This window comes from Chenopodium album, chromosome 1 (assembly GCF_948465745.1).
Source record: "Chenopodium album chromosome 1, dcCheAlbu1.1, whole genome shotgun sequence".
Classification (NCBI taxonomy): Eukaryota; Viridiplantae; Streptophyta; class Magnoliopsida; order Caryophyllales; family Amaranthaceae; genus Chenopodium; species Chenopodium album.
Window position 1 is genome coordinate 81463097 of NC_137834.1, and position 144179 is coordinate 81607275.

Here is a 144179-nt window from a genome sequence, read left to right on the forward strand (position 1 = left end):
AGTCCACTTTCTGATAGTAAGATACCTATCATCAATGAGCCAGGGCCCCTGGGTGAAGACATGGTTATAATCATCAACATTTGAAAACCGAGCAATGAAAAATTTGCATCCAATATCAGTCAGATTTAAATCCCCTTTCAATTGCCATTTTTTCTTCAGTCTTTTCATTAATCCCATGTAGCCCAAACTACCATCAAACATTTGAATGATCAGGGTGTTCCTCCATGGTCTACATATTGCACGTTTCTCCTCTTTAGTAAGCAGGATAACAGGGAATCTCTCACTGTCAACCAACCCATCTGGAGGTTCGTCATCCTCAGAAACATCTTCATCCTCCTCCACTTCAAATTGCATCCCATTCTGATTGGCTAGTTGAGTATCGCGCAGCAAGTCCCTAAAAGATATCTGATTCGTGGCAAAACGATTTGGAGCAGCAAATTGGTTTTGTGCGTTTAGGTTATTCGCAGGAATGGTCATTTTCTGGCGGCTATGTAGCTCAGAATATTCACTCATGAGTTGGGGGTGAGCTGCCAACTCCCAGATACCCCTTCAGGATTTTTCTAATCCCGGTATGGAGGGGGAACCAGAGGCCGGCTTCTATAACCGCCTCATAGCAGACGAAATACTTGTCTGCATTCTCTATCTTATCATCCTATGCCATCACTGCATTAGCAGGCGGGACGATAATATCCCACCCCTTTCCAAAAGGGTGCTTTTCCTTGAAAGCCCTGAAGCAACTATTTAGCAGGGGTATGTCACCCGGAAGCATCCTAATCTTCTTCAAGTTGGGGTTGTCAGCAACTTTCGCCGGCTGCTGATAGTCAGCCGCGAAATTATCCTGATCGAAGCCAGAAGTCTCGGCCCCCGATCTTTTAGCGACCTTAATACCGCCGGATCCTTCCCTAGATCCATTACAGGAGGCGGCCTCTTTACCGTCTACCTCGCGTACGCTCGAGCTCCCGGATGAAGGGGAGCCCCTTCATCAGAATTTCCGCTCTCCTCCAAATCCTCATGTTCCCCATCCGGAACAACCTCGTCGGCAGGCACTTCCATAGTGCGATAGTTCTTAGATTTTCTAGCCGTCCAACACGGCAGTATATACCATGTCACGACAAAACATGACGTGTCGCGGCACTAATTCCCGTGACACAGTGGGATTTTTCGTGTTACGGTGCGCGTATTCTGCAGCGGTGTAGTTTATGGGCATAGAAAGATAGATTTTGAGTGTTTCCAAGCGTTTTGGCTATAAAATAGGACCATTTAATATAACATTTTCAACCTCCATGGGTTGATCGGAATTCTCAACAACATTCCCAAAAATTTCCTGAGTAATCTTTCGTTTGGGTTTTTATTTGATATGATCAGTTGATCAGCTAATTCAGGGGGAGTAGGTACAGGCTGGGAGGCGGCCATTGAGAGAAAAATTTAGAGAGAGGCAATAGACCAAAAGCCAATTATAACACCACTAGTTTTATATATATATAGCAAACAATTTACTTGTCATATCTGTAATACTTTGTCTGTCTCAAAATAAATAACACAATCAAACTTGATACACATATCAAGGTAATAGCTTGACCATATTTTGTACGTACAATTGATTTTTTTTTTTTTTTTTTTTGGTGTTTAGAGAGCCACAAGGGCAGGGGTGAGAATCGATCCCATGATCTCCTGGAACCGGGAAGGGAGCTCTAACCACTTGAGCTATCCTTCACTCTCACGTACAATTGAATATTAATGATTAGTATAAATTAAAAGTTATATTATAAAATTTTATATTTAATACTTGTCCAACAACATATTATATGATAAATATGTTTTTTTTTAATTTTTAATTAAAAACTGTAGTCAAAGTTCATATATAAATAGTGAAAAAATTTAAAGTGTCTGTTATTTTAGGATAAATAGAGTTCAAATCAAAGAAACCTTCTAAATGAGATATTTTGTAAATTAAATACACCCTCTTAGATCCGTATTTTGTTAATCAAATACCCCTCCGTATATTAGTTGCGACATTTTTCTAGACATGGAGTTTAGGAGGAATAGTAGATATAAAATATTCCATTGTGACATATAATAAAAAACAAAGGTAATACTACCTTCGTCCCTTATTTACATGCCTACTTTCTATTTTACACCGGAATTAAGGAATTTAGAGATTTCTTAAAAGCCTTGAATCCTTGATTGGGAAGTACAAATATGAATAATTAGATATTATAAATAATTAGATATTTGAATGCATACTCCAAATTTAGTTTTAATTGGAGAAAAAAAAAAGGGACAATATTACCGGACATAATATTACATACAATCCGAAGGAAATACAATAATCCGAAGAAAGTACTTATCAAGAGATCACACTTACATTAGAAGTGAACAACTGATAATTTGATTTATGCTATTTACTACGACTATTGGATGGGGGAGAATATGAAATTAATAAAATATGATTTATGTTGGTTATATAGATGAGAGAAATGAATTAAATATTGTAAAAGATTTTCAAATAAGGAAATGAAGCAAGTATTTAAAAACGCCCGAAAAAAAAAAGTGGAGCAAATATTTAAAAACGGAAGAAGTATTTATCATAAAATATGTTGTTGGACATGTATTAAATATAAAATTTATTAATATAACTTTTAATTTATACTAATCATTAATATTCAATTTTACAAAAATATGGTCAAGCTGTTACCTTGATATGTGTAACAAGTTTAATTGTGTTATTTATTTTGAGATACTGGGTGTATTACAGATATAATAAGTAATTATTTGCTCTATGTATAAAATTATAAGTAAAGGAAGCTTATGTTATCATCAAGACAAATAAAAGTTGTTTTATGTAAATAAATTAATAAACTATCTCATTTAATATGACATTTATATATAGGATTTTTTGTGAAAAAATACCTTTTATATACAACTTTTTGTGAAAAACTACCTTTTAAAAAAATTGTTGTAAATGACTACCTAGTTTTTAAAAAATGTTGTAAAAGACTACCTATTACCGGAATCTGGTCGTTGACTTTTGTCGCCGGCGTTGACCACCCATGTGTCAGTCACATGACCTTTAAAAACTTTTTTTTTCTATGCACCACCATCTACACCACCACCACAACACCTCAACCCAGGCCACCTCAAAATAAACACCCCGGCCTACACCCTCACGCATCCCAAAACCAACACAACCCCACTTGAAACCACCTCCAGCTTGTCGAATCTAACACATCCAAGCCCACACTACTTCGCAAGACCGCGATCCTCACAGCATCATCTTCCCTTTCTCGTAGCAACACACATTCCCACGCCATCACCGCACCACCACCCTCTATCTCTACCTCTTGACGCCACCAACAATAACACCAATTCACACCATTAAGCTGCAAGTAGCAGCCATACTAACCACCATCCCAACCACGGTACACTAACAACAATCAAATTCAAAAATTAATTATTGTAAATTCGTCTCACAAACTTCAAACTTCCCTAAATTCAAACTACAATTGCACTAGTCTCTAGAAGGAAATTAAAGCCATCACACCTGCATCATATTCACAATCGCAATCAGATCAATTCATAAAAACACAATTGCTTTAAACATTCAATTTTCGCATATACCCAACAATTGAAAAGGGGGTTTGCACAAATTAAGCAAGATAAACATGGATTTAAGGAAAACTTACAATAATTGGAAGGAAATTCAACAGATTGGGGCTGAATTGGAGAAGAAATCGAGAGATTAGGGTTCTAGGGTTACAAAAAGGGGCTGAATGGGAGGAATTCGTGAAATTTGGGGGGAAATGGGTGGGAAAAGGGTCATTAAAGGGCACGTGCTACTCACATGACTTAGTCAACGCCGACGAAAAAAGTCAACGACCAGATTCCGGTAATAGGTAATCTTTTACAACATTTTTTAAAAAAGAGGTAGTCATTTACAACAATTTTTTTAAAAGGTAGTTTTTCACAAAAAGTTGTATATAAAAGGTAGTTTTTCACAAAAAATCCTTATATATATAAAACAATATTTATAAAGCATAAAATTTTGTTGATTTATTTACAAAAACATCACTAGATAAACTTTTCTTGCGTATTAACCATAATAAAATAAATAAAAATTTGAGAATCATATCAAAAGTAGATGTTATATACTTAGATCTTGAGGAAAGTGGCAGAAAAAACTTGTGTGAACTTGGTTCACAATAATATTATTGTGAATTCGAATTTCTTCACGTTTGCAACTGGCTTTGGTATTAAACATAGTGACCCTTATATTTAATATAGTAACTTTAATTTTAACATAGTAACCTTCAATAAAATTTGTGTGATTTTAATATTGTTGCAAACCTGAAGTATGACGTTATGATCCTAATTTTAACCTAGTGACCTATATTATTCATATTGACCGCTATTTTAAAATTTTCATTAAAAAAATTAATCTATAAAAACACAATCACTTTTTTTTTTTAACGTAACACAATCACTTTTATTTTAACATAATAACCCTTATTTTAACATAGTGACTTGTTTTTTTTTTAATTAATAAAACGACAATAGTAACTCTACTATAAGTGGTCCACAATAGATTAATGTTAACCAGATCTATTTAAGAGTTCACAAATCTATCTATCTATTAACTTATACTAAAAGCGAATAACTAATGACACTTGTCATGACCTTGTGAAAAAAATTTCCCGCCTTTTTCATTTTTTTTGGCAAAATGTGTAAGTAAAGTTTGTAAACTATTTACATCTTAAGATATTTTCTTTCCAATTTGACAATCATATGTATTGCATTTATACCCAAAAGAAATATTTCTACATATCTTTCATATACTATATAATTTGTAATATTATTATTGTCAAAAATATTTAACCGTGCATTGCACGGGATATTAACCTAGTATTTAAAAAAAAGCGGGTTTACATTATTTTATTGTATGGCAAGAAAGAAAAGGAAGATTGTCCTTCCCTAAATTATTTCACGTGAAAATTTATTACCCAAGATTACTTTTCTCACTCCTCATTCTCTTTCCTCTATCTTCCTGGTAATTTTCTATCTCCTTGACATTGCTCAAAGCTTTCACTCTCTTCAATTTGATTTTATTTCTTCAGCGATTCAAGCTTTCGCTCTTCCATTTGCGATCTACCTTTGTTATCCAAGTTTGTTATTTTAATTCTTTTGTGTTTTTCTTTGTATTCTGTAGTTTTACTTGAAGAAATTTTAAATCAATTGATTTTATCGTTTTTTCACTAATTTTTGATTCGTGAACACTGCAATGAAGAAGACTAATCTAATTTCTGATGAAGTTGATCGAAATGCATGTACATTTTCTCTTTTAGTATTTTTTTTTTTTTAATTATGTGATGTCAATCTTTATTATTTTAATTTGTTTGAGTGATTGTACAGTTTTTTTCATAACTATAGTTAATTTTGTGTTTATTTTGTTGATTTTGATACTCTGTTTTGCATATGTACCTTAATTATTTATGTGAAAAAGGGGTCACTTTTGTGAATAAAAAGGGTGACTTTTTTGGAAAAAAAGGGGTCACTTTTTGTAAAAAAAAAAAAAAAAAAAAAAAAGGGCCACTTTTGTAAGAAAAAAAAAAAAGGGTCACTTTTTCACAAATTATGCGATGTACAATAAAATTATTGTAAACCGGGAGCATGCAAAATTTATTATAAGAGAGATACCAAACACAAATTGATTATCAATTATATGCCAATCATTGATGAATACGCACTTGCTGATGCAATATTGTAATGGGTGACCAACAAACTAAATATTTCTATTGTCATCTAGTATCACAATTTCTATGGTATTCTACTATTTAATTAGCGACCAATTATTTGGTCGGTCACCCATTACAATAGTGCATCAGTAAGTGCAGTATTCATCAATGATTGGGATATACGGAGTAATTGGTAAAAAAATTTGTGTTTGGGATATTTTCTCTCCATCTAGAAGATTTGGACCCCTCACCCCCCCCCCCCCCCCCTTCTCACATTTTCCTCGTGATCCAAGTATCTAACATCTACTTTTGATATGATCCTTAAAACTACCGTGTTTACTCCACCATGTGGATGTCACATCTAATGAATCAATTTCTTCCACTTCAACAATCGGAGTATATAACCAAGCAACTTACTAACTTAGCTTATTCATGTATCCCACAAACACAAAGTAACACCCAAAATATAATAAATTTCCTTCCAAATTGATAAATATATAATGGGTGACAAACCACAAAGGCTTCACGTAGTCCTCTTTCCGGCTATGGCTCCCGGCCATATGATCCCAGCCTTAGACATCGCCAAGTTGTTTGCAACCAACAATGTCAAAACTACCATAATCACAACCCCTCTCAACGCACCATTTTTTACTAAAGCACTTCAACCAATGATCGATGTTGAAATCGTACCATTTCCATCTAAGGAAAGTGGTATTCCGGAGGGAATTGAAAGTGGCGACCAAATATCGTCTAATGAATTATTTAACAAATTCTTCAAGGCGACCGAGTTGCTACAAGAGTCACTTGAACAAGTCATGGAGAAATACAAGCCCAATTGCTTAGTTGCGGATATGATATATCCTTTTGCTACTGATGTTGCAGCCAAATTTAATGTGCCAAGGTTAGTATTTCATGGAGGTAACTACTTTGCATTTTGTGTGGGGCACGCGTTGATGAAGTACGAGCCTCAAAAAGATGTAACATGTGATGATGAGGAATTTGTTGTACCTAATCTTCCTCATGAAATAAGACTTACAAGAACTCAGCTTGTAGCTGATGTTAAAGAGCTAGGTATGGAAGAGTGGATAAAAATATTCGGTCGTGCTATGGAGGCCGAGGAGAGAAGCTATGGCATCATTGTGAATAGCTTTCTTGAGCTTGAGCCCGAGTATGTTGATTACTATACAAAGGTTATGGGAAAGAGGGCTTGGCATATTGGTCCTGTTTCACTATGCAACCGCGAAAAAGAAGCCAAGTTTCAAAGGGGGAAGGACTCCTCTATTGGTGAGCATGATTGCTTGGAATGGCTCAATTCCAAGAAGCCTCAGTCGGTTGTTTATGTTTGCTTTGGTAGTATAGCTGAAGTCTCAACCTTGCAACTGCAAGAGATCGCGAGGGGCCTAGAAGCTTCCGAGCAAGATTTTATATGGGTGGTGAGGAGGAGCAATGATGGTGAGGGTGAGAAAAATGAAGAGTGGCTAACATATGAGTTTGAGAAGAGGATGGAAGGCAAAGGACTAATTATAAGGGGATGGGCGCCTCAAGTGTTAATTTTGGACCACGAGGCTGTAGGAGCATTCGTGACACATTGTGGGTGGAACTCGACATTAGAAGGAATATCATATGGTGTTCCTATGGTAACTTGGCCAGTGTGCTCCGAGCAGTTTTATAATGAAAAGTTGGTGACTCAAGTTTTGAAGACCGGGGTTGGTGTCGGAGCTAAGAAATGGGGTAGAATAACGGAGAACGTAAAATCGGAAGATATAAAGAAAGCTATAACAAAAATTATGGTGGGTGAAGAGGCTTTGGAGATAAGAAGCAGGGCAAAGAAGATGAAAGAGTTAGCAAGGAAGGCTGTTGAAGTTGGTGGATCATCTTATCGTGATCTGAATTCCTTAATACAAGAATTGAACTCGTATAATGTAAGAGCCTAGAAGTTATAGAATGGAGTTATATATTGTTTGTTAAAGTTGGTCTTTCAAAGTTAGTTATTTAGTTTTAATATTGTTACTTAAGCCTTGTTTAGTTCAACTTATTTTTACTTAATTTAGAAAATATAAGTTAAGATCAGATCAGAAAGAATAAATTAAGATCTGATCATCGTTTTATGTGCGATATTTTATCGCTAAATATTTTTAATTACGTGATGAAAACAATTATAAAAGTTACATACTAGTATATTAATACGAATCTAGCAAGACCTCACTTGATATATATTATATCTTCTTTATGAATTATCGTACATATATGGTCAAAATTTGGTCAAATAATTCCATCAAATCTGATCAAATAGAATAAATCAGACTAGCAAAAATAAGGTGAACTAAACAAACCCTTAATCAAATTAGAAGTTAAGTAAAGTAATAGTGAGCTATAATCATAGTAGGCACATTCATCCCGCGTAGCATTGCATGATCAACAACTACTCCATGTAGATAGTTAGTGGCTTAGTGCATGATCTTATATAGTAGGCACATTATTCATCCCCCGTTGCATTGCATGTTTTAGTTTCCTTTAATTTTTAGTGAAAGTGACAAATTAGCAAGAAAATAGAATATAATTGCTTGTAGGGATGGCAGTGGGTCGGGTTAAACGGGAAACTCGCCCCATCCCCGCCCAAGTGGAGCGGGGATGGAGGGAGGTTTGGCGGGGATGGGTATAAAATGTGTACCCGTCACGGATGATGGGGCGGGTATGGATTTACTTCTTGATGCACATCTCACCAACATACTTTTTGGATTTTGAAGTACATAAAATTCTTTATGGTGCACTTCTCATCCACAATTCTATATAGATTCTTTTTTATGACCACTTGTGCCATGGTCGTTTGCTCTTCACCTTTGGACTTACAATTCTTTGCCATGTACCAAAACTTTTTACAGTTAAACACTTATGTTTCCCCTTATATTTGCCAACAATCTTTTTCCTCATGACCAATTTTGTGACAATTATTGTTGTATTGAAGGGACTTGTCTTTCCCCTCTTGATAAGGAGACTTTGCTAGAAGGACTTTTTTACTCTTGTTTTCAACATTTTAATATTTCTCATGGACCTCATTTGATGAAACACATGTAGTGAATTGATCAACTCCGAAACTGTCAATTTTGAGAAATTTTTTTATATCTTTAATTGAAGAAAGTTTAGTTTTATACCTTTCCGGATCGAAGACTAACAAGAAATTTATTTGTCTACCACTCTTTGATTGTCATTTCTCCACCGAGTAATTTCATTTGATTTTCAATGGACATTAGTCGACCCGTATTGCTTGACACCTTCACTTCCTTTCATCCCCATCATTACAAGCTCTCCTTTAAGGTTCAAAATTTTCATGAGTTTAGTTTGACTACGGTTTCCTTCATATTCCTCTTTAAAAAAATTCCCATGTTTTTTTAGGAGTATCACAACTCATAATAATTGTGAAGATTTCTTCCGATACCGTCGAATGTAGATGACACAAAAGTTCCTTTGCTATTTTTGTCATATCCTCATCATATTTTTTGGTTTGACACAAAAGTTCCTTCGCTATTTTTGTCATATCCTCATCATATATTTTGGTTTGGCCTGAGGTTGGATTTTGTGATCAAAGAGGAATTTAATAAACATCACTCTCAATTGCTTCCAATAAACTCGTGACTTTCAAATATGAATATATGATTACACTCTATCTTCCCAGGTATAATAGTTACTTTTAATGTGAGAAGTAATGGAAAGTGAAAAATTGTTTCCGAAGACATTAGAAAATTTTTATGCACTCTCCTGAGTTTTTTAACCTCACAAGCCCTATGGATGATCGTTTATTTACTCTACTGATTTTTTTAACCTCACAAGTTCCTTTGCTATAGCTCACTATTTACTTTACTTAACTTCTAATTTGATTTAGGGTTTGTTTTATTCACTTTATTTTTGCTTATCTGATCTATTTTATTTAATCAGATTTGATGGTTTTATTTCACCAAACTTTGATCATATGTGTATGATAATCTGTAACGAAGATATAATATATGTCCAGTGAGGTCTTGTTAGATTCATATTAATGTATTAGTATGTAATTTTTTATAATTTTTTCATTACGTAATTAAAGATATTTAGCGATAAAAAATCACACATAAAACGATGATTAAATCTGAATTTATTTTTTCTGATCTGAACTAAACTTATTTTTTCTTAAATAAGTCAAAATAAGTTGAACTAAACAAGGCCTAAGTTACAATATTAAAACTAAATAACTAACTTTGAAAGACTAACTTTAACATACAATAGTAGAATAGCTCCATCCTATACCTTCTAGGCTCTTACATTATACGAGCTCAATTCTTGTATTAAGGAATTCATATTACAATAAGATGATCCACCAACTTCAACAGCCTTCCTTGCTAACTCTTTCAACTTCTTTGCCCTGCTTCTTATCTCCAAAGCCTCTTCACCCACCATAATTTTTGTTATAGCTTTCTTTATATCTTCCGATTTTACATTCTCCGCTACTCTACTCCATTTCTTAGCTCCGACACCAACTCCGGTCTTCAAAACCTGAGTCACCAACTTTTCATTATAAAACTGCTCGGCGAACACTGGCCAAGTAACCATAGGAACCCCACATGATATACCTTCCAATGTCGAGTTCCACCCACAATGTGTCACGAATGCTCCTATAGCTTCGTGGTCCAAAATTAGCATTTGAGGCGCCCATCCCCTTATAATTAGTCCTTTTCCTTCCATCCTTTTTTCGAATTCACGTGGTAGCCACTCTTCATTTTCCTCCACCTCACCATTATTACTCCTCCTCACTGCCCATATAAAATCTTGTTCGGAAGCTTCTAGGCCCTTCGCGATCTCTTGGAGTTGCAAGGTTGAGACTTCAGCTATGCTACCAAAACAAATGTAAACAACCGACTGAGCCTTCTTCGAATTCAGCCACTTTAAGCACTCATGCTGATCAATAGAAGAATCCTTCCCCCTTTGAAACTTAGCTTCTTTTTCGCGGTTGCATAGTGAAACAGGACCTATATGCCATGCCCTCCTACCCATAACCTTGGTATAATAATCAGCATACTCGGGCTCGAGCTCATAAAAGCTATTCATAATGGTTCCATAGCTCCTCCCCTCAGCTTCGATAGCACGAGCAAATATTTTCATCCATTCATCCACACCTAGCTCTTTAACAGCAGAAACTACCTGAGATCTTGTAAGTCTTATTTCATGAGGAAGTTTAGGTACAACAAATTCATCATTGTCACATGTTACATCTTTTTGAGGCTCGTACTTCATCAGCGCGTGCCCCACACATTGTGAGAAGTAGCTACTTCCATGGAATACCAACCTTGGTACACCAAATTTGGCTGCTACATCAGTTGCAAAAGGATACATCATATCCGCGACTAGGCAACTAGGCTTGTACTTCTCCATCACTTGTTCAAGTGATTCTTGTAGTAACTCGGTCGCCTTTAAAAACTTGATAAGTAATTCATTAGATGTCATCTGGTCGCAATTCTCTATTCCCTCCGGAATACCACCTTCCTTAGATGGAAACGATACGATTTCAACTTCAATTGTTGGTAGACTGGCATTCTTGTAGGACGTCGATTGAAGTGCTTTAGTAAAAACCGGTGCGTTATGTGGGGTTGTGATTATGGTGGTTTTGACATGGTTCGCTGCGAACAGCTTTGCGATGTCTAAGGTTGGGATCATGTGACCAGCAGCCATAAGTGGGAAGAGGACTACATGAAGTCTCTGTGGTTCGGCACCCATTATATGTCAATGGGAGTTTGTTTTAAGCTAAAGTTTTGATGTTTGGGTATATTTGTATTTGTATGTGTTTATGGGATATATGAACATAAACAAAGTTGCTTGCTTATATATATGTTCAAGTGAAAATAGTCCTGCTGTCTTGTGCATTCTTTTACGTCATTCCCTACGTCATTATATTTGGCAATTTCATTAGATGTCATGTGACAAGCATGTGCTGTAGTATTGGATCCAATAAAATGTAAGATGATTCATAAAATATATATATATTTACCCAACTACATATTATTGTTGTAGGTTTGGTAAGAGATTTGTTTTTTTTTTTTTTAAGGTAAAACCACTATTATTTACCAGATTCGGTATCTAATACTTCCTCCGTTTTTATTTAGTTGACGCGTTTCATTTAGACACATATATTAAGTAGAGGAGAGAGAGTGAGAGAGAATGAAAAAACAAGTGGAGTAGCTTGTAAATGCAAGGTAAATTTACCCTAAAAGGAAACGTGTTAACTAAATAAAAACTTCCTAAAAAGAAAAACCTGTCAACTAAAAAGAAACGAAGATAGTATTTTTAACAAAACACTACTTACTGTGATTTAGGAATCAAATTTAAGTAATGTAAATTATTTAAGATGAGATGAATTTATCCAATTTAAAGCTATAGAAGATATAACACCTCAACCTCATCAGAAACGTCATCAGTTACATTGTTTTGTCAAAGGTTCCTTTTTCTACTATTATAAAAATGAAAAGTGAATGATTTGCTCAGAACATAAAACTATAAATATAACTAAGATAATTTTTTTACGGATGATATCAAAAGTTTGGATAAAATACTTAGATGAGAGATCTCGAGGAACATGATGGGGGGTCCAAAATAAAGCTTCTAGATGGAGAGACAAGACAAACTAATTATTTCCTAACATAAATTATAATATTATATAAACCACCCATATGCTGAAGATGAATACGTACTGCATCCAATGTTGCAAATGGGTGGCCGATCCGATACTCATTATTTTGTGGCGGATTCTTGTTTGTCTTCTGCCCATCTTATACGGAGTATCAAGTAGTTTTGGCTTTATTTGTTGTAATAAGATGGTCCAAATTAAGGGGTTGCAATTGTTAATTTGTTACTACTTACTACTAATTATGATTTATCAAGTAGTTTTGATGCAATAATGTTTGAAAATTTACCCTACTTACGCAATGTTAATGATTTTCTTTAGTGATATAAAAACATTGGAAAAATATACTTGTATGTGGTCGAAGGATCTTATTAAAGATATTAATGACATAATTTTTTTTTGACGGAATTAAAGACATAATTGTGTATTAATATGAGTGAAATTTTTTATCATGTAATAATTAAAAATAATGAATACAGAAAGCAATAACGGATCTATGTAAAGTAAGCCTAGGTGGCACAAGTCCACCACCTTACAGTAAGCTAAAGTCCATCAACACCTCAATTATATATTATCCTATTACTATAGTAGATAGAGAGGAAACACTCTTCATATCATACCTTAAACCTACCTCAAATTTTTCAACATCGAATACTACTTCTCGAAAGACATTTCAATGGATACATAAAAACTATTGTAACATTATAAATGTATTCAATCTCATATAAAAGATTAACTTCATCCATTCATACACTGATACACTAAAAAACAACGGTAATTTCTAGAAATTGATGCATTTAACTGATTTAAGAATAAATAGAAGAGTATAAAAACCAATATCTTAAGCAAGTGCACTAAAAACCTGTTATTAATACTAATTATTTCAATGTAAAATATATTAGTTGGCTGATTGGCTCTATAAAGATAAATTGATACACTCATACAATTTAATTTGTCAACCGATTTATTGCGTGCGACTACTAGGCCCATCACGTACACCAAATAAGCTTAATTCTTGTATTAAGGAATTCATACTACAATATGATGATCCACCAACTTCAACAGCCTTCCTTGCTAATTCTTTCAACTTCTTTGCCCTGCTTCTTATCTCCAAGGCTTCTTCACCCACCATAACTCTTCTTATAGCTTCCTTTATATCTTCCGATTTTACGTTCTCAACTATTCTACAATATTTCTTAGCTCCAACGACAACCCCGGTCCTCAAAACCTTAGTCACCATCTTTTCATTGAAAAATTGCTCGGCAAACACTGGCCAAGTTACCATAGGAACCCCACATGATATGCCTTCTAATGTCGAGTTCCACCCACAATGTGTCACGAATGCTCCTATAGCTTCGTGGTCCAAAATTAGCATTTGAGGTGCCCATCCCCTTATAATTAGTCCTTTTCCTTCCATCCTTTTTTCAAATTCATATGGTAACCGATCTTCAATTTTCACCTCCTCATTGTCAATGCTTCTCCTCACCACCCATATAAAATCTTGCTCCGAAGCTTCTAGGCCTATTGCAATCTCTTGCAGTTGCAAGGTTGACACTTTGGCTATGCTACCAAAGCAAATGTAAACAACCGACTTAGGCTTCTTTGAATCGAGCCACTTCAAGCACTCATGCTCATCAATCGAGCAATCATCCCCCCTTTGGAACTTAGCTTCTTTTTCGCGGTTGCATAGTGAAACAGGACCTATATGCCATGCCTTCCTACCCATAACCTTTGTATAATAATCTACATAATCGGGCTCAAGCTCATAAAAGCTATTCATTATGATTCCATAGCTCCTCTCAACAGCCTCCATAGCACGACCAAGTATTTTCTTCCATTCTTCCGAGACCTTATTATCTTTTACTTGCTCATTCATAGTAGGATCTAGTTGAGATCTTGTGAGTATGATTTCATGAGGAATTCCAGGGACAACAAACTCCTCATCGTTGGATGAGACTAATTTCTGAGGCTCATATTTCACCATCGCGTGCCCCACACATTGTGCAAAGTAGCTAGTTCCATGAAACACCAACCTTGGCACGTTAAATTTAGCTGCAACATCAGTAGCAAAAGGGTACATCATATCTGCGACTAAGCAATTAGGCTTGTGTTTCTCCATAACTTGCTCAAGAGATTCTTGTAGCAAGTCAGTGGCCTTGAAAAATTTGAGAAATAATTCATCAGAAGTTATTTGGCCGCAATTCTCTATTCCCTCCGGAATGCCACCTTCCTTAGATGGAAATGGTACAATTTCAACATCGATTAATGGAAGAACAACATCTTTGTAGGCCGTCGATTGAAGTGCTTTAGTAATAGTTGGTGCATTGAGAGGGGTTGTGATGATGGTAGTTTTAACATGGTTGGATGCAAACAGCTTAGCGATATCTATGAGTGGGAGCATATGGCCGGCAGCCATAAGCGGAAAGAGGACTACATGAAGCCTTTGTGGTTCGGCACCCATTATTTATCAAGAGATTTTATTTTTAAGCTAAGCTTTGGTTATTTGGTGTTACTAAGTTTGTGGGATAATGGGATAAATATGAACAAGCTAAGTTGCTAGCTTATATAACAGTGTTTTCAAGTGTCAGGAATTCGATCTAGTGTATAATTCATAAAATCATAATTGTATGTCATTGTCATTTCCCACGTCACTTTATTTGTCCACCCATTGTTATTAGATATTTGCAATTTTACATGCATGTTCATTTAATGGTTGATTAGTTTAGTGAAAATTCATTTAATGGTCGTTATGTAATCAAGTTAATTAATTTTGAATGCAAGTGTTCTGCAGAGTTTTAGCCTTCTAGGTTGATTCTCTCTCTGACCAAAATAATTACTCCTGTTTAAGTACATCACCTTTTTTTTTAACTTAAGTACATCATTTCCTTCAGAAACTTTTGTTTGATTCTATGTTTATATATTTGTTAATTTAAATTTTATTTATAAAAAACGTTAATTTTTATCAAAATAATTTTGTCAAAAAAAACTACATCATTTACTTTTTAAGACAATTTCTCCACGTTTTTTTTAAATTAATTATACAAAGTATTTCTATTCTCACATGTCCCCACTCCAACTTATATATATAATTTTCAAGCCATGCTCGATTTTTAAATATGGTAATTGAAATTAAAATATACATATATAGATTACCCAACAAACCCCACCTAGACGATATTTTACTGTAATCAATTCACCTTCATAAAACTGTGTCAATCAAACTCGTGCAAATAAAGATTTCATTTAGTTTCTTACTACCTCAATCTTGTTCATGTTCAAACTTTGCCCGATCTTCAAGATATAAGTACATTTAAATATTTACCCACTAATTCTAATGCTGCACTAATCATGGTGGTAATCTATTTATTTATAGAAGGATTCTTTGTAATATATATATAATGTATAACAAAAAAATTTAGGAAAATTTATTGAAAACCATCTTATAAAAATCAAATTTTGTTGAAAAACATCTTTTATATATATATATATATATATATATATATATATATATATATATATATATATATATATATATATATAATTTTTTTTTTTGTCAAAGCACACCTGTTTTAAATTTTTTTTGGTTAAGTCCCACCATTCCCCCAAATTCCGACTAATTACTTACAATTCCGACATTGACTGACATGTGCACCTCACGTGACCCACTTAACCCACTTTTCTTTTATTTTTCCCCCATTCATTCCCCTCTTCATCATAATTTGGTTTTATAACCTTTTATACAATTGCACGGAAATGTAAGTGAATGAAGAAGGGAAAGGGGGGATAAATAATAGAAATGGGATTAAGTAGGCCACGTGAGGTGCACATGCTAATCAATACCGAAAATGTCAATCAATCGTCAAAATCCAAAAAGTGGTGAAATTCAACAAAAAGATAATACGAAGTATATATTATAAGAGGTTTTCAACGAGTTTTCCGAAAATTTAAGGATTGTATCAAAAGTGAGAACTTGTGGAATGTGAGAGAGTTTCTAGATGGAGAAATGAGACAAACTGGATGTGATGGTTTGTTTTAACCCGTGATACTGCACCGCATGCAATATTGTTTGTGTCGCATACTAGTTTGTCTCCTACTATCAACTGTACTCGCTTTGTTGTGATAAGATGGTCCATAAGAGGTCCCAATAATTAATACAAAGTTACATGATACGAGTAATATAATACGAGTAATAATTTTAGATGAATGATTGAATGGTGTCTACTAGTTTATGTGTTGGACGAGTCCGGCTCTAGACTGTACTTTAAAGATTTTAACACAAATAAAATCTTGTACATTAATGGCTTTTCAACGGTTTAAAACATAATCAAGGGTTTAAAACATGATATAACAAATATTGAACACCTCAAACAGATAAGGTTGTAGTTCAAATAACATCAGAATTACAGGTTAAGAGATGATCCTTACAAAGACTAATTTGTTCAGGTGTATAAGGTTGAAGCAAACAATGTAGCACGACACCTACATGGCTAGTCACGAGAACTAAAATACAGACAACACCGATGCAGATATGGAAAGCCTAAACATCATGTGAACCCTCAGCCACACCAGTATACCACATTGCATATCTAATTAAAAATCGTCAGATTTTACACACTGCACTTACAAATTTCATTTTCTCAAGCAGCAGGAAAGTCAGAATAAACTAGATGAATCTGCCAGAAACGCAATTAAATTTCACACTTATATTCAGCCATATAAGAGAGATGATGGAAGGCAGAAAATGGAGCGAGAAGGTTCAAACTGAATAAGCTCAATGCAGCAAAGGAGCTCTAAGCCAGTACGCCTCTCTAATTGAAGTTTGACTTTTGGGTAAGCAAACCACAAACATGAAGGCCATTTTATTAGAGTATGTATCCAAGGATCATTATCATGTGGCCGTCTAAAAGATATTACAAAATTCTGTACAACATGGCAGTGTTTACAGATTTCGATGACAAGCATCTCAAAGTTCAATTTGCAGACAAATAGTTTCTCCCACACCATCAAACAGTGACAAATTCCAGATTCCAAGCATCCCACCTCTAATCCTCTATGGCCTTATCAGCAACTAGCATCACATTTCATTTTTTGTAAAATGTAGTTTGTAACATATCCCCTTAACAGATTAGAAGCATCTCATGGAACAAATCAAGCATTAATCATAGCATATGGTAGTAAGGCCTGAATCAGATGATCACGAATTCTCAAAATTCCAACTGGGGTCAACAAAGAAACAAAAACGCACTTATAAACAAGCAAACAAACAGGATCACAAAGACGAATGACCTCCAATTCTCAAAATACTTATATGTAATTAAAATTTTCAGAAGGATCAATGAATGGTCTCATTTCTCTCATCTATCCATCTCTTTCAGTATTAGATCTAGCAAATCTCTCCTTTTTCTCTGCTTCTATCCCTAGTTTTTTTTACTTAATATTGCTAATTGAAGCAATATAGACAGTTTTCACAAGCTCTTCATTAATAATTCCAGCTCCTGATTAACCTTTCTTTTTCTCTTCTTCTCCATTACAGACTGTATGTTTTCAATAACTTCATCGCACATTTGGTATTCAACCAAACCAGAATGACCAATACATTCATATTCCGGGTTTTTATAACAGCAGCAGTACTTTCTCCTTTCATGTTAATTAGATCTAACAGATTTTCTTCCATTTACAGCATTTAATCTTGCTGCCTTCTGCATCAGTGATTGGCTGATTGCATTGACATGACTGTCATTAAAAACTCCAGAAGTTCCTTAAATTAAAAGGCAGTCCCCAAAACCTCCCCAACCTTTTACATTTTTGGCTTCTCAATCACCAAAAGTTCAACTTTCTTGGTAAACTCATGATTAGTTTAAATTGAATAAAACTAGCATCACCAATAGTATCATTTACACCAGGATAACTAGCATCACCAACAATATCTACACCAGGAAAACCAGCATCTTTAATTTTTCAGTTTTATTTCTCGTTACTTTAACTGCACCTGTTCATTGCTAATATTGCCTCCAAACCTATTATATTCTCTACCAATAACTGCACGCAAATGGCTACTATGCAGTCTACGCCTCAAATCTTATTTACTCGACAAACCATCTCCAATATCCTCTATTTCATTCTTTACCCTCTTGTTATTGATAGACACACCCTTTTTCGTAATATTATGATGATTTCAAAATTCAGAAAACTAACATGACCATTTAGGTTCTTCATTCCTTTAGATTTTACTTATTTCTTTGGCATGCACTTCTTCTTTAACATTCCTCTCCTCACTTCTCAAGCATAATATCACTGTCAACCCCAGCATCAGATTTAAAACACCATTCTTCTAGGGATATGTCGGGCAAACTCTTCATTAATCAAAGTACCAAAATTTATATTTATCATGCAAAATAAACCTCAAAAAGACTAGTGCATACTCAGATTCACAAACAAGAAACTACAAAAAGATTAGCTACAGGCAGCAGGTTATTTGGTATTTTAAGAGAAGACATACATTTTCTCAAGTATTCATTGGATGTGTTTAGGGATTTCGCCTTTGTTCAAGAGAGATAACGAGTACTCTGCAGCATCTATGAGGTCCGCAACATTGTGTAGGGACTTCTCTTCAGATCCCAGCATGAAGATAGCGCGAACCTCAGCTTTCTTGGCCATTCTTGCTGCAAAGGGCAGCGGTAAGTCTGGAGAATTGAGACTTCGCAATATTTGTCTGTACAAAGATAGAACTCGACCCTTATTCCTCATTAAATCCTCTGTTGTTGCCCATATCAGACCTTTTGCCATTCGAACTGCTGCATCAATCATATCACAACTTCTGAATCAGAAACCCAATTAACTTATGCAGCAGGCTCATTATACATTACACAGCCTTACAAACCAAATGTCAGTTTATATGTAACATATACATACAAGGTTATCATAATCGGGATTCAACTTTGGATGGGAAGAGTCACAAATTGGATCATAGAATCGATCAATCCAACAAATATTGCACAATATGAAACTACACTCAACTATGTCAAATGTTAACTCATTATGTAAAGCGTGAATAAAATGCAATTTTTTTTAACATCTAAAATCTAACCCATAAAATGGAATTACTAATCAAGAAATATAGCAGAAAAGCTTAATCAAGAAATATAGCAGACTAAGCATTATCAAGAAATTTAAATGAAGAATATAAAAGAGCATAATCAAATAATCAGCTTGGAATGAGCATATTGAATTAAATGGAGTAAAATCAAGAAAAATTAACCATATAAAACTGGAAATCTAGATTCAATTTGATGACAATGTTCAGCTATTTAGGATTTTATTGAATACTCAGCTTCAATGAAATCCTTTTGAACTTGATTGAAAAATCGTGGCAGCAACAAGGGTTTCGTTGTGTAGTTTGAACAGTGAAAGATTAACAGTTGATTGTCAAAGAAGAAAAAAATGTAACATGAGAAGCTGGTTCAATGGAGAAGAGATAGCTCACAAATCGCTTCAGCCGTATATTTAGAGTACGCTTCAATGGAGGAGAAGTAGGAGGAGTGCTGTGAATTGTGAAGAGAAAAAAGACTTCTAAGTGTAGAACCGTAGAAAAAGTGTTACACTTACTAAATACTCGTTAATGTAGCCGTTGTTTATATGTTACTCTGTACTTCTTTATTTTTAGCAAATTATTACAAGTTTATGTTTTTTGAATAATAATTATTACATGTTAATACTCCATACTTTGTAAGTATTATTATGAAATACTTACTCTGGAGTAGTATTCAACAACAATTCACATAAAACATATGGAGTACTTCGTATCTTTTACATAAATTATTTTTTACAAAAATCTATAGTCAAATTTAACACTTCGTATGTAAAAAGTATACAATGTCAAACTGTCTCGTTTATTGTACGGAGTAAAAGGGAGGGAGTCATATATTTAAACATCAAAGTAATAATTACTTGTTTTAATTCCATTGTAAAAGACAATTACTTCCTCTGTTTTTCTAATTTCTACCTTATTGTCCTCGTTAAAGTAAGAGTACGCACAAGCAGTAACTTGGAAAACAAAGTGAGTATTTTATTTTCCCATCTCAATTTAGGCAATGTTCGCTTTTAATAAAAGTAAGTTTTAATCTATAAAAATTAGTAATTTCTAAATAAAAATGTATATATAATAAAGAAAATTTACACAATTTAAAGTCAGTATAAGTAATTTAATTTTAGCAAATTTAATTTAATTTCAATAAAAAATAATTTCAATTTTAAAAAATAAAGTGAAAAAAAAATTACTTTTCCTTTGTTTTTTTTACTTGACCTATTTCTTCTTCTTTTTTATCAATTTTCTTTTACTTCACTATTCAAATGGTGAAATGGCTACGGGATATTGAGTAAAAATAAAAACTAATTTATCCTTACCTTAAATTAGATAATAATATTTGCTGGTAAACAAGCCACAATCAAAATATAAAGAAAATAACTCATCTAAATTATCTATGGATATTCAAACCCCACAACCTAAAGAACAGGAGAAGGAAGAAATACACAAACGGATACATAAGCTATAGGCAAACTAGAACATATTCTTTATGAATAAAACTCAATCTGACAAAATTATAGACCTTAACACTTTTTTTGAATTGAAGGAAATCGAGAGAAATGAAGGGAAGAGAAATGGAGGGATGGATTATGTTTCATTTAAATAACAAATGAGGAAGGAAAGGAATTGGAGAGGAAGAAACAGAGGAATTAAATTGTAAGAAATTGATCTTGATCTCTCCAACAATGGAGAGATTTGAAAGGAAATCGCTTTATTCTCCCTCCCTTCCCCTTCCCCTTCCCTTCCCTTCCCACCTCCTCCCCTCCCCTTCCCTTCTTTACTTCTCGATTCTCTTATTTCTCTATTCAAACACGCTGTAAGTGTTTGAAAAAGCACCCAACTCCCACTTGTCACTCATATGGGTAGTTAAGCAGCCTTTCCAATTAGCATGTAGACTGTTGCCAAGGATCATTAATCATGGGTTATCCTCTCAATCAAATGCAACCCCAAACAAAGCCCAAATACATTGAGCTAAATCAATCATTGACTCGAGATTCGAGAGACTATTAAAGTAAACACTTTCCATTCAATCTATTTCAACCCCAAACAAAGCCCTAAATTGGTGAATGCAAAAAACTTTTTTGGACCCCAGAAACTCCTTTAAATCCTAAATATGTGGTGCCAATATCTAACCCTAATTTCCAACAGCAGATAAAATTAAATTGGGTTTCCAAAACAAACAAGCAAACTCATTCAGAACAACCAGTAGTCTAAATCACACAATGTGCCTTAGTAAATGATCGATTTCAACTATTTTAAATAACCCCAACTCTGAAATATCAATGTACACCTCTCAAAATTAATAGCAATAATCCAACAATTTCAAATTCAATTGAATTGAAATCAAAGCAAGCATAATAATAGTGAATTGAAACTAAATTTGAAAAAAAAATAATTAAATGTAATAATCTAGAGAAATACCTGAATTAGAGAGGATGACGGGGAATTTTGTGAAGAAGGTAATTGAGCACAATTGGAATTTACGGTTCAATAATCTGGAAAAATTAGAATTTGAGAGCGTCAGACTTTTGAGTATGGATGAAAGTTCGGTATTCGGTTTGGATTTTATACCAAACCGAATCCAAACCGAATTAATTCGGTTTTTTTGAAACCGAATCCAAACCGAATTTGGATTCAATCCAATCCAATCCAAACCGAAATAATTCGGTTTTTGAAATTGAATCCAAACCGAATCGAAATTATATTGGGCCTGTCATTTTGGGCCTAAAAAGTTGGGCCTGATAATTTGACTTATTGTGTTAGCCTTGTGGCCTAAATTACCTAGAATTAAAAAGAAAAGGCTTTAAAATTGTCATGAATTACAACCCTACAGCAGCTAAATTACCTAGAAATTTTTTTAAAAAGCTTATGAATTATAGCATAACAACGGTTCATAATAAGATAATACATAAAAATTGTCGAGCCATTAAAATATTAAAATCAACTTCAAGTCTTCAAGCCTTCAAGCAACATGGCAGCAATTACGCCAACCAAAACAGCAAGTACTAAGCTCCTCAACAATCTGTACAACACCAAAAAAATCCAAAAAAAAAAAACCCAGAAATATGAAATCAAATACAAGATGCAAAAATTAACATCGAGGGAGCTTAAAAAAAAACACAGAAAATCAATTACAAATTCCAATGACTAGACCCAATTCGAACATAACAGAACAAAACATCATTGTAGTACATGAAATTCCCAAGTCGAACATAACAGAACATTAGAAACAATGAATATCACCAAATCGAACATAATAGAACATCAAATTCCAAATTCAAACAGAATAAAACATCAAATTCACCAATATAATTCGAAGAGAAGCAGGAAAAGAGGAGTGACATAAGAATTCTTACCGTTGAGTGACCAGGAGAGGTGGTGGCGCGTCGCGGATTTCAGGGAGTACGAACACCGGATCTGAGGGAGTACCGGAACTGAAGGAAGGAGGTGGTGAGATACGAGGTACGGTGGCCGGAGTGAGGTGAGGAGTGAGAATAAGGGTTTTGGTGAGGAACTAAGGAATGAAGGTAGAGAGGTTGGGTGGAAAGAGGAATATGTAGGGGAATTGGGCTGGAAATCTATGGCCTTAAACATTTCGGTTTTCGGTTTTTTGGGACTCCAAACCGAAATATATTTCGGTTTGGATTTTTTGGAACTGAATCCAAACCGAAAACCGAAAAAATCGAACGAACCGAATTGGTTCGGTTTGGATCAGTTTTCGGTATTTATCCAAACTACTTTCACCCCTACTTTTGAGTTTGAACTCAAGCGTCGAAAGAGTAGAGGATTGGAAAGTGTGGTAAATAGATTATGGATGAACTGAAGACTATACGAGTAACGAGTCCACAAGGGATCGGGGTTTGGGGAATGGGGTGAAGGGGATATTAGAGCCGGCAAAAGCTAACCCGCTTAACTTGAACTTATTACGAAATACAATAATAGCTAGTTGGGTTGAAGTTTTTAACTCGTTTAATCAAATGATTTGGATTTAATTACTCATAGCTAGATCCGGCTAGTAACTATACTATTGTTAATTTGTATCTTTCTACTGTTTTAAAGGTTCAAGTGTTGTTCATTAAGAATATGACAGCTAAACTGTTTTTATTTAAGCATCAGAATATGTCTTGCTTGAATCAGTTACCCCATTCAAATTCAATTAAGTCTACCTCTAGGTTTTTGCGAGTATAATTTAAACTGACTTGAGATCTGTTCTTTAGAGCTGCTCTTCTCTGCTCTGCTCCGTAGTGTGTGAAAGCCTAGCACTAATCCGCTATGCTCTGCTGTGCCAAAAACTCAAAAGAATAGGGCATTAGGGTTAAACTAGTCATTATTTAGTAATATGTACTTTCCCCAATATCAATAAAATATGTAGGGAATGTATTTTATGAGATGGCACTCACCTCTATTTTTAAAGTGCCCCCACTTCCTTTATTTTGAATTTTTTTTGTTCACCTTATAGGCATATAATTTTTTATTTTTTTTTTTCGATGGTTAGAGAGCTACAAGGGTGGGGTGAGAATCGATCTCATTATCATAGTCATAGAATTTTGAATTATGTTTGATTATGCTTAACCAAAAATTCATCCATATCTTTCTTAATTTCTTCATTTTTCCCACAACCAAATGTTTAAATTAAAAACTTAACTTACTATAAATAAACTGTGTGTTACACGAGCAAAGAGACTTTTTTGACATTTATCTTCAATTAGATAAAAGTTATCTAATTTGTCCATGAAGAAAGTGAGTAATTTTAAATTTGACTAATTTTATATGATTGTAATACAAAGTATTTTGTGTACATATATAATTTATGTGATAATTACTCAGTGCAAAATCTATAGATATTCAAAAATTTGATGGTAACTTTTTCTACACAATCACAATACATTATGCAAAAACTTAACCTTGATATGTTACTACCAACTTAAAATCAAATTAGTCTGAGTTTCAAATTAGTAGGTGTATAAATTTTTCTAAACTATACCCTTAAGGTATTCAAGTTTCTAAGGTGTACCCATGTTTTTTCAAGTTTCTAAACTGTGCCCTTCATCTCCTTATCAATACTAAAATGTACCCTTATTAGTTGTTTAAAAGTTATTTGAGAGTGTGATTTCGTGGCTTCAGTTTTCATTATTAGGGTTACGGTGGCTAAGATTTCTTTCTCCTACCATTTCCTTACCTTTTATCATCTTTCTATTAAATTTATAGGTGACGTGGAAGTCCCAAGGAGGGTACCATTCATTAATGGTAGTGAGTTGAGGGGCACAACTTAGAAACTTGAAAAAGCATGAGTACGCCTTAGAAACTCGAATACCTTAGAGGTATAGCTTAGAAAAACCCAATTATTTTTTTTCCTATCGTTTAGCGCTACCCCTAGTTTGAAATCCTGGATCCGCCACTGCAGACTAATACGAAGCATTAACGAGTCAATAGCTAGTATTATTCCTCTTATCCAAAAAAAAAACTAGTATTATTCCCAGCAATGACATAACACTGGAAATATATACAGTATACATGCACCAACCATTAATACGCTGTATAAATCTAGAACTTAGGTATTGTTCAATGCACTGCTGTAAATTCCTGTGAGCGACCAATTTGGTTAACAACAAATAGATATGGTTGTAGAAAATTTTCTAGGACCTACGTCACTGTCAATTAGCTTACAAAATTTTTCTTTAAGCCCTTCTTTTTACTTCAACTACTCTCAGAGAACCTTAAAGGACCTATTCAATGCCTTCAAGATCTCAAAAACACCTATCCATTACATGACCTTCAAGTAATATATTTCCCGAGCAGAAGGGCAAAAATGTCAAAATTAATATTGAATAAGAAAATTATGAGGGAACCCAAAAAATGTTTAGTAATGAAAAATAATGCAATTAGTGTCCGATCAGTTTCGAGCCCAATGCTTGTATAGGGCAATTCCTAGTCCACCAAAAGCTAATGAACAGGCCACAGCCATAGAAAGATTAATGGGTTCAACATCAGCTGCCATGCTCCTTTTCCCCTCATTTCTTCCTCGACGAGACTTCTCCCTCTCTCCCAAATTCTCTCGAAAAAGAGTACAAAGATTTTCCAATTGATGCATAATTTGACGCTGTCCTCGTGCAATTCCATGTAGCTTAAGATAAAAAGGACCACAAACCAGATTACAAAAATATCATGTGAGCAAGAAAAGTGTTGACAGAAGCATTTTCATTTCAAGTCTAACTTTACTTACCTAAGCAATGTTAGCATGTAATGCATATTATGCCAACACAGGTTTAACAAAAATGTTCTCCATAGGTACTTTCATTTGGTTGATGAAGAATTACTCCACAATTTGACAGGACAAAAATTCATTTATATAAGGAATGGATGGTAGGTGACATTAAAATGAAATATTTGTTCGAAAAAACTTGAACCAATGGTCACTTGAGGGGGGAAGATGCACAACTCTACCGACTGTAGCACTAAACAGAATAAAAAAAGCCATCAACATCATTTAGAGATACCAACCCATAATTAGAAATGATACTAACCAACTCACTACCTCAAACCTTACCCAGCAGAACAGAAAACTACATGCAGATTAAAAAGCTGAAAATCACAAGGGATACCATACCAACTTACCTCGTCTATTAAAGGTGACTCTTTATTCAACTGGGAAGATGATGAGATACTTGGCAAAATAGAGCCAGTCAACGACCCATTGCTCAAGCCAGATACAAAATAAGATGTTGGGGCAGAGCCATTGCAGGTTTCAGACTGCAGAATCATATTTTGCTGGCTGGGAGACAATTTCTTGACCATTAATTTAGAGCTCAGCTCTTCAATCCTTGATGTAAATTCGTCCATCCGATCATTTAATGTTGATATCTGATCTGACAGTTGTGTAACAACTCCCTAAAAGACATGTCAAAAAACAAATGTTATAATGTACGAAAATACAATTAAGTTGCAGAATAATATCAGGCTAATTGACCATTACCTTATTTTCCAAAGTTGCCGCTGATTCACGATTTCTCTCATCATATCTTCTGGTACTCACATCATACTTAGAAGCATTCTTGTCTCTTTGATTAGAGTACGAGCGTGACATACCACTGCACCAATGTTGAATTTTGCGTAGTTAAAAACGACCATGCTTTCTTAGCTAACAGAAAGAGCAAAGTCCATAATACAAATCAACAACCATCAATTGTCCCCCCCCCCCTCTGGTTCCATATTATGAAGCACATCGCTCTTACAGAAAGAAAAATGCTAGAAAACTCTTCATTTATTATTATTTTCTAATCAACACTTCAAAGGTCACAGAATAAAAGACACTGCAATAGGCCAATAAAACTAGAAAATGATTAAATTAGCTATCACTGCTTTCAATATAATCAAATATACGTAGTATTAATACAAAATTTGGCAACAAATGTCCATGGCCATATAATAAAATGGTGATTTGGGTATGATTCCATTTACGGTAGTAACTTCGGTTTTGGTACAGCCTAAAAAAATTGGTAGTAATAAGAATTATGTTTTTACCCACAGAAAAAGACGAGAAAGTCCATAAGAAGCACAATGGTCAAAACTCCAAAGTCTGTTACCCCTTGCTATATATTTCAATGTGTCTATCCAAGGGACCATAAAGTACACTGGTTCTAAGTAATTGCTTTGTAATTTGTAGCTTATAGCTATAATGCATTCGTAAACATCCAGAAGTACCTTTGGTGGTTTTCAAAAGTTTCTGATTTTTCCTAAAGCATTATTATCTGCCCTGTTATAAAATCCTTTGGCTACTGTCAGACTTAGAATTTTAGCTTTAGTCCTGGATCTGCAATTTGCTGCCCCAAAAACCTCGTGAAAATTCATACAACAACAACAAAGCTAAATATGTTTCTAATTATATGTTACGATAGACAGAAATGGAGGGAAAGGAAGAGAAGAGAAAAGAAAGGATGCATCATCCTTTGTTAGGATAACTTATGCAAGGAGGGAAGGGGAGGGAATTGTGAGGATCCATTTTCCTTCCCCTTTAAATAAACCAAATCCTTCCATTGTGGGAGAGATTTGGAAGGAAAATGGAAGGTCACCTTCTCCCTCCCCTCCCCTCACATCCCTTTCCCTTCCCTCTTTTTCCTTCCCCTCTCCTTCCCTTCACTATTGTTATCCAAACATAATGTAAAGCACAGTCATCTGAACTGGTAATACCAAAACAATTTGACCCAAAGAAAGTAATCTTGACAAGGTGAGAATGGCTCATAGTTGATAGCAAAAACTCAGCTCAATCTACATGCCTTAAGACTGTTAATAGTAACTGAGTCAGCATTTTTATTAGTAGCAGCAACATCTAACCCTCCCTCCTCATCCCCCTCTCTCCTACACACACAAAATGCAAAGAGAAAAAAAATGGAAGGCTAAGTAGACATAAATGCATGAGAAAGGAAACTCCAAAGGAATCACAATAAGCAAGTAATAAAACTGTTTGGGTGAAGCTTTTATCAACACATACACCAGGATGAGCAACATTTTTTAAGAAAATATACCACACCTTTTAAGGTTCTTGTGCCTCCATGCAATCCTATCAGCAGATGCTCGAGATAGGGCTTCTTGGGGACTAGAAACCCAATCATCATCTAGGCTGAGCTTTGTCTTTAAATCTTCTGGTAGTGCCTTAAAGATGCACAGGCAAAACTTAAAACCTAGCAACACACTAAAAGAAATACATAACATGACTATCATTTCCATACCATGACTTCTTTCACAAGCTTCTCAAGTTGAATTTGCTCAATGTAAGTGCGAGGAATGTAGGATCCTTCCAATCCCAGCTGCTCAGCAATAGATCTTACAAGCAAGCGATCTCTTCCTTGCACCTTAACAGATAATAAAACAAAACGCCAAACAAAAATCCTCACATAAAACATCCAATTGAGCTGAGAACCAATATATATGTGTACCCAATTTGGGCTCAGTTCAAGCTTATATAAGCAAATATTTCCTTATTTTAGAAATGATCAAACCATATCATATCAGATTTTTTTATTTTTATTTTTATTTTATTTTTATTTTATTTTATTTTATTTTATTTTTTTTGCAATTACTTATCACTAAATATCTTTAATTCTGCAGTTTAAAATTTATAAAAGTTTCATATTTGGAAAGTAAGCATAAATATGAATCTAATGACAAATAAGGTCCAACTTTAGTCTAATCTGGAAATAAGAATCAAATGAGAATTTCAGACTTATATATATATATATATATATATATATATATATATATATATATATATATATATATATATATATATATATATATATATATATATATATATATATAGATGAGTGTCTAAAGTCTAGACAACTAGTATAATTCAATTGGTGGAGAAGTGCTTTAAGTCAGTGTTACCCTAACTTTTATATGGAATAGGACCCCCCTCTCCCCCCCCCCCCCCCACACCCACCCAAAAAAAAAAAAAAAAAAAAAAAAAAAAAAAAAAAAAAAAACACTTTGTTACTGTTGACAGTAACAATTTAGTTTCAAAACAAGATATGTTGATTCCATTGAGTTGGGACGTTACTTATTAATCTTGGTTAATACAATGAAGAGTTGAGATAGCTTTGCATATTAATTAAAAATTATCAAATAAAACAGAAATTCATTCAAATTAAAAATAGTAGTGAAAAAGAATTACGAATATTTTATTAGACAGTACCTGGATATACTGACGATTGAGTTGTTCCAACCAATCAATCTTCACAGTCACCCTACCATCCGTGAACACATGGCTGTTTCTTTTGAGAATAGTGGCTATTGTATATCCCAGGGCCATGAGCCCACCAAGAAGACGCACGCTGACTTCAAATGTTATCCTAGGTGATATGATGAATGGATTTTCTTTTAATACTTCCTGAAGTATCCAACTATCTCATCAGAAAATACATTTTTTTTAAAAAAAAATTGCAATCCCCCAACATTTTCTTTACAATTAGAAGAGAAAACACAAAGAATTTTCAATAATGACATGCAAAAATCAATTTTTTCTTTTATTTTACAAATCAATTGAATTTCAAACGGTCAGAAAGTCCAGGACAAAAATAAAATTTAAGATGGATCAAAAACTAAACTTAAGATGAATTCTACATCAGAGAATCATAAGTCCTATGAGGAATTGAGGATAACAAAAGTGAACCCAGCTTGCTAGCCAGACAACAATATGCAAACTTATTTCTATGTAAAAGTGTGTTGCATCAGGTACTCAATGGTTCTTGACGGTCCTTAACCCTTAACACATTTTAAAATTCTACACATCCTTTCAGCAGGCCGTTAACCAAAGATACAATCCCATAACCAAAGATACAATCCCATAACCAATGCTTTTGTTTTTAGGATCACATAGTTTTACTAATTTGCTTCACATTATATGCGTAAATAATCATGTATTCCCTGACTCTTGACAAACATGTGATAGTCTGGTATACCCCGTAAAATGCTCATTTTCACTTCCCTAAAATTTAAGCGAGACAATAGAAGAGCTAGAAAAAAAAAAAAAAAAAAAAAAAAAAAAAAAAAAAAAAAAAAAAAAAAAAAAAAAAAAAAAAAGGAAGAATTCAGGTTCACTTTGATACTTCATCTCATCTTTTTGGTTTTGTTTTTTCCACTTCTTCGACTGCAAGGGTACATAGCCATCAATCTTAAGCCACATCCCTTAATGACCAGCGAGAAATTGAATCTACAACTATCTACCTGTCTACAGCACATGATATATATTCATCTGGTCAGGTTATATCACTTTTCCCAGTTCCTCTCATCAGTTTGTACCTCCAAATTGATTAATGCCAAGCAAGGTACTTTTGAATTTTATAAAGAGACATTTGTAAAGTAAGAAATTCAATAGCTAAAATAAACTTTATTTAATCCACACAGCCATTGCAGTTCATCTAGGGTGAGAAAATAGGGGAATAAACAAAATAATAGAAAAGATCCCATAACGCTTCAAGTGACACCTAGTGCACATGACTTGAAAAAAGTATTCAGTTTTCCAAAATAACATGCCACCTTAAATACTTTTAACATCTTCACAAGTGCCTCACAATTTCACATAAGACACAGGTCACCGATATTAAGATAAATAGGTTAGAATAACAGACCTCAAACATAAGATTGTATTTTCCATCTTTATTTCTCATTCTAAGATATGATTGGCATGATTCCGGATCTTCACCAGGTGGTAAAAGATATATATCATAGGTCTGCTCAACAGATTCCTTCAGATTCTCGGCCAAAACAGTTTTAATAAGATCTTCTGAAATAGACTTCAACGACTGTAGAAAGGGAAACGCTTAAGTGATTGACCGACAGCAGTATAAATATATCCAGGCATTGCCTAAGTCCAGCATCGCAGTATGTTAATAGGCAACTGCTAAGTAGGAATTACCTTTAAGATAAAGGTAGCATTCTCAAATCCAGTAAATGGATTGAACTTGTTTTCAATCTTTATATGTGCTGTTTCTAAATCTGGCTCGATAAAAGCCTTATACATTGGATAGACCTGTACAGGAAGGCATTAATACTTCAGAAATGCAGGGTCTTTACAGATATTTAAATAAGTACATTATAAAGGCAGAGTAAACAAACTGTTTCAGATATTTGCTGGATGATCTCCTCTGGTTCTTGGTCAGCACGTTGTATATCTCTTAAAACTCGTTTAACAAGGTCATTGTGAACTCCACCAGTCACAGAGACCCGTAGGTCTACTAAAGGACGCAGTTTTTCACTTAAAGCATATATGCCCTCGATTATCACAATGCGTGAGCTAGGAGCTTCAACTGTCCTGCATTAATTTGCATCTTTATGAGTTTTGATACATGAACAGCCAAGAACTTTGGGAAGTGGAGAGGAAAGTGCCACATTATGATATAAGTGTATCTACTTACAGGTCCAAGCCATTGAATAGCAATTAGAAGCATCAATATTGAAGCAGAAGGCATATGTAACTAGTACACTTAAAGAAAAGATTACTCTCTTATGAGATATTTCATGTTGAAGCAATAGTATATTAAACAAATAAAGTAATCTCCAAACAAAGGAGATGTAGATGCAATTATACAGCTTGATATATTCCCACTGAAAGTGGTTTGGCGAATAAGATTGTCATGTATTTCTACAATTTGTTCACTTGAATCATACAACAACCTCAGCCAGGATAAATTAAGCCCCCATTTTTATTAAATGCTAATTTATGTTTCCTTACCAATTGAGAAGCTTAATATATAAGAGAAATTATTGCACTTTTCATCTGATATGAAACTCAAGTTATTCATAAAAGTAGAAGAAGAAAAATCATTAAAAAAAAAAAATTGTTGGCATGATATCACAACATAACATGACACTAAAAATCGTAAGATTGATCATATAAGGGTTTATTATAGAATCACTGGTTGGAAGCCTGAATGCATATTTAAAAAACCACATCTATCAAAAATCCTGCCATAAGAGTAACAGGTCATCTAGACCCAAAAAAAAGTCTTAGAAAAGAACCTGTATCCTACACGGGAGCTTGTTTTGAAATCATAGATAGGCACCTTGACTGCCTTTCCAGCCTTAAGGTCATTTATATTCTGAAGCAATGTATCAAAATCTGTCAAACGTGGATCTGTTCAAGAAAAATATCCACATAAGAACAAAAACAAGTGTCAACCAGCAAGTCCCGACTACAAATAATGTGACAAATTGGGAGTCTTTGAAGAGTGACAGCCATAAAAAGTTAACATCACCACTGATTGTCCTCCAAATATTTGTCGATATGCACAGAGCAGATCATACAAGAGGTCTAGAACTAAAATTTACTATAATACATTGTTATTACCAATAGGTTCTCTATGTTTGTCTGCAGAATGGATTTTTCAACACGCACAGAAAAGAAAGATCTTACCAGAGGTCTAGAATTAATATTTACACTAATACTTAGCTATCTAAAGCAAATTGCAAGCAATCTTCCCCCCTCCCTCTAATGTAAACCAAGAGTTGCAATGTTGAGCCATGTCAAATTCAAAGGTCAAATTCTGTTTCTACCTATTCTACATCAACTTACATCTTCTCAAGATCCTAATTATACATATCCCAGAGGGATCAGGTTGTAATCATTTTCAGGATTTTTAACAAATTTAAACCAGCACCCCATATAGTCCCCAATAAAGGGGTGTTCAAGATCATGTCGGACAGACAGAAAGTATTGGTTCACTACACATGACACCATATGAACAATATGCTCCTAATATCTTACATTGCGTACAGTGATAGAAGAAAGAAATGGTATGTAGAAACATAATGCAGCAAAGAACCGACAAACTAATCAAGATCAATGCATTGCAACAAAACAAGGTGAAATGAGACAAAATTGTATTCAACACCCAGTCAAATAGTGTCTAGTATTGTGGATGGAGATCGTAACTCATCTGGAAACCGTATTTGCTGAGGAGGCATATATTATCAGCATAAAATGATTACTAAGAACAAGATGCATTCTAAGCACATGGAAAACTAAGATATCCAAAATACTTAATCAAGCATTTGCTAATAAGTTATTCTTCTTTCATAACTTATGTAGGTATTTCATGGAAATAGTAGTGGAAAAAAATATTACCATCGAAATTGCCATCAACTATTCGACTAGCATCATTGTAATTGTCCATTGATATGACGACAATGCTTGGCATAAAGTTCAGAATTTTCTCAGTAAAAACAGTTTTGCCAGCTCCAGATGGACCAGCTAATCCTACTAGGGTTATTCCTTCATTTTTTTGAGCCAGCAATTGGCATGCACGAATAACCACAAAAAATCCTTTCTCAAATGACAGTGATGCCTTAATTGGAACAATCTCATAACGGCCAGTATCTTTTCTCTTGCTTAATCGAACTTGATCCTTTAACAAGCCTGCCTTTCTATGATGTGACCCAGAATTAGAACCATCCTCAGCCATTGACAAAATCTAATTTTCCTGCAATCCTGAGATAATTACAAAATGACAAACACATCCAAAATTGAATATATTATATGAATAACAATCTTGGTTGCCCACATATGAAAAATGTGAATTAAAATAATATCACCATTTATAACATGCTTAATGAGAATATAACTAATTGTAAAACCAGCTTCATCACTCATCAGCTAATATTTTACTAGCAATAAATCTAAGCAACCACCAAATCAACAATATTCTTCCTAGATTGGTTTTGGCATTACAAAATATTATAATTTCGCGTTATTTCTGCACCGATACCTCAGATCATCCACAAAGCTCAGAGATAAACAATACAGAACCAGTGCATACATGTTATGACCTCGGAACAATGCAGAACAAGCTGCACATCATGATACCCAAACAATTAAATAAACACAAATTTACATAAAACAAACAACAACATACCAACTTGACTACTTGCAACAACAACATTAACAACAGCAAATGATCACACAAAACCAACATTCTACTTATCAGACTGTTGTGATAACCACATTTAAATGTCTAAAATAAATCATGAACATAAAAATTAAATGATCTTATATTACCAAAACACAAAACTAATGATCACCCAGATGAAATTTGACCAATATAAACACACCCAGATGCATAAAATTCACAATTATTGGAATTATCAGCCAAAAACATAAATATAAGCCAGCTTCAAATACAAATATGGATCTAAAAAACTCCAAAAATCCATAAAAAAATATATATATATTAAATAACAAAAACAAAAATTAAAAGCATACCCAAATTACATAAATGAAGTAATGAACAAAAACCAGATTATAAAAATTACAAATTCAAGCAAGAATTTACTTACCAAAGTAGGGATATTCACTAGCAAGTCAAGTTGTGTTAACAAAATTAATCTCGGGATTTGGGCTTTTATTAATATATTTTTTTCTCTAGTAGAAAAAAAAAATGATATTGTGAGATATTTTTTCAAAAAAAATCGATTAATTAAAGCCGAAAAAATTCTGTTAAATAGATGACTGAGGAAAGAGAGGCAAAAAGGGTGGAGAATTTGGGCTTTGAATGCCGAAGAGGCGAGAGAAAAAATTAAGCCTATTTAAAGCGTTGGTGTAAATAATCAAAAAAATATAATTAAAAATTAAAATAAAATCTGTATTTTTTTTCTTTAAAAAAACCAATAAAATCTGTACTTTTTATATTTGAAAATAATAAATTAAATTAATTTGGTGAGTTAAATATTGGTTTTTTGGGGAGTTTATTAAATTTTTAATAAAAAATATGAGTGTTGATGTTTCAGCATTTCATAGGAGGAAGGACATGTGAAGCTATCAATTACGAGTTGAGAATCAAGGGCGGTTGGGTTACGTGGAATAATAATTAATGTGCATTTCTTGTATTTTTAGGTTTATTTTTGTTTTCTTTCTATACATGGAAATATATGATTTTGTGCCTTAAGGTTTAGTTATCCATACATCTTGGGGAGAGAGAGTAGATGAGTGATCTCCGTAACTAGAGAGCATATTATGTACACTCGGGTGTACAGTATATCCGAGGTCATTTTCTCATTCAATTAACAAACGAGTATAAATATTATTTGCTCATTTTTTTATTAAATTAGCAAATGACTGCGGGTGTATGATATACCCGAGTGTATACAACAAATTCTACGGTAATTAGGACTTTTCAAAAAGTATAGTAATTTAATGTATACAATATCTTGAGTTTAACTATTTAGAAAATGGAAGTATCAAATTGGTAGATTTAAAGATATCTATTTGTGGATATAATTCATAAATTTATATGATAAAAGTTTTTAGGAAAATGATAAACATTACGTAAGAAGTTCATAAAGGAAATCAAGTTTTTAATTACAGGATGAGCGTACTTTGTAATTATCTTACTTTCACAAATAAATCTTAGTTGGAATAAGATTTTCTAGAATATTTTGGATTTATATTGATTTTAAGGTTTCTGAAAATTATTTTTATTGATTTGATGAGGAAAAAAAAAAAGTCTCAAACTATATATACGAGTTCTTTGCCCGAGCAACGCTCGGATATTCCCAGGAAAAAAATTATATTTATATATTACTTTGTATTATTTATAGATTATGAATACATTTTAATATTTTATTTTCCCCTCGAAAAAAAAATATTTTACTTAATTAAAGTAGTTGTTATTGTTCTATATTTAGGTTGTGTATTCTCCTTTTATTTTCTTTTTAAATCAATTATCTTATTATTGTTGAAGAAAAAAAAAATTTAAAAACAAATATTTTAGCGGGAAGATTTTTAATATGAGCGTGACACGTGTACTTTGGGGGATAATGCTGGTGATTACTTTAGTATATAGTACTAGATAATACCCGAGCTATGCTTGGTTTTTAATATTGGTAATTGAAATTAAATATAGAAGTCTCATGAAAAATGTGGTCTAAAAGTCCATCATAATAGATAGGAAAATTTGAATTTTAGTACCTCAAAAATGGGGGTAATTGAATTTTAGTACCCATCTAAAATTTTATTTTAAATAAGTACCTCCAAAATGACAAAACTATAGGTTTCAGTACCTCCGTTAGCATTCTGTCAACTTTGTCGTTAGTGGGTCCCATTATCTAATTCTTTAATAATTTAATTTATTAAAAAAAAAAAAACATTTAATTAAAAAAAAACTTAAAAAATAATTAAAAAAAACTTAAAAATAAAAAAATAAAAAAACTTAAATAAAAAAAAAAAAAGCTCAACCCTGCCTCCCCGCCACCCACCCTGCCTCCCGCGCCGACGCCACCCCCCCCCCACCCAGCCCTGCCTCCCTGTGCCGACGCCACCCCCCCACCCAGCCTGCCTCCCCGCGACGACGCCACCCCCAAACCAGCCTTGCCTCCCCGCGGCGACACCACCCCCCACCCACCTGAAAACCACCACATCGAAAACCCCCTCCCTTTCCCGTCGTCGATTTCCCTCCTCTTTCTCACTCTTGGCTGCCTCGAGGTTCCCGAAAACCACCACATCACCCCTTCCCCCTTTCCCCCAAATCAATTTTTAGGGTTTTAGGGTTAAATTTTTCGGTTTGTGGGTGGCGGGTTACGGGGTTTGTGGGTGGTAGGGTGGTGGGTTTCTGGGTTCGTGGGTGGTGGGTTTAGGGGTTCGTGGGTGGTCGGGTTGTGGGTTTTGGGGGTTCGTCGGTGGTGGGGTGTGGTGGGTTTCAGGGTTCGTGGGTGGTGGGTTCTTGGGGTTCTTGGGTTTCTGGGTTCGGGGTTCATGCCTGGCCGCGGCGCAGCTGCTGTGGCTGGGCTTCGTGCCTGGCCGCGGCGGCAGCTGCTGTGGCTGGGCTTCCTGCCTGGCCGCGGCGGCAGCTGCTGTGGCTGGGCTTTGCTCTAGGGAAGGGGAAAACAGGGAGGGAAAGGGAAGAGGTGGCCGGCGCCGGTGCCAGGGGAATTCGGCCACCAACAGCCGGAAGCCGGCGCCGGCGCTGGTGTCAGTGGCTGTTTTTATTTTTTTTTTATTTTTTAAAGTTTTTTTTTTTATAAAATGTTTTTTCTTTTTTTATTTAATAAATTAAATTATTAAATAATTAGATAATGGGCCCCACTAACGGAAAACTTAACGGAACTAGACGGAGGTACTGAAACCTATAGTTTTGTCATTTTGGAGGTACTAATTTAAAATAAAATTTTAGATGGGTACTAAAATTCAATTACCCCCATATTCGAGGTACTAAAATTCAAATTTCCCTAATAGATAATTATATGGTAAAGTTTTTAGACACATTAATACTTCTAAAAATCTAAACGAAAAAATAGAGTTTAGGAGGGAAAATTCCCTCCAAAAGAAACTTTTATGCAGTTTAGGTATATAGATATTTGATAGATGAACTTAACATTTCAGTTTGAAAATTTTTCATAAGGTAGCGCCACGTGTACAACTTTTAGAAAAATATGACATCAGCGGTTGCTACTTTAGTACTTCCTCCGTACTATTAATATTGCAACAAGGAGGAAATTACGCATCCCAATGCACATTTTATATGCTAGATATCTATAATTGTGTATGAGTAAAAATTATAAAAAGTTGATATTGTGAAAGTATTTTATGAGACGAATCCATCAAGATCTCACATGACTATAATTTGCATAATGTATAAATCATATTATATGGTCAAACAAGACTGATGAATAGTGCAAAAAGTCCATTGTTGCAATATTAACAAAACGGAGGAAGTATTAGTTATAGATTTAGATTCTTAGCCCTTCCCCGATTGATTCTTGTTTGATTTTGTTAAATTCGTTTCCATTATCGTTTATTGTCAATTGTAGATGTCGTATGACCTTATATTAATGAAATTTACTGTCCTTTAGAAAAAATAAATAAATAAATAAACGTCTATTTTCTTTCAAATCACATAACTTTTCTTATATTCATATGCATAAAATCAAAATCATTAGCACATTTCCTTTATTAACTCATTTCTCTCAACATTCTCACTAACACATACCCTGTTTCTTTAGTCCCCATCAGAGGCGGACCTTCATTGAGGCTCACATGGGCTTGGCCTCTGAAAGCTTTTTTTTTTTTAAAAAAAATGGTCTGTTTGACAAAGAAGCCCAAAACAAGAAAAGCACCCCCAATTACCACATAAGATTACATATTAGTAAAAGAAAGAGTTTCTTTTAACAATTTGATAACTAATAATGATAAAGTGGGCCACTTTTACTGTTTTATTATTACTAACTCTCCTTTCTCTCTATCTCTATGAGCATGCAACACTATTGCAATAATAGAGTTTTTTTTTTTAACAATTTGACAACAAATTTGTGAATGATTGTCCATTCATGTTATCAAAATTTACTCAATATATAGTATTGAAATTCTTTAGTTATGTAAAAAAATTGATTTTTTCCCATCAATTTTAACGTAAATCAAACATTATACGGAGTACTATGTATATCATATATAAGGTCAGACACTACAAATCATAAATGATTATAAACACAAAATTTGATATTACAAATTTTCTTGTTTATCACATACGAGTAATTGCTTGGTAAGCCAGTAACAACCAGTGTTATACTTTGTCACGTCTCATAACATGAGCCAAACTTATCAGATATTTGCTTGGTACGAAGTATTAAATTTAATTTATTTAATGTGTGTGAAATGCTATGATGTATATTGTACAATAGAAGATGTTAAGAATTTTTGGCCCCTAATAAAAAATGTTTCAAGATTCGCCACTGGTCCCCATTACATATTATTTGAATGACCCGAATGAAATAACATTACTCTTATATAAGGATGTTTTGTTCAAGCTTGATAACGCAGAAAAATTATGGAAATTGAAGAATTTATTATAAATATAAGTAGAGATGGTAATTACACTAAACTAGTTAGTTACCTCCGAATTATGATCATATTAAATTTATTATAGTAGCTTTTGTGCCTAAAAAAGCTAGTGTTTGTTTGGGCTTATTAGTTATTAAGGACGAATAGGAAAAGCTGTTAATAATAGCTACAAAAAAGACAAGTTGAACTTGATTCCAGAAATGACAGATACTGCAATAGGTTGTGACAGGATTAATCTTACTAGTTACTTTATCTACCATAATCAGTGGCGGATCCAGGATTTCTAGCTAGGGGTAGCACTACGCAATAGATAACGTATTAAAAAACAGTGAATAACTAGAACTCATAAATTAGTCGTTATATAATATAATATACTTCCTCCGTTTTATAATGCTTGCTCCACTTTTCATTTCCGGTTGTTTTAAATACTTGTTGTCTTGCTCCATTTTCTTATCTCGAAAGCTTTTACAATATTTAATTCACTTCTCTTAACTAGTGGGATCTAATAAAATGATTTTTTTTTTTTAATTAACTTTGATTCTCTCTTTTGTAATTTACCTTCTACTAACCCAACTACCTCTATATTTCAGTGTACATGCATTCAGACTTTTTATGCAACATTCCGTACCACCGAACCATCGCACAATACTATGTAGCATCTTACAAGGAATAATATATATATTGAATAACTGATGTTGTGTATTGAACACTTTGCCATTTTTTTTTTGAGGGGTAGCACGTGCTACGTGCTACCCCTTGCCTCTATGTAGGTTCGCCAGTGACCATAATGATATAATGTTTTTTTAATGCAAAATTTGATTGTAGTACATGCTATCAGACTAAAGATAAAAGGTAATGGTTTCTATTTTCCAAATTTACAATAATATTAGTAGAATATGTGATGTTTTTCTTATTTTCAATAGTATTTATGTTTGTCGAATAGAAAATATGTTATTAATTATTTATCAATTACGTTTAAAATGAGCTGTTATATTGAATATATTCATTTGAACTCTTTTTATAAAAAAAATTCAAAAAATTAATGATTTTTTTTTTTTAAAAAAGTAATACAGTTGAAAATTTTATCTGTTAGCGTTTTTTCTGTTTGTTAATATACAGATATAATTTTATGTAATTTGTTAATTATTAAATATTTTAATATCATTTGATATAAATATTTTATATCTTATATATTTTTAATTAACTTTATTTTTAAAACTTATACACTTTATAACAATATATTCATATAGTTTTAAGTAATTTATTAATAAATAAGTATTTTAATATAATTTGTTTATTATGTTTTATATCATATATAATATAAGACTTTTTTTAAATAAATATATTAGATAATTTGACACGTGTTCACTTATGGCCACTTGAAATAATTCCATCCAAAAATCCATAAAATACTGATAAAATTAAATTTTTCAGTTTTTTTTTTTTTTTTTTTTTTTTTTTTTTTTTTTTCTATTAGAATAAAATTTTAAAATTTTGTAATGTTAAAATTAAATTTTTTTTAAATTTATGGTGTCATTTTCATATTTTTATACACTTTGATAATAATGTATTCGTAAAAAATAAAACCTAGCTTGAATTTTAATTATTTGTATAGAGTAAAATATAAATTTTAAATGATAGTAGAATTTTTATTCAATAAATAAAACCAAAATGATAAAGTATAAAGTATTTTTTTATGCGTTAAATCATAAATCAAACAAATTTTTCTATGTCTATATGAAAAAAAAAAAAAAACTATTAGCATTAGCACATTGCTTTTATTATCTCATCTCTCACAACATTCTCTCCCGTTTCTTTAAATGCAATTTAAATTATTTGTATAACCCGACAGAAAAAAGCATTTCTCGTATATAGAGATGTTTTGTTAAAGGCATTGATAAAATAAAGAAATTATGGAAAAATGAACACTATATATATAGAAATAAGTAGACAGTAATTATTCTAAAAATAATTGGTTATCTCCGGATCGTTATCGTGTTAAATTTAATGTAATAGATTTTGTATATAAATAATGTGGTGTTTGTTTACACGTAGTGATTAGGGCGAAAAGCCGTTACTAGTGGCTACAAATGTAATAAATTGTCTCTAATTCCGAAAATAGCATTGGATACAACAACTCGAGACGAGATCAATTTTTTTTAGTTACTTTGGGTATCATAATGCTGGATTGAATGCGACTATTAAAAATTATATGTTATCATATTAAAGATAAATGGTAAAATTATATTATTCAAATTTTCAATGATATTTTTATAATATGGGATGATTTCTTAGTTTCAACTGTTTCCTGTTCATTCAATTGTTTCATGTTCATCGGCCAGGAAATGTTATTACTCATTTAATACTTAAATATAAAACGACTTATATATTGAATATTGAATTTATTCATTTAAACTCTTTTCTCAAAAGTTTTCAAAATTTAACAAAACTTGACTTATTAAATTAATGGATTTTTAAAAAATAATTAAGATTAGAATATTTTATCATTTATAAAATAATTAAGATTAGAATATTTTATCATTTATCGTTTTTGTTGTTTGTTAATACACTGATATAGTTTTACGTAACTTGTTAATAAATTAATATTATAATATAATTTGATTATGTATGTTTTATATCTTATATATTATATATAAACTTATATTCAAAAACTTATACACTTTCATAGTAATATACTCGTAAAAAATAAATTCTACATGTATCAAATATTGTTTTGAGTTCTAATAATTCGTACTATTTTAAAATATAAATTCTAAATGAGAGTAAAATTATTATTTAATGAATAAAACCAAAAAAATAAAGTATAAAGTATTCCTTTATGCTTTAAGCCACACAATTTTGCCAATATTTTTCTATGCATAAAACCAAATTCATTAGCTCATTCTCTTTACTATTTTTATTTCTCTTAATATTTTCAACATTTAATTTTTAGTAAATTCAATTATATTTTGAAAGATATTTCATGTGACTGACGCACAAGTAAAATACTTAACAAAGAAATCAACCGAATATATTGGCTTAGAAATCAACCGAATATATATACTTTTATAGGATTAACTTGTATCTTAGCCAAGAATGGAGAAAAGAAGGTAAGGTTATATGTATTCTGATGGATATATTGTTGCGATGTATTTAGAATATCTGTCTAGGGAAAAACCTTATTTACAAGTTATAAATTCATATCTTAAACCGTTTTGCTTACCTTGTTTAAATTTTTAATAAAAAACTAGTAGATTACGCGCGAAATAGTATAGATGAATCCAATTCTAAATTGATGTTCGACATGAATTTATTTTATTTGTATGTAAGCCGAAAATCGTCTTAATTGAGTTAGAGTAAAGATGTCCGAAATATCTTAAATTGGTTTGGTAATTGTACTTATATAAGTAATATAAAGTCTTGAATCGTAAATACGATATTAAAATTCAAAAAAATATATTAATGTAAAGCACACGTATTTGTATGTGTATATATGTGCAATATATAATATATAATAAAATATGATGTTTATAGGAATTTTAAATCCTTATAAAAAATTTTATAATATGTATTTTTAGTTATATATATATATATATATATATATATATATATATATATATATATCAACAATATGTTTTCTTTTTGAGCCCGTATTCAAATAAATGAGACTTTTTATTTTTTTTAATAACTTTTCCCTATAATAATATTCTAATACTTAGAGATCCTTACCTTTTGATTTTTTTTTTTTAAAATTATTATTTTTGAAAATACTTGGTTCCCACAATTTACCTTAAAAAATAGCACTCACCATATCACTGAAAAATCATAATATTCTTTTTTGTCTAGAACTGGTTAGTCACTTCTGGAACGTGATCATGATGTCAAGGTTAATGTAGCAGATTTTTTGTATAGAGAAAGTGGTGTTTGTTTGATTGTAATTACTAGGGACGAGTGGGGTAATATGTTATTAATGGCTACAAAGAGGATAAGCTGTCGTTGGGTTACTGAAATGGCAGAGGCTACAACAGCTCGACACAGGGTGAAGCTTAAAAATTACTTTGACTACCGTAATGATATGCTCGAAAGCGACTATTTGAATGTATTATAAGATATCAGATTAAAGATGAAGGGTGATGGTTCTACTTTCTACATTTACAAGGATATTAGTAGAATAAGTAATGGTTTCTTAGTTTTAATTGTATGCTCATTTAGCTGTTAGATATAAAAAAAGCTCTAATATTGAATGTATTCATTTGAATATATATATTCACATGCATAAAACCAAAACACATTAGCACATTCCTCTTATTACCTTATTCACTAATTTTGCTTATGTGACAATTTAAATTTTTAATTCAAAAAAGAAATAACAAATCTTGTTTTTTTATTGATTAAATAAGTCTTTTGGCTATGCGTTTATTTAATATACTCGTTCTGTTTAAAATGTTAGTCACATTTATAGTCGTTTAACTATAAAATATTATGGGAAATTAGTCATATGAGATTTAGTTTTATAAAATCAAACTTTTACAATATTTTCTAGAAGAGATTAAAGATATTTGCGTTTAAAAATTTGCATCCATAAATGTAAAAAAATAATTATTACTCAGTTTTTTTTTTTTTTTTTTTTTTGGTTTTTTTAGAGAAGATAATTATTGGTTTTAAAAATTAATTTAAATTTTAATTATTCTCAATTTGTTGTTTTTACTTATGTGTCAAAATTCTTAAATCTTATTCGTCACTTTTGTTTAGGTGCGAGTAAATTTTTTAATTCTAAAATAAATTATTAATCTAATTTTTCATTGGACAAAATAATACCTTTTCTTATGTGGCGCGCCAAATTTTCCCGAAAAATGCCTACTTTATTTATATATATTAGATTTTGAGAAATAAAAATTTCACTATCTAACATTTTGTACAAATAGTTCCTTATAAATTGATCAAATACTCATAATTTGGAAAATTCCACCTATTAGTAGTTGTTTGAAAAAAAATTTGTTTTCTTTCATCATTTTTATTGTGGCAATAACATTTGAAAGGATGATGAGTATAAGATGGAACAGAAACGGTTTTGAAGGTAACCAAAAAAAGTTGAGAATTTTGTGAAATCTACCATAGTATATTATTATGTAATTGAACCTGTCTAGATTAAATTTTGTTTTGTTATCATCTAGATTGAATTGTCAAAGGCCTCTGTTATTCTAAGGAGGTAACTATGAATTCTTTCAACATTGGTTGATGCAGGGAGATTCAACGTCGCGTGCCCATTCAAAATCAAACTTGCATCGATGACCCTGTAAAACTAAGCCTACTGAATGCACAAGTTGTCCATGAATGAGTTGAAAAACTAAGACAGTAGTTGACAAAAGCAGTAGCAAAGTAGTTATTAATGATCATATAGATTTAGTTAAATATAACATGACCCAGGCATTGTAGGTTCAAAATTTTAACATCTTTTACACATTTCTGATTTCATACTGAATTGATTCCGAGCATTAAATTAAATCTCTTGAACTTGGTCACAAAACATGACTACAAGGTCCAGTTAACACCGAAAACTCATTCAGTGTGGCTCAATGAGTTGATAAACCTGCAGTTGTTCCTGACTTCTCCATTGACAAAACTATCAGCATTAGTAATGTTTCCCATCTTCACCATAGATTCGGCGAACTGCTTGAAAAATTGCAAGGGATCTTCTGCATATTTTCGCACTAGGTACTTGGTTTGGATCCCAAACATGCTGGAATACATTTCTTGATCCGAGTTCAGGAGCCCCTGACCTTTTAGCAGGATCTGATAGTATGAGTTGTCGAAAAGATCAGGAGTTTCGTAATCTAATGCTGATACATTATTGTTGTTACCCCCTACTGCAGGACAAACAGATCTTAGGTTGCTAAGGTGAGCCTCTGACAGAGGGTCTTTTTCTGATGTCAAATCGAAGTCTCCATAGATTCTTGCCCTGAAATTCTCACATCGTGCCATTCCGATGGTGTGAGCACCTACAGATTCAATACATAGCAATTCATAAGCTATCATGATCAAATTTCAACTTACAATATATTTGGGATCTTTAACCAAATATTTTGTACAGAGCTTTGTTACTAGTAATTAGCAGGCAGCAGTAAACAGGAAATGTATTGTGCTATTCAAAGTTCGAATGAACTAACCTGAGAGGGCTACCATATCAGTGACAGACAGACCCTGATAAGCGAACTTTGAGATGAGGGAAAGAAGGCCTTCGTTAGCACCAGGAATGTTAGCCTCGGCTGGTTCAGGGTTTGTACTTCGAGCATCCTTCCTTCCCAACGGAACATCCCAGTAAGGCCCTCCAACCTTCAGAAAAACAGCACAATGATATCAAAATTCTAAATTGCCAAAGAAATGAACTAGTCACAAGCTCACAATTACTAGCACATTGTGACATAAATTCGTAAGCTTTATCATTTGTACTAAATTAGTTACCAAAATAACCGCGTCCCTAGCTGCAAGAGTGAGGATATCAGCACAAGAAACGACTCCAGGACACTCAGACTCCACCATCATCTTAATCCTATCCATAATCTTAAACCCTCTTAAGGAATGCTTATTTTGACTAGCTTTCTTTTCTCCTTTAAGTGTCAACGTATCATCCAATAGCACTGATCCATCGCACCCCTGTAACCAAATTCACAACACAGTCCATCCATACATAATTAATTATCATCAAACTTGTACATAATATATAGTTTATAAAAATTCAAATCGAAGGTGCTCAAATCTAGACCAACCTGAACAAAGCAATCATGCATGTGTAAACGTACAATAGTAGCTGCATTACGAGGGTCAGAAAGCACAGCACACTCCATTTCTTTCCTTACAATACTAAGCAATCGAGGACACGTAGACTTGTAATATTCCAATGTTAAAGGAGGGCTAGATGTATCAGCACTAATCAAGCTTATCGCCGCCAAAACTAACAACATGACTACATTTTTCGAAACATCAGTTAGCGCCATTTTCGCTACAAAATCTATTGTTTTGTTTTCTCAAGGGAAGAATGAGAGACAATGTTAGAGTGTACAAGTATTTAAGTGTAAAGAATGGCGGCCTATGCTTTAATTTTATATACAACTAAGTTTGTCTTGTAATTGTTAATTACTGTCATGTTAGAAGCTAAAGTTAAAGTCAAGAGAAGATGCAACTAATATTAAGGTAGTTGAGAACACCCTAATTCAAGTTATATGTACAAAAGTGAAATAGATCAAAAATAACAAAGAAAAAAAGAAAATAAGAGCATTATTGAATGTCAAAGATTAATTAATTATTAGAGGGTAAGTCACCAACTTAAGTATATGATTTAGATAATTAGTTAGGATTATGAAGTAGTACAAATTTTGAGAAAACCTTAAATTTCTTCGTCGTTTTGTTGTCTGAGGATCATGTGAAAAAGGTTATTGAATCACTGAAGTATCACTGACTAATTAAAGTTGAATTTAATTAATTAATTAATTTATTTATTTTTAATAACTCCATAGAACTTACTTCTACTTCAGTGTTTTTATTTTGCATGAAAATATGATGCAAATGAGTTAAATTGCTCTATTTGTACGGTGTGAAATTATTAAACACAAAGAAGAGTTCTATTACTTTCAAATTTTTTTTATAGAATTAATATTGTAATATACTGGTGTTAACTCAAGAAATTATGTCCTGATTCATGAGTACTCAATTCGCGCTCAATTTGAAATAAATTTTGTTGATACTGCTAAATAAAAAGGTTGTTTTCACATCCTCAACTTTACCATCTCATAATCATGGGATCTAGAACTTTTTATGTAAGATAGGGTTTTTAAGTGTAGTAGAATATTATATGAAGTACTCCATATATACTACTCTGTAACATATATACAAAGTATTAAAAACCGTTCATAAGAAAGTACAAATATCACGGGACACCTTTTTAATGAATAAAAAACATGTTAAGTTAATAACTCAAGTACTCAACTATGAACATTACTTTTGTATCAAAAAATAAGAGGTCGAAAAAAATGATGAGTAATTTCTAAAGACAGTAAAAATGCTTAATATAGATTTGAATCAAAGATGAAAGAAAATTATTAAAGTTAAAAGTCTCACCGCCTTGTTATCTATAAATTCTTCTTTCATACTTAACTCCAAATTTCTTTTTTTTTTTTTTTGAAACGACTTAACTCCAAATTTCAAATATACCTAACTTGGATTTTGGATGTATTTTTTCATTTTGTGTGATTATTTTTCATTGGTTCATTACTGTACCAGCTTAAGGCACCAATAATTAGCATTGAATCTATTCTTTTCTTGAGAGGAAAGTTAGCTAAGTAAAAGACGTACTATTATGGTGAAGAAAAACTAGTACTTAGCTGAAAATATAGATTCCCAAAATTAGGTCACCTGACTGCTCTGCTAGTGGAAATCAATCCTGCTGTTCCTATCATATTCATCCTTTTACTACTACAAAATTCAATTAGACTTTAAGAGAGTAGAACTATTCAAACATACTCGTAAGAGTTTATCTAGAAGCAACCCAAATAGAAGTCGCTTTCGCTGTCGAATTTCTTAAGCTGTTAACTCTTAAAGATGAAGGAAATGAGAATGAATAATATGGTCAAACTAATTGGTTGTTAGACCATGGTCATCAAAGCTGAAGCCGAGAATTTGCATCCAAAAACCGGTGCCAATGGAGGGAGCCAGAAGCATAGAAGTTACACACTAATTGTTAGGATCATATTCCGTTGTTTCATTTTCTTAATTTTGCAGACAAAAAAGTTTACTAAAAGGTTAAGCAAAATTAATAAAATACTGAGCCAAAAAGACTAAATGGCAACATTACCAGTGCATAATATACTTGATGTATCCTCAAAAATCAAAATGTGATAATTTTTCAACCTAAAGCTTAAAATTGTTCAATGACTTTCTTTTAGATGGAAATATGAAGTATATCTAACACAACTACAATGAACCTTATCAGGTGTACAACTCTGTATCAAGCAGAGGATTCTTAAGCCAACTAAACTTCATCTCATTTTCATAGCTTGAAGAAGAGAAATCAAAACCAGGCAAGATATCCTTTACCAGAAGAGATCTAACCAACTGCATCACAGGTATACCATAATCAGGCCAGGAAACGCACAAAATACCTCGGATATTCTTGATCTGGCATCGGGCCAACAGAGCAGCAGCAAGACCGTCCACCACACTTCCTGATGGGAAGTAGTCCATGTCCTTCAGAAGGGATGGTCCACTAGAGGCTTCACCAGAAACTTTTCTTTCCGAGGATGTCTCAAGCTTGTAGGCCACAGTATCATCCCTTGATAACTTCCCACGAAACTTCTGTATCTGAACAGAATCTAAGACCAATACCCTCTCTGGAACAATCTTTTCAGTGAGAAACAGTTTTGAAACAGCATGACATCTCTCTGCAGGTACATTAAACTGTACACAAACAAGGAGGACTAGCTTTTCAGTATCATTTAGTGAGTAAATATTGCAAGATTTATTCTTCAAAGAAGGTGCAATGGTGTTTCCGGAGAAAGGAATTTCAGGGAGAATGAGTGTTCCTATGAGTTTTTTAGAGGACACATGATGAAATATATGAAGAGATGGGGATGAAATGGCAAAGATAAGAAGTGAAGGACGAAGAGTTTCACTAGTATAAGGATCTGTGAGCACGATGAATGGAGTTGGAAGTGAAGGAGATGGAGGGACAAAGATGTTGAGATCCTCATCAGAGAACCTTGAAGGAGGGGGAATGTCAGTCAGCACATCATCCATGCCTTATAAAACTTGAAATGGTCACTCTGCAAATTGCAACATTGGAAAGTTAGCAAAGCTCAAAAACTTAGTGGCTAAGGGATTTATCAAAGTAATTAATAAAGCACTAAATTTATAGCATAAATCAGATTTTATAAAGTAGCAATGGTCATATAATAAAGATTAATCATTCCCTTTTGTCATAATAATCCCTCCAACCGTTAAAAAAGTATACATACTGTATAAAGTAGTCACCTTTGCTAAATTAGAATAAGCGAACATAGCTTAACTTCTATTTCACACCTTTATTTTTTTACTTCCACCAAATCATCATTTAATCTGTACTCCGTAGCATTTTGAAATAACTGACTTCATACATTACCATAGACATAGAGCCTGAAAATTCTTTGACAAGGTCTAAAAATGGATAACTTCACAAATAGTCATCTGATGAAGTATAACACCATAATGTTTATAATTTCCAATACACTTTTCTTTTGTTTGATCTGAGTGAACTTATCAGGGTTCAGGGCTGGTGAGTGGTGACTAATAACACAGAAGATATAGCCCAATACCTTAACTACTGTGAATGCAAAACCTAGTTGTTTAGTTGACCTACACCAGGGAGAAGAATACAGCCAAATAAACCTCAATGACTCAATCAATAAAGTGTATTTGGGCAGTAAGCTTTTGATTGCTCCTTGGAAATCTCAATATTATTCTTCACGTCCTGAATATCTAAATCTTGTCTAATGTAACCAGTATCCATTCTGGTTTGATGGCAGGCAGGCAGCCATATTTAAGGGGTATAAACAATAAAGTCATGACACACAAATTCTTAATCTAAGGAACTCATAAATTCTATAGGCAGCTTGTGTTCATATCTGTAAAAGATACTCTACATTGTAGCAATAACTATCTAATTTCAACCATCTTAGAAAGGCACAATATTTACGAATTTATTGGTTGGGGCACTTGAAAGGAACAGCAGTGAACTTGCGCAATTTGTTCAGAACAGCACCTCCACCCAATAGGGATAAATTCACATATACTATCACATCCCTGGACCTTTTATGTAATCGTATCTTCATCAAACTTAGCGGATAGTGAACCTTGCGGTCAGTAATGCTGTAGTCAAAATAGCCTAGTGAATCTCTCCCATACATCCTCTTTTTCCAACAATTCTTGCAGTTCTCATCAAAATTATATGTCCTTGAAGATTTGCAGCTTAACAAACCTAATATCACAGCCTAAAATATGATCTTGTTGAATTATGTCTCATACTTATCTCATTAATTAATTAGAATAAATCAAGCACCTAGGCCCTAGGGAATAGACTCTTTGCTAGTGCAGACTGCACATGTTTAATCCCCCACTACATCACCCTGGTGGAAGACTAGAAGCCAATTAACAAGGATTTGATTGAGAAAATTCTGTCGAAAAAATCAAGTGTACTTGAGCAAAGGAATCTGTGAGCAAACACATACCACCCTCCAGGCCTACAACATCCTTGACCACTACATTAACACCAGACTTGCAAATGGCAATGCATGTTGTAACACGTGTGAACTTTACCGTTACATACAAGACAACGGTAACATTCATTCTAGCACATTTGCCACTATCATCCTCACTAGGGCTACCAACGATGAAATTAATACTGGTTTTGTTTTGTTTTCTTTTCTATTATTATGCTTTATATTGTGTGTGTACAAATCAATATGCTCCTTATAACTTGATCACCCTCATCAAAAAAGTAGGAACACACCAACAACACTCACTCCAAAAGTAAACACAAAAGGTGAGATCATTCATTGTAATTATACTCCGTAATTCAACGCGACTAGAGAACTACGCAGACAAATAATAACTCCATACCTTCTAAAACTTCATCTTCAACGCTTCTAAAATTTCTTATATCTCCTCTAAACCACCTCACATGGAACCCAATCAAAAGCGCATTTCGAGATTTGGAAGCCTTAGGCTGGTCATTTTTATAAACCCTTAATTTCATTTCAAACCCTTCATTCTGTCATCAACAGATTCCAACATTTTACTTTCACTAATTAAAACTCAACGCAATTTCAGAAATTTTCTGCATAAAGAAAAACCTATTTACACACATACCCAATTTGAATTCAAGCTGAAACAAACTTTTTCTAGTGTTACCTGAATTTCATTGTACCACAAATTGTTCAAAATAAACTAATCATCAAAACAACGAATTACCCCAATCTTCCTAATCAGAAAAATCAAGTTTACATCTCTTTCTTCTTCTTCAAGATACATAAAAATAAACAACATTTACATAAATTGATCGACTGATTTCACCCAAATCATAAAAAACCCTAAAATTGAGATCGAAACTACCTAAACAACAGTGAATGTTAAATTGAGGTAACATTGAAAACCTTAAATACTGAATTAATTGAAAATGAAAAGAGATTGAAGAGAGAGAAATACCTTGAGCTAGGGTAAGTTTTCAACGGTGCTTATGACGGCGGAGAGTAGAAGAACACGGCGGCCGGAAAAGAGAAGACGACGTAGAAGAGTTCAGTGGAAGTGGAACGGAAATGGAGTACGGAGTTTAATGTTTTATTTTGGAGTATTTTTTGGGGATGGGAAAAGTGTAGCTACTCTATTTCTTAATTGCAAACTTTTTTGTGTTTTTTCTTTTACTATCTCTATTGACTTTTATTTGCAACTTTGCGATATTATTTGTGAGATATAAAATATTCCAAAGTTGCAAATAAAAGTTAACAGAGGTAGTACTTTGTTACTGACTTACTGTAGTTTTATGCCTTTTTCTCAAAAGCTTTTTTTTTTTTTTTTGTGCGGCAAGTTTTTTTTTTTTTTTTTTTTTTTGGAAAGTTAAAAAATCATGAATATACATTTTTTTTTTAAATGAAAAAATCATCATATAATAATTTAGAAATTGAAATACAAAGCGAGCAAAAACGAAATCGTATAAATGAGTTTTGTTTTTTAACAGTTGTGGGCCTTTGAAAAAAAAATTTACATTAGCAAGTATAGAAATGTATATCAAATTATCAATAATGGCTAAAAATCTTAGGGAAATTCTCAATGGTAACACTAAACTTTTTAATTTTCTTAGTGGTAAATTACAAAAAATTTTATTATCCTTGGTAAACTTTAATTTATTATAATTTTCAATGGTGAACTTAATGAAGCAATTTAGTTAATATTAAACCATGGTTAACATCTTTTTATAATAAAAAAAAAATCCTAAAATATTCTCACTTTAATATACTCAAATCCCTAAAATGTCATCACCTCACTCAAACTCAACATATCGTCATCAAGATCATCATCTTCATCATCTCTTTCTTCCTCTTCACCTTTCCAACAAGAACACAAACACCGAACAACCACCATTTCAACCACCACAATTAACCACCTGCCACACCTTGTTGCACATTCACGGTACACCACCAAACAACCTTTGAACTGCCACCACTGCACCTGCTAACAACAACCCACAATAACAACAACAAAAAGCAGCCACCATTCAGCCACTACAATATCAGCCACCGAAAGATACAACAACAACCAACCACAACTACCACCTTCACCCAATTCACCGCCGCTTTGCCCACCAACGACACCGTTAATTACATCGATTCGCCACCAAACCACACCTTCGAACAACCACCAATTCTCACTCCAATAGCCCGCAACACCAATCGCACCTCTACATCCCACAATCACCAATTCGCCACCGCAAACAGCAATTCCGCAACCAATTGTAGCGATTCCCCACCCCTCCTGCACCTAAAGCTTCGAGAATTGGAGAAACCCATGATTTTCGACCATCCCGAAGCCCCAATTATCTGATTTCATTTAGGGATGAGAGATTGATCTAGAATTTGGGATTTCAAGGAAGGGGTTTTAGGGCTGAGGGTGTTGATTTCACTCACTTATGTGAGGGGCTGGCGATTTAGGGGGAATAGAGAGGTGCGGTAGGGGGAGGTCGGTGCGCCGGCGAAGGGGAGGCTGGGCGTCGCATGAGTGGGGCGGGGGAGAAGTGGCTAATTGTTAGGGATGCGTATTTTTTTAAAGAAAAAAATCTAAAATAAATGTAAAAAAAAATATAAATAAAATAAAAACTAACTATAGTTAAACATTAAGTTAAAATTTATCATTAAGTTCACCATTGAAAATTATAATAAATTAAAGTTTACCAAGGATAATAAAATTTTTTGCAATTTACCACTGAGAAAATTAAAAAGTTAAGTGTTACCATTGAGAATTTCCCAAAATCTTAAATCATTAAGGTTAGTGAATTGTTTTAGATTAATCAAGGTGTCAAACTTGAGTTTTGGGAACGAAAGAGTTTTTTTTTCTCTTAAGGTTTGTTCAAACTTGAGATCAGATTAGTTAGAATCTAATATGCTATACATTATCGGATATGCTTACGTATATTATATTAATTAATTAATTATTAAAAAAAATAGGTCAATTTTTCTTGAACTATTATATTTAGAAAATGAGGAGTATACCTACCTTTCTAGATATAAACATAAACAAATAATTAAGGAAATACTCCAGTGGCGAGGAAATACAAGTTGATATCCTATATCAACATAACTTGTTGATATAAGGGCATCAGTGTCTTTTCAGTCATTAAATAAGGGGCAAAATCGTCGACATAAGGACTTCCCACACATCCCGTTGAACAATACCCCGTTTCGAGGACAGACGACGTTGGAGAGCTGTCAACTATTGCTCTGCAATTCACCATCTCTGAAATTGCTCTAGCTCACCCACCATCAATAACTCAGCAATTTCGCAGCCTTCAATCCTTTAATCACTCAGTAGTTTCACTTTGTTCAGCCCATTTCACCATCTTCAATTACGAACAACTTCAATTCAGCTCCGATACGTCGATTTCACGAACCCAGACCACACAATAATCAGTTAAAGGAGGGATTCGGATACCGAGGTCGAACATTGCAAACGGGCGACCAGAAAATCAAACCAGATCTATCGGAAAATCGCCATGAAAGTACCCCCTCTATCTCTGTATATTTGTTTCTCTCTCTTCTTTTCTTTCAAGCAAAGGATTGACCACAATAAACACTTGACGACGTTAACTTCACCGTGACACATTTGACTCATAAAACGGGGTCCAGCTCACCAATAGTATTAAACAATGAATAAATTACAAAAAGTAGGTATCATAATTGCAGAAATGTCATTATATCAACAAAACTTGTTGATATAGGATATCAATGGGGTTTGGCTCGTTTTTCAAGGCATTCTATAAATAGAAGTGCATGAGACTAATTTTTTAGGGATCCAAACACTTCACTTTTCGTACCAAGCAAAGTTTGGTTTTGCTTATCTTATAACTTTAAGGTCACAAGTTTAAGTCATACCAACTACATTTCCTACATCATAAGGGATTCCCTTATCCCCCCCCCCTCCCCTCTCCTCTCCCCTACTCTCAAGGGTTGACCTGCGGAGCTAAGATGACTTGACCTGTAAAAGGTGATAGTTTGATAAGGTCCTTCATCTTACCTTTAAGAGAGAGAGAGAGAACTTTGCACTTTTCATCCTGTACGGCCTTTAATCTTGCAATCCCTTTCATCTTAGGTAGCTATTCTTGTCATACTAACCTTATCAAGACGCATGCATATCAGTATACTCGACCTTTGCTGCTTGCTTTAAGGTTCACTAACATAGAAGAGAGAGCGCAAGAGTGCAAGACGGAAGTTTAGCAATTTACAATTTTACACTGTCCAACAATCTTATTCGATTCAGTAATATCAAATAATAGAATTAAGTTACTTGGAATGTCAGAGACCTTGAGTACACTAAATTATGTTACACTTGAATACTGCACAAGATGGCTAAGACCTCGAATATCTTTGGTTATATGTGGGAAAACTGTTAACTATCACAAAAAAAAAAAAAAAATTGGCTATGAATTGCTCAACTGTTGGAACAAAAGATTACAAGAAAGGTACATCTTGAAACCCTAGTTGTTGAAAAGAATCCCTTGAATGCAGCGCCTCAAACTCTCTTCAAGTCGAGGGTTACATTAGTTTGGTTTAATGCCTAATATGCAAATCGTATTGCCACTTTAGTATGCCCTGTACATGAATAGCAAACTGTAAGTTGTCAGTAAATAATAACCTAAGCAGAAAATGGTTTTCGAAGAAAAACATATGCTTACAGCATAAGCCCTTAACTATGAGGCAAGATGGTGAACAGCTAAATTGGCAGTCCTTCCCCAAAGTCCACACAAAAATTAAAGAGAACAGAAAAAGGAGAGAAAAGGGAAAGGAAATTCAGCATACATGCTACCTCTGCAACATCTGGTGTTATGATCCCTTTTAGATCAATCTTCGTGTTCGTCTTCAGAATCTACAGAATAACAATAATAGCAATCAGAATATTGTTGACAGTGACAGTCAAACAAGAAATGCAGACAGATTTGATAATTGATATTAAAGATGAATACAACAAATAATTTGCATTGGTGGCATGAGTTTCGATGCAAAATTAAAAACCCTTGTGGTGGGAGCTTATTCATAATTTTGCTTTGAACATCTCAATCTACGCTATCAAAGGGAACGAGAGGAGGAGGGCATGAGAAGGTAGGGAAAACAATGGAAGTTGAAAGAACCTAGGCAGTAATTGAGGTGCGGTGGGGCAGAAGCAATCTAACTTTGGCAGGTCTATACAATCTGTTCAACAATAATCAGGGAAGGGGAAATTCGTGGGGATCGTTTAGAAAGTTATAAAAGGTGGGTAAGCAGGTAAGTGGAAGTGTTTTGGTCAAAAAGAGAGACTGCCTTTCCAGAAGTGATACTCTCTCCGTTCTCTGTTGTTCTTCCTTCAATATTTTCAATGCCAACTTTAATCATGCATTTGTTACGAGTCTCACGATTCACGAATCTGACAAGAACCCACATAATGACATGATAAAATTTCTTTATATAAGTTGGTGCACAATTTGATTGTAATCGAGACATTCCTTCCAAGAAAAACAAATAGGAACGGGGGGAGTACATAGTAACTGAATTTAGATGAGCATAGATGACATTTGTAGGATTGAAACAAGTTAAGAGGAGAAAGAAAACAAAGCCAAAATTTTAAAATAGCTGGGGTCGGTTGCATGAACCAAGAATTTATTCCCTATATCCACAAATACAGTCTTCCTCCATCAGCTTGTTTTGACTACTAAATTCTCTTGCAAACCCACTTTATTCATGTCTTTTTAAACTTCCTTAAATCAAGTCATCTTTAACTTCCCTTGACTTCTCTTGAAATCTCCATTATCCCAATCCTCCACCTTCCTTACAGGTACATCCCCTAGTTTACATCCCACATTCCTTAAAAGACCTAAACCAACGTAGTTGATTATCTCTTTATAATACGCAATGTGCAAGATTATTCCTTAAGGTGTTCTCACACATTCATCTCCAGACACAACCCTGATATACTAGTCTTCTTAAAATGCTCCTTAGAAGGTCAATATTTTTGCCACAAATAATAATGCCAATCTAATTGACTGAAGTATAAGATCACACAACAATAAATCCTACAACTCGTCAATCACCCCAAAGTCCCAGACTTAGGGCCTATTCCGATTTACTAAAAACAACTGAACTGAACTGAACTGAACTGAATAGAGCTGAAATGAATTGTTTATGAGAGAAGGAAATTAGGAATTGAACTGAAGTAATTGGAGCTGAACTAAACTGAATAGAACATAACAGGCCCGGCCCTTACCCTTCTTGATTTGCCAGATTAAGAGTTAAAGGTCAATGACGGGAAATATGTCAAAGGTGTCATTATCATGCTTCTAAGCAAGATTTTGATGGTCAATAGTTGAAATGAAGGATGAGTAGCACAAAAGGGAAAATGAATTAAACTGGACCTCCAAATCACAGTTTAAATATCAGCAAAATGCTCCTGAAAGACCTCTGTGCTCTACAAGCAAAGAATTAATAGTAAGGAGTCCAATAGTCCATCTACGTAAAATGAGATGTGTATAGTTCCTGATCTGAGAACAAAATAGTATAACAAAGTCTTTTCTTTTTAAATTACAAGTGTGCACTGAAGCCAAATCACTTTCCCTGATAAAATGTAAGATTAGTAAAGATTCATTTAAAATTTCTGAATACTTTGAAGACAAATCAGTAAACTCTGTAAGAAATGCCTATCCACCTACGTAATATGTATAAATTTGATCGGTTGTGGGATATTTCACTGATCAAACTTTAGCAATCTCACATACTGGAACTTTATGGTGACAATTCATCATTCAATAAGAACCCAAATATATAGATACAGACCATCTGCATTAACAATTGTTACATAAAAAGATAAATAACATTATCCATTTAACATCATAAACTATCATTAACCCAGTATTATCATCAAAATGCTTCATACTCAAAAATAACTAAGGGTTCCAGACTTCCAGGGTTACTCCAAAACATTACCTGAAGTCTAAAAAGATGAATCCCATAATATAATCTTAATCTAAACAAGTCACATTTCTTGACTATTCATTAACAACTCTCATGCTCCCCATGATAACATCTTATGACTAATATTTTTTCTACTTAGGGTGCGTTCAATTCACCTCTTGTCTGAATTTATCTGAACTTATTTTAATTTATCTAAACTTATTAGTCTTTATTAGAACTTATTTTAGTCATAAATTGAACTTGGGTAGCCCTGATGAACCCTTCTCACAACTTATCTGAACTTATTTTTCCTGAACTTATTAAACCTTATCTGAACTTATTTTTCCTGAAATAAGTGGAAATAAGGTGAACTGAACAGGGCCTTAACTTAACTTATCTGAATTTATTAGGCCTAAAATAAGTAAAATAAGGTGAACACACATGCCTTAAGGCATTCAAGTAGAAGAATGAGGTGAACATGGCAAAGAAGTATCTTCTTCATATTTATAAATGCATAATAACACAAAACCTTGAGTGAAAAATTTTAGACAAAGAATACAAGGACAAGAATGAGAGACGTTCTTTTCTTAATATAATTAAATGCGAGATAACACAGATCTGCAAGTGTTTTACACTTTTACTACTTTTCATAAGTGTTATGTTCCATTTTCTACGCACCAAAAGGAATGTTGTCATTCTCAAAAGCTTTCCAGGGAACAAAATAAAAGGAAAAAAAAAAAAAAAAAAAAAAAAAAAAAAAGAAAAAAAAAAAAAGACAACTCTGATGGTTGTTATGGTGCTCATCATAGATAGTCAGCATAGAAGTATAGAACCATAGAAACACTGGCTTGGTTACAGTTTCAGAGAATGAGCAAAATTAGATTAAGAAATTTAGCAAGAAGCTTACCTGAACGAACATCGTCACTTAGCTGACCTCTAGCTTGGACTTGCTTCACAAGCATTCGATACATTAGCACCCACCAATAAATATGAAGAACAAGCAAGCAATACAGGAGAGTGTTGAACAAGTAGTAATAAATAGGTCCCTCTATTGGATGTTTCGACTTATCAACTGACTGGATAACTTCATAGCTGTCATACAAAAGAGAAGACATGTATTTACTATATATAGGAGGGGATATAACCAAGAAACCGAAGAAGCTGGAAGCCTGGAGCAAGAGCAGCTACAACAATAACAAAGCAGCAACAACATGCACCCCTTACCCTCAATAAAGAAGACATCTCACAAAAGCCCCTTAAAGGAAACAGTTTCAGAATATATGAAAATACTAAATAGTAAAGATTCAGTAATATTCCTGCCTTCAGCCCAGAATATGTGATCCAGATATAATCTTTATAAGTTAGAAAACAAGGAATCTCAAAATTTAAACAATCAGAGAAAAAAGTAGACAGAGCTAGAGCAATAAAAAAAAAAAAAGGGTGAATGACTTGGCTACTTTGTCCAGAAAAAATGCAGGCCATTGAACTTCAATCATAAATTCATAATTATAGGTCAAGAGGTTTTAAATTCAGTAAATTAAGGATATGTACTCTTCACCTTAAATAAGGTGTCCTGATTCTGGACTGGTCTGAATCATACTGCTTTGGTTTTTTCTGACCTGATGTCCAGGTCTAAATAAATTTTGACCATTTACACTCGTATATAAAGAGAAAAAGAAAGAAAGACAAAAAAAAACATTATCAAGTGGGATCATGTTGGATTCGTGTATGTATAATCCAAATTTTTAATATTCACAATTTATATTATTACCCAACTATAAATTAGTAATAACTAAACCAGATTGAAGCTCTGGTGTGATTCTTTTTGGTCTGGTTAATCTGATCTGATTATGAGAAGAACAAGTTTATGAAGTGAGGTAAAGAAGACTGGTTTTCATAAACAAGTGAATGTGTCAAACAACTAACCTTGTACTCCAAAGAATCCAAATCGGGTAGTATATGAGGCGGAGCAAGATCCAGGATATAACAAAGAAAATGAAAGAGACGCTAGCAATTGCTTCAAAACCACTGTATTTCGACATCTTCCCAACCTCAAGAAACACGTCACTTGCATCATGGAGAGCTAAGATCATCGAACCAGCTCGAGCAAATCTGCACATTCAAGGAAAATAAATAATAAATAAATAAATTGGCACAAAAACATGAGATTTGCATGCTCAAGCACAACTAAAATGTAGTCAAAGCTGTATTTACTACATTCATATTAAGATACCCTGATATAATTAATTCTCAATGTTTACAAGATGGTAATCCCTTTGAAGCACATAATGATAATGTTACTATTTCATAATAGCAGCATGGAGCACTGTTGCTTATGATGAAGCCATATTTAAATTCCACTTCATTCATGCTAAAACAAATGCCTCCTATATAGTATATACTACGACAAGTATTAACATCATCATCATCAACAACAACAACAAAGCCTTAGTCCCAAAATGATTTGAGATTGGCTAACACGAATCTTCATAAGGAACATCGACAGAAAAAAGGACATAACAAGATGACCAGTTTGAAAAAAGGTGTACAAACAGAGAAAAAAAATGAGCATCCAAGTAAAATTTAAGAGAGTTTTAAAAAAGTATCAAAGAATAAAATGTAAGAAAGTTTTAAATGAGTGATAAAAACAAGTGAGTAAAAAACATATTGGGTTGAGAAAACTTTAGCAAAGAAATCAATACAGTTTATAAAACAAAATTGAGTAAATTAATACAAGTAAAAGTAAATGCTAAGATTAGTGGAGAGAGTGGCAAAGTTCACTAAAATTGCCAACTCTTTCTAATCGTCAGGGAATTTAGTGGAGAGAGTGGCAAAGTTCAAGCAAAAACCTCCTTTTAAAAGCAAAGTTGGTTTTATGCTGTGAGGGTCAGTCATCAAAGCAGATTATTCATTATAAAAAAATTAAGAATCGTTAAGCTGGAAAGATTTCATAAGAATTGGTCAATGGATTTTCAGCTTTGAGTTTATGAATTCAAGCAGATTCATATTAGAACTTCTTTCCTACCAAGGATATTTGATGCCTGCAGCTCCAGCTAAAGATCACCTTTCTCCAAGGTAGCAGCCAAGGGGAATAATCAGCTAAAGAATTTCAGTGAAGCAAGAAGATAGATTTTAGTACAGAAATTAAAAGCTACGGAGTATTAGAGTTTCTCTTCATTTGAAACTTCATTGGGTTAGGTCAGAAATTCCAATCTTTTTCTGTTGCCTTGGACAATAAGGATGGAAACAAAATGGCATACTGGTGCTGATGGAGATAAGTACCTTAAAACCCAGCATAATAATATAATATCACAGCCATTTACCTTATGATAGCTGAGTCTGCATAAGATCCTCACTACAATATTATTCTTCCTTTTCCCTAACCCCATAATTGCCTAACTATAATCAAAGAAAGAGAGAAAAGACTGGAGAGAAAGACAAGTAGAAAATGTCTGTGAGAAGCTTTAAGTGGGGGCATCTATCAACAATTTCAAAAAAAGATCAAGCACTTAGACCCTGAATTCATTGACCTTCAATTGGGAGGGTCGTAAGTCTCATAACCTGTTATCCCATTTCCAACTCATGGAAACTCCTGTCGTGAGAGTATCAAGTCAGCACGGTATATGCCTTTGTTCATAAAAGTTGTAGCATCATTAATTGAAATTTGAAAGCAAATTTTCTTTTCAATCTAGTGATGCATGTGGATGGAATCAATCAATCAAAGCCTTAATCCCATAAGTGGGGTCGGCTACATGAACCAAAAGTGATTATTGTGTGTAGTCATTGACAAAAAATCTTCCTACTCCATTCGTTATGATCCAATGTCTCATCCTCATGCAAATCCATATACTTCATATTCTTCCTAACTCCTTCCAACCAAGTCATTTTTGGTCTCCCTCTCCCCAACCCCTCCAGGTCCCACTCTTCCACTCTTCATACCGGTGCACCCACGGGTCTCCGCCTAACATGTCCAAACAAACGCAAACAATTCCCCTTACTTTGTCTGCAATGCCTGTCACGCCTACTTTCTTGCAAATAACCTCATTTTTTATTCTATCTCTTAGAATGTTCCCGCACATCCACCTTAACATGCGCATCTCCATAACCTTCATCTTTTTTATATGCTCCTTTTTAGAAGCCCCAACAATCGGTACCATAAAGCAACACTGATCTCATAGCATTTTCCCTTCGATTACAAGGGAAGGCTTCGGTCACATAGCACTCTCGTGGCCGCTATCCATTTAAGCCACCCTGACTTAATCCTGTGCGCCACGTCTTGATCAACATCATCATTTTTCTAGATGATCGACCCAAGATATTTAAAACATTCACTCATGGTCAAGTCCTTTCCATCCAAACTCACCACATCATTACTTGTCCTCCTCTTGAGTACCAAAGCGGCATACCAAATATTGAGTCTTACTCCAACTTAGCTTAAACCCTCTAAATTCCAACCTTTGGCTCCATTGCTCCAATTTGGCATTTACCCCATCTTTAATTTCATCCACTAGATGGAAATTACTAACAAATTATGAAGAGAAAGCTTTGTCATCAGAATTTGAGGTTTTCTGTTCAATGGTAGTTTTGTTGCTACATTACCTTGAAGATAGGGCCAACTGGCCAAGTGCTAGTCACTTGCCTACTCTTGAATTTTATACACACATTTTTATATAAATCTTTAGAATGAATGATAGTTGTTATGCATGAAACTCAATAGGATCAATTGCATGAAATTTTAAATTGATGTTATCTGGTACAGAAATTTCAAGGCAGCAATTTTGGAAGCACATGCTTTAGAAGCAGAAAAATTAAAAACTGTTATCAAATTTGGACTACATTTCAAGAAATTGAGAAGGTAAGCAACAAAGAGGTGAAGAATAAGAAGCGTAATATGTTCCCTAGAAAACTAGGTATATAATTTTGCACCAGTTACTATACTTATCAAAGTAAAGCAAATTGGAAATTAAACACAGAAGAATATGTAGTTCGTTGCAGTTGCAAGTCAAAAGATATAGCTTTAAAGTACGGCACAGAGTACTGCGGAGCTCAATGGCTCAGACAACAACGAAGTATAATTACTTTAAAATGGTGGTAAATGAGATGACTTGGGGGGAGGGGGGGGGATAATGCAGATATCCTGAAAGTAGCAAGAATATATGAAATTGCTCCTTATGACGAATCAGGTTAGACAACCACGAATCGTTTTGGGACTAAGGTTTTGTTGTTGTTGTTGTTTATAACCAGAATCGCTCCTAAATATGCAGTAAACTTGAGACTGAAAGATGGACTTGACCATACACTCATACGGCCATACATCATTGATCACTTACGGAATATTGCTCCTTGTGAATTTTAATAACAGCATTAAAATGGCATAGCCAAATCCAGAAGTTGGGAAAATATTGTTTAGGTTTATCTACTTTCTGCAGTTTAACCTTTCTTGTTTTCTGTTCCTTTTTCAAGTAATCCAGAGAGGGGTGTGGATCAATGCATCTAAGACATATAACGCATGTAAAAAGATATCAATACGAAAAGTACAGTTTAAAGAACTAAATGCGATGTAATCTTGTTCAAATCTACCCTTAACTTACCTCCTTCAGCTACATATTAATATACTACCATCTTTCCAATTCCACCCAATAACAAAATCAATAAGATTGAATTATATTTGTGCCAAAATGACATTGTTCCTTCTGATATGCTTAAAGACTACAGATAATGAAAAAACCCAGTGATATTGACCTAAAAGTGACAGTGTCTAATTAACACAGGTTTATTTTTAGTAAAGAATATACGTGATAAACTACAGGTGGTTTGTAAAACAAACCAAGTTATTATAATTTGGCAAATAATTCCAGCCTTCCAGGTGACAGAACCATCAAGATACTGCATTTCAATAAGACTGAACAGTCTGAAACGCAATATGTATGTAAGGAATAAACTGTCAGAAAATATACCTGGCAGTATAAGACAGAACAATAAGAATGAGAGTTGCAACATGATGCCCCATCGAAACACCAAAGTCAGAGCGCCTTGTTTCCCAAAAAATAAGTGCAAAGATTGAATATGTATAGAACCCAGCTGTATACATATAAAGGCCTTTCAACTTCATCCTGCATAGAGACACAATAAGAGAATGCATACAACATAAAGCTTTGACAAGCAAGCAGAAAAGTGGCCATAGAAGAGAGTAAAGTATCTTACTTTGTTTTCTGGTCAGGCCAGATCTGATCACCAGGTCCCACCCAAAAATATTTTGTCTGGGTGAACCAAGGCTCACTATAAGTCACAGAAAGAGCAAGAATTTCTGCAGACAGATAATACACACATTTCCAAGCTGATTCCTTGAACTTTCTTAGCTTCTTCTTCCCATCAGCATCACCATCTTTTATATGATAATTCTTTCCGAAAATCAACCTTTTCCCTATTTTCTGCACCAAATAAATAAATGTTAGATCAAGATGGAACACAACTGTAGAATGCTAGCATAAATACTGAAGTAGCTCAGAAGGCCTTAACAAGATAAAATCAAAATCAAACCCCTTCAATTTACAAATTGAACTACAAGCCCATAACTACAGAATACCACTAGCAACTAACTTTGCACTATAGCATGATTTCCAGAATCGCAAGTCTGGATCCACGTGATAAAATAAGAATGATGACCAAGTAAAAGTGAGACTAAAACTGCAAAAGAGGGCTACTAAGCCCTTTATAAATTTTATATTATAGATTTATAGATAATTTGAGATCCCAATAAGGCAGTAAAGTTTGATCTAGACAAGACGCCTAGCAAAAACCTATCGCTTTAGGTTCGGAAAATGGTTGTCGAAGAAAGCATACCATGGCACCCCAACCCCCCCCCCCCCCCCCCTCTGAATAGCCTAAAGTACACTATCACCAGACGATGCAAAGATCAAATTACAATAGTTTAAAATTTAGACACAATGAGACTTATAGCATTGATATCCATCTAGTCCTTAGTCAATACATTGTAATTTCATTGTTTCCTGATATTCAATCCTATATGAGAAACAGGAGGGGTTAGCCAATGATCCTATGACAAAATATGAGATAAGGATGCCTCAAACAAAGATGACCATTACTCTGAACTTGATATTAGTTTTTCCATTTACAAAGTAGTCAATAAATATAGCAACACTCCCTATCATTTTTGTGCTAGAGAAATTACATTTCTTGCAAAAAGGCATTACAACATTAATGAAGAGCAAAAGCATGGGTTATCACATAAAGACCTTGCTTTTCTAACTGACTCGGAGAGGGTGAAATGTTTATTCAATCCCCGTAAGAGGTAGAGGAAATTTTAGGCGACGTCAACTTAGTCTATGTTTGGATAAAGAGAAATGGAGGTTAGGAAGAGAAGAGACATGGAGAGATGCGACATCCTTTGTTCGGATATCTAATGCAAGGAGGGAAGGGGAGGAAATTGGAAGGATCCATTTTCCTTCCCCTTTTAATAAACCAAATCCCTCCATTGTTGGAGAGATTTGGAATGAAAATGGAAGTTCACCTTCTCCCTCCCCTCACTTTTCCTTCCCTCTTTTTCCTTCACCTCTCACTCCCTTCACTATGGTTATCCAAACCAGTGTTGAGCAACAATTCCACCAATGCTTAACTAAACTGAATTGCCACAACCCATAATTCAGTTAAACACAAACATGTTAACATGTTCTTTCAACACTCAGGCCATAAAATTACACCTTTTACAGCAATTGGCATAACACAATTGGAGTAGTAATAAAGTTGTGTACATAATCTTACACCAAAAGACTACTTTAGGATTCTATATTTTAATCATCACTTTACAAAATCCAGGCCAACAAAAACTAACTTTAACAAATGCTTGGACAGTTTGGGCATTCAGGGCACTTGCTAATTCTTGTATCAGATGGTCTAACAATTAATACCACCCTAATAAAAACCCGCAAATTCTTGTATCAGACGGTCTGACAATTAAAAACCACGTACCACAAAAACAATCAAATTAGTAACCCAGTAGTTCCAACATATAATGTCAATCATAACGTAGTTTTAGACCAATCAATCAATACAATGAATCACTCAATTGACAAAAGCATAATACAAAAAAACAATAAAACATTGCAATAAAACTAAAAATTGAAGAGAAAAGATTGAAGAAATTAGATTATACCTCAAAAACAACTCTATCCAAGAAGAAACGAACTGAAGGGAAGAATAGAGCAAAAAAGGGAAGAACAATGAAATCATGAGAACTGGGGTCAGATTCTTGTTGCCAATCAATGGAAGTGAAGAAATCGATCAAACCCATGATTAGTTTTGTGAATCAGATTTAGGGGAGAATCTAATCTAGAATTTAGAGAGAGAAAGGAGAGATCTTTTCTTGTTGTTGTTCTTCAGAGAAGAAGAGAAGGCTGACATAAGTCTTCGTCTCCTCTGTTTCTTTTTCTCTCTTCTCTACAAATTCTGCAAAATTGCCAGAGTAGTGGAAGAATTGGCTAGGCTAAGCTACTAGTTCGGCTGCTATCATAAAAAGTTGATCATCATTCATCCTTAAACGTACCACTTTGATTTGGACAAAATAAATCTAGTGAATAAAGATTTAAAGATAAAATATTTTGATTTTACACAACTTTTAAAATAAAGGTATGGGCCAACTGGGCACTAGGGGGATAAATCGAGTGGTTAAAGTTTTTCTACCAATTTTAGCTAATTTTGAATTCATCTATAAGAAGAAAGTGATTAACGAGTATATGTTTGAAATTGCTATTTGTCACAATACAATTACTCAAGTTATGGTATTAAATGACCTCCATGCCCCTTTTAATTTTGAAAATTAGTGAGTAGCCCGGGTATTAATTTTTAAAAGCATTTAATAGTATGAAGTACAAATTTTCAATTCTTTATTGTATACTATTATTTAGTGTGCAATATTAAAACATAATTGGCTATTAGCCTAGCTGGTTAAAAAATAACACCTCTTCAAAGAGGTCAGGTGTTCGAACCTTCTCATCGATATATATTTTTTTAATATAGTTGAGACAACATGGAGTACCGTTGGTAGTGCGGGTGACGTGGCATATTGAGAAATAAGTAGATGACATGACATAATAAGATGTTGAGTTAGTGACGTGGCGTAGTGAGGGGGTCTACGTGGCATAGAGACGTTTTTAGAAACGCCTTTTAATATATTAGTATAGATTACATACTTATTCAACCACCACTAATTTTGACCCACTACACTAACCATGACCCTCCAAGCTATGGCTCCACCTTGACCGTCAACTCCACCACATGTACCGCCACTAAACCTAACCATCCACCACGACTGGTCCACCTTGACAACTAGCTTGACCACCAACATTGTAGATTCACAATGGTTGACCACCAACATCGTACTTTCCAACAAATAAAATGAGTCGATGTCGGTCCGCATTCATATCGAAGGCACTTGGTGGGGATGGCGAACCTTCAACGCCGTCGAGTCAAGTATGTGTCAAACCTTTTTTTATTCATTTTTCGATACAGTCGCATGTAATACGCGACTATACCATGGTATAGTCGCATGTTACATGCGAGGGTACCATAGTACAGTCGCATGTAATATGCGACTATACCATGGTACAATCGTATAATACATGCGGTTGTGTACTTAAATATTTTTAATAATAATTAAAAATAACAAAATACATTTAATTAGTAAATTTACGATTTTTTTAATTATATGTTTAAAAATTTTCACATGAATTTAATTTAATGCTCCTAGTTACATTTAATTTTAATTTATTTTTAGAAAAAAAATAATTTAATTTTTAATACTACCTCCGTTACACATTATTTGCAACGATTTGACATGAAGTAGAGAGGAAAAATGTCTAATCGTTGCAAATAATATGTAACGGAGGTAGTATATCATGTAATAGTTTATAAGTAATAAAATAAATAGAGGGGGCATGGGTGGTGAGAAAATTGGGTGGGGCCAAATATTAAATTAATAAGGGTAGAAAGGTCATTTAATACCGCATCATAAGTAATTCCGTTGTGACATAAAGTAACCCCCATGCATTTTGATTTTTTTTTTATATGCAAAGGAGGGAATGCATTTTGATCTATTGTTTGCAAAAGAATACCTTTTTTTAAAAAAACCATTTACAAAAGAATATAGTACTTCCTTGGTATATTTTTTTTTTTTACAAAAAAGCATCACTTAAAAAATCACGGACTCCTAAACAATTTTTTTTACTATGTACACCATCCGTCTCACAATATAGTTCCTGTTTTCCTATGTTAGAGACCCAAAATGTTGTTCCTATATTTATTTTTGGATAGTATGCAAAGACCATTATATCCTTATTTTTTTAACTTTAATCATTGAACTTTCTAACTTATCCTTAAATTATCCACCTTCATTGTACTTTTTCCACTTTCTCTCTCTAACTTTTGTTTATAATTGTACGTTTCACTTTTTCCCCTTAAATTATCCACTTGTCTTGTACTTTTGTCTAGCTTTTTTCCACTTTTACTGTTCTTTTTCTACTTCTCCTCTCATTTCTTAAATACTGTGAAAAAAACATACTCCCTCCGTTTCAAGTTACTCGCAACAATTACCAAAATGGTCGTTTCACATTACTTGCAACAAGTTTTTTTTTCCTTTTATAGTAAGTTTTTTAGTGTGATTTTACAAAATTACCCTTACTTTTGTTTTTAAACACCATAATTAAACTATTGTTTTTATCTCATTAACTTAAACTCTACATTGATTAACTTAATCATTTCCACCAAAATCATTCCCCTCCCAATTAAATTCATCATCACTTTCAATTTCCAACCACCACCACTACCATCACCACTACTACCACCAATACCACCACCACCATACCCAAAATTTCTTTCTCTTTCTTCACCGATCTACCCTCAATTCGACCGCAACACCTCGCCGGAATTCACGCCACTGTCGGTTGTCCCTTGCTTGTGGGTTTTGGGTTCGAAATCTGGGTTGTGGGTTTTGGGTTCGAAATCTGGGTACGTGGGGTGGTGGTAGGTTCGAAATTTAAGTTCGTGGGTGGGGTTCTAGGTTCGAAATCTGGGTTGTGGGTTTTGGTGTTCAAAATTTGGGTTCGTGGGTGGTGATGGGTTATGGATTCGTTAGTGGTGGCGGATTCGTAGGTCGTGATGGGTTGTGGATTCGTGAAGATGATAGGTTGAGGATTCGTGGTGGCGGATTTTGGATTATGAGTTTAGCTAGGGTTCGTCGGTTATAATGGGTGGTGGTGGGTTGTAGTGGGTTCGATGTTCGATGGATTCGTGGGTGGTGGCGGATTCGTAGGTTGAGTTTAGGGTTGTGGGTGGTGGTGGATTGTAGTGGGTTTGGTGTTTGCTGGTTTCGTGGTGGTGGGTGGTTTTGTGGTGCTAAATGCTGGTGTTGGGTGGTTTCGGGTGTGCTCGGTGGTGGACTGGTGGTGGTGGTGCTAGCTGTTGGTGGTAGGTGGACTGTTGGTGGTGGTGCTAGCTGTTGGTTTTGGGTTGGACTAGTACTTAAGTGTATCCCTAATTTTTCAATAATCAAGCTTATGATCTTTTGCCTAGGAGTCCACAATCCCCTCCTTTGTTGCGAGTAACTTGAAAAGGGTGGAGTAATAGAAACTATATTATGGAACATAGGAAATAGATGAAATGAATAGGTAAAATACATGAGATATAAGATACACAAGTATTGGGTGCGGCTCTTGCCGCACCCAATGTTTCGTCAGTCAAGAAGTATCATTGTCATCTTCTTGCGACGATGAAGAAAACGTTTCCACCCGATGAGAAGTTGGTGGTGGTTACGGCGAAGGAGAGGAGCGAGGTCATCTATGGCGGAAAGAGAGAGAAAGTTTAATTGCTTGAGATTATCGGATATTTTTCGAAAAATGCCCCAAAAATCTAATTGGGGCTTTCTTATGTGATGTAGAATTGTTGAAATTGATTGTCCCATATGATTGTATGTTGAATTGTGAGCATTTTGATAACATATGCATGTATTTTATTTGAAAAATGAGCAAGTTATGTTATACTCATGACCTTGAGTACAAGATCTTCAATGGAGGTTTTGTTATTGTTATACATATAATCAAACAAGTTATACATATTCTCAAACAAATTATACATATCCTTTATTTGCTTGATAATATCCTCTATTGGCTATATGATATCATGGTTGGATGATATCTTCTATTGACTATGTGATATCATTTATAATTGTGTCTATGATATTCTTTATTGGTTGGATGATATCATCTATTGGCTATATGATATCATGTTGATATCCTCTATTGGCTATACGTAGGGGCAGATCTTCATTGAGGCGGGTTGGGGCCCAACCCCCCTTAATTTTTCTAAGTTATTGGTTAAAAGTAATATGATATTTAATAATTACAATTAAAAAGTTATGGCATAGTGGTTAAGTATTGTTATTTTTTAACAAAAAGTTGGAGGATTGATATGTCCATTTTATATAGTCTTTTACCCCCGTCCCTTGGTCGTTATTAGTAGTGTTTTTGGCGCTTTCGGGCCACTTTTATTACTAATTTGTGTGTTCTAGTGTTTTCGTAGTTTTAGTTATATTTTACAGGAAATTGCACTCTTGGAGCATTTTCCCGGGCTTTATGGATCAACTACGGAAACTAGAAGGACACGACCACTTTTGGAGCCCAGGATCGGTGAGAGCCGGTGATTAAGGGCTCGATAATTGGGATCCCGAGGCATTTGGACCAAGTATTCAAGACCCGAGAGGAAATCCGGATTGGGCCGAGAAATCTAGCCCAATCGAAGTCCAAGCCTCAAAGGGGAGCAAGGACCCGATCGGGAAACCCCTAGCCCGATCGGGCGCGGCAAGACCATAGTGTTGTGCATGCTAAGACGCGCCCGATCGTGCGAGCATCTAGCACGATCGGGCGATGCTGCTTGGGAAGAACGCGAAGAAAAAGGCGCGCCCGATCGGGCGCGCGTTTTTAGAAGACCTGATTAAGTTTAGTTTTAATTCTTGTTTTAGAAAACGTTTAAGTACGATTTTGTACGGAATTTTTAGTTTACCTTCTTTCTTAGACTTTCTCTCTCTACCTAGTATTTTTCTCTCTCTTAAATTCTCTCTCAACTTTTGTTCTTAATTCTTCCTTTAATTCCAGATTTCTTTTTGGTAACAATTTCTTCCCTTTTAATTTCAGTTATTTATTTTGTTTTCTTGATTATGCTTTTATTTATTTATTTGATTAGTTTAGTCATGATGATTTGTGAGTAGTTTAATTTCTAGGGTTTATGGGGATCTAATAAATGATATGAAGGGGTAATTCTATGATTGTTAATTATCAATGCTTGGTTGATTTCGTATTGATTGTTTTAATGCTATGCAATTAGGTTTGGCCAGATTTAATTGTATGAGTCTAGCAATATTAATTTGAGATTCGAAAGATGAGAATTGATATTTAGGCTTAGTTTCAATAGGTGGATTAATTTATAAATGGTTAAGTCGAGATTCAACAGATGAGATTTAATACCGGTAAATTAACTCTGTGATTATAATATGTAGCGAAAGCCCTTTGTAATCTGATTAACCAATGCTTGATGATTGCTTTTTATGAATTGCCCTGGAATATTGTTTATTAGTGAACCTATTCCCTAGGCCTTTAATATTTGATTTTTCTCCCTACTTTATTCCTTTCGACTTTATTCTCCGTAGTTTAGATTTTATTCATAAAAATATTGGTTACTTAGATAATTTAGATTATAATAATTAATTAGGAGCAAAAAGACCTGTTTCCCTGTGGAGTTCGACCCTACTTCCCTAACTACTTTAGTTAGAGGATTTAGGTAATTATTTTTGATTAGGGGATACGACTTTACCCTGTCAAAATTTGGCGCCGTTGCCGGGGAAACGGTTTTATTTTTGTTTTCTGATTATATTTTTGTAGTCTAGATTATCCCCTTTTTGCCTCAGAGAACGTTAGTTCTTTGAGGCAATTCTCATATTTGCTTCTAGTTTTTGTTTATGCCCAGGTGTTCCAGATCAGGTTACATCCCATTCGATCCTGAGATCGAACGTTCCTTCCATAGACAGAAAAATCTCTACAAGCAAATACTGGCGGATTCTGGTGATAATAACAATAATCAACGCGATCCTCCCTCTGATTCTAGTGACACAGATATTCCTTCAGATTCAGAATCAGAGATGACGACCCAGAAGAAACTCAGTGACTACTCGCAACCGAAGCTCACAGATTTCCCGCACCTTACTCCCACTCCGGCTCTAGAGGGAGTTCAATTTGAGATCAAGCCCCAATTTATCACTATGATAGAGAGGAAGCAGTTCAGCGGAGCTAAGGGTGAAGATCCTAATCTTCACATCGCAGATTTCTGCCAATATTGTAACACCATTAGACAAGCCGGGGTCACGCAAGACCAAATCAGGGAGATTCTTTTTCCTTTTTCATTATGTGGCAAAGCTAAATTATTGTTTAATGGTTTGAATAGAACTGCACTTGGTATTACTGACTGGGAAACTCTTGCTTTGAATTTCTATAATAAATACTATCCTGTGAGAGAACAACGGTGCTAAGGAGTGCTATTCAGAACTTCGCTCAAGAAGCCGACGAAACGTTATATGAGGCTTGGGAGAGGTTCAAGGATCTACAGAGAGAGTGCCCCCACCACAATCTAGCACAATGGCAATTGATCCAAGCATTTTATAATGGACTTGGAAATTCTTCTAGATCAGTGCTAGATTCGGCAGCTAGTGGGAGGTTTATGAATTTAAATGTGGATGATGCAGGACAGGTTATCGAAGACATGGCAATACACAATTCCCAATATGGGAATCCGAGAGGGTTTGCAAATAAAGGAAAACATAGTGTCGATTCCGTATCCTTTTTGCAAGCTCAATTAACATCTATTTGTCAAAAATTAGATAACCTTACTGCTGCTCCTAACTCTGTAGCTAATGTTTCTGCTGTTGCTAACCACGAAGCTTTTTGTGAAAATTGTGGAATTGTAGGTCATTGGGAGCAAGATTGTAGGAGCTCTATGGAACAAGTTAATGCCTTTCAAACCTATAGGCAGAATAACCCCTATTCCAATTCCTACAATGCCGGTTATAAAAATCATCCCTATCTTTCGTACCGGAGCACCAATGTACAAAATCCTCCACCTCCACAACAACCACAACAGCAAACCCCACCACAGCAAAAATATTATCATCCTAATTCCGGCCAGAAAAGCCAAGCATCACCCTCATCATCTTCCGACCCTGCCATGACAGAAATTAGAGCAATACTTGCCAATATGCAAAAGCACATGGAGAGTAGGGATGCGCAAATTGATTCTATCCTAGCCCATAATAAAATCATGGACAATCAAATTGCACAACTTTCATCTACCCTACAATCCCGTCAACAGGGAGCTCTACCATCACAACCTATCCATCCTACAGATCATGCCAATGCAATCACTCTACGGAGTGGTTCACATTATGATGGACCTCCTATGCCAAAGGAAGATAGACCAGTTCCTGATCTAGATTCCCCTATACCAAACGGTAATCCTGCTAGCCCTGCAGGGCTACAAATAGATACTAACCCTACTAATGTTTCTGTGCAGGGTAAATCGCAGGATAAGGGAGGAGATGTGCAGAGCCCAGTTATCAAGCTTCCATTCCCTAATAGACAACTGAAGAGTAAGCTTGATAAACAATTCGGTAAGTTTTTAGAGGTGGTGAAAAACCTGCAGGTAACAGTTCCTTTTACTGACTTAATCACTCAAGTTCCTGCTTATGCTAAATTTATGAAAGACATTCTGACTAGGAAAAGGGCCTTTAACGAAGTAGAAACTGTAGCTTTCACAGAGGAGTGTAGCGCTTTATTGCAAAACAAATCCCCTCCTAAATTAAAAGACCTCGGTAGTTTTTTATCCCTTGTCACATTGGGAATGTTTTTATTGATAAAGCTTTGTGTGATTTGGGTGCTAGTGTCAGTGTCATGCCATTGTCTGTCTGCGCTAAACTTAATATGGGAGAATTAAAAGTTACTAATATAACTTTGCAAATGGCAGATCGTTCGGTAAAATACCCCTTAGGTATTTTAGAGGACGTACCTGTCAGAGTTGGTAAATTTTTTATTCCTGTTGATTTTGTTGTTTTAGATATGGCAGAGGACACACAAATACCCATTATATTAGGTAGGCCTTTCCTCCATACTGTAGGAGCGATTATTGATGTAAAAAATGGTAAACTAACCCTTTTTGTAGGTGACGATAATGTTACTTTCAATTTAGGGAAGGTTTTGAAAGGGCCTATGCTAGAGGAAAATTGTTGCTACATTGATATAATTGATATAATGGATGATATTTGTAATGATAGCTTGCCACAGGTTCTTGCGAAGGGTCCATTAGAGGAAGTTCTCTGCGGGAATTTATCTAGCGACAATGCAAGCGTTTGGGGTAATGAAGTACAGGATATTGAAAAAGCTATTTCCTTAAAAGAGTTAAGCCCCAAGGAAACAATGAAGGTAGTAAATTTAGTTCAGGAATCAAAACCTGCAGAGGTCAAGAAACCTGAGCTAAAACCTCTCCCTTCTCATTTAAAATATGTTTTTCTGGATGAACAGGAACTACACCCCATGATCATCAGTACTGCACTTACTAACCTACAATCTTCCCAACTTCTAGGGGTTCTCAAAACCCATAAGAAGGCTATAGGGTACAGTATTGATGATCTCAAGGGTATTAGCCCTGACTTTTGTATGCACAGGATACATCTAGAGGAAAATTACAAGCCCGGCATCCAACCCCAACGAAGATTAAATCCCAACATGCAGGAAGTAGTCAAGAAGGAGGTGATGAAATTACTTGATGCAGGTATTATCTATCCTATTTCTGACTCCAAGTGGGTAAGTCCTGTGCAGGTAGTGCCAAAGAAAGGTGGGATGACTGTGATAACAAATGAAAAGAATGAATTATTTCCCACTAGAACTGTAACAGGGTGGCGTATGTGCATAGACTATCGTAGATTAAACATTGCCACTAAAAAGGATCACTTCCCTCTTCCCTTTATAGATCAAATGCTTGAGAGGTTAGCCAACCATAAATTCTTTTGCTATTTGGATGGGTATTCGGGATTTTTCCAAATTCCGATTCACCTTGAAGATTAGGAAAAGACTACTTTTACATGCCCTTATGGCACTTTTGCTTATCGTAGAATGCCCTTTGGTTTATGTAATGCACCCGCTACCTTTCAACGTTGTATGATGAGCATTTTTTCTGATTTCATAGAGTCTATTATGGAGGTCTTTATGAATAATTTTAGAGTATATGGTTCTTCATTTGATTCATGCTTAATTAATCTCGCTAAAATTTTGAAAAGATGTGAAGAGTGCAACTTAGTCCTTAATTGGGAAAAATGTCACTTTATGGTGACAGAGGGAGTAGTCTTAGGTCATATTGTATCTGATAAGGGCATACAAGTAGACAAGGCTAAAATATCAGTGATTGAGCAATTACCTCCCCCAGTTAATGTTAAGGGAGTTAGAAGTTTCTTAGGTCATGCGGGGATTTATCGCCGCTTTATCAAAGATTTTTCTAAATGTGCTAAACCACTGACACAGCTCTTGCTCAAGGATGCCCCATTTATTTTTACTGACGAGTGTCTTGAGGCTTTCAACAGTATCAAGCAGGCTTTGATATCGGCACCCATCATATGTGCTCCCGATTAGAACCTTCCTTTCGAGATCATGTGTGATGCAAGTGACTTTGCACTAGGAGCCGTGCTCGGACAGAGGAAGGACAAGGTTTTGCATGCTATTTATTATGCTAGCAAAACTTTGGATGAAGCCCAAGTCAACTATGCCACTACGGAAAAGGAGTTTCTTGCTGTTATTTATGCTTTAGAAAAATTTAGATCATATCTTGTTGGTTCTAAAGTTATTGTTTTTACTGATCATGCAGCATTGAAATATTTGATAGCTAAGGCGGAATCAAAGCCAAGGCTACTCCGGTGGGTTCTCTTGCTCCAAGATTTCAACATAGAAATCAAAGATAAAAAGGGAGCAGAGAACGTAGTGGCAGACCACTTGTCACGTATCAGGTATGATGAGGGTAAGGATTCTCTACCTATAGATGATTCTTTCCCTGATGACAACCTATATGCAGTTGTAGAGCAACACCCATGGTACGCAGATTTTTCTAATTATTTAGTGGGTGGTACTCTACCTCTTGACTTGTCCTACCAACAAAAAAAGAAATTCCTTTCTGATGTTAAATATTATTTTTGGGATGATCCTTTTTTGTTTCGTGAGTGTGCAGATGGCTTATTTCGCAGGTGTGTTCCCGAATGGGAAGTCCACGGTGTGCTTACTAGTTGCCACACCTCACCATATGGAGGACATCATGGCCCCACTAAAACGGTGGCCAAGATTAATGAGTCAGGTTTTTATTGGCCTACAATGTTTAAAGATGCTAACATGTTTGTGCAGGCTTGTGACTCTTGCCAGAGGACTGGCAACATCTTGCGGAGGCATGAGATGCCCCAAACAGGAATTCTAGAAGTTGAGATTTTTGACGTTTGGGGTGTTGATTACATGGGACCGTTCCCTTCTTCAAAAGGGAACCGTTATATTCTTGTCGCTGTAGATTATGTATCCAAGTGGGTTGAGGCCATCGCCACTCCTACCAATGATGCCAAGGTCGTCCACAAACTTTTTAAGAAGACCATCTTTCCAAGATTTGGTGTACCTAGAGCTATAATAAGTGACGGAGGATCTCACTTTTATGAACGGAAGTTGGACACCCTCCTCAAAAAGTATGGTGTCTACCATAGGACAGGGTTAGCTTACCACCCCCAAACTAGTGGCCAAGATGAGGTTTCCAACCGTGAGATCAAGGCCATTCTAGAGAAGGTGGTGTCAAAATCAAGGAAAGATTGGAGTGACAAGTTGGACGACACTCTTTGGGCATACAGAACTGCATTCAAGACCCCTATAGGTACTACTCCGTATAGACTCGTGTACGGAAAATCATGTCATCTCCCGGTTGAATTGGAATATAAGGCATATTGGGCTATTAAGGAGCTCAATCTAGATGCCAAACTAGCGGGAGAAAAGAGGTTACTTCAACTTAATCAACTCGATGAGTTTAGGTTGACGGCTTATGATAGTGCTCGAGTCTACAAAGAGAAGACGAAGAAGTGGCACGACAAGATGATCCTTCCGAGAGAATTCAAGGAGGGTGATAAAGTGTTACTATTCAACTCACGACTTAAACTTTTCCCAGGAAAGTTAAGGTCAAGGTGGTCGGGTCCTTTTATCGTAAAAAGGGCAAACAAATTCGGTTCTGTGGAAGTTTTCGACGAACATGGTAACGAGTTCAAGGTTAATGGCCAAAGACTCAAGCTATATCATGAGGGGGCTACGATTGGTGCGGTTGATATACTTCACCTAAGTGGTTCCGATCCACTCTGAGTTTCATTGTGGTAAGAGGGTCGTGCGGGACCTAGATAAACCAGCGCTTTGCGGGAGGCAACCTGTATTTCTTGCTTTCTAGACTAGTTTTCCTTTTTTATTTTTTTTATTTTTACTTTAGAGAGACGAGGAGAGTGAAATTTTACCTTTTATAAGTGTTTTTGTACAGGTATAGGTTTAAGAGGTCAAAAGACTTAGAAAAATTTGAAGACAAAGAAAAGCTAAGGAAGTCTGACTGGGTATGGGCCCGATCGGGCGGAGCTCGCCCGATCGGGCGCGAAAGAGGGCCAAATTTTCAGCCTTAAATTCGCCCGATCGGGCGAGGTTGCCCGATCGGGCGAGGCTTGCCCGATCGGGCGCGCTTATTTTTGGCCGTCCCCTTATATTTTTCCTCTTCTTTCTTTCCTCATTTTCTTCTTATTTCATCTTCTTCTCTATTACTTTCTCTCTCTAAAACCTCCATTTTTACACCTTCAAACTCACTTATTTTTCAAGATCTTCTCCAATCCTTCCATCAAAACTCAAAATTTTTTATATATTTCTAATCCTTTCATCTTTCTCTACAATCTACACCCAATTTCTACCATTTTCTCTCAATTTTCTCTAAACCCTAAGAGAGAGAAACTACCCAATTCCTACACTTTCTAATCTCAATGGCTTTCAAGAGATCAAGAACGGTAAGGGGGGAAGGCTCTAGGCAACAAGAGACGAGAATCGACCCGGATTTGCAAATTCCGGGATGGGAGAGGGTGGTCATCACCACCCAAGAGCAAAAACAGAGGATGCTTAACCTCATCACGAGGCAGGTAATTCCCACTCGTTTCATTCATCACCCTACCCTTATTAGACTAGGAATTGATAAGCATGTAGAAAAATTATTCAAAGGAGTTGGCATGAGCGGTTTCTTTAACATGCATTACGATACTTATGATTATTTAACCTTAGAATTCGCTTCTAGTTTTAATGTCATAAAATCAAATGCTTTAATTTCTCATGTTCAATTTCGTTTATTCAATAATGATGTTAGATTGACATTGAAAGAATTTGGTAAAATTTTTGAGCTGAAATCGGATAGGCCCCTTGAACCGCCCCAAGACAACATTTCCATTGTCTACCAATCCCTTACGGGGGATCCCAATTTGAACCTCCAACATGCTAAAGGCACTTGGATACAACATCCCGTGCCAAAGATTTGGCAACGGTTTGTTGGCCTTACCATTTTTGGAAGGCATGAACCCGCCAATGTTAGGCGGGATGAGCTTGAATTGCTAGGGTCATACATGATCCCTAGGAGTGAAAAGCTCAATATAGTCCATAAAATGGCCAACCACTTCCAACGGGTGGCCAATGCGGCCGAGGCGGGTAGGTCTAGGGTACCCATTTACTTTGGTGGCCTAGTTACACATATAGCGGTCAAACACCTTAGCTTTGTCCCTAACGATGACGGTAAGGTATCCGGCCAAACTATTATGGACCTACCCTATCTAGGTGGCCTTAATTAGGTTAATGTCATGGGAGGGGAGACTTGGTGGGTGATTCAACGGGAATCGGGTAGGAGGGATAATGCTTTCACTTTACCCCACCCCACCTTGACCAAATTTGAGAAGGGGAAGCCTTCTTACACTTTTGAGCTTAACGGTCAAGGTGAGGTGCAACCACCTCACCCTTCACCTCAACCCCATCACTCTCCCATTGACCACTCACCTCCTCACCATTCACCACATTATCCACCACCTCAACCCTTTACATACGATATTCCCACTTCCTCTACCAACTACAACATAGACCCCAACGCCCCTTATGACTTCTCGGCTTTTAGGAGCCAATTAGATCGGATTGAGACGGGGCAAGGGAGAATTGAGGGTTTGGTTAGAGATTTGGATACTAGAGTAGGGTCTCTAGATCGAAGGGTAGGGTACGTGGAAAGGAACCTATGGAGGGGTTTATACCCCATGTATGATGACTACGCCCGTCGGGGGGCTATTCCCCCCGATTCACTTGTCCCTGATTGGTTCCAATATCCGCAAGGTGGATATACGAACCCAAGTGCCTTTGGTACCTACGTTGACTACTCATCGGTCCATGGTTATGGGACCGATGTACCTTTTGGTGGGCTTGGGGGAATGTGGACCCTAACTACTTTGCAGGTGGTTCGGGGTATGGAGGTGGTGGCTCTAGCCATGGAGGAGCCGGCTCTAGCCACGGAGGGGGCTATTCGAGGATGGATGAGGATGAGGAGTAGGCCACTCTCCCAAGTCAATGAGGGCATTGCTTGATTTGGCTTGGGGGGGGGGTGTTCTTTCGCTTGGTAATTCTCTTCCTTTTCTCTCTTTATTTGCTTTCTAGTATAGTTTTTATTTGCTTTCTAGTGTAGTTTTTATTGCTTTCTTATATATGAAAAATACAAAAAAATTGAAAAATAAAAAAATTCAAAAATACGTTCCAATGAATTATAATCATACTTCCCTGTGCCCCATACTTGAGAAAAATTTGTTTTGATTCTTGGTTATTGATAATGAGCATTGTGGATTTGTTGGTCATGATTTGAAGTTTAATTGCTTGGATTCCTAAACATGAGTCAATTTTGCCAACTATTTGTGAATATATTGCTTGACTAGTTGATTTAAGAAATGTGTGATAGTTCCATAATTCCTGGTATGTCAATGAATTTGAGTATTGATTTGCAACTATGAGTAGTGTTTCATGACTTATTATTATGCACATGAGGAGGACGAAGGCGTTCATTCTTTTAGGTAGCCTTCAGAGTATTAGATACATTTGTTCCCTTCTTGTTACCCATGTTGTTGCTTGTGCCCTTTTATTGTTTATTTAGCCACATTACAAGCCTATATGAGCCCCATTGGTTACTAGTCCCAAGTTTGGCTTGGGGGAGCTATTAGTTGGTGAGATGAGGGAGTTATGGTGTGCATATTATTTGCACAATGTGGGAATAAAAGAAGAGTTATTGTTCTTTGATTTTTGATTGGAAAATATTGATATTGTGTTTCAAAGTTGAATTTTCCGATATGAGATAAAAAGAAAAAAAAAAGAGCAAAAGAAAAAGTTTTATTAATGCTCAAATGTTCTATTTGAAGGTTGTTCAAAGAAAAGAAAAAAAAAATAATGAGTTCAAAGTTTGTTTTTCACTCAAAGTTCTACATTATCATATTTTTATGAGTGATTATTGTAAGTGTTGGGATTGTTTATGATGATTAAAGTTGTATTTGGTGGTTTTTGTTGGAGTTAGTTATGTTGATGGAGATGTATGATCATCATTTATTTTGATCATGGGTTTGTTAGGATTTGGCTCCCTTAATGCATAGCTTTTCTCTCACATAATCCCAAATTTATCCTACCTTTACCCTAGCCTTACATTACAAGCTTTAAAGACCTTCCGACCTTGTGCATAGAAGTTATGTAAATGTGAAAGTGTTGTTTGTCAATGCAAGTTATGACTTGGCATATTTCGAGTCGACTAGTAGGATGAGCGTTCATTGTTTTTATACACACGAGAGTGTGAGTTGGGAGGGCATTGTTCACAATAAAGGGGTTGGTTGGAGAGCGATCGAGTACATCTTTTACTCACCACATAAATGAGAATTGAGTGTGTGAGCACTAGACTTGAATTCTATATGCTCTTGTGGTTTGCTCTACTTGACAATTGTTGGGGAGGAAGGGTGATTAGATGAATAAGATTGATTGATGTTGAAGCATGTTCATTAGATTTGCCTTGAATTGTTGGTTTTTTATTTGATTATTAGGGTGAAGTATGTTTTATATGTTCATTGATGAGCTCTTTGCTTAGGGACAAGCAAAGGTTTGGCTTGGGGGAGTTTGATATGTCCATTTTATATAGTGTTTTACCCCCGTCCCTTGGTCGTTGTTAGTAGTGTTTTTGGCGCTTTTGGGCCACTTTTATTACTAATTTGTGTGTTCTAGTGTTTTCGTAGTTTTAGTTATATTTTACAGGAAATTGCACTCTTGGAGCATTTTCCCGGGCTTTATGGATCAACTACGGAAGCTAGAAGGACACGACCACTTTTGGAGCCCAGGATCGGTGAGAGCCGGTGATTAAGGGCTCGATAATTGGGATCCCGAGGCATTTGGACCAAGTATTCAAGACCCGAGAGGAAATCCGGATTGGGCCGAGAAATCTAGCCCAATCGAAGTCCAAGCCTCAAAGGGGAGCAAGGACCCGATCAGGCAACCCCTAGCCCGATCGGGCGCGGCAAGACCATAGTGTTGTGCATACTAAGGCGCGCCCGATCGTGCGAGCATCTAGCACGATCGGGCGATGCTGCTTGGGAAGAACGCGAAGAAAAAGGCGCGCCCGATCGGGCGGCCCTTCGCCCGATCGGGCGCGCATTTTTAGAAGACCTGATTAAGTTTAGTTTTAATTCTTGTTTTAGAAAACGTTTAAGTACGATTTTGTACGGAATTTTTAGTTTAACTTCTTTCTTAGACTTTCTCTCTCTACTTAGTATTTTTCTCTCTCTTAAATTCTCTCTCAACTTTTGTTCTTAATTCTTCCTTTAATTCCAGATTTCTTTTTGGTAACAATTTCTTCCCTTTTAATTTCAGTTATTTATTTTGTTTTCTTGATTATGCTTTTATTTATTTATTTGATTAGTTTAGTCATGATGATTTGTGAGTAATTTAATTTCTAGGGTTTATGGGGATCTAATAAATGATATGAAGGGGTAATTCTGTGATTGTTAATTATCAATGCTTGGTTGATTTCGTATTGATTGTTTTAATGCTATGCAATTAGGTTTGGCCAGATTTAATTGTATGAGTCTAGCAATATTAATTCGAGATTCGAAAGATGAGAATTTATATTTAGGCTTAGTTTCAATAGGCGGATTAATTTATAAATGGTTAAGTCGAGATTCGACAGATGAGATTTAATACCGGTAAATTAACTCTGTGATTATAATACGTAGAGAAAGCCCTTTTTAATCTGATTAACCAATGCTTGATGATTGCTTTTTATGAATTGCCCTGGAATATTGTTTATTAGTGAACCTATGCCCTAGGCCTTTAATATTTGATTTTTCTCCCTACTTTATTCCTTTCGACTTTATTCTCCGTAGTATAGATTTTATTCATAAAAATATTGGTTACTTAGATAATTTAGATTATAATAATTAATTAGGAGTAAAAAGACCTGTTTCCCTGTGGAGTTCGACCCTAATTCCCTATCTACTTTAGTTAGAGGATTTAGGTAATTATTTTTTATTAGGGGATACGACTTTACCCTGTCAAGGATCAAACCTTGGCCCCCCAAACTTTTTGGCCCAAGATCCGCCACTGGCTATACGAAGTATAATTAAATTTTCCCCCCTCCCAACTCTTGTGTTAACATCTCCTTTACTTTTAAATTTCTTACTCTCTCCATTTTTAATACTTAATTGATTCATTTCTATTTTTTTTGCATTATTCATTTGTCCTACTTTGAATAATGTTTATGATTTATTCATAAAAAAAATAGTTTTGTGGGTACTCGTTGGAATTGTCTCAATGAAAAAATTATTAATTTTTAATTGTTAGAATCTATTATTATTGATAATTAAAGATATTATTGATCAAAGACTAGCATCGACATACGTGCCCGAGAGCAATGAAACAAATATTTTAAAACGAAGGGAGTAATTGTTAAATATTTGTACCTCCTAATTAATCACTTTAATTGTCACTAATAATATTTTTACATGTTAATACAAGTATGTATTAAATTATACTGAAACTTTTTGAAAAAATATGTTTGACCATGTTGCTTCATTACTGCGAACATGGCTCAGGCTCATATTTGTCACACGAGTAGTGCAATTACAAATTTATTAATTACTAATTTACTATTATCATCATTTATATTTACCGTATAGGCCAACAGGAAACAATATAGCTAAACATCATTAAAAAATAATAATAATAATAATAATAATAATAATAAATTTGCAAATATACCAGTGAGTTTAGGTCACATTTTCAAGCTAAGTCTTATCAAATTAAATTATATACTAGTATAGCATTTTGCAAACAGTAACTGTCCAATAAGGCCATGTGGTGGACTTCACAAGGACAAGACTTAAAATCGTAAGATAAGGGTATTGTTCTAACACTTCTAAGTCTTTTAAGGTCCTACACTTCTCCATGGTAAGTAGGAATAGAAGAAGGTATAAAAATATGGGTTTCACATCGCTCTCTACCTAATTAAGGTATAGTAGATATAGGTATAACTTTGGTGGATATTTATACAGGTGAAAATGAGTATAAAAGTCTTACAGGCTCGTCATAGGCTATGAATATGTAATGAATTTAAAGTCATACCCGCCAACTTAGCCCTATAGTTATCCGCTCGCCACAATCCACCCACACGACGACCCGTCCCTTACAGTTACGTGAATTGTAGCTTCTCTTGTGTAGGCATCGATTGAATTGAAGGTACGTCTACCTTAGCACGTGTGAATGTATTTGACACTAGGAAGTAGAAAATCCTACTTCCAACCACCAAATAAACGTTTGCATATCATTCTAGGAAACAAAACTTCATGTGCATTTAAAATTTTATAGAAATTACTACTTCCTTGATTAAATCAAACAAGCACCATACTATGTTGTCAATTGTCATTGACCCCTGGCCTTATAAGCGGTTATGATCTATGTATATATTTATATTTTCTAAAATACTACTCCACTTTAATTTTAGGATATTTAATAAAATTGGTTGTCAAAATGACAGTATTATAATAATATTAATTTATTTACTTTAATTAACATTTTTGTCCTGCCTTTTCTATGTAAACCTAATTGTTTCTTTTTTGTTTTCCTAGAAGAAGGTCAAATAACTATTTTTTTTTTTATTAATTTTTAAATAGACACTACTACTCTACAAGTAACACAATGAAAGCTTGCAAGTAAAACTCTAATTTTCTCTGTATTGTGGTGGTGACTTATCTAGCTAGGTGGTGGGAGACTGCTGGGAGGTGGAGAAAAGAGAGAAAGGGACTGTTGTGGACTTGTGGTGATCCTTTCTCTCTATTCAAATGAAATGTTTTAACGGGACGTTCGGTATAGTAATTTTAAATGTCAAAAACGGACTCAATTAAGCGTTTTTATTTCTAGTTGTTGGTATGTGTTAAAAGTAGCAAATACCGTTTCCTAACTGTAACAAAATCCCCCAATTTATTACCCTTGACAAACTAGTGGAAATAAAATACGTTTCCTTAATCACAATCTACTCAAATTGTTTCCATTCCACTAAGAAACCAAACATGCAATAAAGCTAACGTTTATCATTACATTTTCCCCTACTTATTTAAATCTTTTCCCTTTCATTTACAATGTTTATACCAAACACTTAAATGGCACTAACAAAATGTAATTATGTACATTCGGCCCTTAGGCTAACCTACAAACACCGAATGTATTTCCTTAATATTATCATAATAAAATCATACATCGATCAATATAATAAGTAGTGTTTAATATTTTGACTTTTAGCTTTTTATATGCATCCCAAGATTCCCGACCTTCAAAATTGCATGTATCAGTTTTGTAAAAAAAGAAAGGGTCAAAGAAACGGGCCTAACCGATAAGAAGTTGAAGACATATCATAGTACCATATATAATCAAGTCTATTGTAGTCAAAATCAATTCAATATACCATTTAAATTAAATTTTGAAAAAAGTTAATAAATTTGGTTGTATATAATTTGGTGTTATCCCAAAAGTAGTACAACTACTTGTAAAGTAGAAGAAAAAACACCATCAATAAGCATCAAAGCTAGTTATTATTGTTAGGTACTAAATAAATAAATGAGAGAAGCAACCAAAAGGTATAGTGATAATAATGTTTGGTCAATTTTGGAACATTCATGTAACTGGCCAAATTTAAAGTTGACAATTATTATTGTACTCTAGGATATGTTATATCTTATCAGTATAATTTTCCTAGTGTACGTGCACGGTGGCATGACATACTTCTTTCAATTTTTTCAATTCTTTTTCATAATAATAATAATAATTATTATTATTATTATTAATGCTACGGAGTATAATAATAATAATATAAACTGACGTCTTCGTCGTCGTCCTCGTGTATATTATATGCTATTTTCTATGCCCATGCAATGAACTTAATCATAATATTGTCAATTATAAGATTTTGTCATGTACTACACAATAAAGTGAAGAATTGCGCACAGGAATAACAATAACATAATTAAGCTTTGATTAGACTACCAATTACCCTATTCATTTTATTTTATTTCTCGCTATTTTTCTACCGTACCATATATTACCTCCGGTCCAATTTACTCGTAACAAGGGAATTTTTTATGTCTCACAAATAATACCCCTTTGTTGCGAGTAAATTGAACCGGAGGTAGTAAATATTTATACTACCTCCGATTTTTTTTAGTTGCAACTTTAATTTGGATTCTAAAGTTGCAACTAATAAAAATCGGAGGTAGTATAAGAGAGAAAAATAATTAGAACTTGATGATACTGAAATATATACCATATGCTTACTAGGCTAAAATTGGTTAATGTGAATCGATGTTAGTTGATATATACTACAATGAAAAAAAAATGTGTATTGAATGGTACACCCGACTTTGTATATTTGATTTTGTGTTGTTTTAATGGATAACTAAATATTGTTTTGACGGTCTATTTAGCTATATTTAAACTAGTTTAAAAATTATTTAAACTTGCAAATATTTTTATGCCATTCACACCCTTTTCCCATTAACCAGAATTAATTGATACAAAAGATGCCAAGCACTAAGGATTACTAACTCAATTGTATAGAATCAAAATTTAATTACAAGTTTTACTTATTTAAGTGGTGGTGGTTGGCTTTACAAGTTTATTTTAGATCATGTTCAACCTTCAAATATGAATAATGTCGTGAAGAATTTGAATCATAATAAATATAAAATATTAAAATGTTAACTTCAGTTTTTAAGAGTTTATCTAATTAATACTATTAGTTACCTAAGTACCAAGTACCAAGTACCTAACATATATTCTTGTATTCTTGTCAAAAAGTACCTAATAATGTATTTGACGGTTTGACCCATATCATGCAATGCTTAATTGGTTTCCATCCTAGTGGATTTTAGCTTAGCTTGATTCAACATTAAATAAAGTACATTAATTTTTCTCCAATAATAAGATACTTTTGTCTAAGCTATCATAATTAATTAATTCATACCATAACACTATTTATCTTCAATGATGACTATGAGTTTGAAAGTCAATAAGAATCTCATGCTAACAATTACAAGTACGGCTGTGCACCGGTCCAAAACCGGACCGGACCGGGACCCAGAATCGATTTTTTTGGGGACCGGGACCGGACCGTAATCAACCGGTCCGGGTTCCGGTCCAGACCTGTTTATTCCGGTCCGATCCGGTTTTGGACCGGGATTGACCAGTTACATTATTTTTTTTATTTTTCTTTTTTATTTTAGTATCTTAATATATACATATATTTTTAATGTCTTGTTTTTGTTTGCGTGTTTTCCTATTTTACACCTAGAATTTATAAATTACAAGTTTTGTACCTAATTTTTTTAGAAATTTAAACATAAAATTTAAAATTTTCACCCAAAAAATTACAAAAATACACATTCCGGTCCATTCCGGAATATTCCGGTTTTTACCCGGACTGGATCGGAAACCCGGAATCCCTAATTTGTGAGGACCGAAGACTGGACCAGAATGGAATCAACCGGTCCAGGCCGGTCCGGTCCAATTCCGGTCCGGTCCCGGTCGGTTTTCCGGTCCAGGTCCATTTCTGCACACCCCTAATTACAAGTATATATCATACTTTCTCTTCATAGTAGTTTAATTTGTTACTATATAATATGTCGTCTTATGTTCTTCGATCTCATTTACACTTTAGAAGATCTTCAATGTACATTTTTACCATGGTATCATTAGTTAATTATGAAAAAAAATTGATGATAAAAATTAACATTGAAATAAGTTTAACAAATATAAAACGAAGATCTCACAGGATAATGTTTAAATTAGTCTGTTATATATACAAGTATAAATTATCAAATAATGTAAATGAGTACTAATAGATTACTAACGCTTAACCATTATTACAAAATAACAGGACATTGTTATATACGTCCAAGTGTACCGTACACCTATGAATATTTTGTTCTCATTTTGGTGATTGTTTTTTATTTAATCATCAAATGAAGAGTAAAAACTAATTTTAAGTTAGTTGGATGTACAGTGCACCCGAGTGTATATAACAAATTTCCAAATATACTGAAAATATTTGGATTTCTATAATCGAAGCATTGCAAAGAAAACCAATCCTACATGGATTCTTTTTGGACGAGGCATTTTAGATTTAATTTCAAAATAAAATTTAATCACTTTAGAATATTGTAAAAACAATTTCAAAAAGCAAAGAATATAATCTTTACAAGCCGCATACCAAAACTTTTTAGGATTTTTGTATAACTTTTTAATGTATCACTAGAAAGCACTTTAACTAATTTCTTTTGTAATATTATTATTACTTTAAGTGTGAGTTTTCTCCGATTAATCCACCAAATTTTTAAAAGTTGGATAATTGTTTGGTTAACACACAAAAGCAAAAATGAAGGAAGTGAAAATTCATAATAATTTCAACTTCTCATAAAATATGGGAAGTAACTTACCAAGCTTTTCCTTAGTCAATCAAAATTCACGGGGATTAAAAATTCCTAAAGTGCCAACCAAAAAAGTTTAGAATATTTATAGGAAATTCATTAGGGAAATAACTTTTCATAAAATGAAATTTAATTAATTTCGAGCGTGCATGTCAACCAAACGAGACCATAGATTAATAGAGTTGAAAAATGAAAATGAAAGGCAATGACAAGCTGATCCATAGGAAAGGTTCCACAATGAAACCTGAGAAACGCCAAAGAGAGCCAGTTCACTCAAGGAAAGGCTGGAAATGGGGCTCATTCATTCTTTGATGACTATGACAGATGCAAACTTAATTTTAAAGGTCTCAAGGTTTTAGCTGTTTCTTACTTATTATTATTTTTTTCTAATTATTATTTAAGACAAATTTTGGACCGACCCTACCTTTTTCAATGTTATACACCCCACTTTGATACTCTTCTTTTGGGGGTTTGGTTATGAGTTGGCTAATTTTATCAGTTGGAAATGAAGGTAAGAGAGGGACTAGGGTGCATTCATAACACTGTTTCTCATTCAATGATAGTAGGCAGATTTTATTTTATGGTTACTAGTTTTCCATCTGTGTCTTTTCTTGCCCTCACACCCTTTAGGAGGAAAAAAACAAAATAAACCACCAAAACTAGTTTGTGTTAATTAATGTGTTATTATGTGTTGTATTCTTCATATATATAGTTGTGTTTTTTTATGATTGTACTGTTGATGGGCATTTGGAGCCGGATATCATGGATCAAACCTTAAGGATTCAGGTGGCACGTATGGGCGATTTATATTATCTGAACTTATCTAATCATGAAGCGGAATTATTCATGACTCAACATTGTTCAAGGGAAATCTATGCCACCATATGGGCACAAGGGATGCTAGTGGACGAGAGATTGGTGAGGCACCCAAAACACTGTTGGTGGTGCACTTATCTTATTTCCATTCTTTTGTCTCTTATGAAAAAACATGTACTACGTATTTGAATTTAGCAATCATGTAAACTAAAGTTATAACCGTTCATTTTTTTTACCCAAATTTTGATTATCTATACTATTTTCTAAAAATAAAATTAAACTATTTTTTTTTTTTTAAAAAAAAAAGTAAATGACGACTCACGATTTTCAAAAATAAAATCAGTCGAAAGTTTTTTTTTTTTTTTTTCTAATATTAGTAAAGGAATTAAGGGTTTTCTAAAGTGTGATACCACGCTATGAGTTCCTTAAACGGATACAAAGTAAGGGCCTGTTCTTATTGACTGAACTCAGCTGAACTGAACTGAACTGAACTGAATTGAGCTGAACTAAACTGAACTGAACTAAACTGAATTGAACTGAACTGAACTGAAATGAATATTTAATAAGAGAAGGAAATTAGGAGCTGAACTGAATTGAACTGAACTGAATTGAAATGAATATTTTATAAGAGAAGGAAATTAGGAGCTGAACTGAACTGAACTGAGTTGAACTAAACTGAACTGAACTGAACTGAACTGAACTGAGCTGAACTGAACTGAACTGAGCTGAACTCAACTGAACTGAACTGAATTTCAACGTAAGAGAACAGACCCTAATAGGGATATACGAAGTATAGATTATCGAGTGGTATATGATTCAAGTTATATGTCATGCTCTTGTCTAGCAATAAAGGCATATGCCTTGTGCAGATAAGAGTTGTGCTTGCTTGTCTATGCTAGTCAAAGTATGATAAGAAAATCCAAGTTTTAATCCGTGAGAAAAATTGAAAATTTAATTATCATAAGTTGTTGTTGTAAATATGATCTTGTAATTTCGCACAGTACAGATTGATCATGGTCCTAATTTTTTCTTTTCACTATGAACCTCTGTAGTTTACAAACATTTTTTCTACACGATTTGCTTTATAACCCCGTCAAAAGTACAATATATGACGCTATCTAACGGATATAATGTCAAAACATTAGTTTTCCTTTATATTTTAGTTTTTTAATTAGATATAACGACGTGACACATCAGATTATTGTCAAAGTAACTACTCCTTGTTTATCTCCACTCCAAGAGTCCGAGATAAACTTGGGCTTTCTTAAGTTGTTTACGTACACCCCTCTTTAGGCATCATTGCCTACACCCCCCCCCCCCCCTAAATTAACATAATACCTACAACCCCCCTTTAGTTTCCTACATTTTCTTTCTCCTCTTATAAATCAGTTTCTTCATAATAATTTTACTAACATTTAAAATTTCTCCCTTCTCATAATTTTACTACTTTCTCTCTCCTCATAATTTTAACTACCAAAATCAGTAAGTATTTCTTGAAAAATAAATTAAAATGCTGTTAGATCTCTACTTGTAAAAGAAAAAATCAAGAAATCGAAGAAAATTTCTACAAAAGAACGACCATCAATCAAATTGTAAGTAGATGATTTTGTTTATTTTTCGAAAAAAAGATCAAACCCTAACTTTTTTTTTTGCCTTAGCTTATTCTTCAATAATATGAAATTATTTCAATAGTAGTAGGGCATGTTCACTTCAGATTAATTTCAGTTTAGTTCAGCTCCAATCAGTTCAGTTCAGTTCCTAATTTCCTTCTCTCATAAAATATTCATTTCAGCTCTATTCAGTTCAGTTCAGTTTAGTTCAGCTCCAATCAGAACAGTTCAGTTCAACTCAGCTCCAATCAATCCAGTTCAGTTCAATTTAGCTCAATTAAGTAAATGTGAATAGGCCCGTAGTTCATGATTTCTTATAATTTTACTTGGTAATAATGATTTCTTAAGATTATAGTAGAATGATGCTTTATATACTCTATTTTAAATTGATTTAAATTGTGGTATGTGTTATTAGCTTTTACAATAATGGACAAAAAAATTTAAAAATAGAGTTCAATTGCCCAAATATATATAATGAATAATTTGATTTATTTCGTAGAATCATAGAAATGTAAATTTAGTTCGTAATATATATATATATATATATTGGTACACGCGTGGTTTTGACTTTTCCCATTGATACACTCCAAAATTTTTGCCTTCCCGTCGGTACACCCATGGTTTGATCTTTTTCCCAACCGTGACTAACACCGTTAAAAAGTATTTCATTAATAAATAATCATTAGAATTCTTCACATATCATAGTTTTTAACGGAAGTGATTCTTATTATAATAATTGAATTATGTTATAAGAATTTTCCATAATTATATTATAATTTTACAAAAAATTGTTAATTATTCGGTGAATTTTGACTAAACTATTACATTTATTCTATCGTAAATTTTTATTTTAGAAGGAATTTATGTTCATTTGTAAAAGGATTAAAATTCAAATTATAATTGCAAAAAAAAAAAAAAAATTATAAATTTATAATAACTAAAATTAAAGACAAATTATAAATTTGATTTATGAAATTGAAGCATCAATTATTATTTAGTATCACTTATTTTGTCACTAAAAAGTGTTATTTGACGAAATTTGGCTAGTATCTATCATAAGTGTTCCTTTTAGATGGAAAACAATCATTTTAAATGGAATTCATATTCATTTAGGACATGATTATTTTCATATTAATATATGTTCATTTAAATTTGATACATGTTCATTCTCTTTCTATTACATGTTTGTTCTCAGATAAAAAGATGTTCATTTGCATAATATAATATTTAATTTATATCTAGGCATAGTCATTAGTTTTATACTTTTTCATTCTCTTATTAAAAGATATTTGTTTCAATTTTTAATACTTGTTTGTTATTATATATTAAAAAAATGCTTAATTAAATTTTTTTATTTGTTCATTCTCGTATTGAAAATGTTCATTTGACTTTTGGTGTAAGTTCATTTTCATGCTGAAAGATGCTCAATTAGATATCAATTTTTGTTCATTTTTTAGCACTGTGTTCAAAATTGTTTTTGTGAATGATTTAATTGTCATATTTTGTTTAATGGAAGTGATTTAAATGTTCATTTAAAATACAATACATGTTCATTTAGATTTTTATACTTTTTTATTCTCATATATTGAAAGATTTTTATATCTTTATAGTGTGTTCATTTTTGAATTCTAATTGTTATTCATGAGTAAATGTTCAATTTTGAATCCTTAGATTTCATATACTTTTTTTTGGAATGTGTTATTATTATTTTTGAAAAGTTTGATCGATCTCTCATTGTACAGGATAATCAAGTAAGGAAGTTGAAAGCAACATATATATTATGCTCATATAGATTATATTTTTCATGGGAAACACACAAGTATATGATTAGGGTTGCAACAAGGAGGATATATATATACACACTTAATTATATCAAATGTAACAAATAATGTACATTTAGCAAGACACATATTTACATTTGGTTCAATTTCCTGTTTATGGAACAATTACAGGTAATAGTATAGCTATATAGTAATGAGTAATTATTGTAATTAAATTAAATTTATTTTATAGTGAAAATTATTTGTTAACAACGATTTATTTAAATAAATAGAGATCTAAACTTATTTATTTGCATACATCTTACTATGAAACTTACACATAATAACTCTCGAAATGAACATTTGATGATACAAAAATGAACATTTGTTGAAACACGAATGAACAAAAATGAACATTGGATGATGCAATACTTCTTATAATTAAAATGATTTAGGTTTGATAAACAAAAATGAACATTGGATGAACGCAACAATCCTTATAAATAAATTTGCTCTCATTATATATTATAAAAAATTCTTAAAATTCAATTAAAAATATATATTAATTTGAACAAAAAAACTCCTTGTTATAAAAATGAACATTTTATGACACAAATGAACATTTACCAATACATAAATGAACATTTTGTTAAAATTTGCAGAAAATTCGTATATAAAAGGGGCGGGGGCAGAACACGCGTAGAGGGTGGGGGGTGCAGGTAGTGTTCCCTACCGTGGGCTGTAGGTAAAAATTTGTAAATAATTTAGGGCGAATGAGTACTATCTATTAATCTACAGTATATTTATTTAGGTTTGATAAACACAAACCCTTGTTGATTTAACATTTGATCCTTTTCCTATCCCTAATCTTATACATAGTATATTTTTCCAATTTTTGTTGCTCTTCTTTTATTAGTACTCACTTTAGTGCTATTCAATAATTAATATTGATATATAACAAAATAGATAGGCACTCCTCTTAAATATGAAGAAAAAAAAAAATCAACTCAAGAAGCACTAATAATAGTACATGCATTCAAATGGAATTATAAAAAAAAAAAAAAAAAAAAGTGATTTATATAAGTTTAGTATTAGATGTATAACTAGTTACGAGGCCGGGGCGATGCCTCGAGTCAATATAAATTTATTACTTTCATTGAACAATATATATATTTTGGCTTGATTGTCACCGAGAACTTTAGTACTCCGTAGTGTTTATATATATATATATATATATATATATATATATATATATATATATATATATATATATATATATATATATATAACTTAAATACAAAGGGGGCGCGCTAGCTGCAATCAAAAGCGCGAACCTTGGATTTCCTGAGATTTCAATATAGTCCTTGAAGTCAAACCGAAGATAGTTCAGTCAATTGAATGGATTATGTACCCAACAAACTATTATTTCTATATCTATATTATCCAATGAGCGATGAGCGTAATTTTTTTTTTCTGATGGGAAAGTAGTAAACAACAAATACTCCCAAATTTTAACTAAAAGTTAGGTCAATATTGTTTGATAAATTGACTGATGCTTTGCCGATTTTTATTTTATTTTATTTATATCTTTTGATACAGTAATATGTTGACTAACTTTGGACAAAATTGTCTATTAAATCACAAAAAATACAATTTTCATTTGGGAAAAATGACATATACCCATCTTAATGGGAACTGGTATATTGTTATTTAAATCTATCATTCAATAAACAAATTGCTATATGTAACCTAAGGGTTTTAGATAAGAAGGTAAAAGAGGAAAGTATTAATGAAATATATTAATTAATTACACTGATTTGCGCATGATTTTGTTATGAATTCCTAAATTTATACCAAAAAAGAAAATAAATGCTTATTTGCAACCCTAAGCTTAATTAATTTATAACATCACCCATAATTTTATTAGACCACATTTTATAATTAATTTTCAACTATTTGCTATACATTTCACCACCTTAAAAAGTACTAGAGTCTAAAGGTAATCTCTCTGTATTTTATTGCCTGCTCCATTTATCAAAACATTGAGTTTTAAGAAGAATAGTAGAAAGTATTATTTTTATGATGGAAGTGAAGTTAATTGAAAAAAAATGGAAAATTTGCAAATTGCAGCCATTTAAAATTCGTATTTTGCAAATTGCAGCCATTTAAAATTCGTATTTTGCAAATTGCAGCCCAAAAGTTCGTATAAATTGTAAATTGCAGCCCGATTCAATTTTTTCATCGGTTTACATGTTGAAAAATCTTCGGTAAAGGTTTTAGGGGTCATTTTAGCCCTTAGGGACCCGAATTGAGCTCGGAATCAGCAAAAAAATAACGTAATTGTCTCATATTTACAGTTTCCCACAAATCGATACACTTTTATTACGCAAAACGAGATACTTGTGTTATTTTTTTGCTAATTCCGAGCTCAATTCGGTCCCCTAAGATCTAAAATGGCCCCTAAAACCTTAATCAAAGATTTTTCAACTTGTAAACCGATGAAAAAGTTGAATCGGGCTGCAATTTACAATTTATATGAACTTATGGGCTGCAATTTGCAAAAAAAAAAATTTAAATGGCTGCAATTTACAAAATACGAACTTTAAATGGCTGCAATTTGCAAATTTTCCAAAAAAAATTTTGAAAAATGCAAAAGTGAGTATAAGTGGGGAGAAGAGAGAATATGAAAAGATATTAAAATATGATATGAGGGGACCATTAGTAGGCAGGAAAATAGTAAAATATAAGTTTTGGACCAACTTAAATTTGGTCTGAAATAGCCGAATTTGGGTCAACTCAAAGTCTTAACTCAGAATGGGTCCCTGTTTTGGCCAAGGCTCGGGTCGGCCCATGATCACCCCTACTTGAGGTGCAATTTCCCTTACCCTTCTTTTTCTTCCAAATATAGCGGCTTTGCCCATCAAATCGTCACAGTGTTAGGTTGATCAATTAGAGGTTTCGGCCTAGATGCCTAGTACAATCTCCCTCCTTAGAAAAAAAAAAGGAAGCATTTTTCATTTTGGATCAAATTCGTGTCATCTTAAATACCCACGAGTCAAACATTTGTAAATAAGAGTTGATCTAAAGGTCTATAAAATCCCAATTTTATAACTATAATAAGTTCTAACAAGTTTAGATATTTTCAGATATACATATAAAAATCAGGTCAATATAATGGACCCTGATAGTAGTGTCATTTGTGACAAACATCATAACATAAGCCACATAATTAATACTTATCAAACACACATTTGTTTCTAATTTGTAAAAGTGAATGGCTAATAATAGTTGTTGTTAAGATATTAATTAAAGAAGAAAACATAGAAGTAATTAATGAATAAAAAAGGTCACAACCAAAAGGACGGAATAAATAGGGTGATAGAAGTGCCAGGTGGAGGAATTAAATCCTTAGTACAAGTCAAAACATACTCCCAATGTAAGTTTAGCTAATAAAGCTTTTATGGGCATGCATGTGTTTAAAGATTGTTAGCTATTTGCTGTTTTTGTTGCTTCTTTACTTCCTTTTTTTTATTTTTTTGAGAGGAAAATTAAATAAATAAAGTTTTTTTTTGACGAGAAATAAATAAAGTTTACATTACATTTTTAGTGGTTCTTTCAACCCACTCTACTACTCATTACTCCTACTATATATCTTCCCAGGTCAAAACTCTTAAAACACAAATAAAAACACTATCCTTTTATTTTCTCTCTCTCCTTAAAACAATCTTATATTTTAATTTTCTCCTAGAGAGGTATGGAAGGCGGAGAAGAATGTAGCAGCAACGAGTCGGGTTGGACCAAGTATATTGATCCAAGCGAGAATTATAACTACAGCGGGGTTGATGATGACGACGATGATGAACTCCATCGTCGTCATCATCAACATCATCATCTTCATCATCATCATCGTCAGACTTACAAATATAAAAAAAATAAGGATGATGATGATGAAGATGATGATTCTTTTACTTCGGATGCATCATCAGGTCCGGGTCATTACCATGACGCCGAACCTGAAAACCAACACCACCACCACCACCATCAACAACAAGGGAAGAAATCTAGCAAAGAAGTGAAGGAAAAGAAGAATCATACAACAAAGTATGGTAGTGGAAAAGGAAAGGAAACTACAAATAAACCAAGTAGTACTACTTTTGTTTTGAAACAAAGAAAAGGTAAGAAATAAAAACCAAATTAGTTATTTTAATTTACTTGTTAGATTAGGTAGGGGGAGTTGGTAAAAAGGTTGGGTTAAGGGTAAAGACCAAGTATCAAATTTGTAGGCAACTTTTTTCCTTTGCAATTAAGTTTATATTATATTTTATTTAGAAAGAAGGAGAAAAAAAAATTCCTGCTTGTTAGTTTTGCTTTGTTTTGTTTTAACAGCAAGAATTTCGCCTGCATCCACTGATGTGTGATTTTCTGTTTTTGTAATTGTTTCAATCCATATAATATGTGTGTACTTAATTAAATTTTACAAGTACAAACTATATTATTAATTAAGGCGTTACACCACCTTTGCCGCCTAACCAGGCACACACAAAAGGTCCAGAGTGTATACTAGACATGTTATAAGAGGTATAAGATTTTCCTAGACTATCGTACCTTAGATTATTATGCTATCTAAAACATAATTCACGGTTGTTTTTTTTCGGGATTTTTGCACTATTGATTGGGTGTTAAAAAAATTAGGTCATGAGGAAGGGGAAGATTGGATCCTATCTCTCTTGTTGTTTGGTCCTTAACTCGTCGTTAAGAATATAAAGTGTTCCACTTTGATTCGCCACTCGTAGTCTTTCATTGTGGCTATGAATGGTGAAAACAGTTTCGTTTAGTACAAGATCGCTTCACACCTCACAATCTCACATGGTCAGGTCACCATTGTGGATAATTTAAGAATCATGTTTTGGTTCTAAATTCTAATACGTTAAAGCTGTCAAATTTTACTATTTTTGACATGATGGCATTTAATTTAGATTTTTAGCTGTATAATTCATAATGATGTGATGTCCAATTATTATCTCATAATCAGCTTCTTCCCTCTTCTTTATTTTATTTTAGAAATTTCTTTTATGTTTGTATATCTGGCTAAAAGTCGATAATATATAGAGTTTAATTCTTTTAAATATATATATAATAATCATATCCCTTTATTTCAGAATGAATAACTGATACACTTTTTAAGACATTATTTTAAAATAATACTCGTAGTAAGCATGTGTTAAGTGTCAAGACAATAGTGGTCCCTTTCCATTTATGATAATATGACAATTATTTCGAAGGGAATAATATTGCTGTATATCAATACCGATAGTACAATAAGAACTAATATGATCTTAATTCGTCTTAAGAATGGAGAGGTCCAAAATGTATCCTTAGGAATAGTGGTTCTTATCACATTCAATTTGACTACTTCAGTTTTGAGATAAAACCGAAGTAGTCGTACTAGTCTATACCTCAAACCCGTAACAATCAACAATCCAAATTGAAACGAAGGGAGTAATTAATTACCTAGCTACCAACCAGAATGTGCAAATGAAAGAACTTTTAAATGACAGCAACATTTTGTTAGCAAAAAAAAACTTTTAACCTCGTAGAAAAACCAAAAGTAGTGGGGGTGTTGATGGTGACATGCTGTAATGTTAAGAGTTGTGGGAAGCTCTTTGTTTAGGCTGGCACTATTCATCATCTTAACATGCCCTGAAGCAAAGAATATTTGGTAATTGAGGGAAATATTGCATATAACAAGATAGGGTTCATGTGCAGAATTATATTCATGCACGTGGAATTTGATGTTACAACATGAAAGAAAATGTATCACAATTTTGATTTTTAAAATTGACTTATGGATCTTTTTTTTAGTAAAAGGGTCCTACAATTTCACTAGAATCTTTAACAAGTCATAGATACAAGGAATTTTTACGATTTTAAGGAAATTATTGGACTATTTTGTAGGGTTAACTACAATTATTATAAAGATAACAAGAAAAATGTATGAGTTTACCGGTTGAATTATTGGTTGTTAATGAGTTATATATATAGTTCATGTTCACCGAAGTTATAAATTTAATTACAAGTAATACTTTATCGAGTGTTAGTTGAATACTGATTAGATACGACGGTTGGTTGGGGAGAATTAATGAGAAGTTTCCTATTCAATGATTGTTAAGGATCCAACAAATAGATTAACTAACAATTCTTCTTGCAAATAATGTGGAGTAGGACAAAAATTGATTTGTGCATTCAAGGAAATTAGAAAGAATTGGCACATGAATATATCTACCAAAGACATCAATAATACAATTCCAGCAAATTTCAAGCATGTGGAAATGTGCATCTTTTTATCACGTATTATCATCAATCACAAGTAAAGGGCAACTAACAACTCACCATTCAATCTCTAAAGACTACTTATGCCATGGTTTTAAGTGGTGTACAAAGATAATTGTCTTACAAAAAGGGTTATTATATTCAAATAATCAAAGTTTTCATAACATTTTGACAAAAAATTATTTCAATTTAGCTAAAATAATAATTACCCTGAAAACGCATCTAAAATTATAAAGAAAATCCAACAATAGTCATGCTACGCTCCAACATGCATGTAAATACTCGACTTGGACTTGATTCATTTACGCTCCAACAGATAAATACTCGACTCAATTCATTTATACCCGAAGAAAGTGAAAAAAAAAAAGACAATATATAGCCGTATAGATAAAATCAAACAACAGTCATGCTACGCTCCAATAGGTTAATTTTCGCCGTTTACACCCAAAAAAGTGAAATAAGACAGTAACAGGTTATAGTTGAGACAGAGAAGATAACATTGAATGCAATCTGTTGGGATATGAAGTTTCTAAGAACAGGAAACCAAATTCCTTGGGAAGCAGTAAACCAATATGGTAGACAGTAAGAGTAAAAGCAGAGTTCATTTAGCATCTCAATGAGATCAAATATACATTACTATTTCTCCTACTCTTGTTGGACCAATCACATTTTTAGTTTTACTGTATAAGACTATAGTAAATAGTGCTCCTTAAATGATATGTATGATAGTGGCACAAATGGCTCATTTGTGCCAACAAATGCAATAGTGGAAATAGTAAATAGATAACACTTAACACTATAAATCATGAAATTATATACTGTATGAAAGAATGTTCTCAAAACATCAGGACATCTTAAGTAGCATGTGTATGTGAAACATTGTCTAACAGTTACGGCAACTAATGTATTCAGAGCGAACTATAGCTTAGATCGGTTTTCACCTCAAATACCCATATCGACTGTATAGAATTTGATGCTATGTTATTAAGTATACTCTAAAATCTCAATTAAGAAACAGACAGCAGATTACTTGAAACAAAACAAGCAGATAAATTAGCAACCTGTAGTTAATGAAAATTTCAGGCAGCAGAAAAATGGATTATTTTGACAGTCTGACTTGCAACAGAAGCAGGGGAGTGTCAGAAATTAAACATGTAAATAACAGCTGGAAAAATTGGGACAGAAATCTCCAACCGTAGGCACATGTTGTATAGGAAAGATGCAGCTGCTTGTAATTTACTACTGCCAGGCTTGCCTATATATGATTTGCCTACTTAGGTTCATATAGCATCACCAGAGCAATTACTACCACATCACCTATATAGCCTTCTTGATCTAGCCAATCTAATTCTTTCCACTTGCTAACGCTTCTTTTACTACTACCACAAACTATGTTGCTCGGACTTAGGTACTAATGTCAGATACGTGTTTGTATTTAAGTGTCCCACTCGGCTAATTTGTGAAAAAAAATTACATGTTTATAGTCGAAAATGATTGGTTAAAGTGTCCTATTCATAATCTAATTTCGGGGAATCTGACACGGGTAATTGAGGAGAAATGAAGAGTGCGAGTAACATATGTTATAAGACTGTTTGCTACAACACTGCAAGCCAACAAAAACTAAAAAGAAGTTGAAAAGAGGAGGACATCTGTTGGAATTATTATTAAAAAAAGACAAATAGCTAAAATCTGAAAAGATTTTCTTTAAATTTTGTTTAAAAAAATCTATTTACATTAATGTCACTCGTTCAAGTGCAAGCTCATCTACATATACAGCCTTCAATTTTCAGGGAAAAAAAAAAAAAAAAAAAAAAACTGAAATCAGTTTCTTAAATAAAAATGGATAATTAGAAGTACGTTTAGGATTAGGCAAGTTCATAATCATAAAAAGGCGGCATTTCATTCATGTAGATGAAATTCACCATCTTATATGTTTGAAATTCACACTAATAGTTAAGATTTTATGTCTCATCTTATATCCCACATTCGCATCACTTCGACCCATCAACTAAAATTCAATTATTGAATGTTGTTGGTATATGTGGATGCCATAATACAACCAAAGATAATAAAATACGAAGTATAAGATAACAAAATAGAATGGAACAAAAGATCCTAATTGGATTTCTACTCTTGGAGAAGAAGAGGGAAATAGGCATAACTGCATAAGATTATCTATCCTTTAGCAAAATCATGCACAAGAAAAGGATTTAGCAAATGACAAATACTTTAACCAATTAAGTGATCGAAGTCAAGCTTAGACAAAGTCATACAATAAACCTCAACACGAATATGAAAAAATTAGAGGAAGACTTCAAGAACTTTAAGAAACATATAATCACTTTTCGATCATGGTTAATGCTCAAGGCCGCGATAGTGTAAGAGAACAGGAACTCAGGGTCCAGGGATGAGAAAGCTGATATGTTATATGGTCTAGTCTTATTTCGTGCAAACTGAGCCCCAAAATAAACTGAAAGAGCCAAAAATGTACTCTACTGTAGAGTAGATAAATAACATTTATTAATAATTCATATACTTGTACTGTTGTACACATCTGAATTCATTTCAGTCAAAAACAGTCAATTTATTGACTTGCCGGCATAGTTCTGCTAGTAGTAGTAGTATTTATATACCAATTAGCCTTTGTATATCTTATTTTTTTGGCAGGATGAACCAATGAAAGAAATAATATTGAATTTCTGAAAAGAAAAAATGCAGGAAATGAAAAAAAATAAAATAAAAAATTAAAGGGTAAAATTAACCACCAATCAGGGACAGGTTATTTCTGTATTAACCTTATCCTTCAGCATTTCTTATAATACTATTTGATGTTATTTGTGAGTTTCAGAATGCCAGAATTCAGGGTTCACATTTATAACTAAGCAGTATTCAGTAATTTTATTTCTTTTCTTTTTTTGAGGTAAGGTACACAATAACACAACAGCCTTTCATGGGGTGATGGAAGAAGGTGAGGGTGAGGATGGGAAGGACACGAAGAGCTTTCTTAATCGCACGACATTAGTCGTCTACGGAGAGGCGGACCAATTTCATCTTTTTAAGCAGTATTCAGTAGCTACAGGCCTACAGCTAATTTTATCCTAGTTAAACTTTCAATGGTGTATCTTAAAGCAACACTCGAACTGAAAGGACTTGCAAAAGCTTTCTAATGAAGCATATGTTTTTGATGGAAAAACTATAGAGCACAGTGTAGAGTTTAGTCAAAGGGGCTGTAATTCTAAGGGTGCACACCAAGAAGCAGAGCTTAAAGATGATAGAGGTTCAAGCGTACAAAAATATAACACAGGATGCAATATGGTACATATGTAATCAGCTAGACAATGTTGTAGACTCGTGGTATATAGATGATTTTATCATGTAAAAGAATTGATCCAAAGAGCAATTGAAAATGAACACTCAGACCCCTAAACAGGATGGGAGTTCATTTGCAATGTAATTATATTTAAGACAGCAGAAATCAAAAGCTTCTCAACTCGAGTTCTTGAAGATTAACAACATCCAAAAGATAAGAAAGCCAAAGAGAAAAGGGAATCTATATAACACCATTAAAAAAGCCTTTCATGATTAAAACTGTTCTCTAACATATAAAAATCATAAAAAGAAACGCACAGCTCAAATTTGGCGGCCGGAAGCTGATTATTACAGTAAACAGTTTGAAGAGAAATCAAAAGTCTCAACTTAGATCTTGGATTTAGCGAGTTTAAACCACTCAGTGTGGAAAGAACCAGGCATGTCAACCCGTTCATAGGTGTGAGCTCCAAAATAATCTCTTTGAGCTTGCACCAAATTAGCAGGCAACCTTTCCCTCCTATATGAATCAAAATAAGCAAGGCTGGAGGACATACCCGGGGTGCTGATACCAGAACCGATAGCAAGGCAGACAACCCTACGCCAAGCAGATTGACGCTCAATCATCTCCTTTGAAAATTCTGGATCAATAAGGAGGTTTGCAAGGTTTGGATTCCTGTCATATGCCTTCTTGATGCGGTCCAAAAATATAGCACGGATAATGCATCCGCCCTTCCATATCCTAGCAAGCTCTCCGAGTTTCAAATCCCACCCTTTCTCAACACTCTTTGCACGGATCAAGTTCATTCCTTGTGCATAGCTACAAATTTTGGCAGCATAGAGGGCCTGCCTAACATCATCAATCAATTTCTTCTTGTCAACAACTTGGTCTGAGAGGGTATCCTCAACTCCTCCAGCTTTGAATACCTTGGCAGCTTCAACTCTTTCCTCTTTCAGACCACTGAGGAATCTTGAGTCCAAAGATGCTGCAATGGTAGGGGTAGCAACAGATAATTCAGCAGCTTGTTGAACTGTCCATTTTCCAGTACCCTTCATGCCAGTTTTATCCAACACTTTGTCCACCAAATAACCTTCATCTTTGTCATCTTTAATTCCAAAAATGTCTGCTGTAATCTCGATCAAGAAGCTAAGAAGCTCTCCTTTGTTCCACTCTGTAAAAACATCCTTCAACTCCTCATTAGAGAGCTTTCCAACTGATTTAAGCACATCATAAGCCTCAGCAATCAACTGCATGTCACCGTACTCAATTCCATTGTGAACCATCTTAACAAAATTGCCTGAGCCTCCTTTACCAATGTAGGTTACACAAGGGCCACTATCAACCTGGGCGGCAACCTTAAGAACGATGTCCTCAATGTTCTTGTAAGCATCAAAAGAACCACCAGGCATCAAAGAGGGTCCATTTCTTGCACCCTCTTCACCACCTGAAACTCCCATTCCAAGGTAGAGCAGTCCCTTTTCCTCCATTGCTTTCTCTCTTCTCTCGGTATTCTCATACCACTCGTTACCTCCATCAATGATGCAGTCCCCTTTCTCCAAATAGGCAGACAAAGTTTTGATGGTTGCATCAACTGGAGCCCCTGCCTTGACAAGCATGATTACAACACGGGGCTTCTGGATTGAATTGACAAAGGATTCAGGGTCATGAAAACCATACACTGGAAGATTTCCTTCTTGTTTGGCTCGTTCAACAGTCTCATCAACTTTTGAGGTAGTTCTGTTGTAAACAGAAATGGGGAATCCTTTTTCAGCAATGTTAAGGGCAAGATTTTGACCCATAACAGCCAGACCAGCAAGACCAATTCTTGTTGGAGGAGCCATCACTTATACCTATCAAAAAATATAAATTATCAAGGTATAATTTTTTTAAAACATACACAAATAGAGAAGTAAACATCAAAACCAGATAAGAGAAGATAAATGGAAGGACTGCTATAATAATTAATAAATGAAATTTAGTGATTCAATGTAAAGAGTAGATAGGGGGAAAATGAGCATACTCAGCACAAAATAGTCGATTTTCTTCGTCATGCACTCATGCTATAAGCCACTGGCATTTAGTAAAAAGTGTATTTGAAGAGCTAATTTATGTTTACACTCTTCACATATGCTACTAAGAGAGCCGTAATAAAGATTATTTTCACTTTTAATTAAACTACCCGAGACCCCTTGGGATATAATTCTAATTATTTACATTGTGCTATTATTTAAACAAATTGTACTTATGTCATTTTTTACATCCAAAATCGCTACTTAACCAAACAACCTACTATGAGCTCAATACATCTAATATAATGAGCTATATGTTCAGCTAACATGTTATCAACTAATATCCAAACATAGCATTAGAGGGTATTCAGTAAACAATAGGCGAAGATAAGAGCTGATTGAAATCAATCAACGAGTATTATTTTTCAAAATGCTATAATTATCCCTTTTCATATCAATTAGTTTCCTCGTGCTATTACTTTTAGCAAAATGCACCCATGTCCTTATATCATAGTTCATAACATCCAAACAGCAAACTGCTAACCTACCACACTAATCTACCAAACACTTCTGTAAATTGCTATCTACTCACTAATATAGCATCTTGAGCAAAATAATAAATTCAACTCTTCCTACAACTTACTAATATCACAAAAGGCGCTACATAGAAACAAAACACAGGCCTATTCCTATACCAAAAGAATGTAGATCAAAGGTGGGAATTTTGACAAATTTTGATTTCAAAAATCCAGTGCCATGAACGATTCAATAACATCACATCTGCCTGATCCTTGACACTGATGGAAAGGAGCGCGACATTAAGAGTATATCCTCATGAATCGAATCAAGCCACTAAGAGTACACAATATCTTTCTCCAGAAAGTTAATCAAACTAAAGCAGGAAACTTTTCAGGCTTACTCATATTACAGTAAGTAAAGCAAAACACATATAAAAAAAAATCCAGAAATTGTGCCAATTCCATCAGAAATTCATCCAATTTTGATCTAATTTTTTTTATCTACTTGTAACTGAATGGATCTCTAATTCAAACCAATCACAAAACTAATTGAATAAAAAAACAACCCCAAAAAACTGATCATCAAAAAATTTGAAGATCACGATAGATCTTCATATATCTAAAGAAGAAAAGAAATCCTACCAACTGATTTCACAAACAAACACATGATTATTAAAAAAAAAAAAAAAAAACACTAGAAAACACACAAAATTAACAAGAAATAAAAATACCCAGATCAATCAATTCATCAATTAGCAGTGGATTATAAAAAAAGGATACGAGTAACAAAGAAAAATGATATACCTGCTTCAAAAATTGGTGGATAGAAAATGAAATGAAATGAAAACCCAGATAAAAAATAACGATTTGGGTTTTATAGAATAAATTCAGAACTATTGATGTAGAATGTAACGATGTTGAATCTTTAATTAAATAGTGAGAGCCTGAAAAATGCTGCCTTTGAGCCTTTCTCTCTCCTTCCTAGCAAGTGAAGCAGGTCAAAATTGGCTTACACGATTGAATGAATAATTTGGTATATTACAAAGTTTTTATGTTCTCATCATGGACCAACCAACCAACACCCCACTAAAGATCGAGCAGCCTGAAACGTCTCACCAACCCCCTACCCACATGGCAATATTTCAACTTTTTGGCCTAGTATTTGTTTATTTGCCAATTTTCAATTAGGAATTTAGGACATCATTGTGACGAGTTATATAGTACAGACTACAGACTTGCCCTGCTGCCCCCACATAGTCGAATATGCCCTTGTTTAGATTGAGGATGGGTGAAAGTTTGGTGTGGTTTGTGGTTTGGCAAATGGGTAATTGTGGTTTGGCAAATGGGTGTTGGGTCTTGGCGGTTAACTGGTTTATTTGATTTGTTTGATTAGTTGAAATGTTTAGTCATTTATAATGGCTTTTGAAATTGATTGTTTATAAAAATGTTTGTTAAATTAAATTGTTGGTTGTTTATTAGATAACTAGTGGAGTAGCAGAAACCAAATTACCAAACACTTTTTTTTGGCTGTTTGACGGTTTGACCACATAAAAAAAGCTAAAAGCTAACAAAAAAAAGCCTACCAAACATGGCCTGTATGTAGGGCCGTAGGGGTGAGCATAACAGGGTACCTTGTAAAAATTCCAAGAACCAGAACCTGTTGCAACAGGTTCCTCAAAATGGGAACCGGAATCGGAACAGGTTCCTGGAAATTGGGAATCGAAACCGGAACCTGTATTATAATATACTCACTAACTTTTTCGCGTATTTTTTTTTTAAATAAAAACTGGTTGGTCACTAATTTATAATGTTTGCAACTTGCAAATAAGACAAACTAATAGTAGTTTTCTAACAAATTTAATATAAAATTTTTTATAATTGTAATTTTGATATTTATTATTTAAAAATTGAGTAAGAATTAGTGTATAATTTGAAATTAAGTGATACTTTTATTAGGTACAGGGTACCCTACAGGTTCCGGTTCCAAAAAATTAAGAACCTGAACCGGAACCTGTTACAACAGGTTCTCTAGTTTGCTACCCGAAATCGGAACCTGCGGTTCCTAACAGGTTCCGATTTCGATTCAGGGTACCCTGATTTTTTGCTCACCCCTACCTGTATGTGTTAAAATGAAGTTTTAATTTAGACTTAAAAGAATTTTAAATCAGTGATTAATCGAATCGAATTTAGATTATGCTCCACTCCATATGTTAATCATTCACCCACTCAGTTACAAATAATCAGCATAAGGTAGATTGAATCATGATTAGAACTTTTTTCAATCAAACTTTGCTCATCAAAATGAATGTTTTTTGGTCTTTCAATCTAATTGAATAGTTGATATAATTGGTTGGTTGTATTAACAAAATTGATTAGGTGGTTGTATTAGATGGTTTTTAGCTCTTTAAATCTATTTTACCAATCACCAAAATAATTTATTACATAAACTGCCTAACAATTTCACAAATAAAGCTAGGAAACAAATCTTTTTCAAATCAATTTATTGAATTCTAATAAGTTCTTTAATTATCTATTGTCCAAATACCAAAAATAAAGGCTCGAACCTCCCACCCCGCGACCATTGGGCCAAGGCACCAGGATGTCTCCCTCTTACCGCAAACAATTGGGCTCACTGGCTCAACACACCTTTCCTGCTTTTCCCCAACAACACAATAACAACCACAATTTTTTAATTTCTAGCAAGAAAAGAATATATTTTTTTAAATAACCCCACTAAAATCCATGAACACACAAGACATATCATCATCCCATACCATTCAATTTCAACCATATTTCTCCTTTTGCAACCCAACATTTAGCACCCAAATACAATGCTCCTCCGCTCTAGCATTGTATTCACCCCTCTTCCATCACCCTCCCTCCGCCTTACCAAAACTCACCCTCAAAGACTAACACTCCCTATCATTTCAGCTCAACTCCCTACAACATCCTACTCCGTGTCCGACAACGCACTCGAATCCAAAGGCTTTACCCTTCACCGCAACACTGATGGCCTCAACCTTGATCACCTCAACTCGGTCTTTGTAGCCGTTGGGTTTCCAAGGCGGGACCCGGATAAGATACGAATTGCCCTCGAACATACAGATTCTCTTATATGGGTGCAGTACAATAAAACACAAAGGCCAGTGGCCTTTGCTAGAGCAACAGGGGATGGAGTGTTCAATGCTATCATATGGGATGTTGTTGTTGATCCTGTATTTCAAGGAGTCGGGTTAGGGAAGGCAGTCATGGAGAGGATACTAGAGGAGTTGATGCAGAAAGGGATTACGAATATAGCGCTGTATTCGGAGCCTCGAGTTCTTGGGTTTTATAGGCCGTTGGGGTTTGTTGCAGACCCTGATGGGATTAGAGGTATGGTGTACTCTAGGAAACAGAACAACAAGAAGAGATATTGATCTTGTTACGTTATGTACATGATACATGAATACTAATGTAGTTATTAAATTTTTTTTTTTTTTTTTTTTTTTTTTTTTTTTTTTTTCACAACAGTTATTATATATGGTTGTTAGTTGTTACAGAGTATGTTGCAGAGTTTAAAGTAAATGTGATTCAAGTAGTTTCGATCAAGAGAATATAAATATACAACTCTAAGAGACCAACCAATCTCATGCTTCCGATGTTTGATTAACAAAAACACAAGCAGGAAGTTCTAATCACCATCTAGTGGTGGATGTTGCATACATAGTCCATAAGTCCTCAAAGAATTGCGGTCAAACTCTTCGATTCTGGCTTCTGCAGAACAAATTTTAGCACTCCATAGTCCAGACAGCCACCTCAAGAAAGCCATGCTGAAAAATTAGTTGTAGAATAGGACACATTCGCTGAAATGGCTTTGGAATAATTTGGCACGAATCGGATGAACCAGTTACAGGCTTACAGCTCAAGAATCAAACATGTAGCCATTGTCAGTCTGTTATCAATATATTGAGGTGGCAGGGAAGGCAACAATAATTAACATATACGAGTACTTGTATTTCCCATCTACATACTCCAATCATTGCAAATTCTGTTCACAATTACACAAACCAAAGTAAGGTGAATAAAAGCTTATGAATGGTAGAATCACTAATCTGCTTCAACACATTTCTATCTTAAAAAACAATAGTAATATAAAATCACTCTCAATTTCAACCTGTTTTGCTCCTAGAGACCTGGACTGCCTCACATTTATTCCTGAAAGAAAAAGGGTACTGATCGTATGTACACAGGGCGCAGCAGGATCTGTTGCTGAAAGAAAAGGGTACTGATCATATGGACACAGAGCACAGCAGGGTCTCTCAAAGCAACTCACTCATCCTTCAGCTGCTTCTTACGCTGCTTCAAGTATGTACACTCATATTTAAATTTTAACTGTAAAAAGTGATGCTAAAACAGCCAAGGAAATGGCTTAGACTTCCTTCGATAGTTGTGGTGTATGAGTTGGACAGGCCTTACATATTTTTAGGATAGAGTAATGCAAACTCATGTCAAATCTGAAAATGATTTCATATTGGGATTTGGAAGAGAAGACAAATTTGATGAATGTAATGAATAGAAAGACATTGCTTAAAACCTCCCATCAAATTGGTAAATTGAATCCAATTGCCACTAATAGATTGGCTAAAATATGAAACTTTTAGCAATTAAATTACTATCAACAAAAGCTATTATTTCTTTATACTCTTATCAACTGATCAAAGTATTACTTCATTCGCATTGACTCTGGGTTTGACAAACCTCAGCAGATAGAATACAACCGTCATGGGTTCAGCAATATTAGTCTATGGAACCAAAGTGAAACTTCCATGGTTACCCACCATGCTAAAGCTGTACATGTCTTATACATTAGATGTAATTCTGTGCACTTTTGTTTACTTTTTAGTTCCTAGAGTAAATTTATGTAAATGATTCAACTGAAGAACTTCTATTATCCAACAATGGAAAGTATCGTAGATAAATGAATTACACTATGCAAGTCAAAATGCAGAAAGCTACCAATTTTCCAGTTTGAGCCAATAATGATCCCTTTAATATGCAGAAAATAAGTTCATTACTTGATTATGCATTACTACTTGCAAGTTGCCAATGGCACAGCGAAAATTAGATATTATAAGCATTTTGCAACTCTCAATTTCAAAATAGGCCTAGATGATGCATTGTTATTATGTACTTGGTGCTGTCAAAGTAGTGATAAGGCTGTCATTTGGGAACCCAAGACTCCATGTATTAGGTTAGCATGGTCCAACCTTTCCAGTCAGACAAAAAAAAAAGCCCTAACACAAGAGAAGAGTTTATACAATGCACAATCAACAAAGGACATTTTGATAAGCAAGAAGCAGTGACCAATACGTAGCTAAAAGATGCAGAGAGTTGCTTACATAAAATTTTACATTTATCCTGATTAATCTGTAGGCATCCCTTTCTCTAGATTACATCACAAAGTGTTGATACAGTTGCAGTATTAACTTCAATTAGATAGATTTAAAGAATTTGGTTGAAAACAAAAAAGTTACATTTGAAAAAACGTTTTTAATCAGGCCATAACTGTCATGGACTACAAATGTACAATGAAATGTCTACTGCAGAACACATAAGACTTTGCATTCCCCACCCTTTCCCCCACCAAAATCCATACAACAAGAAGTGAATTTTTAAAATATAGTATTTAATAGGATAATAAAGGAATGCATTGTAACAGCTTAGTCGGAGAAATCAGGCAATGTTGGGGTATATTTTTTCAATTTTCCTTGCTTATATAATCTGCAGTTTAGAAAAAAATAGTGTTCCTTCAACAAATGTTAAGCATTTAGTTATGAAGAGAAACCTCGAGGGGACTATACAGGAGGTGTTTAGTTTTTTAGTAACTAAGCAAAGATTTTTATACTTTCCAACTCTTGGACGCACCAGCAATGGAGATAGGTGACTCATGAGGATAAGCTTTTGAATTCATAATAGGGAAAAACGACAGTACTTTTCAACAGGATAACAAAGGGAATGGAGACCAACACTTTGGTAGACTGCTGTTTAGAAGAGATTAAAAATGGTGGTCGAAACTCTAAACCCAGCAGTTTAACCTAGAACGCTAGAACCCTATATTTTGTACACTTGAAAATACAGATGCCAAGAAACATAATGCAAAGGATTTTTCAATAAACCAGGAGACCAGGGATCTACAGAATACTCAGACCTTATACTAAGACAGATTACAGGGGTGTATTGGAATAGGGAGTCAAAGAGTTTCAAGTATGGTGTAACGAACTATAGAATACTCAGACCTTGAGAAAAGGATTTTTTAGGCACTGTTCTACCACAGCTCATATTAATAGGTTTGTTTCAGCAACAAAATAAGTTAAACAAAACATTCAACAAAAATATAGTTGAGTTCAGCAAAAGCAATTTCATTTTTACAAAAACTTGTGCAAAAAAAAAGAGGGGGGGGGGGGGGGGGGGGGAGGGGTTGAAGTTGTAACTTTCTGCACATAAATTTTAGCCCATGTATTGAGAAAAACTTTTCATATAAGTTAACACAATGTTTGGATCATTAGGTTGCTTTCCTTCTTTCAAGCACACACTGCTAGTGGTTTGAGAAATTCAGAGTACTAGCCAAGTTTCTTGAAACATTTATTTTCAAACTTCCGCAGCATTTAGTTAGATTATCAATCTTTTCTAGTTCTATTTTGTTAGATCTAGCAGTGTATAAGTGTTTTATATTAGTTCTAAAAATATTCCTTTTCTACCAAATCTGAACACATGGAAGCTCTTTTATTTACCTGGATCAGTGTAGGCAGATCGCCCAGCTCCAGCAGCAGCTCCAATGAAGATGAACAGATTAGGAAAAGCAAGTGTTAAACTGTTAATCTCCAATCCAAAAGCAGCATCCTTGAACACACACACACACACACACACACACACACAAAAATAACCTGTGTGTGGGCTGTGTGGCTAATGCCCTTCTAATCTGGTTAGCTTTACCATGGACTCCTCTTCACAAAGAGTAATTCAAATAAAAAAAAAAAAAAAAATATGCGAGCAGTCATGAATGAATACGAAGAGTCATGAAGCTAACCTGTGTGTGGGCTGTGTGGCTAATGCCCTTCTAATCTGGTTAGCTTTACCATGGACTCCTCTTCACAAAGAGTAATTCAAATAAAAAAAAAAAAAATATGCGAGCAGTCATGAATGAATACGAAGAGTCATGAAGCTAACCTGTGTGTGGGCTGTGTGGCTAATGCCCTTCTAATCTGGTTAGCTTTACCATGGACTCCTCTTCACAAAGACTAATTCAAATAATCATCCATCACACTGTTAGGTAAAGCTTCAGGTACCAACCATAAACTAGGAAGTCCAACTGAGAAATCCAATCAGCTAATGCTGATAAAGGCATTAATGATGATGACAAAACTACCACAAATCCATCCTTTGAAGGATCAGGAACAAGCTTTTTCTTTGACTTCCTTTGACTTACCATACAACTTCCTCATCCTTTGTCCCCCCTAACTCATTAACTATCCTTAATGCAATTCCGAAAACTAAATGGAACAGGTAAGGAAACCTGAAACTGACAGCAAGCATAGAAAAATGTATCAAGGGCTCAGGAGAAAATATCCTCTCTCCCACTTTGAGATTACCGTCCCATACTCGGGCACTGAAAGAAGAAGTCAAGTGATAGCTTCAAAACAATGCAAAGGTATGCAGATTTTCAACAGGACTTCCCCAATTGTTTATGCCACCATTATTATCATCCTTATCTTGATTTCCTTGCCATTGTTGTTATTATTATTGTTGTCATGATCCCCGGACTTCACTAACAAGTGTTACACCTTGAATGCTTCAGTTGCAACCATACTGTAAGGCTTGCAAGCAGTTGTCTTCGGCTGTAATAGTAATTCAAGTGAGGTCTGATGCTTCTCTATTATGATATGGCTTTGGCTTGAATGTGAAAATTGCCTAATTATCCAAAGGCAGTACTGCAGAAGTTCAAGTGCAGCCAGCGCATTACATTTACAGCTGCTATCTTTAAAAGCAAACAAATGTAATCCTGCTTATCCAATGTATTTAAACTTAAGAAAACCCATGATTTTATTGACTTAAGTCCTTCCCAACTTCCCATAAGATCCACAACCCTCGACTTAAAAACCGGAAAAATGCAACCTGCCATAGAGAAACTCAAATCACTCCCTTTCTCTCAAGACTACTTACACAACAAACAAATGAATATGTTGATACACACCTCAAGAAAAAGGTAGGCTCCTTACTACTAATAAGATTATTTTTTTAGAATAAGCTTCACTTCTATGTTCTACTATGTTCCAAAAAGGATGATATCCAAGATTCTACCTCCCATGATCATCCCCAAGACTCTCTTCCTTTATTTGCTTCTATCATATGTTATATGCTTTTGCAACGACATTTTCTTCAAGTCATTTTTAACTCTCTTTATCAAAGTCATCATCCTATGACTCTAGATCCTTCTTTTAAAATCCCATTACCTAAACTAACACAACTAATTCTCCCTAATTCTATCCTCAATAGCCACAATTCCAATTTCCTACAAATATCAACAAACCTATTTCGACCCCTTAAGGTGTTCCCACATATCAATCTCAACGTACTACTCACATCTTCTTCAAAATATCTACATACAACATTACAAATAAGAGAATCAACTATCCCAAAATCCAAGACTGTTCTTACCAAATTTAACTCCCAAGAGTGAAAATCATTTTCTTCAATACAACTAACATCCATTTCCTCTCCTCTCATCAATCTTCTTCCACCCACTCCAACAGTGAAAACCATTTTTACAATTGCGATTTCCCAAAAATGTTTTTCATCAAAACAAATGGAGCCTAATTGGTAATTGCTTGCAGAAGTAAGCATTCGATTTTACACTGAAATTCAAGATTTTACCAAATAATGGAAGTAATCCACAACATGAAGATTATACACCTATTCTAAATATCATCAATTGACAAGGAACTGGCAATGATTAGGTTTAAATGACCAAATTAGCAATTTCACATGAAAATAACAGCTAATATTGCATTAGCATTCAAATATCATCGAATGATTAAAAAAAATGGTAGAATTTATGAGGCAGTTGAAAAAAAAATCAGCAAACCTTCCAATTGCAGAATTTATTAAATTTGAGAGTGAAGAAATACATTCATACCTTGATCATACTATGTTTAGAATGTCTGTCTTCTTTGAAATGTCGAGAAATTTGTGGCAATATAAAGCGATTATAGTGTCGATTGTGAAGAGGATATGTGTTATTTACTTGAATTGCTCATGTTATAACCTGAATTCCGCCATTGATGAAGGTAGAGGTTATTTGAAGTTTGAACTTTGTTGATTAGGTCCGGCCCATGGCTCGACCCATGAATTTTGTGCCGGCTAAAGTTTTCAAAAGGCCGGTACCGCTCAGGCCCACTTGTCATCGTGCCGCACTTGCGGAGCTAAGTAAAATTGCATTGATTTTAGTGTACTTTGTTGTGGCGGGGCCAGCCATGCCATGCCTTATCGTGCTTCTCTCAAATAAAGGAGGCCCACGGCCTATACACACAGTAACGTGCCATACCGAGCCTACATCATGCCCGTGCCCATTTCGTGTCGTGCCGTGCTTTTTTCGTGTTGAGCCGTGCCGAGCCTCGAGCCCGGCCAACCCAGTGTCATCTTTCTAAACATCACATCAAATGCAATGCTGTACTGTAAGAGTGCGTTCTATTCACCTGATTTTTACTTATATGAACTTATCTTATCTGAACTTATTAGTCCTTATTAAAACTTATTTTAGTTATAAATTAAACTTAATAAGTTTTGATTAACCCTTATCACAACTTATCTGAATTTATTTTTCCTAAACTTATCTTATCTAAACTTAATAACCCTTTTCTGAACTTATTAACACTACTGAAATAAGTGGAAATAAGGTCAACAAAACATGGCACGCGGTGAATGCATAATTTTTGAATGCTATAGAGGTAAAACCGCTACTTAAGGGTTTGTTCGGTATCATTTTTGCCCCAAAAGTTTTACTTGAGGGCTCGTTGTATCATTCTTGTTTGGTATTTTTTTTTTATTATTTTTTTATAACTTTCGATTGTCAGTTTTTAAAATTATTATGATTTTAATAAGTTTGATTAATATATATACTCCATATGATATGATTTTGAAAATCAAAAAACAAAAAAAATACGGGTTCGTTTGATCTAGGGGGGGTTCATTGAACCCACAGATTTTTTTGAAAAAAAATTGTAAGTTTTAGTTTTTATTTTTTTTTTAAAAAAAAAGAACAAAAAAAGGGTTAAAAGAAATTTTTGTGAGGTAAATAACTAAATGCACAACTCTGGTGCATTGGTAAGGGAGTGGGTCTTGGAGTAGCAAAACTTCTTAGATCTTGGGTTCGACTCCAGCAGCCGATTTTAGTTTTATGTGTAATATTGATTTTTTGCAATAGAATTATAGGTTTAAAGAAGTAGTAATGTAATAGCACGCTTTCAAAAACTCAAAGAATGCTTTAGTAGGTTTTTTTTTTTTTTTTTTTTTTTTTTTTTTCTTTTTTTATTGTGTAATCCATCCATTTGTAATAAAAAAATTTGAACTGATGTATTGAATATTTAATTAATATATGATCATCGTTTTTTTTTTAAGATTCCGAACCCACAGTTTCGAATTCCTGGATACGCCACTAGGCATCACTGTGGTTTTCTGTTTTTTGGTTTTTTGTTTTTTTAAATCATATGATATATATTATGTAATGAATAAAAAAAATTAGTCAAATTTATTAAAATTATGATAATTTTGAAAACTGACAACCAAAAAGTGGAAACACCTTTTTCTTGTTTCTTGTTTCCTGTTTTTGGTTTTTAGTTTAAAAAAAAAAGAAAACTGAAAACAAAAAACAATGCCAAACAAGCCCTACATTGTAATTTTCAATTAGTTTTTATTATATTGCTCATTTTATTATCAAATGAGTAAACAAATACCTTGGGTGCATCGTGTACCCGGGTTTATATAATAATCTTTCTGACATAGTTGGGAGGAAATAGAATATGGAAATATTAAAGTATGTTAATTGAAGGGTCCATTAAGAGGGAAGAAATTAGTAAAATATTGTGAAATTAAAGTTTTCAAAAAAGAAAAATGGTGTAAGTAATTAAATATGGTGGTAAAAAAAAAAAAAGAGTAAGTAGTAAAACACGGAAGAAGTAACATTTTCTGATCACTTTTTTTTTTTTGTCTGCACTGTTGAAGTGCATATATTTTTACTCAGTTAAACTCAATTGAATCTATAACATAAAAAATTTATATTAGTAAAATGTCGTCGGATTTGTTTAGGCACAAGTGCACAACCATAATATTTTTTTTCCTTTTATAAAGAGTACTATAAATGAAAAGTAAGATTACAACCTAAACTAAGTAAAGAAAGAAGATTACACGATAGAACATTGGGGGTCGATCAGACCATACAACTTCTTATGATTAGGAAACCAAGTATATCCGATATGATGGGACAAAATGCTATTCTTTTAGAGCCGCTTAACCTACAAAACAAAGAGTTAGTACGTAAAAAGCACTAGAGACCTACTTTGCAGAGTGGCATATTTCCTTCTAAACTTAGGACCAAGAGACGAGACAAAACCCAATAGAATTTCAAAGGAGGACGCTGTTGGGTGAACGAAAGTCTACAGATGGGAAGAAATGGACAAAATTGGTAGGAGTGTATGTCGACGTAGCTTCACATGATGACTCAAGACTTGCCATACCTATGGCTGGATCTTGTTGCATCAAATTTGGAGTTGTTTCACACATATCGTGCCCTTTCACAGGGGGATGACTTAACTCCATTGGTATATAACCTTCTTGAGTTTCAACACTATCTATCTTACTTAAAGGATTGACTACACGGATGGTAATGAAATTCTTTTGGAGAGAACAATATTATTGTACTATTCGCCCTTTGGAAATCGCTCCATACATTGTTGGAGTGAGATGCAAATAGGAATCATATCGCTTCCGGCTTGAGAACCGAAAACTTGACCCTGTCAGATTTGGGTTTTTTGTTTCCGAAATTCCCTTCAGGACACAATTGTTATCTATAATGTTGGGCCTAAGATCTTGGTTGGTAGGGTTAACTTTACCCTCCAAATCCAAAGAATCGCTATCAACATTCTTTTTCATGTTGGTGTTGTCTTTCACACCTATACACCTTCGAACACGACCATCACCACGAGGTCCACGACTATGTCCTTCCTTTCTTTACCCTTTTTTCCCTAAATTCCTACTATTATCTTTCTTCCCTCAATTAACATAATCTCTAAACTTCTCATTATCCTTTATTACTGCAAGTGCCTCATCAATGAAATCCAGAGTCCAACCCAATAAGGATATCACCTCCTTTAGTTTTTGTTGGAAATTAGTGTTTTTAGGATCTAATTTAGTTACTAGACCTTGATGCACATTGTTGTAAAACTCTAATTGTTGTGAATTTGTGATACATACATAAACACGAAAAATTGAGCGTATAGTGTAACGATATAAGTAAAGATGTTTCTGGGCTAGGCCATTCCGAAACCCAATACGACCCAACACAAAAAAAAGCACGGCACGGTACTGTGCGTGTGGGCCGTTGGTCGGGCATGTGCTGCCTTTATTTGGAAGAACCACGATAAGACACGACACGACAAAAGTATGCTAAAATCAATGCAATTTTGCTTAAGCACGCAAGCCCGACACGATGGTACGTAGGCCTGATCCGTACACGGGCCACCTTTTGAAAACTTCGGCCTAGCATGCACGACATGGTACGAAACTCGTGGGCCGAGTCATGGGCCGGGCCTAGCTAATCACAAAGCACGTGGCCTGGCATGACCCAACACGGCTAAGAGCCATCTTTAGATATAAGTATGTAGTGGTATTAGAGACTTGTAGATAATGTACAACTTTGGCCTTAAATAAATTGCATTTGTCTCTATCATAAAGTCAAATTGACCAGATTTTGAGATCATTTGAAATAATGTATGATTGGAAAATTCTTTACTTATGGATTGAAGCAACATTAATGCATCCATCAATAAAATAAGGTCACTACCTCTCACTATCTAATGCCAATTATATTATATACGAAGTAATTAAGGAGATTAAATATCAATATTGAAATTCATGCATATAATACATAATTGAAACATTATTCCATGACAATGCAACTGACAATACATTCAAACCTTAGAAAAAGGAAAAACAAATCAGACACTGAGATTATTATTCTTTCTTGCAACAATCATTCACGTCAAGAATGATTAAAGCAAAAAAGTGTTAAACAAAGAAAACAAATTTGACTCCAATTCCATGAATCAAATGTACACCAAAATCATACTTAAATTTGAGGTCTGCTCCAACAATAAAAGGAACAGATATAAACCTGTCACCTAATTTTAGGCGACGGCTTCGAACTTCATGATCATAGTAAATGATACGCTTCACATCAGTTTCCCAACCATTACTCTTCCTTGTCGCGACTGTGATAACCCACCAATGCTCGCCATCAAAGTCTCCCATATTAACCGCGACAGGAACTACAGGGAGGGATGATGTATCCGGCTTGGTGTGCACTGGTGTAAGTACCTCACCAATTTGAACTGTCCCACCATATTCTTTAACAGCATTGCTGATGTTAAACTCAGTTTGTGCTTCAGAAGAACCAACAGCGAAATTTTTAGCAGGGAAGGGAACTCGAGTATGATGCACGATTTCAGAAAAGAAATCAACACAATTCTTTTCATCAATCTGAATATCAGCATACTTCTGCAGAATTGATAGCTCTGCTTTTTCTGCAGGTCTGACATTGGACTCGCAGTCCTGCAGACTGTTGCTTCCTGATGCAAGATTTATCAGCTGAAAGTTAGACCAGTTGAACAGGCTTCCGATCTTTTGATACTGCTGTTGGAACTCAGCAGCAGTATCATGATCATTGCCCTTTGGGGTTCCCATGGTGTTCAAGTAACAGATGCCTTCGCGGTTGACTGTCAACCGCGAATGTTGAAGCAGATATATCAGTTTCGTGAGATCACTTCCACTGATCTCCTGGTTTCCGATCTTCAAGCTATTGTAATCATCAGTTGGCCCAATAGGGCCTTCATAACGGGTCAGATCTTTTTCTTGGAATGTATCGATGTTTTCTTGATCAATCGACAACTTATAAACCCACAGAGCTTCTGTATCGACACAACAGATGAAGTATTTGTCAGAACTCAATTCGAAAGCCACCATTTTTTTTTTTTTTTTTTTTTTTTACGAAAGTTTTTAGGAAGCTGAATTTGTGAAGTTGGATTTTTGTTTTAGACGTGAAAAGAGTGAAAAATAAAGCACTGGAAGAAAGGAAGATGAAAAGAATGCACTACAAGAAAGGAAGATACATACAATATATACTGGATGTGAAGGTGTTTGGTGTGTGGCAGACTTAAGAGCTAGGGTAGAGATATATAAATAGAGAAAAAATAAATATTACAAAGGTTAATTATCACCTTGATACACAAAATATGTTAATCAAGTGGTAAAGTTACAACTTATTAATTTTTTTTATTATTTTTATGGAATTTTTGTAGAAAACTACCTTACACAAGTCAATTTTTTTGAAAAACTACCTTATTTAAAAAAGTGTTGTAAAAAACTACATTTTAAATAATAAATGTTGTAAGAAACTACCTTATAAAACAAAACAATTAATGTTGTAATAAACTACCTTTTGCCGAATTATTGCATTGAAAAAGTGACTTTAATGACCCATTTTCAATCATTTTTCTCCTTTTCCCACCCAATTTTTACATAAGCCCCCTTAAAACCCCTAATTCCCCTTTTCTTTTATTGTTAAATTAAGCACATGGTGGAAACTTACAACATTTAGTTTTTATAAGGTTTATTTCAAAAAAAAAAAAAAAGTTTTTATAAGGTAGTTTCTTACAACAATTTTTTTATAAGGTAGTTTTTCACAAAATTTGATGTATATAAAGTAGTTTTTCACAAAAAGTCCTAATTTTTTTTTAAATAAAACCCCAATGGGGCTTAAAGTTACAACTTTTGTATAAGGAAAAATGGAATCTAAAAATCCAACCTTTTCGAGGTCTGACAAAAAAAAATCCAACCTTTAATTAATCTCACAAAAATCCAACCTTTGCACCCCTCCTTCTCCTAAAGATCCATGACCTATTAAAACAGGTTAACTTGTAAATTTTTCGGTTTCTTCCTTCCATATTTATGACCGTTGCAGGAGGGGAGTTAATTTGCTCATTAATACACCTCCGTTCTTCTCCCTTCCCATCTCTTTAAAAGCTCTGCCCCCTCCTTCAATTTTTTTTCTCATTATTTCTTCCTTTCCAAGCCTGAATCTTTTATCCAAAGAAAAATGGCAAGTCGTCTTTCTGTTGGGTCTGGTTCCTCTAGGTCTAGGGGAAATTATTCCCCTGCAAAATTGGTGTGCTACCACAACGAGTTTGCGCCGTTGAGGACTGTTAGCTATGACGGTCCAACGAAGGGGAAAAGGTTTTATGGGTGTTCTTACTGGCCTGTAAATGTTTGTTTTAATTTGTTTAATTTTTGTTGCGATTTTTGATTTCAATTGCATGTTCAATTTGGGGTTTTAATTTGTTTAATTTGTAGGAGCAGAAAACTTGTGGGTTTTTCAAATGGGCTGATGAGGTTGATGACGTTCGTGATCTACAACAAATTGTTATTGAGAAGGAGGAAACTATCTCAGATCTGGAGCATCAAGTGGATATGCTGAAGCAAGAAATGGAAGTGATGAGGGACAAAGTGAAGAAGCTGAAGGCCAAAAAGGAGAAGCTTTTCGAGGAGGTTGAAGAGATGGGTATGAAGGAGTTATGTCTTCGTCGTGTGCAATTACTAGATATATAAATGGATCAAATTATGGAGATAATTAATTTCGTACTTTTAGGTCGTCGTTTTGCCATAGCTAGAGGTACTAACGATCTTTGGACTAGTAAAATAGGCCAAAGCCCAATTGGACGGATCCTATAAGGTCACACAAAGGGGCTAGATCGAGCATTAGAGGACGAGGCCCATCATGGGCCTCATCACTCTAGGTGGCCGGCCATATAGTGGATTAGAAGGAGTTTTGGGCTTCGTGCCCTAGTCTAATTATAATGAGATTATAAATAGACTAGGTGCCTAGGTTTGCATGCAAGTAAGCAATTGACTGATCAGTGTGATCAAACCCTAATTAGCAAACACGAAACCCAACCCCTCTCATAGTCCTCTCTCTCACGGCTCTCTCCTCCTCCTAGGCGCCGGTGGTGTGTCGCGGTGGTGGTGGTTCGTGCGGTGGTCGGTTGTCCATAAAGGTGGTGATCGCGGTTTTCCTCAATCACTCGACCAATCTAGTATTGGTGGACGGCTCGTTCGAATCTCGTGGACTAAGTAGAGGAGCAACGCTTGGGGCTCTATTCTCTCCCTGATTTGCCTGTCGAATAGCTTCGTGGAATTCACGCGTCAAAGGTATGATTATGTGTCTTGTGTGTTATGCATGTGATTCTTGGGATTGGTACTTGATTGAATATGATTCATGTTTTTCCGCTGCGTAGTATCTATAAACTCCTACAGTGGTATCAGTTAGCCTCTTGCATGAACGCGCTAGATCATAATAATACGATTATTTGATGTCCACGTTAATTTTATAATCAATTAAGAGGAAGAAATTAATTTAATTATGGTTCAATTATTATATTTAATGTGATTAAACTTTTGGAATCGATTAAATGTGATTTAATTATGCTCAAAATAGCCATGAAGAGACCGAAATTTAGCCCTAATGTGTTCGAAATTTTCGAACCCCCTAACCCTAAATTTCGAATTTTTCGAAATTTATAGCCCTAGAATATGATTTTTGTGCTTGATTTTGATTTAATTCGATTTATTTTATGATTCATAATTTTAATCGGATTGATTTATGCATAAAAGTGTTTTGTGTATGATCATCAATTTAATTTTAAAAGTTAGAATTAAATTGGGATTAATTTTATGATAAACCCTAATTTAAAAGTTGAATGTGATTTAATTTTAATCTTATGGACTGATTTAGTTTAATTATGATAAGTGTTAATTTAATTAAATTAAAACACAAAAAAAATGTTTTAGATGGTCGACAACCGCGGCTGGGTGGCGCAACCACGGCGGCTGCCGACCAGGTGGCAGTCCGAGAGGGAGGGAGGGAGGGCAGGCGGTCAAGGGCGGCTGTGGGCAGCAGCGTGCAAGCGTTGCACGACTGGTGCCACGGCTGCCAGAGCAGCTGCCCGCTGCTGCCTTGCGGCAGTGGCTGCTGTTATGGCAGCCAGCCACCGTGGCTAGCTTTGGCTAGCCAACCACGGTGGCCGGCGGTGGTGGCTTGCGGTTTTTCAAAAAAAAAAAAATTATCTTATTTTAAAATTATTTCAAGATAATTATGAATTATTTTGGGATAAAATCAATTTTATTTTGGATAAGATATATAGAATATTTTGAAAATATGATCTTTTATTTTTAAAAGTTAAAGTTGGTTTTATTTGGATAAAATCTTTTATTATAGGATAAAATCAAATATTCAAAAGTTGTTATATTTGATATTATCCATATTTAAAGTTGTTAAATTGGTAATTATCCTAATTAAAGTGGTTAATTTTGGATAAGATTGATTAAGATATTCTGAGCATATTCCAAAAGGATAATAATTGATTTAAATAACGTGATTATCCCATAATTAGATTAGGATATAATTGATTTTAAAATTATTTGATTGGCTAATAATTAGGATAGAATCTCCTAAATTTGTTAGGATAATCATGAAAGATTAAATATGATTTATCTTTCTAGATTAAAATATGATTTGATTCTATCTCATGACTAAATTAAATATATGATATTTAATAAACGGTCATGAATAATATATGATATTATCTAATTATGATTAAAATATAAGATATTTTAGGAAATGCGTTGACTTTATTATGAACATTCGATGTTGTAATTTAGACAAGCATGTTAAGTGATTTATTATATGGCACTTTTATAATATATGATATTATGTTGCTATATATAGACTAGTATGACCCATAGTGTAACACCCCGGCCCCAAACAAATTAGGGAGGGGCCTATTGTCACGAAATGCGCATCGAGGGCCAACAACTGTCCCCACAGACCAACACGAGTCCTTCCGGCGCATTTTGTCCTCACTCATGCGCACCCCGAGAAAACTTCCCAGGAGGTCACCCATCCCAAGACTACTCCCAGCCAAGCACGCTTAACTATGGAGTATTCTTAGCATATGAGCTCTGATATCAACTGTAACACCCCGTCTAAAATAGAAGGCGAGACGTTAGCGGAAATAACGTCAAGACGGAATATCACTCTAAGGGTTACTAAAAACTAAACAAAATAAATAAATAACTGAAACAAAAAAATAATGAAGAGAAAGAAATCCCAAATGATCAAATAAAACTTCCAACGAGGCAGAACAACCTCAAATTCGACTATCTCATAAAGAGAGGTAAAGACATCAAAAGATAGTCGATAAAACTCCTTGGGAACAACCTAAACACTCTGCTCTTAGCCCAGACTCAACAAACGCTACTCTTCACCTGCAAATAACATTTAGGTTCCACAATCAGTGGGGTGTAACTAGCAGTTCTCCCAAAACTTGTAGAAACACAAAGCTAAGCATAGAGTAAAGCATAGAAGCATACATGAAAATAATACAACAAGTAGACAAGATAAACAACTACTTCACAATATACACAAGATAAACATGATAAGATACATAGATAGGAATACACATCCAAAACATGCAACATGATTACAATACAATACAAAACAAACATGCATGGTAAAGAAAATGAATTATTACCACATGATTATAAAGTAAGAATAAATAGCACCCAAAGCATAAGCAATAAACTCATTAAAACAATAATTAACACTTATAAAGGTTCTTTAAAGAGATTTAGAAAATGCTTGACTTAACTTAAGAAGACCTTCACAAAAGCGTAATAATATTAAAATAGAAAATTTTAGCTTTTCAAAAACTGATCCATAGTGAGGCAAGCATATAAAATATGAACGCCGGTGAATCCCGCAGCCCACTATCAAAGGTTTGTCAGGGCGAACCTACAGACGATTCCGCAGCCGTCTACGTCTGAGAATGGCCAAACTCCCAGTTTTCCTACTCGAATTCCGCAGCCCGAGTAGTTCCGGACGACAACAATTAACCTAGAAAATTACATCTCGAATTCCGCAGCCCAAGATGTTGGCATGTTCCAACCATTGAATTCCGCAGCCCAATGGTTGTCTTACACTCACGAATCATATAAAACGGTAAAAATAATTCTTCAAAATCATCAAAACACATTTTAGGGATCATCAACCCTAATTTGAAAACACTGCAGGTCTTTACTTCTAAGACCAAAATTCATCAAAAATCCTTCAAAAGAGTTTAACTTCAAAATTCTTCAAAGTATACAAAATCATTTATAAATCATAACAAGGTGTCACTCTTATTGTCTGGATTTGGGTACGAAGCTAATTATAATAAAATATCACAATACACTCCGTACACAACCCTTGGCGAAGCGGTGCTAAAAACAGTGTTATTCTACTTTAAAGCACAACGACGTCGACAACTCACTTAACACCCAAAAATGGCAGCCAATATACGACATCTTAAATGCTTCATGAACACACCCAAAGCATGCCAAAATGATAAAATAAAACTAGGACATATTAATCAACATATTAAGCAATATATACACACAAGATAGGATTAAATTCATGCTTTAAATATACTAAAAACCACATGACAATGCAGCAGCCCCTAATTAGAATTACAGCAGTACAGTGCACAACAATTTCACCCAAAACCAACCTTAAACTCCCAATTAACCTTAGCCCATTATCATACACACTCTAAAAACAACATAGGTCAGGATAGACATAATATTAGGCATAAATATTCTGAAATACATCACTTTAAACCACCCAATTCACGCACCTAACAAACTAACCTGGCAGCAGCACCTTGCTTTGTTTTAGGCTTATAATCACATCAAATCTCACCCCAAAACATGATAATTTAATTTAGGGATATACCTAACATGATGCTATACCATATTAGGAACAAAAACAAACTAAATCAAAGAGAAATAAGGCTGAAAACGTACTGCACAAGATCAACAATTACAGCAACAATATTGTGAGCCATAGTGTACATATCATGTTTAAAAACCACCAAAACATACCAACAATTTATGGAACCAATCCTTAATATATATACTATATCTAGGGATTATTATATAGCATAAAAACCAGCAATAAAACATTAATAAGATACCCCCATTTCTCACGCACAAAACAGCAAACAAACATGAAACTCTAGCACCATGAATTACAACGAATTTCTAATCTAACCAACTCTAATTTGCACCTAGTCTTAACCTATCCTAGCCATGATTTCTAAAGCTTGGAATAGTGCTAGTTACCTTGAATGGAGAGCAAGAAAAATCAGATTAGAATAGAGGAAAAGATCGTAATTTGAATCCGCCCGAGCCGCTTCAAAGTTACGCCTCTTACTAGCCTTGATCGATGAGGTTCTATGGTGTTTGAGTGCTTGAATAAGAGGTTAAAATACAGCATCAATGACCCACGACTATCCCTTGATAATTACCAGAAGATTTGAGGAAAATTGAGAGGAGAAAAGTGTTGTGATGGTGCAGCAACCTCACGCACAAGAAGCGTTGTTTTTGTATGTGAATTGTAGGGAATATCAAGGGGTTTTGGACAGCATTTAATTTGTGATTGAATGGGATTGATTGTTGGTGTAAATGGGGGGTTACTATGGTGGAAAAAAAATGGACAGTAACAGGCCCTTGTATAGCCGTGAGAAATAGGAGAAGTTGGGCTCAAGCAACACATGTGATTAGAAAGCAAATCCCTATATTAAGAATGTTAATTGGATTAGTTTAAGAGGGTTAACTAAGGAGTAACATGGGCTTAAGGAGGGAAAATAAAGAAGGGTATACAACTATACAAGCTCTATTGAACGGTTCATTACTAGTCCAAATTCTATTCCGAGCTAATCCAAGTTGCCCCAAAACTAAACTAGGGAACGAATGTAACATGAGGCGATTTGAAACGTGTTTGAAAACGATAATAAAGATTATATCATCGATATCGCAATAATAATATCAATAATAATAATGAAAATAATTATTTAAATCACAATATTGAAAATGTATATAAAGTTCATAAGTACCGAAAAGCGACATAAAAGACGAAATGTGAAATCAGTAATATTATTCATTTATAATGACATGATTAATAAAAAGACATTATAATGAGTTTTATAAATAAAAGAATTAAAGAATACTTTATAAACAATATAGTACCAATTTGATAAACGAGTTGACGGAATCACCCAATACAACTTTATTTATCGATATTGATATGATTGCATGTAAAACGTTTTTAAAACTCCAAAAATCATTTTATAGATTGGTACTTCAGTCAAGGAATCACCCATGATGACCCGTAGCAATCGCAATAGGTTAAATATCAAAATTATATATAATTTAGTATCACTTACTGAACTAATGCTTAAGCTAAAGGAATCACCCTTTAAGGCTAATATCAATTCAGACAAGTCAAATACAATTCGAAATGATTAAAACTCAAATATAGAACCTTTTTAAATAATAACTTTCAAACGTTCTGCCAAAATACTATAATTAGGGTCTAAGAAGGTTGGGATGACCTTTAAAACAAAGAACAATCTTAATAATTAAATTAGCATTTTAATTTAGAAATTGAGATTTAAATTAAAAATTAGGCTTTATAGGTTGAAACACACACAAAGTAATGGTTCGAAAATACGGGGTGTTACAATCACCCTTCCTTATAAAAGTTTCGTCCTCGAAACTTGGAAACAACCTAAAACCCTAGATACCCTAACAGGTACACAAATTAAGATAGACGACACTGTCTACCTAACATTCAACACATAGAAACACACCCTTTCTTCCTACCCAAGTAACTCTCACTAAGGTCAAGGCTTTTCAAAATCAAGTTTGTTGACACAACTACATATTTCTCAAGAAATTGTAGCAACTCTGTGAGAGTTTTTTTTTGGACCGTTTGTGTAGACACCCATTCGTGTCTCCCCAAAACCAAACCCAGTGATGAGTGCCTTTCACGTCGAATCATAATCGAATGAAACGAAAGTGTGGAAAGGTCTAGTGTTGCGGAAAGTTTTATTTCTTTTTCTCTTCTTCCTGTTTTTGAAAACTTTATTTTAAGAAAACAGCCAATCCAGTTTGGTTGGTCCATGATATGGGTCCAATAGTGGTGTAGTTGGATGGGGTTTGCAAAGACCTTTCCAACGATATATTATAAGCCCAATTCCGATGAATATTGAGGAATTTATGGCCAATTTATTAAACTGGGCCCGGTTTGAGTTTTAAGTACGGCCCAATGATCTAGGGGAGGGCCTAATATGATTTATCATTCCTAATGCAATTAGGAATGGTTTTAGTCTTCTAGAACATTCTAGAAGGTTCTTATCATTCTTAATTCAATTAGGACTCTTCAGAGTTTTAATTAGATCAAATAACATTTTCGACTGAAATTATATTATTTTATCTTCCAGTACGGTAAGTTTATCAGATTTTCGAAAACGCGTTGAAAGCCGATTTGGCGTCCAACCCCAGGCCTTGGCGCCTGGAACCAGGATTGGCGCCAGACGCCAGCATTGGCGCTTGGCGCTAGCCACTGGTCCTGGCGCCAATGAGCCAGGTCTGGCGCTAAAGTGGTTTTGTGGTCTTCAGACTCTGTTTTGATAAATTATCTTTTTTGGATGATTTTCTCTATAAATATCGTATCAAATACTCCGTTTTCATTCACCAATTACCAACTATCTTCATTATTCATCATCTACATCTATCGTTCACCAATTCTCTTTATTCTTAAGTCTTCATCAACTCTCATCAAGATTTTCTTGATTACTCTCTCTCTCTTTTTCTAAACTAGCCTTTTCTCAAATACAAAATTCCGCATTCGCAAGATCTAGAAACACCTAGCCATATTCGAAGTTGCCTTCGTCCTAGACGTGAAAGGTTTAATTTCTGAGGGTTTGGTCCCAAATCTCTCTTTCAATTATTTAATTTAATTTTTTTGTTTATTATTTTCCTTGAAGTTACTAACGTGTGTATTTTGTTATTAGAAAGAGGTACGAGGCATCCACGTAAGTACTTTATTGATTAATTGATTTTATGATGTAGATATCATGCTTAGATTGTTATTTTAATTCCTAGTATCATGTCTAGGGTAACTCTAATATCAAATATGATTGCTATGATGCCTTTTATTTTCTTCCTAATATTTATGATTGTTAGTATCATGTTAGGGCTAAAGCTTTGATTTTTATTGCTTAGTGACATGCTAAGGTTTGTTATTAATCTTGTTAGTATCATGCCTAGGATCTTGCTATGCTTTAACATGATTGTGATGATTATGATTATGATTAATGTTATTATTAATGATGTTGATTATTTATTATGTTGCTTGATATACATATTATATTTATTCTTTATTGCTTGATCACACCTTTTATGCATGTTAAAGGGAATTGGTATTTGCAATCACGCTTAATAAGATAATTAATAATCTTGTTAGGGTTAATATGATTATAATTCAAGTGATCACCAATAATAGTTTATATGTGCATTAAATTCAACCAACATAGATAAAACAGGTTTAGGGTTAATCCTATTGATTGTATGTTAATCAGAAAGCGCACATGAATACGAGCAGAATAAAGTAGAGGCCTATTATTAGGGCAGGTTCAATCTCTTTTAGGTTGGATTTGTACCATCATCCCCGAACCCTTATTTGGTTCATGACCTTATGGAGTTGACGATCTCTTGGATCGTTAAGGGGTGTAACCTTCACCTCGTGAACGGTTTACAAGTTCCTTAAAAACTTGTTGGCGACTCTTTTGCTCTATCTTCTCCCCTTTTGGACGCCACCGTACTTTAGTGTATGATCACAGTGGGGTTCAAGCTAGTGGGATTTTAAAGGCTTGAAACTATTCCCTACAGTTTTCTCTGATACCAATTGTAACACCCCGACCCCAAACAAATTAGGGAGGGGCCTATTGTCACGAAATGCGCATCGAGGGCCAACAACTGTCCCCACAGACCAACACGAGTCCTTCCGGCGCATTTTGTCCTCACTCATGCACACCCCGAGAAAACTTCCCAGGAGGTCACCTATCCCAAGACTACTCCCAGCCAAGCACGCTTAACTATGGAGTATTCTTAGCATATGAGCTCCCTAAAAGGAAGATGCACCTTGTTGGTATGAGTAGTATATTAAACTCCTTTTAAAGCAATCATGAGGGGTATTACACATAGATTCTTAAATACGATCTGCGCATCGTGATGTATTTTTGTAATCTAAATACGGTCTGCGTACCGTTAAGTATTTTTGTAACTTTCATTTAAAGTAAATAGAATAGTTATTTAAATAGTGTTAGTCCAAAGAAGCTCATGAAGTGAAGGCCCAAAGGACCAAGGTGGATGGAGATCCATGACGATTCGAGTGGGAGATTTTTCATTTCTAGTTTTCTTAGGACTAAGGGGCCATACTATGTCATGATTTATTGCATTAGTAGATTATGCATATTAGATTTTATTTATGTTGATTGATGATGCGCTAGAGTTCACTAAATAATCACAACATAATAAATCTAGGTCCCAGTAATATTGAGATTGCTTTTCCAATTAAAAACCCGATGAAACCTTTGATATTTATGATGGGTCATGCCAAAGCTGGGTGTCATATTATATCTTAGGGGAGTGGGGGTAAAACAAATTTTACACTTTTAATTGGTTATGCTCAACAAGGTTACCTAAAGAGTTTAGAACCTTGAAGCAAAGGGAAATAATTAAACATGTGATGATTAATTATTCAACCAAGAGTTACAAGAGTTGTAATCAGTAAAGAGTTTACTCGCCTTGAAAATGTAATGGTTGATGGTAGGGCCAAAGTCCGGTCAATTATTGCACAAATAAAGGATCTTGGAATCACTTAAATTCAATTGGGATCAATTAATTATTGAATAAAGTGTTTTAAAGTTACCAAATGAATGCGTTTATGGTACTTTAAATTTTATATTAAACATAATTATTAAACTTTGACTTATTTTGACATAGATGGGTAGCCGTAACCACAATGACAACAACGTTTACAACCTTCGACCATTCCTTGAGAAGGATAGGTTGACAGGGGAGAACTTTTCCACTTGGGAAAGAATGCTAAGACTTGTTCTGAAATCTGAGGGTAAAGAGGATATCATTGATACCCCATTACCAGGACCTCTGCCAGAAAATCCAACTGCGGCAGAGATCAAGAAGCACAAGGAAGCTCATGACAGAGCTATACCTATCACTTGCTTAATGATTGCTACCATGGAGCCTAGTCTTCAAAAGCGTTTTGAGGACCAGGATGCCTATTCAATCATGCAAGAACTCAAAGCTTTGTTTAAGAAACAAGCTAGAGTTGAAAGGTATGAGCTCCATCGTGAGATTCTGGATTGTAGGATGGAGAAGGGAGACACAGTTCATGATCATGTTTTCAAAATGATCGGCCTAATTCAAAGTATGGAGAAACTGGGGCACCCATATAGTGATGATTTGGCAACAGACATCATTCTCCATTCACTACCAGAAAGTTTTAACCAGATTATCATGAATTTTAACATGACTGCCACTGCAAAGACTATGAATCAATTGCATGCAATGTTGGTTAGTGCTGAGAAACAAATCCCTAAGGAACCTAAGAAGGAAGTTCTTATGATTCAAAAGGGAAAGGGGTTCAAGAAGAAGGGGCAAAAGGCTAGTGCTAAGAGCAAGGGCAAGCAAGTTGCCAAGGCTCCTGAAAAGCCTAAGACGACTCCAAAGCCCAAGGCTGCAAGTGAAAGTGAATGCTTTTACTGCAAAAAGAAGGGGCATTGGAAGTGAAATTGCCAGAAATACCATGACTTCCTCAAGAAGAATGGAGCATCAACCTCAGGTATAATGTTATAAACATTTTAACTTTCACTTAGGTATGAGATACCAAGTTGCAGTGCTTAACATAGTGATGTTGCGCAGGAACTGCAAACAAGTGAAGCTAGCATGGAAATGGAGCTTGAAGGTGCACTAGAAGTATTTGAGTGGCCAGAGATAGCTTCATAGTTTTAAATTTTTGATTAGTTTATCATGATTTTAGAACAATTTCCAGTTTTGATGAGACAATATTTCGGTTTTCTTGTTTTGAATACTGAATTTGGTTTACTTGGCTTGGACAAGTGTTGATCCATGACCAAGGTAATAAATTGTTTTCATTTTGCTAGATATGAGTTAATTTTGTTGTATGACATTGATATAAGTATATCATAAAAGTAAAGTTTAGATGATTCAAAATACACTTGCTTATAACAAGTAAGGTTAGGTCACATTAACCATTTGCACATCCAAAGTTATGGATGGACTCTCATTCTTATATGATTATGAATCACTTAAGAATTAGAAGTCATGCTTGATAAAAGTTAAAATGACCAAGTTGCCTTTTAGTAGAAAGGGTAAAAGAAGCTAAAATGACCTTTTGGTACTCATTCATATGATGTATGTGAACCAATAAGTTCAAAACTAGCAAAGGGATTTAACTATTTCATCGCTTTTACTGACAATTTAAGTAAATATATCGATAATTACTTAATGAAGTAAAGCTTGGAAACATTGAAGTGTTCAAAATTCCAAAATGAAATGTAAAATTAGTTTGAGATAAACAAATTATCACCACAATATGACTGTTGTGATACATATCTAACTCAAAAAGGAATGATCATCTAAAGGGAATTGTTGAATTCATTCACAATCCAGAAACATTACAATTGAAGTGTATGTTTATGAAGAAGGAATCAAACTTTTCTTGCCATTGTTCGATCCAAGATTTAATTATTTACAAATATCGTTTTGAGGATATGCATTAGAACAACAACAATTGCGAATATACTAAACAGGAAACTTAACCAAAGCAGAAGAAAAGATGTCATAAGAGTTATGATTTGGAAATGTTCCAAAAGTTATCTTTTCTAGATTAAGGGTTATGAAATCAATGTAAAATGTTTACAAAGATAACATAATACACCCTAAATCAGAAAAATAGTTCTTAATGGTTTTCTCATGGAAACTAAGAGGTATTATTCCTACAATTGCGTAGAAACAAAGTGTTTGTTGCTCGCGATAGTGTCTTTATAGAAAGAATGTCTTCCTACAAAGCCAAGTGGGAGTAAAGTTAGATCTCGATGAGATTCGAGACGAGCAACAAATGGATGTGGATAACACTACATCAGAGACGAAGGCATATGAAATCAGCTAATTTGATAAACCATGTGTCGAAGCAAACTAATTCCACTAGTAAGGCTTCTATCGTCCTATTAGAATGAAAGACTTCAAAGAGTTGAAGAGAATAATTCTATTGTCGCTCATACCTATCGTAGGTGACTTAGGATCAAAACAAACAGTTTGTTGAAATTTTGAGAAAAGGTGGATTCTAAAATTTTCTTATTAGAACGGTTAGAATCCATGCCCTACAAGCAAGCTTTGGATAAGTGCCAACTCAGGTAAGGGCCTAAAGCCATGAAATCCAATATGGACTCCATGTTTGTAAAAATGTGTTAGTCCATAATAGTCTTACAAATAGGGTCAAACCTATTAGTTGGGTAAGCCTATTCGGATTATTCTAGTAATGGATATCAAAATCACTTTCATGAAATGTTCTTGATGGTGAGTATGTATATGATACATCCTAAGAGTTTGAAATCCAGAAATTACTAGAAAGTTTTTGCAAACTTCAGAAATTCATTTATGGATTGAAGTAAGCATCAGGGAGTTGGAACATTCGTTTTGATTAGGCAATCAAACAGTTTGATTTCCTTAGTAGAACGAAATAATTCTTGTAGAGACAAGAAGTTTAGTGGGAGCAATTGGTCTTTTAGTCTAGTATGTAGTTGACATACAGTTCATATGAAATGATATATCAATGCTTGAATAAGTCAAGCAATGGTTAGAAAGATTGTTTCAATATGATAGACTTAGAAGATGTTGAGTACACTTTGGGAATTAAAATCCATGAAGAGAATCTTAAAGAATGATTGGAATGAATCGAGAGACTTATGTTGATAAGGATCTTGACAAGTTCATGAAGCAAGACTCTAAGATAGGATATCTTCCCATGTTTCATGGTAATACACTCAGTAAGACTCAGTGCCTTCAAAAGCTAATAGAGTTGAGTTGTATGGATAATGTACCTTATGCTTTTGCAAAAGGTTCATTATATGTGCCATGAAATGTACAATGCAAGATGTTGCACATGACTTGTGCATGTGTAGCAAGTTTCAAGCAAATTCAGAATGAGCATACGGAGAATTAGCAAGAATAGATCCTTGAGTACTTGAGAAGCACTAAAAGGAATATTTTTAGCTATTGTGTTAAATGGTAATTTAAGCAAGTTATCAAAAGGTTACACGAATGCAAGTTTTCCAAACAGGCAAGATGATTCTAGATGGTGATCTAAATGCATATTTTTGTCTGGATGGAAAAGGACAGTGAGCTTGAAGAGTTCAAAGCAGAGCACTGTTGCATACTCAATGTCAGAATATGCGTATTAAACTATAGTGATATAGTTTGAGAGGAAGTTCGGATTAAAATGTCATGTGACTAAAGGGTCACCTTTGCCCAAGAACAAAGGAGCTAGAGTCACATCACAAATCCAAACAAAAGGATATGAGATATCGCCTCAATTATGAGATCATTGACCAGCGGAAGGTCGTGTTCTGCAAAGTTTTATTATGAGTGAGAAATCACTAAACCCCTTGCATGGACTAAGGTATGAGAGTCATATTAAAGTCCTAGGATTGAAGCAAGTTGTGTAATTTAAGTTGTATATGTTTTGAGAAAACATATTACATGAGAAATGCATCAATTTGCAGAATTATGTTTAAAATAGAAATTATTATTTCTCTTATTTAATTATGGTTTTGGAAATTAAATAAAATGTCCAAAATAATTATGAATTGATGGGCTCATCAGGTTGATGACCTGGTGAAATGAAACCCCACAGGTGAACAAAATTCATATATTATTTAAAGTTCCTAGTTCGAGATCATTAAAGTGGACATAAATGATTTCAATAAATGGACTAGCATGTAAGATTTATTGGATAGCGCAGTTTCATGGGCTATAGGGGCATAATGATGCTCGGTCAATCACTTGGATATGCATGAATGATGCATGATCGAACTATTGACCTACTTTGAAGTTCAAGTATAGAGCTTCCGTATATATTAGTGGATTCCTTTGACATGAGTGGAACATTGATTTCATTCAATGGATGTTGTGACTGTGGTACACTCAAACGTCTAGCCGTAACTGGAGATTATAAAGGGTGTTTTCCGGTTATTTCAGAAGTTGAGTGGGAGTCATGTTACCACAAGATTGGATAGAGTCTACCTATTAAATTAGGAAATGTGTCATGGCCGCTTGAAGAGGGAGAATTCAGAAAATACGTGGCCGCGTTCAAATGCATTACACAGTAATCATTTGGTTTTGTAATTCTAACTCAGATTTCAAGAAACGATTTGTAGATTAATATGATCTCAACATGTGATGCAGTCATATTATCAAATCGACACATATATTGACTTAAGGAATTTGAATACTGCACCCTTGTCTCAGACAAGTGGGAGATTGAAGGAGTTATGTCTTCGTCGTGTGCAATTACTAGATATATAAATGGATCAAATTATGGAGATAATTAAGTTCGTACTTTTGGGTTGTCGTTTTGCCATAGCTAGAGGTACTAACGATCTTTGGACTAGTAAAATAGGCCAAAGCCCAATTAGACGGATCCTATAAGGTCACACAAAGGGGCTAGATCGAGCATTAGAGGACGAGGCCCATCATGGGCCTCATCACTCTAGGTGGCCGGCCATGTAGTGGATTAGAAGGAGTTTTGGGCTTCGTGCCCTAGTCTAATTATAATGAGATTATAAATAGACTAGGTGCCTAGGTTTGCATGCAAGTAAGCAATTGACTGATCAGTGTGATCAAACCCTAATTAGCAAACACGAAACCCAACCCCTCTCATAGTCCTCTCTCTCACGGCTCTCTCCTCCTCCTAGGCGCCGGTGGTGTGTCGCGGTGGTGGTGGTTCGTGCGGTGGTCGGTTGTCCATAAAGGTGGTGATTGCGGTTTTCCTCAATCACTCGACCAATCTAGTATTGGTGGACGGCTCGTTCGAATCTCGTGGACTAAGTAGAGGAGCAACGCTTGGGGCTCTATTCTCTCCCTGATTTGCCTGTCGAATAGCTTCGTGGAATTCACGCGTCAAAGGTATGATTATGTGTCTTGTGTGTTATGCATGTGATTCTTGGGATTGGTACTTGATTGAATATGATTCATGTTTTTCCGCTGCGTAGTACCTATAAACTTCTACAGGGTATTGCTACTATTGAGACCATGTTCGAGCTGATGGATAATAATAGTGACAAGAGGCTCATGCTGACCTTGGTGTTTTCTTGGACATTTTTCACTTTAGTGCTCATGTTGAAGTAACTGATGATGATGTTGCTGTATTTTGGGGGTGGTGGGTCTGTAGTGGCTTTTTTTTTTGTATGCTTCAGTAGGAATTGGTGGATGTATCTGTTTTTGGGGTGGTTGAAGTAGTAGTAGTTTGTTCTGTTTTAGGGTATGTCTGTTGGAGGGGTAACAGACAATGAATTGGGAGAAAAAAATTCTTTCTGTTTTAGTTTGGTCAGATGTTGACCAATTTGGAAAAAAAAATCCTTGTACATTTTGGCAACTGATTTCAATAATATGAATATATGATGTTGCTTTATATGATTTGTGTGTGTTTTGTGAGTGCTTAAGTTAGTGATGCTGGAATGAATTTTAACCCAAAAAAATTGAATTAGAATTTTCAAAGATTATAACCAAAGGTTAACAGTAACAGCAAATTGAATGCTCATAACCACAAGTTCAAAAGTGCCTACCAAATCCATACAAATATCAAACTTAAATGAAAACAAATGTCTAATGCATAACAAAATGGTTTCAACATATATTACAAATGATCATTCTTCACTAGAGACCTAAGTTAACTAAATTAAGCTAAGAAATGGAGCCTTGGCTGAAGTTGTATTGGAAGCTTGTGGTTGTAGCACTGATTTTTCCTGCACCTCCATGAATCTGTATGTAAAATTCAATAAATAGGGTTAAATTAAATAGAGGAGAAACAACAACCATGCATTGTAATTAGTAAGTTTAAGTGAAATCCCTTACATAGGAGTTTCCATCTTGTGACACAAACACTCCAAAGCCTTCAGGTATCCTAGCAGCCCCTCTTCCTCTTCCTCTTCCCCTTCCTCTTCCCCTCCCTCTTCCCCTGACACTCTCATTCCCTGCAGTGGTATCCAGTCTCCTGCTACCATCCTTTGTGGGCCTTCCCCTTCCCCTAGGTGGTGCACTGGTGCCTCCTCCCCTACTGCCTCCCCTACTGATCACCCTGCCACCTTTTCCAATTCTTGAAGGTTCTGCAGTTGCAGTAACATGTGAAGGTGGTGGTGGATGACATGGTTGGACAGGCTGTTCTGTAGGTTCTTTTCTAGGCCTCCCCCTTTGTCTTTTTGCAGATGGTGTCTGTGGCAATGAAGTCCCTTTATCAGGGCAACCTCTTTTGTTATGCCCTTTTGAATGACATACAGTACATGTCATCTCCATACCATGCCTTGTAAGCTTTCCAGGCTTCTTAGGATCTTCAAAAGGATCTTTCCTCCTACTCTTTCTTGGCCTACCTGGGCCAATCTTGATAGGAGGTGGATCCAACACCAATTCGATCAGTTAAAGGCCAGTGCCTTTCACCCTCTAATGGTGGGATTGAGTTCTCATAGGCTCTAATAAGTAGCCTTCTTGTAGCAGTCATCCACAAAATCTTCAGCAATCTTCCTTTTGAAGAATATGGCTGCCACAGCATGACAGCAAGGCACCCCACACATATCCTACTTTCTGCAGGTGCAGGTCCTATGTTGTAAGTCAACTGAGCAAGTGTCCAATTGGTAACTTACTTGGAACACTGTCTGTGAGGATGGAAGCACTTCACAAAATGCATCTTCCTTCTTTTCCCTCTCAAATTTTTTCTGAACTCTGGGGCATAGTTCAGTCTTCCACTTGGACATATCCTCCTTCTTCACAACTAGCCTCCTCATTAATGCCCCCCTTATATCCTCCAACATGTACAACAGATGCTTAGCTCTAGCTTGAATAATGTAACCATTAAAAGTCTCTGCCATATTGCTTGTGATGACATCTGACTTCACCTCAGTCTTCATAAATGCTCTACAGAACAACTTTGGGTTGTAATTCTTGAATGCTTCTGCTGCAAGTGGGTCTGCAGTAGCCAACTTATCTATGTTATCATTGTAGTTTGCTTCATTATAAGATTTGGCACAGCTCTAGAACAGAAGTTTCATGTCATCACCCTTGAACTTCTTGTGCCAATGAGCAAAAATGTGCCTTGCACAATGTCTATGCTCTGCATTTAGGAGCACTTTTGACACTACAGACAAGATGGACTGACACACATAAACCAAAGCATACAGTTACTAAGTCATACAACACATCTCAAAACAATTTAATTGAGGTGTTAAAACTAGAAGAAAGAGGACACAGTTGTTACCTGATGCTCATCTGAAACAAAGACAGTCCCAGCTCCATCTCCAAGATCAAGGCTCTTCTTCAAGTTCTCCAAAAACCACTTCCATGACAGATTATTCTCACCCTCTACAACAGCCCAAGCAATGGGATACATTTGATCATTTCCATCTCTCCCAACTGCTGACATCAATTGCCCACCCAAGAATGTCTTCAAGAAACATGCATCAATGCATATGACTTTCCTACATCCTTCTTTCCAACCCTTTTGCACTCCCTCAAAACAAACATACAACCTTTGAAACATTTCAGGTGGTTTCTTCTTCTCCATGTAACTAACTAAGTCCAAGTGTGTGTTTGGACTAACCTTTTTCAATGCCTCTAAATACCTCCCCACTTTACTGTAATGTTCTCTCATAGAACCATGCAGCTTTCTATGGGCATGGTACTTGACTTTGTAAGAAAAATCTCTCTTAATTATAACCCTGTAAGCCCTCCTTACTATCTCTATTATTTCTTTAGCAGGCTAATGTGGTCTTGCCTTGAACACATCAAGCAACTGCTCAGCCAACCAAGTACACTTTAGTTGCTTTTTTTTCTCCATATTCCTTAAGCAACTATGATCCCCCATGTCTGATTTCAGCACAAATGAACCCCTCCCAGAATCCCAAGAAAGCATACAATCTAAATGGACACCCTGCTGAACACCTCACAAGAAGCTGCTTAGGCCTATTTCCTAACACAATGCTTAAGTTCCTACACTGAAACATTGCATACTTAGCTACAACCTCCTTAAATGCTACTCTAGTTCCAAACCTTTGTCCAACCTTCCACTGGAATGCTTTGAAGTCTGTATCAGCCTGTAGACACCTAAAAATGTCTCCCCAAATCCAAACCCGATGATGAACAACCTTTCACCTTCATTATTGGTCGGGTTGAGTATGTAATATTTGGAGTGCTTAAATACATGTTCATTCCCAATAAATTTCATAAACCAATACAATTGCTAGCCCATTTCCACAAACCATAACTTATTTTCCTCTTTTCGTGCCTTAAAACCCAAAATAATTCATTTCGTGTCCTTTAAAATCATTAATTTTGTGTCCTTTATATAAAAAAATTTATTCCAGTTTATTTTGGTCCATAATATGGGTCCATTGATTGAATATTTGGATGGGGATTGAAAATAGCTTTCCAACGATATATTATAAGCCCAAATTCGAGTTATAACGAATAAGTTATGGCCAAAATATTAAGTCGAGCCCAAACCGAACCTAAGCCCACCTTACCTACGATCCAATGATCATATGGAGGGTCCAAAAGCTTTAATACCAATCCTAAACCAATTAGAATTAATTAGAAGCTTATATAAGTTTCTAAAAGATCTTAATTATCCTTTTTGAAAAGATAAGATTAAAAAGTTTGAAATTGAATAAAACTTTTCTTTTTGAAAATCCTATTTCTATCCGAATTGAAAGACGTTCAAAGATAGACAGATATTATTTTCGTGACTCATAGTTTTTATCCAAATTTTATATGGTTGTAAATCCCTTGAAATTATCTTTCTAATGATATATTATAATATCAATTCCGAGCTATAACGGAAAAGATATGAATAAAATATCAAACTCTATCCAAAACTGACACCGTATCACTATTTCGGCTATATCTTTTGTTCTACATAATATTTTAATCTGATTCTAATTGGGTTATAAAGTAGACTTCAAGGTCTTTCCAACAATATCTTATTCATCTTATTCTGGTTTCTGTATCAAAAGATATGATAAAAACAAAAACCGCAAAAACTGCTATCTATCGAGTTTTATTCCGATTTAATTCGGTTCTTATCTTAATTCTTCGACCCCTCTTTTTTCTCTATAAATAGAGGTCATATCACCCCCTTTTCCAATGATCAACAAGATAAATCATCAAATAATTCTCTTCTCCCTCTTTAGCTTAAATACTAGCCTTCTTATTCTCTCAAAATACTTCCCCTAAGCACTCCAAGGAGTCCATACAATACCTGAAGTTCTATACTTTAACCAAGGCGTGAAAGGTATAATTGACTGAGGGTTTGGACCAAATCAAATCTAATCTTTATTTAATTTAATTTTCATTTGATTTATATTTTTTTTATTGAAGTTACTAACAGTTTATTCATGAAGTAGCAATTTCAAGGAAACGCGGAAAGTGAGTTATTAATCACTTAATTACTCTTATTTTTATTCTTGTTGCTAGTATCATGATTAGGTTTATTACTACCTCCGGTTCATTTTAGTTGCAACAAAGGACCATTTTACGCATACCTAGGCAAAACTTTTAAGGGGCTTTAAGCATGTGGAGATTAAGTAATTAAGGGAGTAAAATAGGAGGGAAAGCACGTGGGGTCTTTTTTTAATAAAGTAAAACTAGTGGGAAAAAATGGTGAGGTGTACTTTTCCCACCCAAATACTCCCTGACTTTGCACATGGGTGGGGATTCCCTCCCTTTTTTCAGCCAAATTGAGGAGGGAATACCCTTTATTTTTTTGACTTCCCACGAAATTCCCTCCCAAATTTTCAAGGCAAATTCAAAAAATTTGCCAAATACCCCAAAACCTAAACTTTTTCACATTCAAATCATATCCCCTTATAAAAAGAGGACTTTCCAAATCACATTTCAGTTTGTTTTTCAAACAAAAGAGATAGCAGGGAGGGGTTGGGGGGGTTAAGGGTGAGTAGTTAATTGTTTACAAAACACCATCCTACAAATTACATAATCCTAAAATTAGTTCATAGTTAGCCTAAAATTCACAGTGCTAAAAAGACAAAAGCAGCATCTATGTTCCATTCTTCTAGGCTCCGTTGAAGACCATTCCAAAAAAATCCAGCCACCACTTCATCACCTATAGTCAGCCTGAAAAAAAAAATATAGGGACTCATGGCAGAGTTCTTGGAAGAACTCTTTTTTAATGAAAATCAACTGTACAATGAGGAGCAAACAATGGAAGCATGGCATCATTTCACAGATGAAGAGACTCAAGATGAAAACAACAACTCAGAACAAGAAGGTGGTTATGATGGAGATGATGATGGCGAAGTACATGGTCCACTACATATGTATGGCAGACAAAGCAGAGAAATGACAGTAGAAGAAAAGCGCCAACTAGTTGATGAGATCATGCTCAATATGGAGGGGGACTCATTGCCAAGGGGAGTTTTATCCAGTTTGGCAAGAAAGCATCATGTGCATAGATCAACAACAACAAGATGGTTTAAGGTAATTAAGCAACACATATTAGAAGGAAATGCTGTAGATGTAAGGACCCAAAAAATAGGCATTGTGGGCAGAAAACAAAAGGAGTACACTGATGAATTCTTAACATCAGTGTCTTTGTACAAAAGACAAACTGAAAGAGGATATGCTGCAGCACTTAATGTGTCAAAGTCAGCTATTCACAGATTAAGGAAAAGGGGTAGATTGAGAACACACACAAGCACAAACAAACCATCACTCACTGACCAGCATAAAATAACAAGAATGAAATGGGTTCTAAGTCACATAACCCCAATTCCAGCAGAAGGGGACCCTTTATTTGAAGACATGAAACAATGGATACACATTGATGAAAAGTGGTTTTTTATAAACCCAGAAACAAGGACATTCTACCTCCTCCCAGCTGAAGACAATCCATACAGAGCCCAACAGTCCAAAAGGTTCAAGATAAAGGCTATGTTTATGGGCATGATTGGGAAACCATTGTATGATGCAAACAAACAATTATTACATGATGGGAAGTATGGTCTTTTCCCTTTTGTGAAGTATAAGTAAGCAAAGAAAAAGAGTAAAAACAGAGACAAGGGAACCATTGAGGCTAAGGCAATCCAGAGTATTTAACAAGGAAGCAATTAGGGACATGCTACTTAATCATGTGTTGCCAACAATACATGAACAATGGCCACCCCAACTTTCCAAAAACATAACTATTCAATGGGATAATGCTAGGCCTCACCAAATACCACAAGATGCAGAATTTCAAAAAGCATGTCAAGCATATGGATTCAACATACAATTTGTTTTTCAACCAGCACAATCACCAGACATGAATGTTCTAGACTTAGGACTTTGCAATGTCATTCAATCACTGCAATATCAGTCATTTCCTCAAACTTTAGATGATCTGATCAAAGAAGTTGAAATAGCATTCAAAGGATTTGATCCAGAGTTGAACAAATACAGTTGGATTACACTTCAGTCATGCATGGTTGAGGTCTTAAGAAGAAAAGGAGGAAACAACTACACAATACCACACATGAAAAAAAGAAGTCTAGACAGGCAAGGTGTTCTACCAGAATTGCTTCAAGTAGAGAAGGAATTAATTGCAGAGGTTGTTTCCTATCTTGATTCAATCACAATTCCAAGTTCAAATGCAACTGAATTTCAAATGGAAGTGGATGCAGATTGAAGACTATAAGGAAGCACATTCAAACCAACAGAGCCAAAGACTGCCACATCTAACCAGTAAAAGCTAAACATATTTTTTGTAGTTTTTGTTGGTATTGGTTAGGTGTATTTTGGTACATACTTAATGTAAACATTGTTAGGCAGTCTTGTATGGTACTATACTTTGGTTTGAGACAAATCACAACCTTTTGTTATTAATGGAAACTCAATCTATTTTGGTCACTAATAATCCATCAGATAGGGTTACATTTCTCTTTCAAGGCATCAATGAGTTATGGTACCTCAATAGATACCTCAATCAGAGGTAACTAGAGCAGCCATGACACTCAAATAGATATCAGATGAGTCCCTTCATCATTTGGATGGGATTCAATTTGATGCAATCAGTTGGGAGAGGGGACTCAATGCATCATACACAGGGGACTCAAGGAATAAAATCATACACAGCCCATTTCATACTCCAACCATAGTTACTGAAACACACAACCAACATCTCAAATCCAAAAAAAACAAGGGACTCATCAATTTTAATCCAAAACAACAATTCATATCCAAACAACCAATAACTCATACCACAACAACATATACAAACATATCAGGGGAGTCTATAATTCGTTTATAAAACAACAATTCAAACCCAAACAACCAACAACTGATACACCAACAACATATGCAATAATAAAAGGAAACACATCAAATCAAAGCCAACCAACAAACAATATCAGACTAGGCATAACAACCAACAGGGGACTCATGAATACCATAATCAAGCATAAATAGGAACTGAAGAAGAAGATTAGAGTTTTAGAAATTACGCTGCCCAATTAGTATTGGGGAAGGGACTACTAGGGGTGGTAGATCTGGAGGTAAGCCTCCAGTACATCATCAGGCTCCTGGCCCCCAGGAGGTAAGCCCCTCAAGCGCTTACTACCAGCGCCAGACCCAAAAGCACTCCCACCCATCATGGGATGGGAAGAGGGTGGCTGGAGAACTTCTCCGGCAGTGAGCTCCTGGAACAACGAAGACCCCGTCTCAGATTTGGCGTCTGGTGGTGGTGAAGCAGTTGGAACAGCCACCACAGCAGCAGATCCACCTTCTTTGGTGGACACTACCTCCAGATCTGCGCTGTGAGGTGGCGGAATCGCCCTTTTGGACCCAGAAACCTTAATGGGCTTCTCATCCTCGTCGCTTGAAATGTATTTAGCAAGCTTCGCACCGTGAATCTTCCTCCTTGCAATTACAGAAGCACGACGGAGTGACTTCATCACCCCAGAACCACGACGAGGTATGTACGTGGTTCGCTCAGATTTTTTTGGAGTTCGAGTAGATCCAGAAGATAGGGACTCATGGCTTTTGAGATTAATGATTTTTGGTTGAGAAGAAGACATTTGAAGAGTGAAATGGGGTGAATCGGTGTGAGAATACAGAGGATGATGAGAGAGAAAGGAGAAAGATGTAAGGTTTTGGAGGAGAAAGAGAAGACGAAGAGGAGAGAGAAATAAGAAACGACGAGAGAGAGAGAGAGAATTTAAACAGTTAGGGTTTGAGAAGGGGGGTTTCATTTCTGGAAAAATTTTCCAGAATTTATTTCTCCCAACCATTTTCCAGTATTGAATGCAGATTCAATGAAGGTGGTTGGGAGATGAAGCAATTTAAAGGAGGACGGAGGGGGTAAATTTGGTGGGAGTAGTTAGATTAATTAATAAAATCATCAAACTAAGTAAAACAAATTAGGAGTGTTAATATAATAGGTTAGTAAAAAAGTAAGGGCAAATATGTAAATTTACACCCAAAAACTTACCAAAAAAGGAATTTTTTTTTTGTTGCAAGTAAAGTGAACCACCCCAAAAAGGAAATTGTTGCAACTAAAATGAACCGGAGGTAGTATTTGATTTGACTAATGCTATTATTGTTGACTTGCTTCCAATATTAATGTTAATTCTATTATTGTTATTATGATCACCATATTACATGTTAAAGGAAATATGTAATTGAAAATCACGCCTAATAAGATAATTTGGACAACCGGTTTAGGTTCCTTTTTAATCTTGTTATTTAATCAAGTGATCACGATATTTTAGAATTATATGTTGCATTAATATTCAACCAATTTAGCATAATAATAGTTTGGAGCAAATTGAATATTTTGTTTGTATGCCTTTGAGATTGCAGGAATCATTTTTCACTATAAGAATCGAGTAGAGGCCAATACGGGCAAATGTGACTCCATGACTCACTTCGTACCATCATCCCCGATCCTCCTTTCGTGGTTCCGAACCATATGGAGTTAGTAATCTCATGGATTATGAATGGGGTGTAACCTTCACGGGTCAATCGTTGTTGCCTATCGTTGTCCCTTATCGTGGTTGCCTTTTTATGATCCGTGAACGGTTTACAAGTTCCTTAAAAACTTGTTGGCGGCTCCCTACTTTCCTTGTCCCTAATCGTATATGTCAACTCCCACTTCCTAAGAGTGCCAAGCATATTCACACATGCTTTTAACGTAGGTGCACTTCGAGCGACGCCTACACAACCCCTATCAACAACCCCCTTCTTTTTCTTCTTTCCTCAATTGTTTCCTCATCCTCACTACCCTTAGGTGTATGAATTTCATCATCTGACTCCTCATACTCAGAAACAAATCCCCCCTCATCAGATCTGTCAACTAAGCTACCCCCTTCTTGTTGTGCAGAAAGATTTCCCCTACCAGCTTCTTGTTGAAGTTTATGTGCTAATTCAATCACACTCTCATTGAAACCCCTAACTCTCTCCCTGGCTTCCTGTTGCTCATCATCACTACTGTCTATATCAAACACATCAGGATCTTTTAACAGCTCTAGGTCATTGGTCTCTCCATCATCGTGACCAGATCCAAAGTTTGCTTCATATATTTCATAATCAGCCAGCCAATCCTCTTCTTCATAATCAACTAATTTCTCCTTATTCAAATAGTCTTCTTCACACTCCTCTTCATAATCAGTATCCCATTGATGTTCATCATCCACTACAAAGTCCTTATCACCCTCATCATCTCCCTCTTCATCACCTGATTCAGCCACCCCCCACAACAAGGTATCTAATGGGATAGGACTGTTTGGTCTGTTATCCTCCCACTCATAATCATCAGGAACAGCAGACCTGATAAAATTGGATGCAGATGTAGATTTGGTTTTTGGCTGAAATTGGGGATCTGGTTCTTCAATAGGGTTTTCTGGTGTATGGGAAGTGACTGGGGTTGATACACAGGGGACAGGATTATCTTTTTGAGCTGGGTGTACTTCAATGTTGACTATGGGAGTGGGGACCAGCTTAGTTGCTGCTTCAATATTCAAACTAAGGGAAGGTTTCTTATCTCCTACATCAACTAGTCCCTAGGCTCAGTGTACTACCTCTCATAAGATTCAATTTTTTGGGCCTACTAGGCTTATCAGGCTTCCATCC

General features: G+C 34.6%; 11 protein-coding genes and 1 long non-coding RNA gene across 22 annotated transcripts; 3 read left to right on the forward strand and 9 right to left on the reverse strand.

Moving 5' to 3' along the window:
- The first annotated feature begins 6130 nt into the window (after positions 1 to 6130).
- LOC145613796 (scopoletin glucosyltransferase-like) lies at positions 6131 to 7907 on the forward strand. Its single transcript, XM_081668867.1, has one exon. The coding sequence runs from the start codon at positions 6230 to 6232 to the stop codon at positions 7661 to 7663; it is 1434 nt and encodes a 477-aa protein (XP_081524993.1). The 5' UTR covers positions 6131 to 6229; the 3' UTR covers positions 7664 to 7907.
- Positions 7908 to 9828: 1921 nt separating this feature from the next.
- Positions 9829 to 11561, reverse strand: LOC145613860 (scopoletin glucosyltransferase-like). Its single transcript, XM_081668921.1, has one exon. It carries the CDS (start codon positions 11472 to 11474, stop codon positions 10014 to 10016), a length of 1461 nt encoding a protein of 486 aa, XP_081525047.1. The 5' UTR covers positions 11475 to 11561; the 3' UTR covers positions 9829 to 10013.
- Positions 11562 to 13183: 1622 nt separating this feature from the next.
- On the reverse strand, positions 13184 to 15061 carry LOC145613923 (scopoletin glucosyltransferase-like). Its single transcript, XM_081668977.1, has one exon. It carries the CDS (start codon positions 14837 to 14839, stop codon positions 13343 to 13345), a length of 1497 nt encoding a protein of 498 aa, XP_081525103.1. The 5' UTR covers positions 14840 to 15061; the 3' UTR covers positions 13184 to 13342.
- Positions 15062 to 17153: 2092 nt separating this feature from the next.
- On the reverse strand, positions 17154 to 23070 carry LOC145558446 (COMPLEX 1 LYR-like protein). 8 transcript variants are annotated; one of them, XR_014092479.1, is made up of 4 exons: positions 22819 to 23067; positions 21884 to 22484; positions 18878 to 19172; positions 17154 to 17446 (listed from the first exon to the last, which is right to left on the reverse strand). XR_014092479.1 is itself a non-coding variant. In XM_081619695.1 (4 exons), exons 2-4 carry the CDS (start codon positions 22276 to 22278, stop codon positions 18892 to 18894), a joined length of 390 nt encoding a protein of 129 aa, XP_081475821.1. In that variant the 5' UTR covers positions 22279 to 22484; positions 22819 to 23063; the 3' UTR covers positions 18737 to 18891. The 8 variants fall into 8 exon arrangements, 1 of the variants encoding a protein (XP_081475821.1); XR_014092481.1 differs by having other exon boundaries at positions 17154 to 17559; XR_014092480.1 differs by lacking the exon at positions 17154 to 17446 and adding an exon at positions 17456 to 17594.
- A 2202-nt stretch (positions 23071 to 25272) lies between these two features.
- LOC145558471 (inorganic pyrophosphatase TTM2-like) lies at positions 25273 to 34581 on the reverse strand. 2 transcript variants are annotated; one of them, XM_081619733.1, is made up of 12 exons: positions 34292 to 34581; positions 33084 to 33438; positions 31979 to 32093; positions 31076 to 31271; positions 30876 to 30989; positions 30589 to 30762; positions 29154 to 29348; positions 28189 to 28311; positions 27990 to 28111; positions 26436 to 26550; positions 26078 to 26350; positions 25273 to 25586 (listed from the first exon to the last, which is right to left on the reverse strand). In XM_081619733.1, exons 2-12 carry the CDS (start codon positions 33418 to 33420, stop codon positions 25356 to 25358), a joined length of 1995 nt encoding a protein of 664 aa, XP_081475859.1. In that variant the 5' UTR covers positions 33421 to 33438; positions 34292 to 34581; the 3' UTR covers positions 25273 to 25355. The 2 variants fall into 2 exon arrangements, with proteins under 2 accessions (XP_081475859.1, XP_081475852.1); XM_081619726.1 differs by having other exon boundaries at positions 33084 to 33446.
- A 9589-nt stretch (positions 34582 to 44170) lies between these two features.
- Positions 44171 to 45859, reverse strand: LOC145613994 (peroxidase 11-like). The gene is made up of 4 exons (XM_081669028.1): positions 45554 to 45859; positions 45249 to 45440; positions 44954 to 45119; positions 44171 to 44785 (listed from the first exon to the last, which is right to left on the reverse strand). The coding sequence occupies exons 1-4, from the start codon at positions 45779 to 45781 to the stop codon at positions 44346 to 44348; spliced, it is 1026 nt and encodes a 341-aa protein (XP_081525154.1). The 5' UTR covers positions 45782 to 45859; the 3' UTR covers positions 44171 to 44345.
- A 1658-nt stretch (positions 45860 to 47517) lies between these two features.
- LOC145614069 (uncharacterized) lies at positions 47518 to 51195 on the reverse strand. The gene is made up of 2 exons (XM_081669085.1): positions 51018 to 51195; positions 47518 to 48601 (listed from the first exon to the last, which is right to left on the reverse strand). Exon 2 carries the CDS (start codon positions 48573 to 48575, stop codon positions 47769 to 47771), a length of 807 nt encoding a protein of 268 aa, XP_081525211.1. The 5' UTR covers positions 48576 to 48601; positions 51018 to 51195; the 3' UTR covers positions 47518 to 47768.
- Positions 51196 to 54313: 3118 nt separating this feature from the next.
- On the reverse strand, positions 54314 to 65561 carry LOC145614149 (ceramide synthase 1 LOH3-like). Of its 2 annotated transcripts, none has more exons than XM_081669261.1 (7): positions 65172 to 65561; positions 63203 to 63429; positions 62956 to 63111; positions 58925 to 59110; positions 57906 to 58090; positions 54885 to 54944; positions 54314 to 54670 (listed from the first exon to the last, which is right to left on the reverse strand). In XM_081669261.1, exons 1-6 carry the CDS (start codon positions 65307 to 65309, stop codon positions 54919 to 54921), a joined length of 918 nt encoding a protein of 305 aa, XP_081525387.1. In that variant the 5' UTR covers positions 65310 to 65561; the 3' UTR covers positions 54314 to 54670; positions 54885 to 54918. The 2 variants fall into 2 exon arrangements, with proteins under 2 accessions (XP_081525387.1, XP_081525316.1); XM_081669190.1 differs by having other exon boundaries at positions 54878 to 54944.
- A 35497-nt stretch (positions 65562 to 101058) lies between these two features.
- Positions 101059 to 104673, reverse strand: LOC145558485 (6-phosphogluconate dehydrogenase, decarboxylating 1-like). The gene is made up of 2 exons (XM_081619745.1): positions 104313 to 104673; positions 101059 to 102831 (listed from the first exon to the last, which is right to left on the reverse strand). The coding sequence occupies exon 2, from the start codon at positions 102820 to 102822 to the stop codon at positions 101371 to 101373; it is 1452 nt and encodes a 483-aa protein (XP_081475871.1). The 5' UTR covers positions 102823 to 102831; positions 104313 to 104673; the 3' UTR covers positions 101059 to 101370.
- A 1602-nt stretch (positions 104674 to 106275) lies between these two features.
- LOC145558490 (GCN5-related N-acetyltransferase 1, chloroplastic-like) lies at positions 106276 to 106971 on the forward strand. The gene has a single exon (XM_081619756.1). The coding sequence runs from the start codon at positions 106340 to 106342 to the stop codon at positions 106922 to 106924; it is 585 nt and encodes a 194-aa protein (XP_081475882.1). The 5' UTR covers positions 106276 to 106339; the 3' UTR covers positions 106925 to 106971.
- Positions 106972 to 107053: 82 nt separating this feature from the next.
- On the reverse strand, positions 107054 to 112839 carry LOC145558499 (uncharacterized). Of its 2 annotated transcripts, XR_014092505.1 has the most exons (3): positions 112681 to 112839; positions 110279 to 111475; positions 107054 to 107535 (listed from the first exon to the last, which is right to left on the reverse strand). It is a non-coding gene; the product is annotated as an uncharacterized LOC145558499 (long non-coding RNA). The 2 variants fall into 2 exon arrangements; XR_014092503.1 differs by lacking the exon at positions 112681 to 112839 and having other exon boundaries at positions 110279 to 111761.
- A 26375-nt stretch (positions 112840 to 139214) lies between these two features.
- Positions 139215 to 140105, forward strand: LOC145636832 (uncharacterized). The gene has a single exon (XM_081688375.1). It carries the CDS (start codon positions 139215 to 139217, stop codon positions 140103 to 140105), a length of 891 nt encoding a protein of 296 aa, XP_081544501.1.
- Positions 140106 to 144179: the final 4074 nt, after the last annotated feature.

What these genes read in the sequence shown, in the direction of transcription:
- LOC145558490 (XM_081619756.1), top strand. Translation starts at nt 106,340, where the DNA reads ATGCTCCTCCGCTCTAGCATTGTATTCACCCCTCTTCCATCACCCTCC.
- LOC145614069 (XM_081669085.1), bottom strand. Translation starts at nt 48,575, where the DNA reads ATGGATGATGTGCTGACTGACATTCCCCCTCCTTCAAGGTTCTCTGAT.
- LOC145558471 (XM_081619733.1), bottom strand. Translation starts at nt 33,420, where the DNA reads ATGGCTGAGGATGGTTCTAATTCTGGGTCACATCATAGAAAGGCAGGC. An exon ending in AGCTCCCGTGTAGGATACAG is followed by an intron (nt 31,272 to 31,978) that starts GTTCTTTTCTAA and finishes AAATTAATGCAG; the next exon opens with GACAGTTGAAGCTCCTAGCT. An exon ending in ATGCTACCTTTATCTTAAAG is followed by an intron (nt 30,763 to 30,875) that starts GTAATTCCTACT and finishes CCCTTTCTACAG; the next exon opens with TCGTTGAAGTCTATTTCAGA.
- LOC145613796 (XM_081668867.1), top strand. Translation starts at nt 6,230, where the DNA reads ATGGGTGACAAACCACAAAGGCTTCACGTAGTCCTCTTTCCGGCTATG.
- LOC145613923 (XM_081668977.1), bottom strand. Translation starts at nt 14,839, where the DNA reads ATGGGTGCCGAACCACAAAGGCTTCATGTAGTCCTCTTTCCGCTTATG.
- LOC145558485 (XM_081619745.1), bottom strand. Translation starts at nt 102,822, where the DNA reads ATGGCTCCTCCAACAAGAATTGGTCTTGCTGGTCTGGCTGTTATGGGT.
- LOC145613994 (XM_081669028.1), bottom strand. Translation starts at nt 45,781, where the DNA reads ATGGCGCTAACTGATGTTTCGAAAAATGTAGTCATGTTGTTAGTTTTG. An exon ending in TGCATGATTGCTTTGTTCAG is followed by an intron (nt 45,441 to 45,553) that starts GTTGGTCTAGAT and finishes ATTTGGTTACAG; the next exon opens with GGGTGCGATGGATCAGTGCT. An exon ending in CTAGGGACGCGGTTATTTTG is followed by an intron (nt 45,120 to 45,248) that starts GTAACTAATTTA and finishes GTTTTTCTGAAG; the next exon opens with GTTGGAGGGCCTTACTGGGA.
- LOC145558446 (XM_081619695.1), bottom strand. Translation starts at nt 22,278, where the DNA reads ATGACAATTTTAAAGCCTTTTCTTTTTAATTCTAG. An exon ending in CCTTTTCTTTTTAATTCTAG is followed by an intron (nt 21,958 to 22,243) that starts GTAATTTAGGCC and finishes TAATTTTTCCAG; the next exon opens with ATTATTGAACCGTAAATTCC. An exon ending in CGTCATCCTCTCTAATTCAG is followed by an intron (nt 19,173 to 21,883) that starts GTATTTCTCTAG and finishes TGATTGATGCAG; the next exon opens with CAGTTCGAATGGCAAAAGGT.
- LOC145636832 (XM_081688375.1), top strand. Translation starts at nt 139,215, where the DNA reads ATGGCAGAGTTCTTGGAAGAACTCTTTTTTAATGAAAATCAACTGTAC.
- LOC145613860 (XM_081668921.1), bottom strand. Translation starts at nt 11,474, where the DNA reads ATGGGTGCCGAACCACAGAGACTTCATGTAGTCCTCTTCCCACTTATG.
- LOC145614149 (XM_081669261.1), bottom strand. Translation starts at nt 65,309, where the DNA reads ATGGGTTTGATCGATTTCTTCACTTCCATTGATTGGCAACAAGAATCT. An exon ending in TGGATTCTTTGGAGTACAAG is followed by an intron (nt 58,091 to 58,924) that starts GTTAGTTGTTTG and finishes TTTGTATGACAG; the next exon opens with CTATGAAGTTATCCAGTCAG. An exon ending in AAGTGACGATGTTCGTTCAG is followed by an intron (nt 54,945 to 57,905) that starts GTAAGCTTCTTG and finishes GTTATTCTGTAG; the next exon opens with ATTCTGAAGACGAACACGAA.